At 42.1% G+C, this 143,273-nt stretch overlaps 7 protein-coding genes across 13 annotated transcripts; 4 read left to right on the plus strand and 3 right to left on the minus strand.

Annotated features, from left to right (window-relative positions):
• Window positions 1–18,514: 18,514 nt before the first annotated feature.
• On the plus strand, window positions 18,515–46,417 carry notch3 (notch receptor 3). The gene is made up of 32 exons (XM_034088520.2): window positions 18,515–18,763; window positions 19,803–19,875; window positions 30,357–30,499; window positions 30,600–30,935; window positions 31,589–31,711; window positions 31,809–32,042; window positions 32,137–32,292; window positions 32,406–32,591; window positions 33,597–33,710; window positions 34,906–35,019; window positions 35,887–36,120; window positions 36,387–36,497; window positions 36,604–36,796; window positions 36,907–37,052; window positions 37,277–37,510; window positions 37,635–37,787; window positions 37,899–38,127; window positions 38,214–38,415; window positions 38,527–38,683; window positions 38,761–38,945; window positions 39,057–39,189; window positions 39,300–39,670; window positions 39,789–40,315; window positions 40,402–40,725; window positions 40,817–40,968; window positions 41,056–41,284; window positions 41,430–41,520; window positions 41,671–41,839; window positions 41,923–42,227; window positions 42,341–42,488; window positions 42,595–42,692; window positions 42,804–46,417. Exons 1-32 carry the CDS (start codon window positions 18,703–18,705, stop codon window positions 44,283–44,285), a joined length of 7,413 nt encoding a protein of 2,470 aa, XP_033944411.1. The 5' UTR covers window positions 18,515–18,702; the 3' UTR covers window positions 44,286–46,417.
• Window positions 46,418–47,225: 808 nt separating this feature from the next.
• LOC117450689 (retinol dehydrogenase 8) lies at window positions 47,226–48,699 on the minus strand. The gene is made up of 6 exons (XM_034088598.1): window positions 48,603–48,699; window positions 48,343–48,504; window positions 48,081–48,260; window positions 47,897–47,990; window positions 47,578–47,758; window positions 47,226–47,454 (listed from the first exon to the last, which is right to left on the minus strand). The coding sequence occupies exons 1-6, from the start codon at window positions 48,697–48,699 to the stop codon at window positions 47,245–47,247; spliced, it is 924 nt and encodes a 307-aa protein (XP_033944489.1). The 3' UTR covers window positions 47,226–47,244.
• Window positions 48,700–61,774: 13,075 nt separating this feature from the next.
• soul5 (heme-binding protein soul5) lies at window positions 61,775–66,230 on the plus strand. The gene is made up of 8 exons (XM_034088603.1): window positions 61,775–61,861; window positions 64,133–64,248; window positions 64,400–64,459; window positions 64,693–64,774; window positions 64,861–64,966; window positions 65,385–65,539; window positions 65,658–65,821; window positions 65,946–66,230. The coding sequence occupies exons 2-8, from the start codon at window positions 64,244–64,246 to the stop codon at window positions 66,031–66,033; spliced, it is 660 nt and encodes a 219-aa protein (XP_033944494.1). The 5' UTR covers window positions 61,775–61,861; window positions 64,133–64,243; the 3' UTR covers window positions 66,034–66,230.
• Window positions 66,231–72,019: 5,789 nt separating this feature from the next.
• nr5a5 (nuclear receptor subfamily 5, group A, member 5) lies at window positions 72,020–75,757 on the plus strand. The gene is made up of 7 exons (XM_034088564.2): window positions 72,020–72,119; window positions 72,922–73,019; window positions 73,116–73,257; window positions 73,566–74,290; window positions 74,459–74,578; window positions 74,665–74,812; window positions 75,510–75,757. Exons 1-7 carry the CDS (start codon window positions 72,020–72,022, stop codon window positions 75,755–75,757), a joined length of 1,581 nt encoding a protein of 526 aa, XP_033944455.1.
• A 575-nt stretch (window positions 75,758–76,332) lies between these two features.
• Window positions 76,333–99,598, minus strand: camsap3 (calmodulin regulated spectrin-associated protein family, member 3). Of its 7 annotated transcripts, none has more exons than XM_034088534.2 (18): window positions 99,058–99,598; window positions 92,306–92,565; window positions 85,332–85,472; window positions 85,055–85,141; window positions 84,840–84,872; window positions 83,863–84,001; window positions 83,636–83,775; window positions 83,455–83,539; window positions 83,307–83,349; window positions 83,162–83,217; window positions 82,875–82,908; window positions 80,703–82,791; window positions 80,491–80,615; window positions 79,981–80,270; window positions 79,808–79,892; window positions 78,960–79,078; window positions 78,742–78,860; window positions 76,333–78,654 (listed from the first exon to the last, which is right to left on the minus strand). In XM_034088534.2, exons 1-18 carry the CDS (start codon window positions 99,188–99,190, stop codon window positions 78,355–78,357), a joined length of 4,278 nt encoding a protein of 1,425 aa, XP_033944425.1. In that variant the 5' UTR covers window positions 99,191–99,598; the 3' UTR covers window positions 76,333–78,354. The 7 variants fall into 7 exon arrangements, with proteins under 7 accessions (XP_033944425.1, XP_033944422.1, XP_033944418.1 ...); XM_034088531.2 differs by having other exon boundaries at window positions 82,875–82,911; window positions 83,162–83,238; XM_034088527.2 differs by having other exon boundaries at window positions 82,875–82,947; window positions 83,162–83,238.
• Window positions 99,599–101,282: 1,684 nt separating this feature from the next.
• xab2 (XPA binding protein 2) lies at window positions 101,283–109,528 on the minus strand. The gene is made up of 19 exons (XM_034088550.2): window positions 109,229–109,528; window positions 108,709–108,857; window positions 108,304–108,427; window positions 107,999–108,196; window positions 107,534–107,668; window positions 107,273–107,437; window positions 106,067–106,211; window positions 105,826–105,977; window positions 105,571–105,690; window positions 105,348–105,479; window positions 104,630–104,761; window positions 104,309–104,422; window positions 104,042–104,204; window positions 103,729–103,919; window positions 103,470–103,592; window positions 103,201–103,366; window positions 102,885–103,011; window positions 102,611–102,717; window positions 101,283–102,483 (listed from the first exon to the last, which is right to left on the minus strand). Exons 1-19 carry the CDS (start codon window positions 109,262–109,264, stop codon window positions 102,422–102,424), a joined length of 2,541 nt encoding a protein of 846 aa, XP_033944441.1. The 5' UTR covers window positions 109,265–109,528; the 3' UTR covers window positions 101,283–102,421.
• Window positions 109,529–125,256: 15,728 nt separating this feature from the next.
• LOC117450649 (myosin heavy chain, fast skeletal muscle-like) lies at window positions 125,257–138,572 on the plus strand. Its single transcript, XM_034088521.1, has 42 exons — window positions 125,257–125,426; window positions 127,437–127,599; window positions 128,055–128,087; window positions 128,189–128,411; window positions 128,550–128,693; window positions 128,791–128,947; window positions 129,080–129,107; window positions 129,195–129,309; window positions 129,397–129,489; window positions 129,569–129,632; window positions 129,750–129,848; window positions 129,927–130,030; window positions 130,113–130,251; window positions 130,339–130,457; window positions 130,568–130,717; window positions 130,795–130,965; window positions 131,057–131,360; window positions 131,463–131,533; window positions 131,627–131,714; window positions 131,893–132,010; window positions 132,120–132,243; window positions 132,337–132,473; window positions 132,608–132,863; window positions 133,151–133,393; window positions 133,500–133,676; window positions 133,782–133,927; window positions 134,034–134,124; window positions 134,213–134,593; window positions 134,674–134,800; window positions 134,882–135,000; window positions 135,134–135,330; window positions 135,434–135,617; window positions 135,714–135,879; window positions 135,984–136,108; window positions 136,200–136,508; window positions 136,587–136,790; window positions 136,884–137,009; window positions 137,121–137,291; window positions 137,421–137,525; window positions 137,619–137,714; window positions 137,830–137,961; window positions 138,475–138,572. The coding sequence occupies exons 4-42, from the start codon at window positions 128,208–128,210 to the stop codon at window positions 138,490–138,492; spliced, it is 5,802 nt and encodes a 1,933-aa protein (XP_033944412.1). The 5' UTR covers window positions 125,257–125,426; window positions 127,437–127,599; window positions 128,055–128,087; window positions 128,189–128,207; the 3' UTR covers window positions 138,493–138,572.
• Window positions 138,573–143,273: the final 4,701 nt, after the last annotated feature.

Raw genomic sequence — 143,273 nt, forward strand, 5'->3', positions numbered from 1 at the left:
TTGTAAACAGAGGGGATTAGTGTGAACAATTATGCAGAGGGATCAAGTGTTTGAACATATTCTTAAAAAATCTACTTCAAAAGAAAACAGCTGACAGATGTGACAGTTGACCAATGACATTGTCGAGATATATCCGTTGTGCGTATGGCTTTTAAAAGAGTGGCTGAAATGCAATCTACCCATCTGTACAGGGGCCAGAGCAGTCTGCTGTCGCTGGAACACAGCATGGTGAAAAAGAGCATCAAATTGGGCGTGCTAATTCCCGGTAAATCCTCTTAAAAGACTCTGTTCCTCCCTGTCACTCACACACATACAGAGGTCACAACCTCCAGAGCGCATGGCTACAGAAGTTTTAAAAACCAGAACAAAATTGTCACAGTCCAGCCACAGGCTCCGAGCTGCAGTATAAGAAATAAGACACCCACAAAACGGACCTGCTGCTTGAAAAAAAGCACAAAGGGGGTATCAATGCCATGCAGATGAGGAGTCTGATCGAAGTCATGCTGAGTAGGAAACGTGACTTTGGCTGATGTGGAGGTCACACAGGCGTGAACAACTGGGTGGTAGCAGGTGCCAAGCAGATTTGATTACCTGGAGTAAGTAAGTTAAATTAGAATATGTGTAAACCTAGAACCTTGGACAGAACATACATAACATTCATCTGTTTTGCAACTCTTATATATCATATATATCAATATTCAAATGACTGTATATAGACTATTCTGCACAGTTTCTATTATATTCTGTTTCCTTTTCCTTTTCCTTATACATGTGATGTTTTGGTGTTGATGTTTTGGTGTTGTTGTTTTTTTGTTTTTTGTTGTTGTTTTGTTTCTTTCCGTCAGGTGGGAAATAAGTATTGTTTGTGTTTTTCTTAGTATACTAAGACACTGTTATGTTTGGCTGTGAAAAAAAAGAAAATGCATTATGAAGGGCAGACCATCTATTTTTATTTATTTTGTTTATTTAGAAAGGGGCAGGTCATATAAGATTTGTTTCTTCTTCCTGCTCCTTTCCGCTCAATGATGTGTTAATAGAGACAAGTTGTGTTGGCAATTATTGTACAGTGAGTTTTGCGTACCATGAGCAGGACAAATAAAAATGAAATGAAATGAAATGATACTATATTTTATTTTATGTACTTGTACTATTTTATCTGTTTTATTGTGTTGCACTGTTGGAGGAGCCTGTGACCTAAGATTTTCATTGCCATAACTACACTGTAGCTGTAGACAATAAAAGCCTTGAAACTTGAGTATGTAGACTTTGACAAATGTTTAACATTTTGCAAGTCACATGCGTAAACCTGTAGACTTTGACATTTTCTAAGTCACATGCACTCATCATGCCCTCATTAGAGACAACTGAGGATAAATACTTAATATCCGAAAATCAAATAGGGGAACTATGCCTCTTTGAACCTTTAGTAAGTGGTCACAGTGTAATGATGCATTTATCACTTGTGTGGTGGGAATCTGATTTTCAGGCTGAGTCTTTCCATGACTCTGCCGAGCGCTGCCACTATCAGCGTGCATGGTTGGTTTCAAGTTGGCTAATCAGATTCAGAGTTGGTCAAGTTGTGTTATCTGGGCTGCCACGGTCCACCAGTCCGCCCATTCTGTGAGCTCTTGGTGGGAGTGCAGTTTCCATGCAGTCATGAACTATAAAGGGGAAGTCATGTTGGCCTCCTGCAGTACTGTGGGAAAGTGAGGCTCTTGCTTCCTTTGCTTATTTGGACCAATCTGGTTATAAATGGACATTCACAAGCAGGCAGCTCTGCAAGGACAGCCCAGAGCCCTCTAGTCACATTAACCTCTTTAATATTCCCATCTCAACAGACCAGAATTCCGAGAGAGAGGTGCTGGGGTCATGCATTTTTCCATTCAAGAGAGTACACAAAATCTACTGGTATGTTTTGAGTGGATTTTTAACCCAACATGTTTACGATAGTAATTTAGACTGATTGTCTGAAACATTTAGTCCCAAGAGACCTTGTCGGATTTCTGATTTACTGGGATTTGTTTGTCTCTTTTTACTCTCCCCTTTATAAGATAAAAGGAACGAGGCTCTGCTAGAAAAATTACAAAAAGGATTCAGATATAGTTTACAATGTGTAAATGTTTTGACACATGTTCTGCATATTGCACACTTGCACAGCCTCAAACAGACTGTTTAAAGACTGTTTAAAAACCATGCTTGTGCAAGTTGCATTCCTGGACCCACTAGATCACCACAGACATATTCCATATCATTATATTACAGGCCTGCTGAGTTCTGAGCACCCACAGAGGAGTTTCATTGTCAAGAGTGTTGTCAGATCAGAAGCCATTGGGAGGGGATAGAGGGAGTCCTGGCCTGTGTGCTGGCCGAGGTTTGGATTGGACCCACAGCTGCACGAGCAGTGTCCTGCAGAATCCTGTTTCTGAGCTGAGCCCTGACAGGTGCTGCATTAAAACTGCCCCGAAACCGCTTTATTTGGCTTAACGTTGATCCCCTCTTGCAGACGCTCATCGAATGGCACTTTGGTTGTCATGCTGTTAAACCAAATGCCGATCTGTGACCAAAGCACAGGACAGCATAACATCAGGCATCCACCAGGCCACCAAAGAAAAGAGACTCTGCTGGGGGACAGAAGTGATAGAAAACTACGCTGGTGTGAAGACACACTAATAAGCTTTTACCTCAAGGTTATGCTTACTCCCTTTTCATGTATCATTGTTTGGATGAATGGCAGTGCACTCTTTCGTTATCTGTGTAAGATGTAGCTTTCTATTATGTCATGCATGGGTATCGCTTTACTTCAACGTGTTCACATTTTCATTTACGCTAACAGACAGCACTGCAGCTTCTAAATGGTAAAAATATAAAATCTCTCAGCCTTCCAGAAAGGTTTTGTCTGTGTTGCTAGAGTCCCTCAGTTGGACGTAGTAGCAGCAGCTGTCACTGTCGCTCTCCCTCTAGCCTGGCGCAAAACAGCCTTATGCTTTTAATGGGTGATTAGTGTCAGATATCTGGGCTTCAACTGTGGGAAACATCGTGCTGGTTGCATCTGATCCAGGGCTCAGTTTAGAGTTCCCGTCCATCCAAAGATGAACACAGGGATCTAGCACAAACAAAGCAAGACTTAGAAGATTGACTCTACAAAATGGTATTTCATTAAGAAAGAAGCACAGCTCTTTCCACTCAGGAGCTTCTCCGTCCTGGCATAGAGATCAAGTTCAGTGACAGTTTTTCTGCCCAAAATCCCCATTTCCATTGTAGAATATGAACGCTTGGCTCGACTTCTCTGTGAAACTGATTAGGCATGCTGACAGTTATTGTGTGCATCCATACGGGTTGAGTAAGGTGAAGTCTTTGGCCTTGTTATATCCCTAAATAAATCAACATTCTTTTTAAATCGAATGGAAAATGTTGCACAACTCCATTTTGTTGCAGTTACTATTGTGTGTTATTGGCAAAAATGAACATCAGGGAAAGTATCTTTATATTAACCAGCATTGATAAAAATATGTTTCCTTTTAAGTTTACATCCTATTGCAGATAAAACAATGGGACCCTATTGTGTTTTGTTTTTTAGATTTTTACTAGAGGGGGTCACTGCCTAAAAGAACAATGGCACAATATTCTGGTTTCACTTATGTGCAATATCAAATTTACTGGCTTTGGCTTTCTCCTTTTGCATGTTTCGCAAGGATTTGCAAACTCCGTCCTCAAGTGTCTCCCCCGCAGCAGTGGGCTGACTCAATCACAGGATGATCAGGAACATGTGGACCCGCTCTTGAAAAGCATCGCCACCTAATCACCTGCATGTTGCACCAAAGCGTTTTCAGCGTCACTGTTTAGAGAACAGTGGGTGATGGAAACAAACAGAAAGCAAGACATCAACAGTTGGTTGTACAGTGAACTTGCACACACAGATTGTTTTATGGGTGTCTTTTTTCTCATTTCTCTCCAAGCAACATCTTTCTCTCTTTTCCCTTTCTTCTTCTTCCTTTCTCTCTTTTTTTGTCTCTTTTTCCCGCTCTCCTGGCACAGCAGCATGTGAATGATGCCCCTCGCCGCAGCTAAGAGCAGTGGGTAGACGGCTGTCTGTGTGACGGCTGTGGTGTCCTCTCTAAGACAAAGGGAACTTGGCAGGAGGCTGGGCTGCGGCTGGATCAAACAGGCCCTGTTTATTGGACCTCTCCCTCTTTGCTCTGCGCTCATCATGGGCTGTTTGTGAGTCTGCAGTCTGAAGTGTCTGAGAGATCTGCTCACCCCTCCAAGACGGGAACCACTCAGACCACACACAGGGCCGCTTTACCCGCCACAAAGAAGGGCCAGAACAGACGCTGACACACTCACTCTGCACATGCACACATCTCAAGTCACTCAGTTTATATCTGTATTGATTTAAATTCTAAGAGAGCATTTCGTTCTTTTACTCTTGACCTTTTCTTCAGATTTAGCCCATGGTGTCTTATGGTCTCATTTTCCCCTCTCTCTCCTTCTCAGCTCCCCCGAACAAGCCCCTGCCTTTCTTTCTTTCTGTCCCTAATACTCTCTCTGAGAACAATGTTCTACTCCTGCTCTGTGTTTTCCCATGGTGCTAGCACAGGAATTTGTGCCTGTTCAAGTTAATATATTTGCTATCAGACAGGGAGAGAAGGCCTTCATTACTGCATGATAAAGTCGAGGTTAAACAACACTTCTCAGAGGCATTTTTCATCAGCCTTCACTCTTGGTGCAGGGTATCTGAGATCGTACAGTTAAGACTCCCAGTGGTAAATCTTCTAATAGCTGAGGGCAGAAAGTGTGTTTGATAGAGTGAGAGTGATTTGTGAGATAGTGATCAGTTTGATGAGTTTTAGTGGAGGATGGGAAGGACGATCAGGTAAGGACAGGTTGCTCTCTTATCCTTACATCTACCGTTGGGTTCCCAGAGATTTATTGGCGCTCCAGGCTGACACACGTACACTACGGAAGATTTGTGATTAACGTTGTGACTTTAGGGTAGAAGAGAACTGGGGGTCAGGATTCCCGCCCTATCTGAGCCCCTTTCCTCTAAATGTTATGTGTATGCCTGACGGATCGTTCTTATTCTCCCACATCCTCCTATCGCTGCCCTTGCTTCCCACGCTAAACCCCCGCTCTGATGGGAAAGATTCAAAAACACAGGGACACTTTAAAATTCCAGGGATTCTTGTGGTGTGTACACATGTCACACCGTTTTTTTTTTTTTTAAATGAACGAAAGACGGCCTAAATGGGAACACTACAACAAATGCAAATGTTCTGTATCATCATTTAATTCTAATATACTCGCAGTCTGTGTTGATGAAATTGTAAATCAGCAAATGTTTTAGGAACTACTTCTTTAGAATTCTAAAGTGGGGAAAACATTTGTAAATAATTGCAAGATACTTGCATTTTGCAAATGCCAAATAGTATATAATAATTATATCACTTTATCCAAAAATCTTCATTTTTTTCATAATTGTTATCATTTTCTGTAAAGAGTTAGTTGAAAATGGCTTTCTTTCTTGGATGAAAGTATTTACAAGAACTTGCATGCTCCTCCACCAGAATGCTGTAACACAACTATAACGTTTAAGAGTAGGAATATCCAAATAATGGATATTGTAATTGAATTTCACTTTTGGAACTTTTGGTGCAATAGTTTCGTTTCTGAACAATTATACTGCATTACTGCTGTAGTAGTAGTAGTAGTAGTAGTAGTAGTAGTAGTAGTAGTAGTAGTAGTAGTAGTAGTAGTAGTAGTAGTAATTGTATTGCATTCTTGGATCTCTGATAACCACATTTGTTGTTTTGGTGAAGGTTGGAATATAGCAGCAGCTAAATCACTATATACGGAGGCGTGTGGCGCAGTGCATAGAGCCTTGGTGGTGGGATTAGGGGGTCACAGGTTCAAACCCCACTGCAGTCAGCATGTCGTTGGGTCCCTGGGCAAGACACCTCATCCCAAATGGCTCCTGTGGGGATTGCCCACAGTATTGAGTATGTAAGTCGCTTTGGATGAAAAGCGTCTAACAAGTAACATGTAATGTAATATACTGACACACAACTTCACCAGTGCCTTTATAATTCAAAATGACCATTTCTACCTTATCAGCTCCTTATATTCCGTATATTGAGCAATTCTCAGTGTGACCTTAGTGCTGCTCACATTATGGAGACATTACAAAAATGAGAAGGACATTTTCACACAAGAAAATGATTTTCATGCATGCTCAGCCAAGGCCACTGATCACTCTTATCTCTCCCTCATTGATCGCAACAGTGGAGAGAAGCTTTTCCCACAGTGCCGTCGTCACCCAGCAGCATAAACAAACACACACCATGTGCATGTGGAGCTGCAGAGCTTAGATGGGACACACTGAGAGCTCATTCACTGAAACATCAGAGCTACTGAAACCTTCACACAGTGGACTTTTGGTACTATGTCTTTAAAAAAAAGTTAAAGAAAATTAAAAAGCCTCAGCAGCGTATGAGAGGATTAGTCCATGCAGGATGTAGAAAGTTATACGTGACCGAATGATGAACACATTTGAATGTGCTGTGTGCCAGGTAGAGTCATTTGGTTCATTGGCCCATACAGCGCACATGTTTCTGTCGTCATGAGGATTGTATGCCCTGAGTGCCTGTTACTTTTGGAGTTTTTGATGCTTTGAACATGCCAACGTCCAGGCTACAACTTCCATCAAGACGGACAGATGAAAGAGGTTTCAGCCCTGTTAAAGTGGCGGTATTTATGTTTTGTGTCCCACACATGTGTGCAGAGAAGACCAAACATCCAAATCCATAGTATGTACTAATGAAGCCTCACCTGTTCGAAGTTTCACTCAAGTGAATCAAGGTAAAACCCTTTCTGAATATCACTTACATTTCAATGAAAATCTGAGCGGCTACAGAAGTTTAAATTCAACGTATTCATTTCAGAACCATTTACAAAATGGGAAACATTATTTGTAATAAGCTATGTTTGTAGAAGTGTAAACACCAGGCCTGATATGTTTCATTCCCTATCATTCACTCAATTCAACTTCCCACTCAATTCTCCTTTGTCTAAGACATGACACGATGGAAAATGAATTTTGTTAGGGTTGCTTGGAAAAGGAAATCCAGGCATTAGACACTCGGGCCCCTTCATTTCTGTCATGGGAGGGGCTTTCTCACTTCAAGTAAACAAAAGATTCCTCAGGACTTGCCGTACTGAGACTTTCTTTGAAGTCTCCTTTAGTGTCACATCTGATTGCTATTCAAACAGTGCCCTGCATTCATTCATTTGCCTTGATTTCAGCAACCCTGTGCTGGAGCCTAATTGTGGTTATGTAAGGGAACAGAGTTAGAAATTCAGCACAGTATTTTATCTTCTTTATTGTCTGCTGTGTTTAAAAATCACAGCTTATTCCAGATGACTCCAACACAATGTCACTGGAATTAAAACTACGCATAGAAACATTAAAGTTAAGGGTAAGACTGAGGACTCGGGTTTCAGAAGAACTTCAAACAGTCTGGGACTGGAGGCCAGTTTGCGTAAAACCACTAAATGAGCTGACCCCATGTGAAGTAGAAAAATTCCCTAGTATATGAGGGCGTGGACAAGCCACTTCCCTTATTTGCGACCCCCTCACTCCTGTGCCCCACTGTGATTGCATTGACCCTCTTCCTCCATGTGCCCCTAAGGCGGCTCTTATTGTAGCAATGTGGGACTTCAGTGCACTTCCTCCTCTCTGTTTGTCCTACAGGAGCTTGGAGAGACAAGGGAATTAGAACAAGCTGTCGAAACAGCATTTCCATGGGAGCGCAGGTCAAGGAGACCCCCAAGATGGCCTTTCTCATATGTGGGAAATCCACCTCCAAAGCCCAACACTAAACATGAACAATGATTTTACAAAGAGAGAAAAATAATGCAATATTACAAGTCACGTCTGAGTGAATGACAGACTCTGTTTTGTTTCTACAGTTTACTCATCATGGTATTGTAGTCACATGTCTGAGGGCATGCATGTGCATTGGAGACAGGAGAAGGAAGAAAAATAATTGGCATCCACTAGTATCAATCACATAACCTTTCTCAGTAATTATGTCCCATAAGGGAGCCAATAGAGTAATTAGAGGTTACTACAGAGCAGAGTGTGGACCACATCTATGATCCCCCGGGGACTTCGTGTCTCAACATGGTTGCCAGAGTGTGAGAACCTCAACCCATAAGAGCACCTAAACACATAGAGCTGCTACATACACAGCACCACAGCATGATCTTACATGACAAGTTGTGTCTCAAATGATATAAAGTTACAAATGTATATAAAGACACATTTAAATATATGAAAAATGCTTAAATCCTGAATGCAAATGTCTCACATGGTTGTAACATTTCTTACACTCCGTAAAACCTTTTTTTTTCAAATCAGTGGCTACATCGGGAAGAGGCCATGGCAGTGTGAGAAACCTCTGAGACATGGGATCTCAGGACAAACAGTGTGATCATCACTCTTTCCTTTGACTAAGTATGAATGAATCAAGCAACAGGTGATTTCAAGGCTGTTTTTCTCCTCAAAGCAGCAGGTGCCTGCCTCAGTCCAAACAACACAGCAGGAGCCTTTACGTTCCAGTGTGAGAACCACAAAGAAGGTCCAAGTATACATGAAAACTGCACCACCCTCTGACATTTCCAACACTCTGAGCCTATTCGGATACAGTTTGGCAATGCCCACAGTAACAATGTAGATTTCACTGTTGACAATCAAACTTTCCACAAACAAATTCCAAAATAAGCAAAAACAGTTTTTGTCGTTATATTCTGATCACCTTAATAATTATCTTACAATCATTTCCATAGCAAACTGTTATTGACAGCCCCAACAATATTTGTTTTGGTTTCGTCGGTTTCGTCGGTAAATCGTTGGATGGCAAAATGCTCTCCTGGAGACACCTACTGAGTACTGTGACAAGCGCGTTGTCTGTGGACAGATTTTTAAAAAGGAAACATTAAATGTGTTCTTTTTCAAATACTTTGAATATACATCAAATGTTGATGTATAGATGTATATTCAAAGTATTTGTTAGTGTGGACTAGTAATTGGTAGTTGATGGTGCCCAATGGGCTTAAGAGCATTTCTCTTCAACGGACCATCACTTAACTGACTTCTGTTTTAACTGTTAGGTCCTGCAATGACTATCCCCTATCCTATAATCTAGCCTTCATCTATCCTACCTGTCACAGGTGTTCTGTTGAGAGTCAGTGTCACAACCTTGGAAAGTGTGATAGGGGGCATCAGTGCTCCTCAAATGCCCTGCCCCCACCTCCTTAACCAGCTTTGATGGTTGAGGGCTTGCAGAGCCTGACAGCTGCTCTTAAATTAGAGAGTCGGAGAGAACACAGGACCCAGGAATGTTTGGATTGTCTGGATTGCCTTTCTCTTCCGTAGAGTCCTGGGAAGTTGGCCACAATTTATTCCAAATTGTGTCAGGATGCTGGATAATCCTATGCACCATATTTATGTATAACGCATTCCTTACCTTATATTTTAAAAATTCCTTTAGTTGTGACTTAAAGGAGGGATATTGCAGGTAGAGGTTATTGAAAAATAATATAACTGAGTAGCAGAGGTATAGGATGTCAGTTATTTCTGACAGGTTGATGATGTCTGCTCTAGCCCCAGTGGTCAGGCCATCCTGAGGTGAAGCCTTCTCTCTCGTGCATTATCACACCTCCTTCATTAGTTGCTGTGGAGACAGTGACTAGGTAATTGAGGTCAGTGTGGCCAGAGGCATGGCTTTAAAATTACCCGGAGGATAAAGTGAGCCCCAATAATGGTGTAGTGGCCATTCAAGAGAGATTAGCACTACACAGCCTGGGATACACCCAGGAACACAAGCTTTACCTAAAGCTGCAGGAAACCAGGCAAAACAAAGGAAAGACAGGCAGTGAGGAGGAGCACCGCAAAGTTCCGAAACAACAGAAATCTAGGGTTGTGAGGGGCTGACATGAGGTGGATGGACATACATAGTAAGACCATGAGAGGGCAAATGGAAGCACGAGAGATTGATAGAGTGGGGGTGAGAGGATGGGCAGGATAGAAGAGTGGAAGAAAGAGAGATTAAAGGAGGGCTGAGTCATGATGAAGTAAAGCTTAGAAGCACAAGCTTCCAGATAGTAAAAGGAGGTTGGATCCAGCCGTCATGCTGATTTTCTCCTCCTGCCATAGACCAGCATGTTGTTTTTATTCAATGTCTTTTAATAAAAGTGGAATTACTGCAAGCCCTCCTCTCTTCTCTGACCCTGGGTGGTGTGATGTGGAATGTCTGCTGCTGTCAGCCACCCCTTCACCCACTCTGCAACTCAACCAAGCCTTTCTGAAAAGGGCTACTGCTTGCTTCAAACAAACAGTGCACCCATGTGACATATATCTAAAGATCTAATAATATCAGTAAGAAGGACTTCATGTTCAATGGCCCATGTTATCTTAGTACATGAGAATAAAACAATAAAACAAGAACATTCTGAATATAAACATTCATTCAGTGGTCTTTCGCAAAGGGAGAGGCTTAGAAGGCCCTTTCACAAGCAATCGGGGTAGTTTCTGCATTAGTGTACACACATTATAAGTTTTGAATAAACTACTATCAGAATGGTCAACAGTCCTTTAAGAGTTTCCTTTTTAAAGCTTGGTAGTCAGCCCTGGAGCATAGAGCACTTAGGCCACACCAACCTCGAACACTTCACCATGGTCCCACCCTGTCTTATTCCATTACTGCCTTCCTTATCACTCAAGTGGACCTTCAGGCTAGCCATAGCATGCAGAAGGAATGTGGGACGTGTCTAGTAAACCCACCATTTCCCAAATTCACCCCTTTCTCTTAACTTCATCCTAAACTGACCACTGAGCATCATGAGCATCATGTTTTAATGAAACGCAACAGCTGCTGTGGCGTGTCTGTGTATGATAACAGCTTTAACTGGATCTAGCTCTGCTGCTGCCTTCCAAAGCCCATCCAGTGTGATGAAGAGGAGGATGGTGGGGGAAATAACCACACATGTAATCTCCCACCGCTTCAGTGGGCTGGGACAAAAGGGCTGGGGCTTCCATGACGGATTTTGCGATCAGAGACTATTTGGCCGACAAAGCAAGCAGGCCTCTTGATTTTGGCATGGGTTAGTCTCACATTAGTGTTAGCAAGTTTCATGCCAGAAATGTGCCTATATCCACTCTCTATCTTTAATGGCATAACTTCATAGACGTGTACATCAATCTGGCACAATCACTCCACTAATAAATATATCCATTGATTAGTATCTCACAATAAGACTTTGGAAGAATTAAACTGCTGCCTATGATATCTCTATAATATATTGAGATGTATGTGATTGTGGTAAAATGTGTATGTATGGAGGGAGCCGGGGCTCAGTTTCGGGGGTAGGCAGGTACAGGCTTATCATCCCATTATTGATTTCTTCAGCAGTAATTATACCTTAGTGCACTATCGCTATACGCTGGCTGTTGTTTTGATTGCGCACCAGTCAGGTTTAGTGTTTTCTCCCCGTTCTTTTCTTAAGGAAGATCCTGGCTCATTAGGGCTCTGCTGGGACAAGTAGAGGCACAGGTGAGGCTGTGGGTGCAGCCTCTCTCACCTCAGTGTGTAAGTGTGGGAACCACTCAGCCGCCAGTAGTGCATGAGTAACAAGGACCCTGAGGGAGTGTGGCGTAATCTCCTCCTAATGCTCTAGTCTCTTCTCTTTCTCTCGCTCAGCGGAACACACACATTCAGTCAGAAGACTGAGTATACTCATTCATTTATCTCAATCAGCATGCGTGTGTAAACAGCAATCTTCAAATGAAAGCTCATTCTAAGGTGCATAGACGAAGACATATTTGTATTGTAAATACAGCTACAGCCAGGTAAATAATACCTTTCATTGTTGCATTGTTGGAACAAAGCTACTGAACCTTTCTGAAAAAGCCTGTATGACAAATCACCTCATAAAAACGTACCATTTAGACAAGTATGTTACACAGATTTGGAGCTTGGTGAGGTTTGAGTGCAGACGTCATAAACGTCTTTAGAGATAAATGGAATTGAGAGTCAACCTGTTAATACCATGCAGAGTTCAAATCCATATTTACCAAGTTTAACTTTTTTTAAAAAGCAGTTCACATTTTGAACACCAAAGGTTTCAGTAACATCATCTCCTCTCAACCAACATCAGGATAGGATCAAGCCTAACAAAATCCTACAAAGGATCAACTGTATAAAGTTATAGGTAAATACAAACAAGTAGTCAATTACATAAAAAGTGTAATAGTTATCCATGTCATAATTCCTTTAATCTGCCCTTTTAGATATAGCAATTATTTTTATATTTCCAGATACGAGAAAGTGTGCTATTAAAGAATATTGTGATTTAGATAAATCAGCACTTCATTCCTTGTTCTCAATCAGATTTCACTATCATCTTTAAAACCGAGTGAAATAGTGGCATCAGATCAACTAAAACTCAGTCACCAATTGAGAGCAAAATTGCATAATTGCTAGAGAAGTGCCCAGGAGAAAATGGATGATGTTTCCCATAATGAATACAATTGGCAAAACCATGTGCGGCAAAAAGATATTCACAAACATTTTAACACACAATCGCCACAGTATACTTTGCTCAAGGGGAAATAATTGATTATGATGTGTAATGTGGCTATCTCTGTGAAGGAATGTAAAGGAATGTGAAGGAATGACAATAAATTGCTCTTCTAATACAGATTTTATCGAGCTGTGCTGGCGGGCGGTTGGGGCAGTGGGCTGGCAGCTGTTGCTGGTGTGCGGGGGCCCTCAGGTCTCGGCCTACCCCTAATGGCCGGACCAGCTGTCGGAGTTCTGTCTGTAGGGGCGCGGGGCTTCAGGAGGCGGGGAGGGCATGAGAACTTCCACCCCCCTGTCCTGGGGGGCGGGTCCCCGCCTTGTCTGCCCTCCTCTGAAAGGGGTTGATTGATGGCGCAGGGTTGACACCATGCTTCCCCAACAATTGACTCAGGAGGGACAGAGGATGAACAGAGAGCTCGGGACCCCTCCAAGTATTTCTCCTCTGGTTTCCAGAGGCAAATGTGGGATCAGTCGCAGTTGTAATTCAGTCATTTTTCTCAATATGTCTTTTATTTGACATTTTTTGTGAAGCAAATGCCACTCGAAACAATTTCAAGGCTGTCATTGCAATAATTTTGCACACAAACTCAAGTTATTTGATTTGTATTTGTCAGACTACATGTGCTTTAACACGGTTTTGTCGAATCGCTTAAATGACCCTCTGCCTTACGTTAAGATAAGCCCCCCTGTAGCATGAGGCCCTCTGTGCCCTCTTTCGAACACTGGTTCAATTAACAACAGTGTGAAGATCCACGGTGCTTCCAGGGTGGACGGCACCTTGGCCTCAAGCGTGTGTGTCAGGTCAACATTGGGTATCAGCCCAAAGTCTCAGGACTGGGGCCTGCTAGCATAGACCTGACCTTTCGCACTAAACCCCAGGATCCTCTCTGGCTCCCTTTCAGCAAGTTGCCAGCACCTCCGTTCTCCTTCGAGATTTACAGCCCTGCAGAGGGAGAGAGGAGGTGGAAGAGGGGGGGGGGGTCACTGTCCGGCAGCTGTTCACAGCGGTCTTAAGTAGCTATTTCACACGGAAACAGAGTCATAGCTTTCTGAATTCCTCCATCAGTCTCCAGCTTAATCTAAAATACATTCCCGAACGGAGATGTATTTTGCACTTTTTGCTTCCAGTCTTACTGCTTTGTGGATGTATGCCTCGAAACCTTCCACTGAGTCTATGTCCACTGTTAACTTCTGTCTGAAATGGAAGAGTCAAGTGTTCTCCATTTGGTTGGTAACAGAGGATCCTGATTCTGGAGGAAAGTATATTCAATTCCATAATTTCTCTGTGTTTTGTCCCACTATCTTCCGGGACAAAACGTTTGAAAAAACATGATGAAGTGAGAAGAAGTTCAGATAACAAAAGATTCCCATAGGTAAAAATTCGATTTATATCCGTCTCCCTGTCCCTTTCCCTGCAGAGACAAGTCATGTGTACACATTCAGGATTTAATGGCCGTTTAGAGAACTTGTGTGCAAGTCAAACACTTTTTCCCACAACCCAAAGCAAGATCCATCATTCACATGTGTTTACTTTAGACAAAAAGCCCCAGTCTCGAAGTCACCGTGTGTGTGTGTGTGTGTGTGTGTGTGTGTGTGTGTGTGTGTGTGTGTGTGTGTGTGTGTGTGTGTGTGTGTGTGTGTGTGTGTGTGTGTGTGTGTGTGTGTGTGTGTGTCACAGAGTGGTTGTAAATGGAAAAGAAGGAAGGGATCACGGAAAGCGAATACAGAAAGACAAACTCTAGAACTAGACAAAGACAGTAGACAATGTTTTTCTTTGCATCATGATAAATTAGTTAATGAAGGGCTAGGAAAGCTTCATGTCTTTAAATGCACAATTTAAAAAAGCTTGACGTCACAATGACTGAATGTTATGAATGTAAGCCATAAATACACAATTCTACAATAACAGAAAAAACATACACTTAAATACATCCTTCCTATATTCAACTACTACAGAAATGTCTTTGCTGTTTCTTTTGTGTATTTTCTTGAAACATTGGTAAAGGGGACTGGACAACCGAAAGTGTAAGATCATGGGAAAAGCAGAGGTGTTCCTTTCCTAATTTAATGCCAGAGCAGAAACAAAGAGTGGCTATCTTATCACTGTGGGATACAGAGTGAGTGTGTGTGTGTGTGTGTGTGTGTGTGTGTGTGTGTGTGTGTGTGTGTGTGTGTGTGTGTGTGTGTGTGTGTGTGTGTGCGTGCGTGCGTGTGTGTGTGTGTGCACGCGTGTGTGTGTGTGTGTGTGTGTGTGCACGCGCGTGTGTGTGTGTGTGTGCGCGCGTGCGTGCGCGTGCGTGCACGTGCGTGTGTGCGTGTGTGTGCATTTGTTGACGGGGGCTGCTTGTGCCTTTGTCACAAAAAGAGACAACATTGGAAATGTCTACATCTATTAAAACCTCGGAAGCCCACTTCAGTTGAAGCTAAATCACTAACCCAGAAACCATGAATGATAAAGAGATCATACAATTATGAAAAAGCAATAAAGGAGACAATCCAGATCATCAACGTAAACGCTGTGCTGCAATTGGCTCCGATGTCTGTCTGTAGGGGGTCTCAGCTGCTGATTGGCCATGACCGGTCTTGTAGAGGGTCTTCTAATCCTCTCGACACTCTCTGTGGGTGCTCTTAGCGCTTTTCCCACATAAATCAGTCTGGCCTGGGTGGTAAAGTCATCACGTCTACTGTGTCCACAAACACTGCCTGTTAGCACCCCATCACATGGAGCGTGCTAGCCCTGAAAAGCCACTGAGGATAAAAAAAGAGGGTGCTGGCTGACTACACTATACATTTAGGCTCTTACAAACTGTACTGTTGTAATGTTAGAGATATTTATATAAAAAATGTGCCAAGAAATTAAACAAAATGTCCACCTCCACAGCTACCATGAGCTTTATCTTTCTTGATTAGGCAAACTCAAATCCTTTTAAGAAAAATATGACATTGTGTTTGTCTCACTTACCCCTGTTATACCGCACTTCACTGCTAGGGGAGTGCAAGGAAATGTTGGGTTAAAAAGCAAATTGTTATCACAATTTGTCCTCTTACCAATGTTTGGTCTTCACTTAACAGGCGTTGGTCAGCTTTCACTCACACTCACAGTATCACTCACATGCAGTTCTGTATAAAAGCCTTTCTGTTACCAAAGTGCGTCACAATAGTGCTTGTTATCCCAAGGTGTCGAATGCTCAAAGGGAAGAATTACAGAGTGCTTTGTACAGCTGGGTTTACAAAAGGACAGGTTCTACATTAAATGTGTAAACTAAGATGTCCTGATTAAAAGTAGTCTATATGCTATTTCTTCAGATGTACCTCTACTAACAACGAGCAATGCCAACAACTGTTCAAAGAGGAGTGTTGCTCTCTCTCCAACAGAGAACAGAGTTATAAATCCTGACCTGTCTCCTCCATGTTTGTGTGATTAGAGAATCCCCCTGAGCCCAGCGCGAGAACTTTGTCGCCAGGGCTTCCACTCTCACACTCTCTCTCTAAAACAAACAAACCACTGACTTATTTCCTCTGTGTGTGTGTGTGTGTGTGTGTGTGTGTGTGTGTGTGTGTGTGTGTGTGTGTGTGTGTGTGTGTGTGTGTGTGTGTGTGTGTGTGTGTGTGTGTGTGTGTGTGTGTGTGTGTGTGTGTGTGTGTGTGTGTGTGTGTGTGTGTGTGTGTGTGAGAGAGAGAGAGAGGGAGTAGGTGTGTGTGTGAGAGAGTGTGTGAGAGAGAGATGTCGAGGGATAGAAGAGGTATAAGGAAAGAAAGATTTCACATGATTATATTTACAGACTATAGTATGGAAAGTATCCCACAAAGAAACCAGAGCCTGTCCTACTGCTGTTTTTCACACAAGACTTACTTAACTGTTCTCTTTCTTTTCCGAAACAATCAAGTAAAGGTCATATTTCCACCGGGAAAGGCTGGAGCAGCCACTTAAACTAACGAGAACAGATTGTAATCCTTTAAAATAAAGCATTTTAGCTTTTGAGTGAAGAGTATTGGAAGTCCTGATTCAAGTCATTTGTTTGTATTCTTTTATTTAATTGGATGCCCGATGCTTTGTATTCTAATTGCTTTTAGTTGTTACTATTGTTTTATTATTTGTATACACATATAACTACAATCAGATATTCAATAAATTATTCTCTGATCAGTTTTGTTGTGGTATTTGTTGACAGATAACTGCCTCCACTTGTGACATTGTTGTGGAGAAAACATTGCTAGGAATGAAGAAGACCGTTTTTCATGAAGTTATCAAGGCCGTCAGTTTTTCAGACAAACACTGCACATGAAAAACTTCCCTAAATAGCAACATACTGTAAAACAACTGTCTGACCCTGAGCACACTGAGAAATCTCTCCTTGGGACCATCTCCAACTGGAAGCAAATAAAACAACTCTCAACACCTGCCAACGTGAGCTGCGAGTGCATCTACCACATCCCCAGAGGGCGAAAGAGAAGTTTCACAACCACATAAAAACTGAAGTGAACCTCTAATTATCCTTGTAAGATACATAAACACTATTACAGCCTTCGCCTTGTTTAGTGTTGTTTTCACTGGCTGCTGGTGACAGTCAGTCAGAATCTCGTGCCCACATATCAGGTTAGATACAAGCCTGTGTGGAGATGGCATGATTGGGGCAGATTTGAAAGAGAATTTGCACTAGTATCCAAGTGCTAATGAAGAATACAAAATTAAGTAATCATGTCATTGTGCACAAAAAGCTGAATCCAGCTATTGAAAACTGTGCACTCAAACCTTCATCACATGGTGGGTGCCAAATGAAGCAGGTGTCTGCGAGGCCTAACAAGCTCTTTTCAATGACGTCACATGCACTAACGAACTTCACTCCAAACCAGCCAGCTACATTCATGGCCCTACCCATGCCTGTAATTTATTCAAGGCAAGGACCAAAGACAGTGTGATGGAAAGGGGGAGACGGTGGTGTTTGGGCAGTGTTCTTGAATATTAGTGTGCTGCCCTCCCCTGCAGAGAGAAACTGTGTCATAATGCCGGACTCCTTTTATGATTCAAATCAAGGCTATTGTCTCTGTAAGCGACCGGCTCCGCTCTGTGCTGCAGAACAACCAAGGCACTATACGCCGGCTGCAGAAAATGAGTCCATTGCCATGGGCTGAGGAGGTGCAGGCTGAGACAGCAGGGCTGAAATGCAGTCCATGGGCCGTGGGGATAACAGGAATGTCTGCACTCTCTACAATCATATCAACACAATTCACTCTCCTATCTGTAATTCACCAACTGTAAACAAAAAAGAAAGCCTGCACAAGATTGTTGCAAATGCTAATTGACTGCAATACAGAAGCTATAACCTAGGAGTCCTGTTTTTGTTTTTTTACTGCATCAGGATATTTAAATAATAATAGTAGTAATAATAATAGATAAATTGCCAGCGTACAAAACAACCACCATGTTTAACATCAAAAAGTGAGTCATCCATCAAAGAAAAGGGTTAATTTAGGAAAGGGTTAATATCAAAATAGTTTTCTGTGGTTCAATTCTTGAAAAAAAATTCTCTACAGTTTAAAAAATATTCTTTAAGTTCACACGTGTGTAACTTGTAGCTCCATGGCTCCACAAAACCCCACATGTATTTAGTGCGTGTTGTGGAAAAAGAAACATGGCCTATGCTTTTACTTTAAAATCGTTAAAGTCCCTGAAGGGCCCACTGTTGGGAAGCAGGAGGAGCAGCGGTCGAGAGAGAGAGAGAGAGAGAGAGAGAGAGAGAGAGAGAGAGAGAGAGAGAGAGAGAGAGAGAGAGAGAGAGAGAGAGAGAGAGAGAGAGAGAGAGAGAGGGCGGAGTAATACCAGACGCTGGGACCGATCCTGAAGCAAAAGTTTTTCAAAAGTTTTAGGAGGTTAACCGAGAATCACAGCAGCCTTGGCCGAGCTGCGCGGATAATACGAGATTGGGAACTAACGCTACGCATTCCGGCTGACTTTATGAAAAAGCCCCCCTCGTTTTTGGAGCCTTTATTTTGATGTGAACTATAAAAAGGATGTATTTTTACTAAAAGCCCAACTTGAAACGCTGGAAACTTTTCCACCGAAATGGAAGGGAATATTCCATGGATTATTTTGTCATTTTTATTGTTTATGCAAATTTGCTACGGTAAGTCCAAATCATTTAATAATATGTGAAGCTCTACATCAGCGGTAGACTGGACATTTCCGGACATCCCATAAATTGTACTGTTCCAAATATGATTGGGGCTATTGCCCACTGACATGTTTATGAAATATAGATTTTCAACTTTTTATTTGTGTTTTATTTGGTGGTTTATTATTAGTTTGAGTAACAAATAGTTTGCAAAGTTGTCCCAAAGCTATTTGCAGTAGCCTTATTGAACTGCAGAAGATAACGTTAGGCTACCGAAGAAACTAATCATTATAAACACAAACTTAGTCACGTAAATGCAATGTCTGTGGGGGAGAAATTGATATTTAAACAAAAATAAATCTGATCTTCTTGCAATTATGCTTTTTCGTCTGTGTTGTAGAAGTCTGTGCACTATATCACATCTGCAGCTCCACCGAGTTAACAAAACCCAAAGTGTGGAAGTGCTCCTGTAACATCAATACAAGTTTGCCTGAGGATCGTAGTATTGTGCAATGAGGCTTGACATAAGACGTTTAAAAAATATAATGATTGTATGTTAGAACATCATTTGTTAAAGCTAAATCAGGGGATGATGAGCGAAAGCTACCCCCTCCCTTTTTGAACAAAGACCTTTTAAACAACTGAATGTGTTTTCCCTCGTAGCTGTTGAGCATTGACTGTCAGATATTAATGTAATTCTCTCTAAACAGAAACCATCTCATATGTCAGCATGTATCTCTTTCAAGGAAACCAAAACGTTATCTGATTTGGATAAATAAGTACAACAAACATGCTGGTGTGTCTGCAAGATGCCACAAGTGGCAAAGTCTGCCAAGCAAGACATGCTTGAAATCCAGGAGTTTAAAGAGTTTACATTACTTTGGGTAATTCAAAAATACTTTACAAAGAGTTTATTAATATATTATGTATACTCTTTTTTTTAACATTATTTAAAAGATACTTAAAAAGTAGGATGAATTACAGGTTCCCCTAATGTTGAAGTCTTTTGTCAGTTGTGTGGTTGTCTAACACATTTCTCCAATTTCAACAGGGTTCCGATGCCTGGATAAAATCAGACCTTGTGATAATGGAGGGACATGCTTAGATTCACCCTCTCGATGCATGTAAGTGGAAATGATGTAAAGATCTGTGATTTATCCTACCTTAATACTTCTTTAAATCAATGTTTGAAAGGTTTTCAAGTGTAGGCCTTGTGTTTAAATTGACAGGCTGTTATTTGTGAGTTGGTTCTTCAAAGGGAAAGATTTATTTTCAGTGTGATACTTAAACATGAAGTGAATATGCTTTCCAAATGTTCTGTTGGCTCTGGTGAAAGATATAACAGATTGATTCAAGCACCATCACGCATCAACATGTTGACTTTGCACCTGTTGTTCAAGAGGTTCGTCAGATTTACTCACAGCTTTTCCTCAAAAGCAAGTTTTCCTGGTGTGTGTCTTACTGTTTTTGCAATACTTTTAGACCTTTTTTTGGTGATTTTTCTTTGTTTCCTGGCTGCTTTGGGCAGTTTTGAGCTCTCACATCTTTTAACAGTGATGAAGCTTTTGTTTTCCAAATTGGTGAGGGGGGTTGTGTGGGAACCTCTTACAATGGTCGAGTTAAATAGCCTACAGTGTCTTGCCCGGGGGTCATTTGTTATTTTTTAAGAACAGTTTAGGAAACATGCCTGAGCGTTTCAGATGATAGATATATAGTGATTGATAGAACAAAAACTCCTTGGTTGCCAGCTGTTTCCCTCCAAGACATTACATTTATTATTTTATTGGAGTGGACTAGCAGTTTACAATTGCCAGGTCAAAGTTGAGCCAACAAGGAATGTGCTTTTCACAAGAAAAGACCATGGCACATTGTTTTCAATTATATATATATATATATATATATATATATATATATATATATATATGTATTTCTTTTTTTAAACATGTTCATAGTTCTTTAAAATGATTGATCAGAAGTTGCCATTACACACTTGCCAATGTGTAACTCTACTGCATGTGCAACAAGTAACTACCTCCCAGATTTCTTTAATCATTAGCTGGAGCCAAGATGGGTGAGTGTCATTAAGTAACTCAATGTCTAATTGTATGCAGCCAGGTTTTTTTCCCAAGCATATCCAAGATCATTTTCTGGGGTAATCATTTATTTCCAGCACCACACAGAAAGAAAAAAGAAACGAATGAAAGTGATCACAACCTACATTTTTGAGAAGTGTATACATTAATCTCCAGATTTAATGAGTTTCTTTTAAAGAACATCATTCATTTTTTCTCTGTGCTGCTTTATTTTTTCACGCTCTGCATAGGTGTGTATATATGTTAGGAGTGTAGGAATAGGGCATAAACCTGACTGGTTAATTGGCAAGAAAATGAAGCACTTCAAGGGTAAAGGGAGGGGATTTCTAATAGAAGGGGACATCAAATGTCCTACCACACAGTGTAGAAAGAGTCCCATAGCAGGGCAGAGCAACGGAGCGTGAACACATGAGAGTGGTCAGACCAGTCTCTAGACAGAGGTTAGTGGTGGAGCCACTGCACCCCTTCCCCTGGGAGCCTACAGAAACAGGAGCTCCAAAACAGCAGAAAAGATCCTTTATTCTACCAGATACCTGCCTGTAACCTGGCACCATCAGAGCAGGGTGCAGAGAGGTAGAAAAGAAAGGCCACAGCAAAGCAAGCCAATACAGAGTAGAGAGATAGAAATGCAGATACAGATACATGTTTTGGTCTGAATGGTTCTGAGAACCAGTAGAGAAATAACCTTACTTGATATCATCACTTTCATTTCGGAGAACCACTCACATTGTTTCACTCAGAGAATATTCATGTTTTTTCATTTTTCTTATGGCTTGTAGTTGTAGCTGCTCAAGTGACATTACTACCAAGCTTGTGGCAGCTCCCATTGTTACTGTCCTAGATACCTATGTATCCTCTGTCTGGTTGGAAAACAACAATGATACCACACAATAGCTTCAACATTTAAGAATATTTCTTTATCTTGTTAGTTTCTTTATGTGTCTGTCTTCCTCCTCGGGTGTCTTGTAAAGATTGCAGGCCAGAGCTGCTGATAGTGACTCAAGTTGTAAACTGTTCAAGTGAACACTCTGATACCCATTTCAACTCTCCCAGTTACACAGTAAAACCCAGCTAATGCTGTTAGACTAAATGAGCATTCCAAGCTGGCTCCATGACCCAGCTCCAGACATAGGTTTCACTTCCATTGCCGGCAGGTTGGCTTCAACTGAATTGTGATTGCAATGATGGTTGGCAATGACGGAACAATTGTGGTTGGATCTACTTTTCCTAAAGTAATACATGTTTTAAGGTACAGGAAATCAATTGCACCTAAATTAGCCATTTGAAACACTGCAGAGAGTTGGAACAACTATGGTTGTAACCCCAGGTCAACTGAGGATATGTGCATCCAATAATAACTTATGGCCAGCAGTGTGAAATAAGTCAACTCATGTTGAGCTCAGAATAAATGTCATAGATGAGTTTGTATAAGAAACTGTATAATTAATGTGGGTAGAATGAGTTCGCTTTCCATTGAGAAGGAAGCACTTTTTTTCGATAGGTGAAAGTTCCAAGAGACAGCAACTCTGCAATCCAGATTTACACCGTTTTAAATTGTAATAAACATGGCTTAGATTCAAAAGTACGTTCCTTTCTGGTACTGTGAGGTTTTATATTTCTGACACACTGTTCTCCTTGATACACAATGAACATGTTTGAAGTATTCTTTCTATGATGCTAGTGTGGCCTGGAGTTTTGAACTTGACAGTGAAGGGTTGATCGTGTCACATAGAGTGCGGCCTTCTAGGTGAGCAATCAGGAAGTCCAGTTAAAGACCCTTTGGCCCCTTAGCTCCACCCTGTGAACAGAATGTGCTGCATGGCTTTGAGAGGGCCAGCGGCGTGGCCGGAGGAGAGATAATTAGGCAGATTGAGTGGGTGTCATTCAGAGAGGATCCAGCTGGAGGGATCGGACTGGGGGTGGGGAACGGGTAGTAGAAGGCAGGGTAAGGGGGAGGGAGTGTGTGTGTGTGGGGGGGGGGGTACGCCTAGAGGACAGCTGGTGGATGTTGTGATGGTAATCCAGTGAAGTCAGATCTTGACAAAGGGGAAGCATAGGGCCAGGTGCTGCCATTGAGCAGTCAGCCGCCCCCATACTGTGAGAGACAAGCTCGTGGAGGAATGAAGCCGGTAGCACACAGTCCCCCCAGCACATGTTGCGTCTCTCACAGAGCAGTGGCAACAAGGACCCCTTTTTTTTTCTCTGCGTGGCGTCCCAGCTCTGGCGGCTCATCCTCCGCCTCCGTCTCTCAACACAGTGGCAGATCGCAGATTACGACCGATATCTTCCTGTCAGACTCCCCAAGCTGAGAATAAATACATGTGAGGCTTCTCCGCTGCGTGTGGCCCATGGATGGACCTCTTTATTTTTTAAATAGTTTGCCCTTGGCCTCAGCAGCAGAATTAACTTATAAATTGTGAGTGTTTTGTTATGACCTTGCAACTCCCAGCCTCTAGAACATGATGAGAGAGGACTTATTTTGACTTTGACAGCGAGCAGACTGTCCAGTGTGTGTGGAGTGCAAGAACTGTGTGTGTGTTTAGAAAGTACAGGCACATATCCTTATTCTTTTTTTCATAAGCATAAAACACATTTTCTCACGGGAGGGTACAACTTTTCCAAATGTAGATGTGCCACCTTTAGGTTAATTCTCTCAAAACAGAATTCCCCAAGACGTGGAAGTATACACAGATACCAAGGCACATATTTACTGACAGACCATAGCAAAGGGACCGATGATATTGTTAGCTTAGTTTGGAGCACCTCAGGGTTAGTGTTTTCTTTGGCATCTTTATGGTGGATTAGACAGGAATGCTTACTAAGATTCCTCCTGTCCCTCTGGTGCTTTCAGGTTATTGTCCATACCTCCCATCCATTCCCCCTGGTAACCCCTTCAGGAATGCCGACTGAACAATACTGTCAGCCTAGTCGCATTGAAAGTGGGATGTTTAGAATGACTTGTTTGATTTGCAATTACTTACTTTGCAATTTTGTGAGGCAACATATAGCCCATATCACTCATGGTGTCCTGGCAGGCAGATGGAGCCATTGTCATTATCCGGGAAAACTATTGCATTACAGACAGGCCCAGTTTTCAATTACTGAGTAAGAAAGTTGTCATATCTATGAGAATGTGAGTACTCTCTGACCAAGAGGTTACACCATCATAGGGAGGAGGATTTGGGTTTGTTGTCCCGTTTTCTGTCTGGGTCATATAACTGGAGACTGGGAGTTGTGGTTCCCAGGCCCCGTCACAGGAAGTGGTGCCTTTTGACCTCTCAACCACGCACATCCTGTCTTATCAGAAAGCTTAAGCAGCTTACTCAGTGCACCCAGGTCTCCTTGAACCTCAACTTTCTCACTCTTCAACATATTTAATTTCATCATTCCCGAATAGCTACGTTGTGGTTTATTCCTTGGAACTTGTATACAAGCATGTGGAAATGAAAAATTGTTTGCTGACTAGCATGTCACACATTTCCAGAAAAACTAGCCCTGTGTGCAGATTAATGTACGTTTTGCCATTATTGTGAGTTGGCACAAGAACATCCAGTTGGTATTTGTTTTATTATTATAGTTTTTAGACTCAATGTATGTCTGGACAACATGCTTATGTAGGAATAAGCCTGCCTCTGAAGTTTCAGCCCCTGGTTGTTTGTTCTTACCCGGTAGAAGATGACTTCTGAAGAAACATTCAGGCAATCCTGATTGAAATAACTGAGGTCTGCCAGCAACATTTCCATAGTCTCTCCCTTCCTTTAAGGAGAGGAAGGGATGGGTCCATCATTAAATGATTCAGGAAAAAGGCATTCACCTTTCCGCAAAGCACTTTTTCCACCGACATTTTGATGTCAATGTTTACCTTCTCATAATGTAAGAATCATTAAATATAGTTCCACATGGGATAGGAATTGCTACACTACTATCATAGTTTTCTTAAATATGCCATTAGATATGACTGGCCCACTGATCTCTAGTACTTCTACTGGGGACAGTAGTTGAGATAATGGTCATTATCTGGTTGTTCTTTGTGTTCATGGTACATCATCATTAGTAAACACATCTCATTCTCTCAGGACAATAAACATATGAGAGTCTTTGTTCAACAGTTTCAGTCTACATTATTTACCAGGTTGTATTGATTCCACTTGTGAAATGTTTGCTGTGAAATGATGAACAATACCGGCCATTAGAAGGTCTAAGAAATGTTTTCCAAATTATGTTTTATTGTTAAGGCTAATGTGAGACACTGGACAAGGCAATGAAGTGGATCTTTCATGATAGCATGAGGATGAGGTCTTTTGAATGTCAGTTTCAAAGTTAAAGTGGATCTGGTTCAGTTTAGGTGGTTGGGTGGGGTTTTTGTGGTTGAGTTAATTGGAGAATGCTTTGAAAGACCTCGACCCAGGGATTTATGCAATGTGGTTATGGGCAAAGTCGTTGCTATTTGAAAAATGTCAGGGAGTATTCTTCCATAAAAAGTGTTAAAACTATGGCTCTTGTCTGGCCCTTTTCAAATCCACATTATAGGACACTTATCAACAACATAACAATTTCATTCTCTTGCAGGCAATCTGTTCAGTCCCCCTCTGCCAAGGAAATGCAGGACATTTCTTTGGCATTCTATATAGAAAGTTTTATACATGTAAATGTGAGTGCTGAAGGACAAATGGAGAAACACACTGAAATGCGAACTTTTCAGTCACATTCCTCACTGCTCTTACTTGAGAGAAAATAAAATGTCCTTACATTCACATGTTTAATATTCATGCTCTGGGGGTGCTATGAAAACCTCCTTCTGGAGATTTCAATACCTTCATTGTATGCCTTAAGCACAATTGTTGGAACAAACGTTGCACTTTAAACTGTGAAACATGCATCCTTTTAGACATGATCATACTTAATTACCACACTGAATTGGTCCCGCACGCCACTCACTGCTACCTTCATATGAAGGGGATCAGTCCTCTGAAGTGCTGCAACTGTCCTTATGAAACCCTGTCTCCCAACACCCCCTTTTTCTCAGTGCAGCTCTCTCTCACCATGGGTTACTGTTGCCAGGCTACAGCCCAGGCCTGTTGGTCCGTGTAAGCCCAGGCCTGAAAGACTAGCTGTTTGGGTCACTGCTCCCCCCCCAACTCTTTTATACAAAGGAGTTCTGACTACTTTCGCTCTTTTATTTGGGCCACAAAACACTCCCCAACCCCCAATCTGGCTCTTTGCTGAGAAAGGAAGAGCCAAGCTGGGGAGAGCAATGCAGAAGAGGCTGCTGGAAGGAGGGGGGATGTGGATGGGCTCCTGTTGGCAGTGTGGTGTCATTATGGACTTGCATAAAGAAGTAGAGCTAGCTCCTGCTTGCTTGTAGAAAAAGGGGAACATGTTTTGGGAGAAAGAGACACTGTTCGAAGCGTTCCAAAAAATCCAAATGTGTCTTTTTTGCTAAATAATTGCTTTAACTTTGATCAGCTCATCTCATAAAATGTAGGAGTTGAAATCTTGCACCAAGTCAAAGGATGGTAGTTCCGTTGTAGTAGCTCTTCCTCTCAGTTAGCTTTAGGAAATGCCCTCTGAGATAGGAAGAGTCCTTATACTTGTTGCTTTGTGGAGCATGACAGTGTGTAAGAACCGTGTCAGAGATTACAGCCTCTTTGTTCACAGGTGAGCCACCCTCTGACCTCTGGCAGAGTAGCTGCTATTGTATAGGAGAGGATGAGCTCAGGTTACCCTGCTTCAGTGACCCAGAAAGCAGGAAAACTGGCATTGTGTTACACAAGTTTAGGTGATGGAATCTACTAGCATAAATCAAACAGTTTTAGACAGACGATCCTCACACTCGATACAGAACACTTGAGAAATCACAGTGCTGGAATGTCATATGTCAATTTCAAAATGTTTTGTAAGGTTATTTGCACATTAAACTCTGCTTTAAACTGTTTCCCTTAAATGTTTAACAAATGCAATCTCTTTCTTTCTTCTTTTATTACTTTTGTCTTTGGATCTTCTCTTGTATGGGTTCACAAGAGGCTGAGGCTGGGTGTAAGTTTCCTCTCCCTGTGTTTGGGCGTGTATTGATTGTTGCATGTGTTTGCTTTGTTGCAGTGTGCTTTCCTGTTACAATCCTTAAGTCTGTTAAAAGGTCTGTTAATGCATGTGTTTGTGAATGATGATCACATCTCTTGAGTGTTGTGAAATGGCCAATGTGTGTGTGTGTGTGTGTGTGTGTGTGTGTGTGTGTGTGTGTGTGTGTGTGTGTGTGTGTGTGTGTGTGTGTGTGTGTGTGTGTGTGTGTGTGTGTGTGTGTGTGTGTGTGTGTGTGTGTGTGTGTGTGTGTGTGTGTGTGTGTGTGTTTGTGGGTGTGTGTATGTGTGTGTGTGTGTGTGTGTGTGTGTGTGTGTGTGTGTGTGTGTGTGTGTGTGTGTGTGTGTGTGTGTGTGTGTGTGTGTGTTGGTTACTGGGCTTTTCCCATGAGCAAAACAGAAAAAATGTTTGGGCTTAAAGTCTGGCAGGGGAGTTAGATGCCAGACACACAGAAGTTCATTGACAGATGCGGACAGATGCTTGGTGCCGGTGCTGCAGCTGGCAAAAGTCCTCAAAAGTTAAACTCAGAGATTACCCATTCTGGCCGCCCCTCCGCTGCACTTAAAGACCACCTCTTCGTCAGCTGCACTGTCTTCCTCAAAGGTCAGAAGTCGACACTCACTATATATGACTCAGGGGCCCATTGCACAACAGCAGCCTGCACCTGCCTCCTACATCCGCCACAAATAAGGCCAGGCCTAGGCACGGTTCCTGCCTCTCTGTTCCCAGAAAAGCGGTGGAATCCACAAAGTTGTAAAGAGTCTGATAAGTAGACTCTCAGGTGCACCAGGGCAAAGTTCCATGTCTCTCACAGTCAGAATGCACTGATAGCATTCTGATTTGTTTGTTATGGGAGTAGCGTGTTGGCAATGAGTCAGGTCCAGACAAAAGAATGAGTGTTTTGGCTGCTCGGTTGGGTTTGCATTTGCAAGGGAGGACAAATTATTTATCAGGCTACTACCAACATTCTTACACAACCACCCACACCGACTAAGACACACCAATGCGCTGAACACACTTTCCAAACATGCACTTGGACCGCCAATATTTCTTGGAATTAGTTGTACGTTATTTTCTGTCCACAAAGCCAATTGGTTTAGTGAGAAGAAATGTCCACAGTGCAACAAAGTGGCTGACTGTTACCCTAGCATTTTTCACCTCTATAAGCAACTTTCTTTCTCAGCCTTTTCAAATCCCTTTTTGTGCTTTTTGTTTGCGTTTCATTTTTAGTGACACCCTAGATTCCAGACATAGTTAATTTGCCTCTAAATAAACCCAGCCAAGCCATGACAAATAGCCATGGGGACCAATGGTGGGGGGTGAGGAGGGATGTTTGGTTGGGTGTCAGGCTTGCTTGTTCGTCTGTGAGGTTGCTAAGGCAACATGGATCGTGCATTCAGAGTGAGTGCAGTGTTTTCATTGCAAGGGACAAGGGATTACAGGAAATATGACATGACATTCTTGCTAAAACTGACCACTCTTTCCTTCTTTTATTCTGACTTTATGCCAATTCCAACTTCTAAGACATTCTCTCCTGGTGAGCGGCCCCACCCCACTCCCTGCAGCCTGAGTGACATTATCATCACAATCAGACGGGGGACCTCTGACATTTGACCTCTCAGCACGTGAGAGGAGGGGGCTGTTGGGCAGGGGGGGGGGGCAAGCTGGCGTTCAGGGGGGCTTTAGGAGATGGTAGCATAGTTGTTATAACTGTCTGAATAACTCTTTCAACATTGGTGCGCCAGAGCTGCTTTACTTAACTTCCACACCAGAATGCAGTCTCTCAGTGCTGACCATAGGACAAAGCTACACTCCCTACAGTATTTTCTGTTGTTTTGATACTTAAATACTATTTATACATCACCAAACTAGTACTTTGGAGACATACTACTTTTTCTGCACTGTTTTGGTGTACATGCACATTGTGTCTATATACATACTTTATTCATGTTTAGCCCTGTGGCTCCTACAATTTGCTATTGCCTTTTTAAAGCTAGAAAAACGCTAAGTTATTCAAAGGCTCTAGTTTTACTGAGCAGTCAGAAATAAAGCAGGCCATTTCAGTGGACATCTTTGTAGCTTCTAGCCAGGGGAAAGGGTCTCAAAATTGTTTTAGTCTTTGTTATAGTTTATTAGTGGGGCAGGGCACATCAACAAAGTAAAGAATGAACAAATACCAGTTTAGTGGTGATGCTCCTGCAAAAAAAGAGAATAGATGAAAACCATTGTTTATCCTGCCCAGGGGTTCCGCTCAAATGAAAGAAAAGACAGAGCCCAAGGGCGGGCGAAAACCCAGCCGTCACTGCCTTGTCATCAGCATCAAACAGTCTGTTTGAAGAGGGGGCTTGTTCCCAGCCAGGGGCTCTACTGTGGATATAAAGTTACAAGCTCATACTGGACTCTTAGTTAGTCCAAACCATCTCTCCCTTAGGACCTCTGCAGAGAGCTATAGGACGCTCTGTTTGTGTTTTTATCTCAACTTCTTGGTGGAGCAGGTTTAGGTCAGGCTTATACCATGTCTACGTAGCCCCTGTATCACAAGCAGCTTGTTTGCCAAGCAGCAGGAACAGCTCAGCCCCCCAAATGTTTCTACATAGGATACATTTAGGCCCAGCATTGAGTGTGGGTTACCTGTGTTTTGGCAGCGCTGAGAGGCCCATACAAAATCATTGTAGCTACGGACAAAGAAAAATAGACTTGAAGCAGAACAAATCTCCAAAATAGCCTATCTGTTCCGTCAGAGATATGTGAGACAGATGCACAAAATGTGTCTGAAATGCTTTACAGTATGTGTGGACAAGGCGTTAATGTCCCATGCAGAATGCTCCGTTGTATCAGAATGTAGTCACGAGAAGGAGGATATGTTGTTTCAATCAAATACCACAGCTGCTGCTTGAATTCGTCTCATGTGTTCCGCGTGTAATCCTTGTTTTTCTCATGTCAGTATTTGTTGGCAAATGTTAAGTTTCCAGAATGCTGTTTCTGGGTGTGTTCCTCTTATATATGAGAACAGAAACAAGAGCTGAGCTTGGGAAAAAAACGTTAACTGTGGAACAATGTTAGCTGACATTGAGAAACTGAGGCTTTTTGGCTGGAAATAACAATAGAATATTCCTTTTGAAGCCTATAAGACACCTACGGGTTGCCTGCCTCTATCCATAAACAATACATTGCATGATAAGTACTTATGGGGCAAGCTTTGTTATGACAAATTAATTCCAGGTCACAGAAGCATTTTTTAAGCCAATGTATGAGTCAGGCAGTGGGCCTTGCCAAGGCCTCTTTGGGGCCCAGATTGCCAAACCAAGAACATGAGGGACTTAGGGTATGCTGGAGTTTGAGTCACAGCTCTGTCTTAAATACCTTGTGACCTGTTTTGACCTACAGGCCAAAGATATCCTAATGTGTTGTGTGTGTTTGAATCTGTTGTCTAGATGTCGTCCAGGATTCATTGGTCCTCTGTGTCAGCAACTGGATCCCTGTCATCAATCGCCATGTCTGAACGGAGCAGCTTGCAAGAGCCAGGTGGTCAATGGTATCCCACAATTCACCTGTGTGTGCCAAAGAGGGTTCAGAGGTACATCTATCAGAGTTTGTCTTCATTAGAAAATTCAGATTTCAGAAGGGTGATTAAAAGTTTCTATTTTTACTAATAACATTCATTTTCCAATCTCCAGGCAAAGACTGCTCCCTCATTGACGCATGTGCCACAAGTCCCTGTGCCAATGGAGCCCGTTGTGCCCATTGGAATAACCACTACAACTGTTCCTGCCCACCTGGCTTCCAGGGAAAGAACTGCCGCAGTGACATTGACGAGTGCCGCAAGCCTGGCATGTGCCTCAATGGTGGCCTCTGCATGAACGCCCATGGGTCCTTCCGCTGCCAGTGCCAACCTGGATACAGTGGGCGCACATGTGAGGTGTCCGTCCTTCCCTGTGCCCCATCTCAGTGCATGAACGGGGGCACCTGTCGACAGACCAGCGACCATTCCTACGAGTGTGCTTGCCTACCAGGTACCAGCAGTATAGAACACACACACACATACACACACAAAATCATCAACTGTTTTCCCAGGCCCTCTGCACAGTGCTACAGGCATACATATATTCCCAGGCTGATGACGTAGCTTTTAGTGTTATTGCTGGGAGTTACTCCTCTCTCCCAGGTCAGCTTTCTTTCTGCTATTAATAGCTACAGATGTGAGATGGGATGGTGGGAGAGTTGAAGAGGCAGCCCGCTGTCACTCTACTCCACTCTGCTCTTTTAACAACAGAAGGAATTTACTTTATGGGCCTTCTGGTTTCCCACTGGGGAGCTGACAGGAAATGTCTCTTGCCAGAGAGGAAGTCATTGAAACTGTGAGAGATTATAAAATAAGCAAACACTGCAGGGAGTGCAGACCCCTGAAGCAGGCAGGAGTCATGGCTGATGCTGGCATCGTGTGGGAACCATCATGAGAACATGTAAACAATCAGACACCCTCTGAACCTTTTTATTGCCCACATTGCCCTACGCCTCCTCTAGTGTGGGAAATATAACTCAAGGTCATGAGTAGGGATGTTTCGTGTTTGGAACAGGAACCACTGAATGTTTAATAAACTGTCCGCTAGTGTGTGTTACTGTGTCTTTGTATAATAACTCTTTTTTGTCTCTCCATCTGGCTCAGGGTTCGAGGGACACAACTGTGAGAATAATGTGGATGACTGTCCAGGACACAAGTGTATGAATGGAGGAATATGTGTAGATGGAGTCAACACGTACAATTGTCAGTGCGCACCAGAATGGACAGGTACAGCTCAATTTACATCCGATTTGAAATCAACTTGAAATATGTACATTTATATATAAACAGATATGTGATACAAAATCTCATCTAATCACAATAGGGCAATACTGTGCTGAGGATGTCAACGAGTGTCTCATGCAACCAAACGCCTGCCATAATGGGGGTACTTGCTTCAACACCATTGGTAGTCATACATGTGTCTGCGTGAATGGTTGGACTGGAGATGACTGCAGTGAGAACATTGATGACTGCGCCATAGCTGTTTGTTTCTTTGGGGCCACCTGCCATGACCGTGTGGCATCCTTCTTCTGCGAGTGTCCAGTTGGAAAGACAGGTTAGTGGTTTTATCTGTTGGTCTCTGTGCCATTATTGTTCCTGGCTGCTAAATTGTTGATTTCATGCGTTTTCTTTTTTTTATTTCTCCACAGGTTTGCTGTGCCACCTTGACGATGCATGTGTGAGTAACCCCTGCAACGAGGGGGCAGTGTGCGACACCAACCCCCTCAACGGCCGAGCCATTTGTACCTGTCCCGCCGGCTTTGTAGGAGGTGCATGCAACCAGGACATGGATGAGTGTTCGATTGGTAATTTAGATTTTTTTTTTCTTACAATTGTCAGTACTGTGGTTATATTCTCATCGCTTTCTTTTCCCCTCTGGCTGTGTATGGTATACTGATATTAATACTTTTCCCTGCAGGTGCCAACCCATGTGAGCATTTTGGAAAATGTGTAAACACAGAGGGCTCCTTCCAGTGTCAGTGCGGCCGAGGATATGCCGGTCCACGGTGTGAGATTGACATCAATGAATGCCTCTCCATGCCCTGCCAGAATGATGCCACTTGCCTGGACCGCATTGGAGAGTTCACCTGCATCTGCATGCCAGGTATTAAGGCTTGATTGGTTGTAAATTACTACTGTACAATAAAACAATACAGAACATCAATTCAGCATGTTGTCTTCCAGCCTAAACCAATAGCAGAGGAGAACAACTTCCTGAAGCATCATGCAGTTCTTCCATACAGACTGCCAGTGTAGACTGTTATGTAATGAATTCCCATTGACACTGGGGGTATGGAGGCACTGCTGCACTCTCTGTGCAGTGTACAGCCAGACAGGGTATTAGTTTGGACTAAGTGATGGTTTGGACCCTCAGTGACAAAAACACAGTGAAACTCTCACGCACAGACCTACATGCATCCTGGGGTTTTGGGAACTATACAAATTAGAGCTGGGAGTCGGGTCTATAGGACTGTATGTGAGAGAGGGCGAGCAGTTAGGGGGAGGAGTGTGCTGTGAATACTAATGAGTGGTAGAGTGGTGGGAATAGAGAGGAACAATAGGGCCCCTCTGTGCTCCACTTTGCACCCCTCATACACAGAGAGGGAAAGAGGCCTTTTCCCAGAGCCTATCCCCCTCCCCCTTCATTTCCAGAGACATACCCTTCCTCTTCACCCTCCTCATCATCAGCCAGCCTGGCAAAGCTCATGTGGAGTTGCTGATTATTTCTGATTCCACGCTAGCCTCTCCCACCACTCGGTTCCACACTCTGTTTCACCTCAATGAAGGAACCCTCCACAGTTTGCTAATACAGAATGTATAACATGCATCTTGTGAATGGGACATTGACCCAGGGAGGGGTAATGCTCCATGGACAGTAGGTTGTGGTGATTCTAAGTCAGTAGAGTGGGAACACTGGGGATGCTCCAAGAGTCTTTTATTTCATCCTGTGGTTCAGCAGAGACCAATGTCAAACATAGAAATGATTCCCACAGATCCTTTATCAGCTGCACACAAGAACGCTGGCTTGAAGTGACATAACATTACATAAAGATTTAATCATAGTACATCTGCTTCCACTTGTCAACAAATTGTGATCTTCTTTTCTCAGGTTACATGGGAACGTACTGTGAGGTTGACGTAGATGACTGTGAGAGCAACCCATGTGTGAATGATGGTATCTGTCGGGACATGGTCAATGGCTTCACATGCACCTGCCAGCCAGGTAAGACTTATCCACCAAATCGTTTTTCCCATTTACCTTTGTTTATTTCTAGCCCTGTTCACAACTCTAACTCAGTGACAGCAGCAGTCAGAACAGAGAGCTAAAGTTGAAATGTCCCAGAACCAGAGAAGGGAGGGTCAGCCTGGCTTCTTTTGCCTGCTGGTGTTTAGAAGCACCACTCGTATGAAAAGGCAGACCCACAAGGCTCCCTATCCTCTCCTCTTGCCTGAACAAAGACACTATTGTGACCCACGCTCCCCTCCTCTGTGGAATGTGGAAGGGACAGCAGTCTCCCTCGTCTTGCCCTGGCGGTGGTGGGGAACAGCAGTCCTGCTAATGAGATTCTTTTCCAGGTCCTCAATTTACATCTGGGACAGACGTCCCCTCTCCACCCCCCCATCTAGCTATTGAGCCAGTGGAGCTGATGCAGGAAGGGGAGCAGGGGGAGTGGGGGTCCCTAAAAGAGAAAACAATCCCACTGTCTCCTCTGAACCCCCCCTTTTGCAGTCCAAGCATCAACACACAGACCATCCTGACACTGTTAATCAACTGAGCAGTGTGCTACCAATGCACCAATTCACCCCTGTCTGGGCACTGTGCCCACCGATTTCAAGCCTGCTAAGTTTCTCAAGCTTTTCAAGCCTGTAGAATTAACATATCCTTGCTCTTGTTTTTATTATTATTATTATTATTATTATTATTATTATTATTATTATTATTATTATTATTATTATTGTTAAAGTTACATTTATCTGTTTAAAAAAAATGTACCTTCACCAGAGTCCAGACATTCCTGTGCAGGCAGAAATGTACAACAACCTTAAGTGAGCTTAGACTGCATATGTGGCATTTTGCTGCTCAGATATTTTAATACCACCAGATAGCAATATACATTTATTTTAATATTCATTTGTAGGCATTACATTTGTTAGTCCTCCCTCACAAACATTATCAAGGTCAACTGTTTCCCAATGCATTTGCATGTAGTGGTCATATTAGCATTGGTCCAAGTGCACAAATGACATGTCCTTTAACCAGTCGCGATGCTCTCAAACCCAACCTAAGCCAGACGTCACTAACCTAGCAAAAGACCTCTGGCCTTCTAAGAAGGGACAGAACTGCCCTCTGACCTGAGCGTGGACCATTCCACTGGACCCTCTTTCTGACCTTTCACCTCTGTGTTTGCATGTCCCAGGGTTTACTGGCACCATGTGTCAGATCGATATCGATGAGTGCGCCAGCACGCCATGCCAGAATGGGGCAAAATGCTACGACAGACCAAATGGGTTCGAGTGCCGCTGTGCTGAAGGTAAGGGCTTCTGTACCTAATATGAGTTGATGGTTGTTAGACAATATCCAATATGTCTTCCCAGGCAGAAGAGCAGATGATCCTTAAACACTTGTTGGGCTGTTTGGTCTTTGTTAAATGTTCAGTGTTTTGAGGGGGTCAGCTTTTTCGATGGTTGTCTGCTGGCCAAGCAGACTGACTTGAGGCCCCTAATCCCCCTCTTTCCCTCGTCGGTCTCAGGATCATGGGGTCACTGAGGACCAGCAGCCTTGGTCATCACCCCAACATCTGTTCATCTGTTAAACCCCTACAAACCACCTTCTGCCACATCTTAACTTTCATTCCTTCACATTCAGTCATATTCATAGATAAAGAGATGCAGTGAAAAAGTTTATCTACACAAAGGCTGTATGTATGAACTAACTTGGAGTACACACTGATATTTAACATGTTCTTTTGGACCCAAGCCTACAGAGGAGCCTGTTTCATTGTTTCAGTGGCCAGCTGCTTGGTATTCCCTGTGTTTGTGGGCCCCTTCTGTTGAGTGAAGTGGCTCTGTTTGACGTGGGGCAGTCTATTGTTCCCTCCGCCACTGAGAACAAAAGCAGGCCTGGGAGGCCTGTGTAGGGCCCTTCTTTACTGCTTTACCCAACTCAGCACTGCACTACACACACACCACACAAACCAACCCTTGCTTTCCCAACACACAGACACTGTCGACATGGAAACCACAGTAATTAGAACCCCAAACTGTAGACTCTTTTATAAAGAAAAACTGGGAAACAGACCGCAGAAGTTCAATTAAATAACTAATGAATTCAAATAAAAGGCTTTTCTCCGTCAAATGACATAAATGCCTTAACATCAATCTCCATTTGGGCTTTTCAGGTTATGAGGGGACACTCTGTGACAGTAACATCAACAACTGTCAGCCCGACCCATGCCACCATGGTACTTGCATTGATGGTATTGCCAGCTACAGCTGTAACTGTGATGCTGGCTACACCGGCTATCGCTGTGAGAACCAGCTCAATGAGTGCCACAGCAACCCTTGTCAGAATGGGGGCAAGTGTGTGGATCTAGTCAACAAGTACATCTGTCAGTGTCAACATGGGACATCAGGTAAGAGGACATCACAATAGTCTGACATTGTTAATGCAAACCTTTCAATTATTAATGTAAAAGAAATAAAAGCTAGCCAACATTTAGAGAAAATGCAGTGCAACTGTAGGTGTACAGTATGCTCAAACATCTGCAAACAATAAGGCTGTTGAGGCTGATCAATTATATAGAATAGACGTTTCATAATGTCTTATCATTTTGATTGACCTTTTCTGTACTGAAGTGTATTCCTTTCTTAATGGAACTCTAACTTTTTTTCAAAACAGGCACAAACTGTGAAATAAACTTTGATGATTGCTCCAGTAACCCATGTGACTATGGTATTTGCAAAGATGGCATCAACCGATATGACTGTGTTTGCAAACCTGGCTTCACTGGTAAGGCCCAATCAAAATAAAATACAAATTTGAAATGTGAAAACAATCCTCAGTGGAAATGTTAACAAACACACGTCTGATTGATTTCTAACATCTCTCTTGCCAGGTTCCAAGTGTAATATGGAGATAGATGAGTGCTCATCCAGCCCCTGTAGAAATGGGGGGACATGTGTGGATGAAGAGAATGGATTTCACTGCCAGTGTCCAGAGGGCTTTAAGCCTCCATACTGTTACTCCCAGGTGGACGAGTGTGGCAGCAGCCCATGTGTCCATGGCTCATGCAGGGATGACATTAATGGGTATGAACTGTTCTCTAGCTTGTTGCTAATTCTACAAGTTTCAACTCAGTTCATTGTATCATGAACTTGGACATTTTTGGGATTATTAACTGTAACCCTATATTTTCTAGGTACCGCTGTGACTGTGAGCCTGGATGGGTCGGGAAGAACTGTGATCTAGACAGGAACGACTGTTTGCCGAGTCCCTGCCAGAATGCTGGCACATGCATCGACCAGCTCAATGGCTTCACCTGCAAGTGTCGCCAAGGCTTCAGAGGTAATACATAAGAAGCAAACTGCCACATATGCATTAATTTAAGAATTTACTAAGTATCTAATATACTTTATCTACATCTTGTAGTTAAAAAGATTTCTCCAATGTTTTCCAGTTTTCCTCCTCTTGAATGACAATTGTATACCTCCCCCTAGTGGTGTTAAAATAATTGTTAGGCAACATTTTAGGCTGATTCTAATTTATGTAATGTCTTCTCTGCCCGTCAGGTAACCTATGCCAGATGAACATCAACGAATGTGCTTCCAGTCCCTGTCTGAACAAGGGCACTTGTGTGGACGGTGTAGCAAGCTTCACCTGTCTGTGTGAGCTTCCTTACAATGGACCCACTTGTGCTGAGGTCCTCACCCCTTGCTCCCCTAACCCCTGTGCCAATCATGCCCTCTGCACACACACACCAGATTACTTGGGCTATCAATGCAACTGTCAGACAGGTTGGCAAGGTAAGATAACTACGTACTTGTTTATTTTAAAATAATCTTTCCTGAATCTTACAGAAAGTCTTAATAAATAAACTCCCATTATCTGGAATTAAACCTTATTGTACCCTTTTTTTTCATTCTTCAGGTCAATTGTGTAATGTGGATGTAAATGAATGCATCTCCAACCCCTGCAAGAATCGTGGGACCTGCACTAACACACTTGGAGGCTTTGTGTGCTCCTGCAGAGCTGGATTTACTGGGCTGACTTGTGAAACAGACGTCAACGACTGTACTCCTAGTAAGTGGCCACATAAACAAAGCGTGCTGAATTGCCTGTTGCTTTAAAAAACTAATACCAAGACTATGAATACTGTTCTTGACCAAAGTCTTCCTCTCTTTATTGCATCAGATCCATGCCTAAGTGGAGGTTCCTGCACAGACGCTGTGAACTCCTTCCACTGTAGCTGCTTGGCAGGCTTCACTGGGCCCCGCTGTGCTTTAGAGATCAATGAATGCCAGAGTTCGCCATGCAAAAATGGAGGCACATGCACAGACTATGTTAACTCCTACACCTGCACTTGCAGGCCGGGCTTTACTGGCAACCACTGCGAAACCAACATCCCTGATTGCACCGAAAGGTGAGTGTATACTTTACATTGCTTTTAACCCTGTTCACATGTGTATAATTACTGAATATGACAATAAAATGTGTTCATTTCCACAGCTCTTGTTTCAATGGAGGTTCCTGCACAGATAAGATCAACGGCTATTCCTGTAACTGCCGCTCAGGCTTCACTGGCTCCCACTGCCAATACGAGGTCAACGAGTGTGACTCCCAGCCCTGCCTCAATGCAGGCATCTGTCAAGATGCCCTAGAGTCCTTCCGCTGCTCCTGCCCCAAGGGCTACACTGGCTCCCGCTGCCAGGTAAACACTCATTGGTTCTTCTTAAAAATATCTTGTTATGTTCCTTGAGTCTTCATCGCTTCATGTTTTAAGTAAAATACATCCTGACAATTTTGTCTTCTGGCTATCCAGACACCTGTCGATTGGTGCAGACGCTCATCTACCTGCCAAAATGGAGGACGCTGTCGCCAAAAGGATGCTTCCTTCACCTGCGAATGTACTAACGGCTGGTCTGGACGTTACTGTGACATCTCCAGGGTCTCTTGTGAGACAGCCGCACGCCAAAGAGGTATGTGGAAAACGAATTACATTTAACGTTTGTGTTGTGTTGCAACAGTGTTTAAAGTCAACATTTCTTCCAATCAGGGCTCCAGACAGATGAGCTGTGCCACCATGGTGGTCACTGTGTCAACACTGGGAATTCCCACTATTGTAAATGCCCCACTGACTACACAGGAAGCTATTGTGAAAGCCAGGTAGACCACTGTGAAGACAAACCCTGCCGCAATGGCGCCACCTGCAGGGGATATGTGGGAGGGTACCAGTGTGATGTAAGTAAAAAGAAAATCTATATTATGTGCGTCTTTGTCAGATTAAGTATTCACACAGTGCTTCATCACAATTGCTGAAGTAATGTTATTGTCTTCTGTATGCCTTTACAGTGTATGCCAGGATTTACTGGACAGAACTGCGAGATAGAGATCAATGAGTGCCAATCTCATCCTTGCCAGAATGGAGGCACTTGCATTGATCTGGTGGGACATTATATCTGCTCCTGTCCGCCTGGCACACTTGGTATGTTAGCACATATTTAACAGAAACAATATTTCGAGCGGCGCTTTTAAGATATTTTACAACAAATTACTGGAAAATATAATAATATTTAACAATCCTCTTTTTTTAAGGTGTTCTCTGTGAGATAAATGAAGATGACTGTGCTCTACCTCTGAGGCTGCACAGTGCTCCTCCTAAGTGCCTTAACAATGGCACCTGTGTGGACAGAGTGGGTGGATACCGCTGCAACTGTCCCCCTGGATTTAAAGGAGAAAGATGTGAGGGAGACATAAACGAGTGTCTCTCCAACCCCTGCAGTCCCCCCAACAGTCTTGACTGCATACAGTTGCCAAATGACTACCAATGTGTCTGCAAACCTGGCTTCACTGGCCGAAAGTGTCAGAACAGTTTCAGTGTGTGTGAGTCTCAACCTTGTCAGAGTGGAGGAGTGTGTTCTGTATCCAGCAGCTCTGCAATGGGATACACCTGCACATGTCAGCTTGTAAGTGTACATTCACATTAAGTATTCAAAAAACGATTTGGAGTTTATACATCACAGCTTTCATTATTTGTGTATTGAAAGCTTACAAACTAATTGCTTACATTTTGGCTATTTTTAGGGTTATGCTGGGCTTAATTGTGAAAGAATCATGTCCTGTCGGGAGCTGCCCTGCTACCATGGTGGTAGCTGTGCACTCACCCAAAGGGGGGTGCGTTGCACCTGCCATCCAGGTTATGGTGGACCCCAGTGCCAGCATCGCAGCAATGAAGGCTGCTCCTCCAAGCCCTGCCAGAATGGAGGGTTGTGCACTGAAGAAACAAGCTTCCCATACTTTCACTGCCAGTGTCCCAGTGGCTGGACAGGAAAACGGTGTGAGCAGGACATCATGCCCAACAAGCCTCAAGTACCCATATGCCCTCTAGCAGACTGTCGTAGCAAAGCCAAAGATGATGTTTGCGACAAGGAATGTAACACTTTCTTTTGTGACTGGGACGGCGGGGACTGTTCTCTTACATCAAAAAACCCCTGGGCTCAATGTTCACAATGTTGGAGTGTCTTTAACAACAGCCAGTGTGATGAGTCCTGCAACAACGCTGATTGTCTGTATGACAACTTTGACTGCATGAACAAGGAGAAAGTTTGCAAGTAAGTTTACTTAATTTCATTCCCTCGTTTTTTCTGTACTTATCCGAGAAATCCCAAGCTGATTCTTTTCTTTGTGTCGTCTCCAGTCCAGTGTATGAAGCCTACTGTATAGACCACTACGCTAATGGGGAGTGTGACCCCGGCTGTAACTCAGTGGAGTGTGGCTGGGATGGTTTGGACTGTGCAAAGAAGGTTCCAGAAGTCCTTGCTGATGGTGTCTTGATTTTGGTAGTCCTACTTCCCCCCGAGGAGCTTCAACGCACCAGCACAGCTTTTCTGCAGAAATTAAGTGCTATCCTACACACCTCACTGCGCTTCCAGCTGGACGGGAATGGAGATGCCAAGATCCACCCATACACTCGCGGGGCACGCCTCAAGCGGGAGCTGCAGCCTAAACAGGAGGTCATCGGGTCAGTCAGACATACAGTAAACATAAAATATTATGTTTTTCTTATACATTGAACATTACACTAAATACCTGCCTGTCTGCTATTTTTGTAGATCCATAGTGTACTTGGAAATAGACAACCGTCTGTGCGCCGCTCAGAGCTCTGAGGGCTGTTTCCCGTCAGCTGAAAGAGCTGCAGACTACCTGGGAGCTCTGTCAGCTGTAGAAATGCTTCGCTTCCCATACCCAATCAAAGAAGCCGTTGGTGAGTAGGGATACTTAAAGGCCACAATTTAAACTTGTAAGACAAAGAAAGTGCAGGCGTGCTAACTAGTTTCTCTTGTCATGACAGGTGTTGAAAGGGATCCCCCTCCTGACCCAATACCTCAATGGGCCAAGCTGATGCTGGTCGGGTTAGCTTCCCTTTTCCTTATGGTCATCCTGGTGCTAGGAATGTTGATTGCTCGTAGAAAGAGAGAACACAGTACCCTTTGGTTCCCTGAGGGCTTCTTCTTAAAGAAGGAACCCAGCAGCAACAAAAACCGCAGGGAACCTGTGGGTCAGGATGCTCTTGGAATGAAGTAAGTTATTTGTTTGCAATTATGGGGTATTATATGGTCTGAATTTCATAAGCAATTTAAGTGGGAATTCTGTAAGGGGTTTATTTTGAAATTGTATTGGTTTTCTTTGTGTCTTACTTTGTTTACCATATTTGTCCTTTAACAGACACATGGCAAAAACCGCGGAAGAATCTCTCCTTGGTGATCACAGTGACCAGTGGATGGACACAGACTGTCCAGAGGCAAAAAGGCTTAAGGTCAGTTACACATTGTCTTAACATTTAAAAATGGAAATGTACTTAGACGCAAGCACACACATGTGTACATACAATTTATCACAGGATGTCAGCTTGTGTTGAAGCTTGCATTAAATATTGAAATTAAATTCTCTCCTTCTGTGAGTTCAGGTTGAGGAGCCAAGTATGCTCTCAGACAGTGAAGATGCAGTGGACTGCAGGCAGTGGACACAGCATCACCTCGCAGCTGCAGATATTCGTGTGCCTCCCACTATGGCCCTCACCCCACCCCAAGGAGAATTTGAAAGTGACTGCATGGATGTTAATGTCCGAGGCCCAGGTTGGTAACTTTAAGATGAATGATCTGTTATTTTGAACTCTTGAACAGACACAATCTAACCCACTGTTTTCATCTCATACCAGATGGTTTTACACCTCTGATGCTGGCATCATTCTGTGGAGGCGGCTTAGAGCCTGAGGTGACAGAGGAGGAGGAGAGTGAGGAGTGTTCTGCCAACATCATCTCTGACCTAATCTACCAGGGAGCTTCCCTAGCTGCCCAAACAGACCGAACTGGGGAGACAGCGCTCCACCTGGCTGCTCGCTACGCCCGTGCTGATGCTGCTAAGAGGCTGCTGGATGCTGGTGCAGATGCTAATGCTCAGGATAACACCGGTCGCTCACCTCTACATGCTGCAGTGGCCGCAGATGCACAGGGGGTCTTCCAGGTAAACAACATGTACTTTTTATTGGCGGTGTTAGAAATGCCTATAACAAATGTAAGCACATGTATTGCTTAAATCATAATATTTAACCCCCCAAAAAAATGTCATCCTCCTAGATTCTGATCCGAAATCGGGCTACAGATCTTGACTCCCGTATGTACGATGGCTCCACTGCGCTGATCCTGGCAGCACGACTGGCAGTAGAGGGCATGGTAGAAGAACTCATCACTTGTCATGCTGATGTCAATGCAGTAGATGAATTGGGTAAGTTTGTAACTCTTCTGGGTGTCCTGATGCTGTTGTTTCTGTTTTGTAATAATATTCACTGAAAGCATGGATGTGTAATCTCAATGTTTGTTTTGTGTTTTAGGTAAATCCGCCTTGCACTGGGCTGCAGCCGTTAACAATGTGGAGGCGACTGTTGCCCTGCTGAAGAACAGTGCAAACAAGGACATGCAGGATCTCAAGGTATGACATCCATGTTTAATGTTAACCACACTTTTGGATCAGCGAGGCTTCAACTAAAATCTGTTTGTATCTAACAACCTCTTTGTTTTGTTGCCTTGTTTTTCTTTGTAGGAGGAGACCCCACTGTTCCTTGCAGCTCGTGAGGGCAGCTGTGAGGCTGTGAAGGTGCTGCTGGCTCACTTTGCAAACAGAGAGATCACAGACCATATGGACAGGTTGCCACGGGACATTGCTCAGGAGCGTATGCACCACGATATTGTGCAGCTTCTTGATGAGTACAACACAGTAAGAAGCCCCCAGGGCCATGGAGGGATTGGACACCACCTCTCTGGGGTACACTCTCTGTCTCCTCTCATGTGCCCTCCGGGCGCCTACATGCCTAGTCTGAAGAACACCCCACAAGGCAAGAAGAACCGCAGGCCTTGTGCTAAGGGTTCTAGCCTGGGAGGCCAACATGCTGCCAGCCTGAAGGAGTCAGTCAAGGCCCGTAATAAGAAGCTGACCTTGGACATGCAGAGTGCCTTACTGGAGAGCTCTGTTACCCTTTCCCCGGTCGATTCACTGGACTCACCCCACGGGGGGGCTAGCAATGCTGGCTACATGACCAACCCCACTTCCCCTGTGGCCATGCAGTCACCAGGGCTCTACCACACATCTATGTCTGTCCCAAACACCCCCATGATACATAGTAGCATGTTGGATGGTAGTGGCCCCTTTGCAGTGTCTCTAGCCCAACTCAATGACCTAGGATCTGGAGGAATGTCCTTGCAGGGACGTGTCTCCATGGCTTCAGATGTCAACCATGGCTATGTGATGAGTTCAGGCCAGATGGGGCTCAACATGGGCTTGGTCAGTCCTGTGAGTGTGCCCTTTGACTGGCACAGCCGGATGTCTTCCTCTCAGTGTGGTCAGCAGGTTTTGAATCTTGTGCAGAGTGGCCAGGCAGGCATGCACCCCCAGAGCCCGGCCATGCAGCAGCAGACCATGCTGATGCACCAGCAGCTCTACCGTAACGCCATGCTGCAGCCCACACCTGTTACTTCAACACCCACCATCAGCCCAATCAAGCTGCCCTCCATTGCTGAGCAGCAGCAGCAGCAGCAACAGCAGCTTCTCAACCACACCATCGCCAACCAGCAGAACATGGCCCGCATTGGCACCTCTTCCCCACCGACTCCTCAGACCTCCCAGCCGCCACCATCCTTCTTCCAGCAGCAGCAGATGCCCCAGCAACCCTCTCAGCCCCAGCTTCCAGCTCAACCCCAGGCAGCCCCCCCAGCAGCCCAGACCTCTCAGGCTCTGCCCTCCCAGCATAGTGCCAGCACTGCAGGAACGGAGGATTACCCTACACCTCCCTCTCAGCACAGCTACTCATCTGCACTAGATGCCACGCCCAAGCATTACCTCCATTTGCCCAGTGAGCACCCCTACCTGACCCCCTCCCCAGAGTCTCCAGAGCCCTGGTCCAGCCCCTCTCCTCACTGCGTCTCTGATTGGTCAGATTCTACACCAAGCCCAGCAGTAGCTGGCCCTGCCCAGACCCAAATTTCTCAAATCCCAGAGGCAAATGGCAAGATGCAGGTGTTTGCGTAAAGATCTCATGGCCCCTGCTTGAAAAGGGACCTGAGGTAAAATAATGTGTGGACTGGCTCTCGGGCCTGTCTGTTTATATGTGTCAGCCTGTTTCCAAGATTTTCATTGGATTTGGATTGACTATGCTTATCACAAGGAGCGTCTGCTAGTGATTTTTGCAGAGAAAAAAGTAAAGGGAAATGTGTGTTGTCTGAACAAACAGCAGACAATTTAATGAAGTAATTCTGTCACAGATGGACTTGTTTTTTATTATAAAAAAGTATATGAAGAAAACCAAGTCTTTCATTTCAAAGGCTTAGGTGTGCTCTCCTGGAAACTAACAAACGTTTAAAAAGTAGATATGAGAAAAAAGTAAAATGTTGAAGGGAATTCATTTATTTTTATTTATTGTTTTTATCTCTGAATTACTTTTTTTTTAAAGTGTATTTCTGTTCTAGCTTCTCAAATAATGTACCCCCCCCCCTATTTTATACTGAATGCCTACATTTCTATTTAGCCAACGTGGCAAGTGATGGTAAAGGAATATAATTCATGTTTCAGACAAGTTAACAGACAGAAAGAGGAACTTTCACCTCTAGTGACTGATATTTATTTAGGCCAACGACACCTGGTAAAGATGAGAAACTGGTTCTTGCAGATATATATTAAAAGTTTCTCAGCAGTAGTGATATATTCTGATTTGATTGAATTGTGGATATTGATTTCTTTCCATAAGAGTATTATGAATAAGAATGTAGATGAGTGTCTTTGAAGCACTTCAAGTGACCAGCCTCAAAGGGCGAGTGTGAGTCAAATACAACATATAACTGCAATGGATATTTATAATATATGGGTGGCATTTAATACATGGTAATTGTTGCTATGAACTTTCAAAAGTAATCGTAAGAGTACAGGTTTAGTTGTAATCTGTTGTTTCCCACTGCTTCCACTCTTACCTCCAATGTTACTGTCACCTGTATTGCTTTGCCTTTAAAATCAGCCTCTCACTGCCCTTTAGTTTGTGTTCTTTTTTTTGTTGTTACGGTCGATTTATACTCTGTTTGTTTGTGAAAACCATGGATACCTTTTCTCAATATCACTTCGGATGTACTAAGCTATGCTTATCAGCTGCTATTTTATATCACTCTTCCCTGCAAGCATTCCTCCATTCTGCCTGTCTTGTTAAGTGTGTACGATGTGCCTTTCAGCAGCATCATCCAACACAGTAGAAACAGACGACTGACAGGCAGAAGTCCACATAGTGTCCTTTACTGGACTAAATGGAAACATTCCTGGATTATCTGCAGCAGTGTAGGTCTTGTTGAAACTCTTGCCTGGTCTCTGGTAGTGTCCGTGGTGGAGTAGTGGTCAGTGTGAGGGTGTAACTGCTGGGCTGCGACTGCTGACGCCCTGTCACTCCTCAGGGAGGTGTTTTATGGCATGCAATGGAACGGTTCCCTTGCATCTACAGTAGCTCCCAGTCCAGGGGCAGTGGAGATGCATCTTAAGATGATTGTTAGAAGAGACTGAAGGAAAGAACACTACTATGTAGTGCTGCCCCCTTAAACCTTTTACACAAATCTGAGATGACACTCCCAGTCATCCAGCTGACACCTTGTATTATGTCTGACCGACGCTTTACCCCCACATGACCTGAGATTTATGGATAGAGGTAATCCTCTCCCTAACGTAGTATGGACATTTCAACAAGTCAATTGATAATTGTAGCATTTTGAAGAGTAACCATTGCATTTTCATCTTATGTCATAAACAGAAATTAGCAGGCCATCATTCCTAGCTACTACCGTTGTGGTGGCCTAACACTGCCCCTAGTTGTGTCATAGAGTTTATCTTTCATTCATTGTTTTATCCTGTTCACCATAGCCTCAGTTACTGTTTTGTCAGACCTGGGAAACATGTTGTTGTCCCTATGAACAGTTCACATTTTACTAACAAGAAACTGTTTTTTATTTTTATATATAACTGGTCTTTCAATTTCTCTACCAGGTCGCACTAAGTGTTTTGTACATTTCAACCTCCCAACTTCTGTTTGTAAATATGTTTTTTTCTGGGTAGTTCTTATGTTTCTGAAAGGATTGTTATGTACTAAAAAGGACAAAAATAAAATGTACTTCATTTAGCATTATTTGAAACTGAGGCTGTGACTGATATTTTATTGTCTTGTGTTATTAGTCATAGATATTTTATTATCATTATTAATTTCTATACTTGTTTAAAAAGGTAGTTTGAAATACTAAAAGCTAAAAGCTTTCCACGGTGTTCTTTCTACAGTCAAAAGTTGTAAAGTTACTGACAATAAAACTATAGGGAACTACATTTTTTGTGTTCTGGTTTTCAGTGATCAGTTGATCATTAATTCAGGTCATCATTATAATAGTTATGTAAATACAACTCAAAATGCAGTTAGATGATTAATTATTTCATATTTTTATAGTCTGAAATGTAACATTCTCTGTCCAACACAAAAGCCGCACAATAAATGCTGTATTTGGGACTGATGTTAATACACAATGTTTGAAATCCAATTTAAGCCATTTGAGTGCATTATATTGACAAAAAATGTTAGAATTAATATTTCCGTGATTTTAAACTCTATCGCAAGCTACTGTCTAATATATTGCCACAAAGATGAATGTACACCTATCTGATCTCCAGACAATCGATTACGCCAAATCGTATTTTGTCAAATAATTTGTACACCAAAATTTGTATTCATTTTTTCATAACGATATGATTTTCTCAAGTTTACCTGTAAAAACCAATAGAAACATTTAAAACAAAACAAATTACATAAAAACAATAAAGGAGGTAAATTAGTTATTGTACATATTTATCATATAAACTTCTTGTTAATACATATCATTATCCTACAGTTAAAAGTTATATTTAAAAATCTGTGACAAGTTGTATTACTATAACTGTCTCCTTGTATAGTCTATACAACCTGGCCATAAAATCTTTATTTCTTCCCTCCTATTCTCTTCAGTAAGTGCAGCATCGCTAGAGTAGCATTGAACACTTTGTCATGTTTAAAGGTCATCTTATAGAAGGAATCCAGAGGCAGACGTCCTGTGGGATCAGCGTGCTTCAGTGCAGTCATGGGCATGTACAGGCGGTTTGTCTGGTGGCGCAGAGGGGGTTCCTTGTCTGTGATCACTTTAACGGTTTGCTAGAGAAAAGAGACACATATTTTAACACTGGAGGGTTAGGGTTATTATGCATTTGGACTTGCAAAACCACTCATTCTTAATGACTTCTAATCTGAAATAGAAAAATAAATGTCATCACTTGCCTCAGCTACTTCCTCTGGTGTCTGGCCTAATGAGGCAAAAATCTTTTTAGAGTATGGCAGGTAAATTTCACGAAAGATTTTGGCGGTCTCCTTATCCGTCCCTGAAAGATCCATACTCTCAGCGTCTTCATACACCCTTTCAAACTCTGTCACAACAGGGCCAGGTTCCACTAGAGTCGTCCTTGTGACAGAGATGTAAATAAAAGAGTTACATTACAGTCAATGAGTCATATTGTGATGTTACTTAAGTTTTAGTTGTGGGGTGACTGCATTATGTTGTTAAAGCTGATACAGTTTTCAAGACTTGTAATGCAATCACTTGATGTTAAACTTCAACGCTTGCACTGCCAGACTTTCGCAAAATCCTTCCACAGCAAATTTGGAGGCTGAATAAACGTCATTGAAAAGAAGTCCTGTGTAGAAACATAAGGGCACAAGTTAACAAGCTCCTAATTCTTTTTTAATAAGCTTCTGTGCAATTTCAGGGACACAAACAAACGCACCCTGTGTTCCCATGACGCTGCTCATCACGACAATATGGCCGCTCTGCCTCCGCTTCATGTCAGGTAAGACCTCTTTCACCAGACGTGCCAGGCCAAAGAAATTTGTGTCAAAGAGCTCCTTCATGGCATCAATGCTTTGGCACTCCAGAGGTCCAATCATACCAAGACCAGCATTGTTCACTATAACAGCAGAGTATTTAACGTCATACTTTGGAGAGATTAAAAAACGTGTCTATGAGAATGTGAATTAAATGAGACAGACCAAGAACATCCACCCGTCTGTCCGGCAGGCTGTTGACACACTCTCTGATGGAGGATTCAGAACAGGCATCTAACTGTTTGATTTCCAAGGTTTCGTTTAAGGAGTCACCTGCCGCTTTCTCCAAGGGCCCTCGTTTCCCAAGATCCCTCATTGTGGCAACCACTGCCTCAGATAACAAATGAAAACACTTGCTGTAAGTAGCTTTAATAGTTCATTCTATCGTCTACTTTTTTTCTTGTTAATGAGAGTGAAAGGCTGACCTTTAAACCATCTGAGCTCATCTTTGGCCAGCCGTGCAGCCACAGCCAAGCCAATGCCTGAGGAGCAGCCAGTCACCAGCACCCTCCTGGTTCCCATGGCTCGATGATCACTGAAAGAGAATCCCATCATCATCATCATCATCATCATCATCATCATCATCATCATCATCATCATCATCATCATGTACAATCTGGACAATAACATTTTATTTTGTAATAACAATTCAAACATGCTAAGTCAAGTCATGTACTTAATTATTATCATTTTTTTTTATCTGATAAAAATTCACACAGCATTGTAGGCTCAAATTGCACTAAATGCAGCAGCTTTATTTGACTATGATATAATGACAATAATGTACGTGGAACAATTAGTGTCTCTCGTTTTTTTGTTTATCGTCGTTATTTTCCTGTATGATCAGTGAAAACTGGTCCCAAAATAGGTGGTCTTTTTCCTCTGTGATGTGTTATCAAATCTATATGTTTTAAATTGATGTTTTTGATTTGGCTATTTACCTCACATAAAAAGGAAAACTGAACCATCACAAAGTGCAGTTTTCTAGTACATCTTCTAAAATATAGGTAGCTATTTCGGCCCTGAGAGGGAATCACTTGATGTGAAATGCTAACCTTCCAATGTATGGTACCACTATAGGGCTACTTTGGTATGTGTTCAGCGATTAAATTAACTCTAATCTGATTTACGCATACTGGAATTTGTAGCTGCTACAACAGCAAGTTTAGTAATTCTTCCACTGTGGCCTTTCATTCACGCTTGAACCCGTTAACAGGAAAAATCACTGAGTGTGAAGAGTCATGAGATTCACAACACGATAACTAAATATAAACCCTAATAAGTGATGAATGTAATGAATGTTGGAATTTCTCATGTTTAGGTTGTATAAATGTTAACGTTTATGGGTAGGAAGTTCCAGGTCTATAGGCATTCACGCTGAAGTTGTTAGATTAAGTCTAATAAAATACATTCTAGCTAAGCAAACCTTTGCATAGCTAATGTGAAAAAATATGTAGTGCTATGTCTTTGTATGTGTTCAGTAATGCCAATTGTATAGTAATTCATTAAAAAGTAATTGAAAAATGTTCTATTATAGTATAGGCGTATGCCATTAGAATTTCATAGTAAGTGGGTCAAAATAGTATAACATGTTATTTCTAAAAGGCGTAATAGTCTTAAGCATGTCATAAAATCTAATTAAAAATTCATTATGGGTTTTATTTATTTTTTAAAGTCGTAAGAATGCCAAGAGAAGAATTACATATATTTCATTTAAATTTCATATAATAATTATATTTAAAAAATCATAGTATAGTAAGTCATAAAAGGTAAAATAGCATCTCTTTAAAAAAATTCAGATTATAGTATGTCATAAAGAGAAGTTGTGATGTAAAATGGCATAAAAAAAGCAAAAAAAGCCATGATAGTAAATTATCACCAACAGTAGATTTAAAGTAACAACACAGATTATACAATATACAATAAGGTTGTGATGGGAATAGTTCAGAGGCCTGTGGTTCTGCTTTGGTGTTGAAGTCTACCAACCTGTAGAGCGTGCAGCGTCCTCCACAGCAGCAGAAATGGGAAATAAAGACTGTAGGCTACAAAACTAGCTGGTCGATAAATAATGTTGATGCAGAATTAAGGGAGGAGGAACCCAAGCAAATCACAGCGGGACAGGAGGCTACATAAACCCAGCGATTAGGCTACTGAAATTGGTCACTCGGCTCAGTATGTGGGAGTTGTAGTTCTTTGAAATTGGTTCTTTAACCGTTGTAGTTCTCAAAATAGCTAATAACAGAAAGTATTGTTATTATTTATTTATTTTAATATAAGAAAGAGTAAGTTCACAAATGACTTAATCAAAAAATGTCTATCTTAATTTAATTCATCCATTTGTTACATGATGTGTCATTTCGGTTTACTGCGGTTTGATGACAAAGTGTATTAGTAATACAGTACCGTTAGCATTGGTAACATTAATAATCTGTGTCTGTAGGACTACATTACAGTTTTGAATTGCGTTTCAAATTTGACATTTTCTTTTTGAAAGTATTTGCCGGAAGTCTTTTCTGTAGTATCCTAACAAACTTTATTTGCCGTTCTCCATTGTGTCCCCAGGGAAGCAGTAAGCCACGAATAAATAGTACACTTTCAAAAGTCAAGCAGACGCCAACATTTACAATAACATTTCTGTTTCTAATAATCAGTCTGCCTCAAAACAAATGATCCATTCACAAATGCGTTATGTAAGGGAATCGGATAATGTGTGCAGTGCATTATGCATAACTGGGGTTACCTACTGTAACCCAGCTTCTATGAGTAATGGCGCAGCCCTCTAAGGCTATCGCTATTGGGTTATCCCTCTGCGCCCCCGCGCAGCACTGAAACACTTGTAGTCCACGCCCACCCGCTAGGTGGGCCCCACCCTCGGGCCTCCTTCCGGTATAAATAGGAAGGTGGCCCGGCAATCTGCTGCCATACAATATAACTTTTCTTCAGCTATTCGTGGAGCCAGTGGGGCCCAGCGCTTAGAGGGCTGCGCCATTACTCATAGAAGCTGGGTTACAGTAGGTAACCCCAGTTCTATTTCGTATATGGCTTCGCCCTCTAAGGCTATCGCTATTGGGTTAAGGGCGAAGCATGATGTAGTCTGCGCCCGACTGGGTCCGTCCAGCACTAGAAGCACAGACACACCTGCTCAATAACACATCCCTGCCTGTTGTGCCATGCGTAATGGCACCTCCCCGTCCCTGGAACATAGCAAACATACCTGTTTTCCTGACGGGGTGAAGGCTGGGACAATACATACCGACCGCTGTGAGAAGTAGAGACGAAGGTCCCACCTTATCATAGAGGGGGAACAGCCGCTCTCTCCGTGCCAGCCAGGTAGGAGAGCGCTCAGCTGGATCCCTGACTTACTCACTCTGACCAGACACTTCGTATGAAGTGTATTAGAGGAACATCCCTCTCCTACGAGGGGAAAAGGCCGCTCTCTGTGTGCCGAGAGGCAGGAGAGAGGCGCTCAGCTGGCTCCCTGACGTTACTCACTCTAATCAGACACTTCGTACGAAGTGTATTAGAGGAAGGGGAACATCCCTCTGCTACGAGGGGAAAAGGCCGTTCTCTGTGTGCCGAGAGGCAGGAGAGAGGCGCTCAGTTGGCTCCCTGATGTTACTCACTCTAATCAGACACTTCGTACGAAGTGTATTAGAGGAAGGGGAACATCCCTCTCCTACGAGGGGAAAAGGCCGCTCTCTGTGTGCCGAGAGGCAGGAGAGAGGCGCTCAGTTGGCTCCCTGACGTCACTCACTCTGACAGGACACCCAATACGGGGTGCGTCATAGAGGAAAGGGAAACATCCCTCAAATACAATTGAATAAATGAACAGGGGGAAGACCAAGATGCAGCCGTGCAAATATCTTCCACTGACATTCCTCCGTGCAAAGCCGTGGAGGAGGAATTCCTCTGGTGGAGTGCGCATGTTCTCCGGGGCTCTACCGAGACATACGCCTGCGACACCGCCTCACACTTTTACGCAAAGGGCTGCGAGGGAGTTTCCACACGCTGCATTTCACTCTGTCTCTCATCATGCGGCGCGTACACGCCCAGAGGATGAGAGGTATGTGTATGCTGTCCACACGAGGCGTTATAACGGTGCTCGTGGATTTATTGTGACCGTGTGTAGGAGGCATATCTGGGACAGAGGAATGCCGCGAGCTCTGCAGTTTATAAACCAATAGGTTTAAAACAGCAGGCTTCTGCAGCGAATGAACCACCTCTGGAGTGTCCCCCTGTTGGAAGAGACCCCGGGGGATCATCAGTGACCAGCTGACGCCAACGCCGAGCAGCTGCGTCACGGAGAGGGCTGTGTGGGTTGTGACGTGCTTGAGGAGAGCTGTCAGTTCCTCCACTCGCTGCCGCGAGAGCCGCGCTCTGCTGGCTGAGTTTATCTTCTTCCAATTTCTTATGAAACCCAGGCTTGACAGATGCGATACGAGATGTACCGTCTGGAAAGCCACTTCCTCCCTGGAGCGAGCCAGCAAATAGCAGGTCGTCCAGAGGAAACCACACTCTCATCCCTCCTCTGTGTAGTGGCTCCAGCCTTCTCTACAGACGATTGTCTGGTCTGATATTCCCTGAAATGAGAAACGCAGGAATTTCCTGTGTTTCGGGATGAGGGGTACGTGGAAGTATGCATCCTTCAGGTGGAAGTATGCATCCTTCAGGTGGAAGTGTGCATCCTTCAGGTGGAAGTATGCATCCTTCAGGTGGAAGTGAACCAGTCGTCCTGGTGAACACATTCCAGCACCTGTTTGATCGTCAGCATGTGGAATACTGACAGATCGAGGATGTCTCATTGCCCCAGTCTTTTTCGGGATTAGAAAAATAACGGGAGTGAAAACCCCTGATTTTCCTCCCTTTGAGGAACCCTGGAGATATCCTGTTCCAACAGGAGTTCCAACAGGAGTCCCAGCGGCTCGGATTGGAGCGCAAGACATAGCTTCTGGGAGGACAGGAGTGTTTCCTGTATCCCATTGAACTGTGGGGGGGAGAGGCGAACTGCAGGACGTCTCCTCTGCTGATCAGCCTGCTCATCCATCTGTCCATCAGACCCGCGCGCTGCCACTCTGAGAGCGGGCGCACGTGCTCGAGATGTGTTTTTGGTCGTCATGGTGACGAGCCACGCCAGAGCCCTTTCCGCTGCTGCCCGTGAGGCAACCCAAGGCGGGGGCCTCCACACGGTGCGTCTCACTCCGACTCTCATCATGAGGCGCGTACACGCTCAGGGGATGGATGGAGGTGTGTGCAGTGCTGCCCACATGAAGCGTTATAAGTAACGGCGTTCATGTGTTTATTAAGGCCGTGTTTATTAAGGCCGTGTTTATTAAGGCCGTGTGTACGAGGCGTATCTCGGACAGAGGAATACTGCGAGCTCTGTAGGTTATTAACAGGGGTTACAACCGGCAGGCGTCTGCAGCGAGCCCTGCTGTCTACTTAAAGGGGAAAGGAAACACCAATTACAGTTATAATATTCCGGTAGTTTATTCATTTTACAATGGATATTGATCGTAATATTTATTGTATATGATATTACTCGCCAAAAGAAAATTAATTATCCGCCGGCCGGGTGGGGAATTCCGGGACCAGGCCGCCGCCATTAGGGGAGTCCCAAATGGTGACGTCACTGGCTGTGTTTTCGCTCCACCGGAAGTCAACACAACGTAGCAGATATGGCAGCATGGAGGAATTTTGCAATGAGATCGACGTTTTGAACGATGAATTTGACTATTCGTCGGGAGATGACATTGATGTGGAAGCATCTACAGTTACCAGGCATCCCATGGCCTATGCTTATGAACCTATTCGGTCGAATAGAGTGGCATACGATCCGGAATAAAAAAATTAAAAAAACACAATGCTAACAGTGAGCCTCTGAATTAGCCCCGAGCGAAAATGCTAACCTATTACTGCACCGATAGCTCCCTTATTACTTATCCTAGCCGCACATCCAACACATCGTTTATGATCGCAAGGAGACACAGAATCTAACGGTGCCCACCTCAACACTGGAAGATACAAACTCGCGAGGTTATCCACAAAAACGTACATCAAAACAAGTGGCGCTAGGTACTAACATACGCCAGGCTAACGGTTTACCTTCCTCATTGTCTGGTCTAAACTGGTCTTCAATGGCATTACAACGATAAAAACGATGATGTAGTTAATCCATAGGTTAATATCCAATGGGGCTGTGTCCCCTTTGAAATGTTCTGATAATCTATAAGCAATACAACTGCAATTCCGTTATCTGCTGTCCGCTCTGTGCTCCGTGCGCTCTGGGTCCTGCAATACCATCCATCAATAGCAATACTAGCCCTTTTAGGGCTGTTTTCGACAGATGAGCGTGTGTATGCCAGTTTAATTAGTTGAGCTATAGAACACCCCCAATTCTCTATTGTGCGTCATAATAATAGCTACCATTTAGTTTGGACGCGATTGCGTTAATTAATAAGGTCACACTGTGTCAGTAAATACATGTGTGAGCTAGTAATCTGGTAGTGCTGCAATATTTACCTCTCTCTCGGCAGCTGAAGCAACTCGTTTGGTGGCTCGAACTTCACGTTTGTTGACACTGTCATTGTCTTGCGCGGCCGACGTGCTGGGACGGTCGGTGTTCCCGACTGCATACGTTGAGAAATCGAATATTGTGGGAACAGATCCTGGCTTCAAATCCAATGTTTTGTATTGAACCAGGCATCCAGACTGGACTTTGAGCAGCTTCTCATCCTTTAGTGGCAGCCTATGGAAATGTACTTCTTCCTTCTTTGTATAAAATCCATTTGTGCAGCCTGGGGCAATACAATAAACTCCTGACGACGACCGTTTTCTTGTAATGTAAACTACTGGTGCATTGCACGCCATGTTGTTTGTTATTGAGCTTTGGCCCAGGAAGCCGTACACAGTCAGTGACGTCACTGGGAAAGTCCCGGAGCAATGGAAGCGCCCATGGTCATTAGGCACGTATTTCAAAAAGTAAATTCGCGTATCTCGATCGTTTACATTGGAAATAGACTAGATAAATACATTTCCTAATGGTAATATTGTCGCATGGAAAGCAGTTTGAAAAGTGTTTCCATTTCCCTTTAATCAACAGATTAGTGGCAGCCGGCTTAATTAGCGATCTCTGCAGTTTCTTCTTCTTTAGTATAACGTTATATGTCCAACTCTGTGTCGTGTAGCCATGCCCGCATCTCTGGTCCTAGGTCGAAGAGGCTGGCTTCCGAGGGTGGTCTATATAAGGGGCAGATGGTGATTATATGGACAGCGGTCTGCTCAGGGTCACCGCACTCGCATGCCGCACTGTCCGCCAAGCCCCACGTCTTCATCGTGGTTTTAAAGCGACCGACCCCAGTTCGTAGACGGTTTAGAGTGGTCCACTGCCGGCGCGGTAGGTCGTCTCCTCCAATGGTGCCATCTCCTGGGTCCCAGATGTAACGGTGGATTCGGGAGGGCCCGGCTGACACCCACTCCTGCTTCCAAGCTGCTGCCAACCATGCATCTCTGGAGATGTCCTCAGAGGTGGAGTTGAGCATCTCTTGAGCTGCTATGTTGTAGGGGTGGCGGGACTTGAGTCTGTTTGGAGGTGCTGGAGTTATTGTGGTGTGGTGCAGGATGTGCCAGTCATACTTTTGTGCCTTCCTGGCCAGGGCGAGGGTGGCAGCCTCCCGTCGGAGGCCGGCCGGTGCTATTCCCGCAAGGACTGGCAAGAGGGACACAGGGGTAGGCTTTAAGCATCCAGTTATTATTCGAAGGGAGGTATTGATAGCCACGTCGACCTTTTTCGCATGAGGGCTTCTGCTCCAGACTGGGGCGCAGTATTCGGCTGCAGAGAAGACCAGGGCTTGAGTGGATATTCGCAGCGTCTTAGCGGAGGCTCCCCAGGTTGTTCCAGCGAGGCGGCGGATCAGCGCGACCCTGGATGTCACCTTGGCCTTGACTTCTTCCAGGTGTTTATTAAAGGACAATGTCCGATCCAGACGCACTCCAAGATACTTCGGGGCTTGCTGGACCTCCAGACATTTGTTGTCAACGCGCACCTCAAGTTCCCTCTTGGCTTCTCTGGTGCTAAGGTGGTATGCCGCTGCGACTGTTTTCCCGATGCTGAGCTGTAGGCGCCACCTTCGGAGGTATGCTACTAGTGTGCCCATGTCTTCGTTAAGACCCTCTTCCATCGCCTTCCACGTTGGTCGGCTCAGCATGATGGCAAGATCGTCTGCGTAGCCATACTTTCTGGATGTTGTATCAGGTAGGTCGTGGATGTAAATATTGAACAGCATCGGCGAGAGAACAGACCCCTGCGGTACCCCGTTCTTCAGTCTTCTGAGCCTACTGCACTGGCCATTGCTGGTCTGGAGGATAAAGCTACGGTTGGAAAGAGTCTCCATGATGAACTTCACCATGTGGCGGTCCGGTATTGTCCTCAGCAGCTTCAGGTGGAGTCCCCGGAGCCACACAGTGTCATATGCAGCAGTCAGATCCAAATACACTACCCCAGCTTTCTCATTGGCCTGGAAGCTGTCCTCGATGTCCTGGCAGAGTAGTGTTACCTGGTCTGCTGTTGATCTTCCACGACGGAAACCAGCTTGTTCCCGTGGGAGCTGGGAGTCCACCACTGGCTCGATGCGGCTATGGATCATCCTCTCCAAGATCTTAAATGGGACACAGAGCAATGAGATTGGTCTGTATGACTTGGGGTCTTCTGCAGATTTATTTGGCTTTGGCAGAGCTATGACAGAGGCACGGCGCCAAGTCTTTGGGAGCTTTAATCTCTGGTAGCATGATGTGTAGAAAGCACAGAGCCAGCCAGATGTTGTTGAGCTCTGGTGGATGACGAACTCCGGGTGGATGTTGTCACGGCCAGGGGATTTGCCTGGCTTGAGCTTGCTCATGGCCTCACTGAGTTCCTCTGCTGTGAATTCTCCCGAGAGGTTGGAATCGACACTGGCCGCTCCCGAGATGCAAGACACCTCACGCGATGTCAGTCGGGCAAAGGCTTTGTCAGCATCCGGGAAGCGGCCGTTCTTCATGAGCTGGGATGCGATGGCGTTTGCTGTGACTGGGCAGCTGTGGGGTGTTGTATTTCTGCCTGTGAGCTGGTTGATGGTCTGCCACGCCTTGCGACTAGAATGGGTGAAGTCGATTGATTCAACGACCTCTGTCCATCTGGCCCTGCGGGTGATATCTAGCTTCTTGAGCAGTGCTGCTGCAGTCACATCCACCTCTTCTCTGGAGCTAGCCCTCTGGTGGTCACACAGAAGGTGGCTGCATTCCTCGTCCCAACCCGGGATGTAATTCCTGTTATAGCCACGTGGGATGGACTTCTTTGCCGCACCCAGGAGGACCTGGCAATAGGCTGCATAGGCCGTATCCAGGTCGGCTGTGCCTGGGTCTGGCAGGCCAGCTGACATTCTTTCAGTCTCCTCAGCATACGACTCCCAGTTGGCCTTTCGGAAGTTCCATCGCTTGACGGGTTTCCCTGGTACCGGTTCCACCAGTGATGGGACTTTAATGATGGATGGTCGGTGATGTGAGCGGGGAAACCTGTCCAGGACGCGTCTCACCGGTATCGGGTCGTTACTGTGGCATGTGGCGAAGGCCAGGTCCGGGTTGGTGGAGGTGTTCCAGCGTGCAGAGAAGAAGGTTGGAGGCTCCTTGGGGTCATACAGCAGCAGTGCATCAGTGTTGGAGGCCCATTCACTCAGCGCCACTCCATTAGGTGTTGTGTAGTTGTAACCCCAGTCTGTGTGCTGACAGTTGAAGTTTATTAACCGATAGGTTAAAACTAGCAGAATTCTGCAGCGAGCCCTGACGCCGTGGCGCTGCGGGCGCTGCCGCTGGGGCACGCAGCCTCCCGTGAGGCGAAAGGGCTGTGACGAAGCCTCCACACGCTGCGTTTCACTCCGGCTGTCATCATGAGGCGTGTACACGCTCAGGGGATGAGTGGCGGTGTGTGTCCTGCCCTGTAGGCCGCCGCGGCTTTGTTGTCTGTGCGAATCAACCCATGCTGATTCCGCAGCAACGGGGCAAAGTGCTGAATTATTCTCCGTAAGGAGATCAATTCCAGCACACTTATGTGGAAAAACATGTGACATGCACGTTCCTCCCCACCCTGAGAGAGATGCGTCTGTGAACACCGAGATGTGTGACGTAACTCTGCCCAGGGGAACCCCCTCTGACAGGACGTTGGGACTTTTCCCGCGTCACCACGCTGCGTGGTATGACACGTTGAAGGAGAGCTGTCAGCGTTTCCACTCTCTGCCGTGAGAGTCGTGCTCTCATGCGGCTGAGTTCAATTCCACCCCCAGGTAAACAATACTCTGGGCTGGAACAGGACAGCTCTTTTCCCAGTTGATCATGAAAACCCAGCTTTGACAGATGCGATATGAGTATACCGTCTGTAAAGCCGCTTCCTCCCTGGAGCGAGCCAGCAGCAGCAGGTCGTCCAGGTAAAAAGTACTCTCATTCCTCCTCTGTGTAGCGGCTGCAGCGCCGTCTCTACACACTTTGAAAAAGTACGAGGAGCCAGGGAATAGCCGAACGTCAGACGGCCTATTCCCTGGAATGAAAACCTCAGGAATTTCCTGTGTTTTGGAATGATGGCACATGGAAGTAAGTGGGTCTCATTCCCCCTGTTTTTTTCGGGATAAGAAAATAGCGGGAGTAATACCCCTGATTCTCTTCCTCCTGGGGAACCCTGGAAATAGTCTCTTTCAACAGGAGTTCCCGTAGCTCTGCTTGGAGCGCAAGACACTGTTCTCGGGATGTTAGGCATGTCACCTGTATCCCTTTGAACTGTGGGGGGGTGGAGGCGAACTGCAGGGTGTACCCTCTGCTGATCAGCCTGTGCATCCATCCGTCCATCAAACACAGGCGCTGCCACGCCGAGAAACACTCTGACAGCGGGCGCGCCTGTTCGAGATGTGTTGTGGTTGTCATGACGACGAGCCACTCCAAAGCCCTCGAGACAACCCAAGGGCTGTGCGGAGGCCTCCACACGCTGCGTATCACTCCGCCTCGCATCATGAGACGTGTACACGCTCAGAGGATGGATGGAGGTGTGTGCAGTAATATCCACATGAGGCGTTACCACTGCTCTCATGGGCTTATTATGACCGTGTATAGGTGGCGTATCTCGGACAGAAGAATGCCGCGACTGTCTGTGGTTTAATAACCGAAGAGTCATAACCATCAGAAATCTGTCGCGAACCATGCCGCCTACTAATCATCAGATTGGAGGCAGTTGGTGTAATTATTGTGCTCCGCAGCTTATTAATCGATAGATTAAATAGCGCAGGCTTTTGTACCGAACCCGGCTGGCTATTAACCGACAGGTCATAGGCAGCCTTCGTCGGTGCGGGACGGTGCCCTGGAGGTGCGGGTCGGTGCCCCAGCCGCCGCTGACGGACGATTCTGACGCCTCGGCTGCTGTTGCTGCTGGTGTCTGTCCGTCTGCCGCCGGGTTGGCTGCTGCTGCTGCCGCTGGTGTCGCTGCTGCTTCACCGCTGGCTGGAGCCAACCGACGTGCTGGCGGATGTCCTCCGCCTGCTCCGAAGCCGCCTTCATGGAATCAACCATGGTCAGGAACTGGGGCCCGAACAGCCCTTCCCAGCTGATCGGAGCGTCCAGTAAGACCTTCCTGACTGGCTCTGTGACCGCTGCCTGCTGTAACCAGAGGTGACGCTGGATCTGTGTCATCCATGCCGTAATCCTCGCCTGGGACACCGCCACGGCTGCGCACAGCGTGAGCGCCGTGCTGGCCCCTTAGCGATCTCCTCCGACTCCTCTGGAACCACGGTGGTGGATCGCTCGACCAACGTCACCAACGTCACCACCGATTTGGTCAAAGCGATGTTGTTTGCCGCTGCTGACGCCTGGAACGCACACTGGTGCGCCCGGTCAGCCTGGCGGGCGACATACTGGTCCTTGGGGTCGGCCAACATAGGGCGCCGTCCGGCGACCAAGTTGGCCTGTCTTACCCCGAACAATGCCGTTAAGCTCGGTTCCAGAGCGGGGGTGGTTGGGAAAACCTCCCGTACTCGTGGAACGGGGAGACCTCTACATGCTGCTGCCTTGCCGATTATTTCCGGCAGCTCCAGCATGATGCCTCCCAATGCCGGTAGCGCCGTGGCCACGGAGAAGGGGACCACGTGCTCGACCGCCACCTCTGACTCTCGCTCCGACCCCGTCTCCCCCGTCCGGGGAAGAGGGGGAAGGGGAGAGCCGCATGGCGAGCCCTGGATGGAGGCGGGGAAGGAGTCGTCCGACTCCTGCCCCCCACTCGCCTCCATAAACAGGCTGTCCTGGATGGGCACCTGCCCACCCCAGACGTCTTGAGGACATGCGACCTGCTGGCTGAGAGCCGCGTCCGCGTGCTCTGGCCCCAGACAGGCTGCGCATATCGGATGCAAAACATAGCTCATAATGTAGCCTGTATTGCACGAAGGGCACATACGGACACACTCTGGCCCAATCCCAAACCACTCCCTCGACCCTACCCCTCCGTGACGGGAGTGAACTCCGTCTGGAGCCACACTCGCAGCTCAACGAGGCTCCCTCCTGTCAGATTGAGGGAGTAAACACAGCAGCAAGCTTTGGGACGGCCTCCCCTCTCTCCGGCACAAACAGGAAAAGCCGTAACTGTAACAACGGTTTCAAATCAGCATAGACAAAAAGTTTAAATGAATAACTCAAATAAAACTCCAAACATCTTTCATTGTGTTTCAAAGCTCTTTTAGTTTTAAACCTGATGTTTATAAGCTTCTTAGTTTTTGCAACGGTCTGTAAATATACACAACTTTATAATAAAATGCACACATGTACCTTTTTCTAGACTAAACACAGGTTTGATCCTCAGTTAAAAACATATTAGGTTATCATGAGGTTGTTAACATCGCAGTTTATCAGCGGATGTTTGCTGGAACTACTTGTAAACAGCTTGTTTCCTGACGGACACACACACACACACACACACACACACACACACACACACACACACACACACACACACACACACACACACACACACACACACACACACACACACACACACACACACACAGCGTGACTCCGGTCAGGTAGAGACCGGTCTCAAGTCAGCACCACTGCAGACTCGCTGTTTGAGGGCTTGATAGCCCACTCCCCCTCCACACCGCTCCACACTCGTTGCTTTGGAACAGCCCTCAATGTGGCGGACCCTCCGCGCGAACGCGCAAACGTAGGGGTAGGGTGTAGGGCGTGGTTTGGGATTGGGCCTCTTTATTGCTCATGCTGTTGCTTTCTCGTGCTTCAGTAAACTGCTGGTTGCTGAAGAAAAGAGGGAGCAGATTGCCGGGCCACCTTCCTATTTATACCGGAAGGAGGCCCGAGGGTGGGGCCCACCTAGCGGGTGGGCGTGGACTACAAGTGTTTCAGTGCTGCGCGGGGGCGCAGAGGGATAGCCTTAGAGGGCGAAGCCATATACGAAATAGAACATGGTGAAGGGATTGTTTGTTTTAGTGTTGCAGTTCTTCAATGTGACCACTTGAGGGCACTAAACACACAGGTTACCCGTTATTTCCACAACACCAGATGGATATTTCCGGTAACAACTATCAAAATAAAACAATCAAAAACTGTCGTCGCGGTGAAACAATCACATTAAATTTGATTTGTGTTCTCTAGCTAGCTGTTCAAGAACCAGGTGAGGTTTGTTATAGTAACTGTAATAACTAACAGTCTACTGTAAGTTCATTTGGCAGGCTACCGTTCACACAGGTTTGCTTTACATCTAGCGTGTGTTAAACTGAGAATGCGTGAGAGCTGGCCTAAGGGCGGGCTTACCATGTCCTCCTATATGCTTTCTCATGAGAGGAAATCCTTTCATTCGGTTCTACTCAGGTTACCCCATTTAGTGTTTATGTAGAAGGTTATAATTTTCTCCCTTAAGGAGCTTTACAATTATGATGCAGCCTGTGGAGAGGGAAACGTACAGAAAGTGCAACGTTGAAAAGACATAGGCCTACAAACGTATTCAATAACTTCCCTGTCATAAAGTAAGGTTCTACAAGAAACACATCAAAGGTCTCCTAATGTTAATGCTTCTACATTTATGTTGATGGAAAAAATATTTAAAGGAAATAACATCCAATAATATAAATGTCCTGACTTCCAGTGTAGTAGAACAATGCTGTATTCATTAGGAGTCTCTTGGTCACATGACCTGAAAGCTATTGACAAAAAAACCAAGACTTTTTATTTAGAAAAATGCTGAATTTTCAATAAAATGTTGCAAAATCACTCAAATCCAATTAAAATAGTTGTGGCCTAATCGTCCAGCGTCGTACCTGCAAAGGCTGACAAAACACTAAAATACAATTCGTCCAGTGATGTTTCACTTTGTAACATGAAATGGAAACTATTGAAAATTATACTTTTCAATGAAAGAAGTTATGATAAAAAAATCTGATCAAATAAAAAAACATTAAAAATCCAATTCAAAGAAGTTTGTTTTATGGATTTTAGTATTTCCATAACATATTTGATGAAAAATCTACTGTTTTCTTAAAATTCTTAATTATGTTGTTATGTCCTTCAGACCTAGTGACAGCAAACTATTGCAGCATTTAGTTACTGCCCTGTAAAAGTTCCATACCAGCAGTTTTTAGATTCACTTAATAACACATTATTTATTTGTACCGATTTCTTTATTTTTCTTTATTTCAAAAACCAAAGGTCAAATATGAGACCTTAAGGTATTCAGGTGAATATGATAATTTCAATAATTCTATTAAACAAGAACGTCTTCTTCTTTGCCAATTTACCAGTTGGTTTTGCTTTAGTATTTCTTTCTTTTAAACATCTTCTTTTTAGTTTTGAAATAAAGATGTATCAACAGCACACAGTTTTCTTCTATGTCGTGCACCAAAACTCTCTTATCTTTTAAACGTATGAGCGAGATTCAACCTTTTGTCTTGTGGTAGAATGCATTTGTTTGAAATGGGGAGAAACTCCAGGGTACAGAAATCTATCACAAAAGATGCAATGTTCAGACTTCTTATGTTACATGAATCTTACATAGTTTCTGTCCAACCCAGTTATTTGTTTCTGTTGTTGTGTGTCCAGGGTTGTTTAAGACATTTTGTACAATATGGTGGTAAATAATACGGCATGGGAACAAGGCATTTCCCTCATTTCATTCATTGAGAGATGAAACTTGAACCACCAACTAGTAAAAAGACAGTGATTGAAAAACAGGTTTGCATTGGACCAAAAGTGTACTTAGTAAGTGACCACTGAGTGTATGTGCTAGTGTATTGTGATGACCAGTGGGGACATGGGACCACACTTCAACAACGACCAACAAATTACATCTAAAAAACGGTCAATAAATAGTTCAGAATGTTTATTTTTGCATTTTACCTTCGATATTCTGTTTGAAGTTTACTGTTGAGGTTTGCACAAAGACAGCAAATGACTTTAAGCATACAATTGTCTATTATATACTTTCCAGAGTAAGAGATCAAATTGAAGTCAAAGGTGTAGAACCTATATGAAGCCAGCCAGACTAAGATAACCTGTCTCACCTACGCTCCTACAGTCATGTTGCACACATTGACCCACATGCACACAAATATCACCCAACGATACATTGGCGCTTTTAGCTGATATTATTATTGTTTTAAGACAGTAATATCTTCACCTGTCACTGGCTGTCGGAACAAACTAATCTTTCAAAGTCATGTATTTGTTGCAGTGCTGTTGTGTTGGGTAGTGTTAAACATTGGAAATGTGTTCACCCCCTGTCACAGAGGAGTCTAAACTAAATCTCCCTTAAGATAATCTAAATTGTTAGTAAAAAATGTGTGATATAAATGACACGTGCAGCCTAGTGTGTCTCTGTTTCATAATTATTCCCAGTTTTCTGCTTTGCGTTTCCATTGGTTGTGAACATCTGTCGTCTGGTTTGCGTTAGGGGTTCAGGGAGTGGCCAGTTCTCCTTTCATAACCAGGGTTGGAATAAAAGGATGCTTTGGACCAGACTCTCAGTATCCAACTTCAGGAGCACAGCACCCAACACTCTGCTATGATGTAAGTATACTTTTATTGTTCAGATGTCTTACATGAAAATCAATGCATAGTATTTCCAAGTGTATGAACTCATTTGAAATGCTATGAAAACTTTCAAATGCACAACAATTGCTTGTTCACTATTTTGGAAAATATTGTTTGTGTGTTCTAGGATTTACATTTCAGGACTTGTTGGCTTCCTGTTGGTGCTAACGGCTGAGGCCAGGATTGGGTAAGAAACCTGAATTGAATCCTCATGTTTGTAGATTCTTGCCTGCATTTCACTTCAGTTACAGATTAAAAAAAGACTTTACTCAGATCCCGACAAAGTTTATTACTGCTATATTTTATACATTAAATAAAACTGTCCTAAATCTAGTTGACAAGAACACTTCATACTGTTTATTGTACAGTATATTCCCTGATGTCTGCATTTTTTTTTTAAATGTCTTTGTCAATACACAGGAGCTCCTCTGAACTTGACTTCTGCTCTGAGACCGAACAGTGTCTGCTGTTTGATTCCATTTGTAAGACTGATGAATATGAGGCAAGTGTGCAAAGACAAACCAGTTCATATTTGAGGTGCAAATTGTTTTCAAAGCCCACTCCCTTTTCTTTGTGTTTGCCTCTCAGGTCCGTGACTATGGCAATGTGACATGGGTTTGGACTGAAGAGAAAAGCTATTTCATGGACTTTGCAATCTTCCCATTATTCCGCAGACTGTTTAACTACATCAGTGGTGGTTATTTATCTTTTTTATTTAATGTTTTATTGAAAGAGAAGACTCAAAACAGAAAATCAAAACAGCACAACATTTGAATACAATACAGATGTTAAGCATTACAGAGAACATTCATTAGCATTTAAATAGATGGATGAGAGTGTAATGTAAAGAGTAAAATGTTTTCATAAGTTTTAATCATTATGTTTGCCAGGAAGATAGTATAAAAGATAGTACTACTGTGTTTCAATATGTGGTGCAGCTACAATTGAAATGTTTTTTTTCCTGACATTATAATTACAATATTGAGTTGTTCTAGAGAGCAGAAATAGTTTATCTGATGTATAAGCCCTAATATTTAGGGTTTTTTTATGCATTTACTTTGTGACATTTCTTTAAAAAATAACACTTGTATTTTTATGGTGCTTACCTTCAGACTTCGGCATTGAAATGACAGCTCCTGTTATCATAAACATCGCTGAGGACAAGTCATCTTTTTCTATATTCGGTATGAAAAAGTATATATACACAATGAGTTTCTTGATGCCCGCTGAACATCAGGCCAATCCCCCCAGACCTAATGATAGGAAGGTAAGCCTTTATGTCAAAAAACATTGGAGAAAAATAAAAATCATATTTTCTTGAGAACTAATTATGTGAGTTATCTGTCAGCTTCAGCAGATAATAAAACATTGTTGCTTTCTTGCAGGTGAAGATCGGTCACATGGACGCAATGAAGGTGTATGTACGGAGCTATAAAGGATTGATGTCGAGCTTCCTCTACAAAAGCGAAGCGTATGCTCTGTCCTCTGACCTAGACTCGGCGGGTGCAAACTATGAAAAAGACCACAACTATGCTGTTGGATATAACAGGTAAAGAAATCTCCCTCATTTTCTTAGTGATAACCAAAAAGAAAATTGTTGATGAGAGAAAAACTTGTGTTAATGTTTTTATATTTTGCCATAAATGTATTGTGTGTGCATTTGTTTCTTGCAGTCCAAAGAAGATGTTTAACAGCTACAATGAGGTGTGGTATGTTGTGAACGGTGAACCGGTGTGTTCCAGCAGTGAGGAGATGGGTTGAGCCCATAGGTTGAGCCCTGTGCAATGACAGCCTTTATGAAAAGATGTTGTAGCTGCTTCAGGTTATAATGTGTCATACAAACAACCTGCAAGTGAGACCACTGATCTTTAAAAGGATGATGAATTTCAATTAGTTGAATATACAATGTAGACTTTTTTAAACCAGCTTGTTTGCTGGCTTTCTGTTTTCTTCAATAAAGTTACCCTTTTGCAGTGATTTATTGTTGTTTGTGATTTATGTTGTTCTTACCCAAAAAAAAGGCCTCCTCAAATGTGTCATAAGCAACTGGTTTAATGAAGAAGCCTGCCAAAATAAATCACTTCAGTTCCATTCTACAATACCACCAGATGGCACTAAATAAAAAAATACTATGACTTGGAGCAGTGGTTCTCAAATGGGGGTACGTGGACCCCTAGGGGTACGTTGGAGTACTGCAGGGGGTACGTGAGATTTATTTTATGTTAATGAAAAAAACAACATAAATAATGCATTTAAACAAACTACTAATAGTAGATTAACTACTTTATCCAAAGTTTTACAGTAATTCTGGATAATAAAATGGGAACAATAAACGGGGTGCTCTCTTTTCCTCTCCCTCTCCTGACAGCCCGTCAGGCTCGTGCAGCTCCCTGAACCTGTAATAAGTGACCCGACCAGTGGCGGCTGGTGGAAAATATTATTGGTGGGGCTATGGAAATGGTGACAAAACCATACTAGGTCGGTCCTAATTTTTTGAGAAATTACCCCTTAAATTATGACTTCTGGTGATGTTAGAGGGGAGGGCGGGGGGGACAAATTGAGGTTTAAAAATATGAGATAATCCATAATCTTCAGTGTGGTTAGCTATGAATCTTCCTGTGCAACAGTACAGTAGGCCCACACAAACTGCAGAACACTGGTGCTTTGGGAAGACTCAAATCATTGAATTCCCATTTAAAATCAGGAGACTAAATACGAACATTGTGTATGTGTGTCATACTTGCCAACCCTCTCGATTTTCGTGGGAAACTCCCGCATTTCTCCCGATTTCTGACAAAATCAGATTTGCTCACGACTGTTTCCACTCGGACTTTAATACAGCTACACCATTGTTTGGTTTCCATGGTAGCGCGTCTCTTTAGTAGCGCACACAACTCAAAGTGAGGGTGAGGAAGATGAAAACTGAACAAGAATCGACAACTCCACCCTCTGCTCACTCCTTTCCTGTAAAATACAGGTCCAGCCCACACATATGCTCCATGGTGCTACAGGCATTGCCCTTACAACTACAATAAGCATGTACATGTTAATCTACAGCTCCGGCGATCCACTAGCACCGGAGTCTCCACCTGCAGACAACTACTGTAGCGTCACCTTGGATACGAGTCCAAACAACTCACAGACACACAGGCCAGGACGCTGACAGGGCGCCCTTTTGCATCAGATCTGACGACGCTGATTGGCTGAAATTATGTTTCGGCGGCATAGTTTACAGATAGCAACAGTCAGCTTGTTGGCTGCTGCTGCTCTGGCTGAGGGCTCCTTTCTACCGCCCGGACGAGAGAGGGTAATGATACACGCTGCGGCCAGCCAGGAAACATGTGACTTATCAGTAACTTTAGACATCGTAAAACAATTTTAAACGAGATTTTATTGTAGATTATACATTTTACTGATACCAACTATATAATATTTACCTTGTTCTTTAAAAATAAAAATAAAAATATTTTTTGGAAATATAATTTTTATTTTAATGACAATCAAACATGTGGGAAGAGGGGGGGCGCCCCTATGGGCCGGCCGCCACTAGACCCGACAGTAAAGAATACACATATGTATAACTAGTTCCAGAGTAGATAAACTAGCTAAGTGTATTAGGTCTAACTCTTATGGCGCGTTTCCACTGCAGCGGGTAGCTCGCTTGAAGCATGCCGAGCCATGCGGGGCCCGTTTTTGGTTGCGTTTCCACTTGGACTAGTTTTGGCCCGGGGCTACTTTATCACCTTTTTTCTGGCCCGACTAAATCGTGGTTCTAGGGCCAGGAACAACCAGGCTGAGTCGGGCGGAGTATGCTAAACTAGAGAGAGAATCGCTGGCAAGGGGGCTACAACTACAACAAAATGAACATATTTGACCGTGATTTAATTGTAATACACGTTTTAAAATGATGCCGAACTAACAACATACTGATACCGGTTAGTAAAAACCATGAATTAATGCTTTGACAAGTCTGCAGACAGACGGCAGGCGAAAAACCCTTTTAAAATGCTTGTTTTCTAAATGGAGCTTGGCTAAGCTAACGTTATATATGCTCCGACCGTCCACACTCACAACAACGGCCTATACAGACATAAATAAACCAGCGACTGTATTCACCATGACACAGGCAGTCTGTGGTTTGTACTTGTTTAACTTTTGTCTAGTTTCTGAACAGATATGAAGAGCTGTGAGCCCTGAGTGCTAAGAGCTAACGGCTGTGTTGTTTTTCTGGGGCTCTCATTGAAGATGACGTCACGGCTCCGCCTACACTGCGTATAGTAACTGCCCCAGTTCCTAAACTGTAACGGCCCGTACACACTACAGGCGTCAAAAAAGCTTGAAGCTGGGCGTGTCGGAGCGTCAAAAAAAGCTTGGAGCTTGGGGATTTTATTCAAGCAACACGACCAACAACCAATCACATGAATCTCCCGCCCCCGACATACAAAGCAAAAAACCCCGGGGATTTTATGGGAGCAATATATATATAAACTCCCCAAACAGGCGAAAACCTACCAGTTTCACCCACTGTCTCTGCCACCTCCCTCCATGCAGGCCCGGTTCTACGGGGGTGCATAAGGGTGCATTGCACCCTCAGTTGAGTTGTTATGCACCCTCATTTGAAAAATTAAAAGTGAAAAAAAAAAAAGTAAAAAAAAATTGTTTTAATTAAAAGTGAAAAATATTACATATATAATAACAATAATAATAATAATAATAATAATAATAGTAGTAGTAATAATAATAAGAAGAAGAATATAGTTGAAATAAAATAAATTGTAATTGTGGTTAAATAACATTGTCTGCTGCATTTATTTGGTCAATTTAAACGGTAAGTAACGTTATTATATCAGGTGCGCGTGACCTGTGCCGCTGCGCAGTCAATGATGGACATCAGAAAATGGTTAAAACAACCAGCCCTTATCGCCAGCAGTAACACTGCATCTACTGCAGGTAATAACAGTTCAGATCATGGGGATATTACGTTACCCGCGGTAGCTCTCTTCGTTGCCCCAAAACACCGCCACCCCTCGGCGGCCCACAAGTGCCAGAGGACCTCGGGAAAACAGAGCCTGTACAGTGGGGTAAGGCGCTCATTTTGCAGCTAATGGTTCCACAACAGAGATTGGCTGGAATATTCCTCTAAAAAATATGCCATCTGTGCATCGTAATGCCTGTAGACATTTCGGTCTTGAAAGGGGAGTGATTTGTAAAATATCCATAAAGAAATAGTAAACCTGCTTACAGTTCTGTTTCATATGGGTGTTGTGATGTATCCATAGATCTCTTCATGTTGCTCTCAAAGTGCACCAGATTGATGCTTTTCACTTCAATATTTAAAAAAAAAAAAATCTTCCCCGGGGAGCATGCCCCCGGACCCCCCTAGAAGAGGTGAGGACCCCCCTAGAGGGTGTTATGTCCACTCCCATTTATAAAAATAGCACTTTACCACTGCACCCTCTCTAATCTCAGATGCACCCTTAGTAATTTTGTTCTGGAACCGGGCCTGCCTCCATGCCTGGTTCCTCCGGTTTGTATCCCGGTAGGTGAAGAGGGTCTGGTCATACAAAACCGGGTGATTTGCTACAGCGATAATTAGTTTCTCCTCCATATTTTTTTGAAATATAGAAATGAACGGCGGGATATCTCTCCCAGCTTAGACGCGGTTTGATTGGCTACGGCTTGAGCTGTCAGATTTTCCGAAACGGGATTTGATTGGCTGGCGCTGGCTACTCCGGCGTCTCCGGTGGAGACGGACCGCTATGCTACCCACAATTCAGTTCGGCGAAAAAGCGAGGCAACGTGACGTCACCCCATTCAAAGTGAATGGGCAGATTGAAGCTGTCGACGCTGTAGTGTGGACGGGCCGTTAGCGTTGCTTGGCAACGGCGTGTGGCCTTATGCATAATATGTATGATGGGTCAAAATCCCATGCTCATAAAATGCTCATATATTTGATTCTCTTCATTCCCCACGCCCCAAAATAAATACATAAATAAATAAATATACCAATTTTAGGAAAAGTAACGAAGTTTGAGCAGTGTGGGTTTTATATTAACAGTTACACATATTTCAAAACGCGAAGTGTAATAACTGCAGTGGCCTTCCTGTCACTGAGAATAACAAAAGTTCCTCAGTGAAGCACAAGCCCATGTTTCTCACTAAATTGTACAACTTATTAAAAATATCAGTTCAATGCAACTAATGTCGTCTTAGTGTTATTGCATGATGTTAAAATTGGTTTGCCATGAATTTAGTGATGGATTGTAAACATTTTAAATGTAGCATTTAAGTGTTTCTCAGTTACAAGGTTGTTGTTTTAATAAATGATGGTGCAGCACTGTAGGCCTATGTACCTCTTTATATAGACATGTTTTCCTTAACAAATTGTTTTTGCGCTGATCAGGGGGTACTTGGCTGAGTCTTTTTTTCAAAGGGGGTACATTATTGAAAAAAGTTTGAGAACCACTGACTTGGAGGATGACACAAACTACCTGACAGCTTTTTGGTGACCGTGATAAGGATTGTTGAATATTTTGAAAATGTACCCTCTGAGAGAAGTGTAGAGGTGTTGGAAGCAAGACTTGATAATATAGCGGGGCAACTTTTCTACTGATAAATGTCATAATCCATTTACAAGCTAAATGTGCAGGAGCCATAAACCCTCCACCCTTGAACTGTTCTATTGCTTTGACGTCACTGTGAGCTTCATCAAAGCGGCCGGTTCCATTTTGGCAGCTATATTGATCACCTGAGGCGCTGGCTTGGGATGCAGAACAATGTAATGGCTGGTTAATACTGTGTTTTAATGAGCAAAGCAAAGTTTCCTGATTCTACTGCACTTTCCTTGAATGAAGAACTGATGTAAACAAATAATGGTATACTCAGGAATAAACAGTTTATGTTGAACTTAAATTCAGTGCTGGAAGGTCACTACAATACCCAAGTACTGTAACTGAAAAAAGTAAAGAACAACTTTGTAGCTTAACCATATATTATCTTACTTACCACATTAAGCATCTCACAATGCCTCAGATCTGTCTCTCCTTATCTAACCCTTGTGCTGAGAACCATCGGGCTGTATATACCTTTGTGTGTCTGTATATAAAAAAAAATTCAAAGTAGCTCTACCTCAACTTGCTCAAACAGTAAGAAGTTTCTTCACATTGATGCCACTTTATAAACAATCTTATAGTGTCGTATATAATATTCCCAAAGGGTCCAGTTTTTTCAGAACAATAACTTGTACTTTTGGAACTTAAAAAACATGTTTCTGATTAAACCTGTGCTTTTACTTAAGCTTTAGAAAGAAATGCTTTTTCTCATAATGTAGAATATTTTAACTATGTTTAACTATTAAAAAGACCCATATTCTTCCCACACCACTGCCTACATTTCAATTGCAATACACAATGATAATGTATGAATGTGATTAACTGCCTCTTCAGTAGACCCTTATCTTATCGCAGAGCTCCAGGATGGCTCAACGGTACTGGAGTGATTTCACTATAGTTACATTTCAGCAGGTGGAAATCGGATTGTCCCCAATCCGATGGTTGGCTGAGTGACTGAGTGACTGGGTAGGAGTGCCAGTCAGGGGAGGTTTTATGGCAGACTACTGATCGAAGTCTGCTTGTGGGCCATCAGTCCACCGGGGCAGTTGGGCCTGCCAGCCGGTCTTCTCTGGCTCTCCTGGTCTCTGCAACAATGAAGATCAGACTGGACTGACTCTCATGCTCCCTCAGCCAGAATGGACCTACCTGATTATCACCAACTACAACCACAGCCCCTCTTCCATCACCCTGGCAACTACCCAGAGGATCCGTTATTATTGGAAGAATCTTCAAAATGTGAGTATAATATAGGAAGACTTTGTTGAGAGGTTTCAGTAAAACTTCTGAATTTGTACAGCGTAATAAAGGTATGAATATTTGAGTATAACAATATTTATTATGAATTGAAGTATTCAAATTAGTTCTCAGGTTTTTTACGGATTTTCATTTGGGAGACTGGAAATTATGTAAGGGTCATATCGGTAATCAAGCAAATCAAGATGAGTGATAAGACACTGTCTGTAACAGAGGGATCGCCCTTTACTGCTCACTATTTTCTCAACAGCTGAGCAATTGACCCCATTACTGTAGATGACACACTTATGTCAGCAGCAAAGCACTGAACCTCTGAATGAACTTGCCGGAGTAGAAAGGCGTTGAATGTGTTTCTCAAAGATGATCAAATAAAATATCCTCAATGTGTTTGAGTCTGTTGGCCTTATAACAAACTCTTCTTTATGCATTTTGTGTAGATGGAAATTATGATAAAAATACATATTTTAATATTGACATTGAGATCTTTTTTTTAATTAGATATTATCTACACTTGAAAACTGTAATATAGTGTTGTATTTGTATTAGTGCCAAATACACTAATCATTCCCAATAAAATAAAAGCAACTAAATGGGATGTCCCAGGGATGTTCTCTGTATACAAAAAATAAAAATAAAATGAGTAGCTTGACATCACCATCACCCGTACGTTTAATAACCAGCACCTGTAAATTACCTTTTGGCCTTCAGTATGAAACGTTTGTATCATACTGTACATCTACCATTCATTTGTACATTGTACATTTAATTGTGGGTCATTCTCCAGGTCAGGAATTAAAGGCAGAGCCTGAGGAGAGTTGTCCCATCTGTGGAGACAAAGTGTCGGGATACCACTATGGACTGCTCACTTGTGAGAGCTGCAAGGTAAGTGATGGGAAAACATTATTATATCACTCAGGATTGACCTATGTGCAGAGAATCTCTATAACTCTCTCTCTCTCTCTCTCTCTCTCTCTGCAGGGCTTCTTTAAGCGCTCAGTGCAGAATAACAAGCGCTACACCTGTGCAGGACAACAGAGCTGCCCTATGGACCTTTCACAGAGGAAACATTGTCCTTCATGTCGCTTCCAAAAGTGTTTGGCAGTGGGCATGAAGAGAGAGGGTAGAGTACACAGCCCCAACGCAAAAGACAGAAACACACACGTTTGTTCAGGCCTTTTAAAAAAAAACTTGTATTCTGCTCCATTGTGACAGGCCTTGTTTTCCATTGACATGCATGTTCCTTCTCCCATATTACTTATCTAAACCGTAAATTAGTGCTGTAATGACTCAGATAACAGATGACAACTTTGTATCTGAGCCTTCAAAATATGTAGTTTATATTAGTGAGTGTTTAAAATGAATTATCTCTGTGAATGTCTAAGGTCTTGTTGTAACACCTTGATCATTTGTTTCACGTTCTGTTAACAGCGATAAGAGCAGATCGTATGAGAGGTGGCAGGAATAAATTTGGCCCACTGTACCGGCGGGACAGGCAGATGAAACAGCGAAAGGTTTGTCACCAGACAAACACTGCTCCCTACAGGATTCAAATGGAAACTACTCAAAAACAACACCGACCTTCAGCTCCAAATGACCCTCACCTGAGCCATCACACAAGTGCTTCATTGTCTTCTGATACTTTCCATCAGTCCCACATGTATCCCTCTGGCATGGGGCAGTCGAGTGCACCCATGCCTATAGACTGCGAAATGAACGCAGACAGGGAGCTCACCCCTCTTTCGCTGCCCTACCCTGGACTATACCACCGCATCTACCCTGGATACCTGCAGGAGAAAGGAGAAATGACTTTTAGCTACAGTCCGGCTCCAGCAAACTATGTGCATCCAACTCTGAATGATTCATTTACACCAATAAGCACACCAACACAATCCCCGTGCCCAACGCCAAACTCCACCCAAACCCACTACACATCAGGCACTCTTACACCCAACTTCCTGAGTCAACTCCTGGAAGGGGAGCCCGATGAGAGCCAGCTGTGTTCCAAGGTGCTCGCCAGTCTGCAGAGAGAACAAGCCAACAGAGGCAAACACGACTGTCTAAATACATTCAGCATCATGTGCAAAATGGCTGACCAGACCCTGTTTGGGCTTGTGGAGTGGGCCAGGAACAGCACACTCTTTAAAGAGCTCAAGGTGATACATCACGAGATTATAAAGTTGCATTTTGGACTGGTAGCAATTAGCTGTATGTACTATGTAGAGGCCTTCTCTTTTTGCAATTTGTTGGGTGCTTACAGGAGGTCAAAGGTCGTATTATTTTATTTGTAACTACATCAGATACATTATTTGTGTTTTCCACAGGTGGATGACCAGATGGTGCTGCTGCAGAGCTGCTGGAGTGAGCTGCTGGTCCTGGATCACCTCTGTAGACAGGTGACCTTCAGCAAAGAGGGCTGCATATATCTGGTCACAGGACAGCAGGTAAAGACTAAACTCAACATGGCAAAATAAATAATTTGTGTTGTTATGGGCTGCACATAAACAACCTTTCTCTTATTCTTATGCAGATTGATGTTTCAACCATCATCTCTCAGGCAGGACCGACACTAAGCAGCCTGGTATCGAGGACTCAGGATTTAGTGTACAAACTGAAGTCATTAAAGCTGGACAGACAAGAATTTGTGTGTCTCAAACACTTGGTGCTATTCAACCCTGGTGAGCTTCTTCTTTTTTTTTAATTAGGCGCTTTATAGAAAATACAAATCTGGTGTAGCTTTTTGAACAACTGAGTCACCTTTAAGTTGTAAATCTTTCTTTTAAAGGTCCCCTATTATACTGTTTTTCATCAATATATTATAGGTCTCATACAAAACATGTCTCTGATGTGTTTGGCTCGAAATACCAAACAGATCACCCATTGTAGCATCCCATCAACCCCTCTGTTTCAGGCCTTTTTCAAAAGTGCTGATTCTCTGTCTTTTACTTTAGATGAAAATAAGGTGCCACTCCCAATGCCTCGAGATATTTGGTTAAAAAAATACAATGTTGCTCTAGGAGGAGATTCAGGTGATAAGGTGTTACCTTGGTTGGTTATTGGCTAATGGTTACACAAACCAAAAAATCGTTATGACATCTTAAAGTGGCCAAAATCTGATCGGCTCATTTTCAGACAGGTTTTTATATAAATGGATCAGGACAAAAAGTGAGAGAATCTTTTTTTCTGAAGCTTTCAGAATCTCTTTACACCGAGGGGACACATGTTGATGTATAAAAGAAAGGAAAAAGTGTATTTTGCATAATAGGTGACCTTTAATATATCACAATATCTCTCAAGCACCTGCGTTTAGGGTGTATGCATGAATGTATTTTGTGTTGATGAGAAAAGTGGCATTGATGTTTTTTTATTGTCTAGATGTGAAGTCAGTCCAGAGTCGCAGGCAGGTGGAGCAGACACAGGAGAGGGTAAACAGAGCCCTCATGGAGCACACCCAGCAGAGTCATCCAAGACACTCAGACAAGTTTGGCCAGCTGCTGCTACGGCTTCCTGAAGTACGCAGCATTAGTCTCCAGGTTGAGGAGTATTTGTACCAGCGCCACCTTCTGGGAGATTTGCCCTGCAACACTCTACTCACTGAGATGCTGCACACCAAGCATAACTGAGAAAATGCTCTATTTTTAAAGACACAAGATAGAACAGCCACAGTTTACTGCTGTGAGTTTTTATGTCCCTTTTTGGCCTTTCAGACACAACAGCAGTTTTTACCTTTTTTTGACCCATTGTTGGAAATCTCTTTAACAGCACATCTCAGTTCAATTACAGAATTGACGGTAACATTTGTGGTCCAGGATCAACATTCAACCTTAACCTGTCTCCTAATTCTCCTCGGATGCCCATCATTAACAGTATTATCACAGCTAAATATTTGTTTGCCGTCAGTATTGTTAGACCGAGAACTAAGCACTACCCTGATGTTTGTAATGCGTGTGAAAACAAAATAAAAAATGCTTAATTGAATAAAGACAAGTGAGATCTTGATACTCCGGTGTGTACTTCAAACCCATAACTTTAATAAATCAAGCGTTTACAGGTCAGTGTTGTTTTTTCTGGATCAGCCAGGAAAGCTATTGTTCTTCTCATTCATAGGTTAGTGGCACACACTGATAACAAATACTCCTATTCAAAATTCTAATAAACAATGCGAATGGGAAAATAAACATGAGAATGACAAAACATAGATGATGATTTAAAAGGGTTTTTATTGGTCTGGTCCAGTTGACAAGGATAGTCAATTTATGAAATGATCATACATAATGTGCTGGCACAGATTTTGGAAACAGAAGAGAAAGAAAACATAAATGTTATGACAACTTATATTAAATGAATGAGAGACTTACCACCTTAACCAAAAAAGACACAAGTGGAACCTGAAACTAAATATCTAATGCAAACCAAATAAATACATCTCTGGGGGACGTGGGGATTTCTTAAGGGATAATTGCACAGAATCAAATTATAGTGTTTACCTACCACATACTACTCTTTACAAACTTATAAATACAAACATCCACTAAGTCCATGTGCACGCCTCCACACTCAATCATCTTTTTTTCCCTATAGGTGTGGCTCTCAATTTTTTCCCCCCACATCTGTACTGGAATCTCATTCAAACAATAACATTTGGTGGAGGCAGTCAGTGAAGAAGCCAGCTGCACCACGGCAGCTGCTGTAGTGCTAAAGACTGCATATTAAGGGAACAAGACCAAATGACCACAGGTTATGTAGCAATATTGACCTGATTACAAACAAGTGCAGGGTCAAGTGTTTTTCCAAACAGCTTGGACTCACTGGCAAAAAAAGTGTTTTACATTGGCGCCTTACATTCCCCCCGTTATACATAAAGGAGTCTGTGTTGAGAAGGTGAGGGCTGTGACAGTCTGGAATGATCCTTCATCAAGAAAACCACAAACAGGGAATCATTTAATAGGAAACAGACTCCTAGTGACCTAAAGGATTTATTAATCCCAAGACAAAAGGTTTCAATTTTCAGTTGTTTGACAATTCTCATACACTCATTCACATCTCAAACATACTTCTCACTAATGCTTAAGCAGCAGGCTAGCTTATTGGTAGCTTACAAAGGTCAACTAACTTTTTACAAATCATTGTCCAAAAAGAAATCAGAGTAATCAGCATATATTAAATCAGCATTGATTATCATTTTCACACAGAGCTGTATCCATGTAATTATAAACATGGTAAAGCACTCCTTCATGTTTCCAGTTTAGTTGTTCAAGATCAGCTCAGATACCATTTCAATTCATCACATGTTGAAAATTAGAAAGCATGATAAGAGGAAAAAAAGTCTCAATGTCATTCTTCCTTCAGCTCCCAAAGGCTGAAGCGATTTGTCCAGCAAAAACATGTCAAAATAGTATAAAAAAAACATCCAGATGTCTACAGCTGAGGAGTTGGAATGGAGTGGGATGTGTGGACTATGGGACCACAGGCAGTCTCTCGGTGTGCAAAGCCATTGACAACAACAGTATCCACCACCAGTGCAGCCCAAAGAGGAACCACCCACAACCTAATTTTTTAGTCCAACCAGTGAGAACACCCTTGAATGGAGTGAGTGGTAAGTGTTTGCCCTACATTCATATGAGAGCTGCATTACCCCTTATTCATTTTCATCTTAGATCTCCAGTCTGAACAGTGAGCTGCTCCACTTGTCTGTGTAGACTGGAGAGAGGGTGAGCACTGGAAAATTAACAAAAGGCAGCAAAAGGAAAAAGCGAGCAGAATTAAAAAGGGGCGGGGACTACTCTGGCCCAAAACACTGTTGCACACATCAGTGTTTCGGTGCAAAGGCAGTGAGGTCGACCTCTCTATTTCTTACTTCTTACAAAGAGTTGCAAAAAACGACCAGGGTAAGGCAAGGCATGAGGTGGGAGACAGGATGCAAAGGGAAGAGGATTTGTTGTCCCAACAGGATTATTCGCATTACATTTTACAATCTTAGTAGATGAGGCAGAGCCAATCAGAAGCCCTCAAGAGAAAACTATTGTAAATACATTGGCTGAATGGGTGAGTAACTGGCCCTTTCTCTTGGCGTGTAGAGTTGACTGGATTATACTCAGCGTCCATGTTGACCAGTCATTCTGTCATTGTTTAACTGCACAATCACAACTGCCTTGCTGGCCAAATCAAGTTGGTTCCCTGAATAGTAACACCTCTGCACACCTTTACTCATCTACCGACATTATTTTGGGGTTCCAAGCTTCTTGGGTGTTCCAGGGCGCTTTTGCCAAAAGTGACCAGGGATGGTGAAGGCGTCAACACTCATGGACATAGTTTTGGACGGGATGGCAGTGAACTGTTTGCGATCAGAGCTGTACTTGTAGATGGACTCAACCATCTCAGGTGCAATACACCGGGGTCCGATGCCAGTGAGCCGCACCATCTCCTCAGTTTCAGGGTTCATGGTGTAAACTGCCCGGAACTGGCAGCTGGCATCTCTGAAGAGGATGAGGAAGTGGTTGGCCGTGCTCGTCTCCATTTCCTGAAAATCAAAACAAAAACTCAAGGTGAGTTTAGCCGACAAAGATCACAGTCAATTATAGCCTAGTTACAGGGGACTTCTGCTTACCTCTACAATCTTATTTTTCTGAGACTCATTGACCTTGCCGGCCATGCAGCAGCGGGTGATAGCGTTATGGATGATGAACTTATTGGACTTAAAGCTAGGCTCCTTGTAAAGCTTTGGTCCTGCAAAACACAGCATTTCCACATTCCATAAATACATCAAAACAATTATTACATTATTAATTTCAACATAATTAAGTTTAAGTTTGAATAATTACTGACCTGTGTATTCTGGGATCGAAGCAGCTGATGAAATAGTGGAGCCATTCTCCCAGTCCTTCTCTCCGTTGTGAGCACTTGTTCGTCTTGGTGACATTAGCCGAGAAGGAGAATAAGAATGGCTAGGAGTAAAGGAGTAAAATGGAGGTAAGTCAGATCGGAGGCTGTATGTACATACAGTAGACAAACAGTATTGCATGTACCTTTGCCCCTGATAACACTGATTACAGCTACCAGAAAACATGTAGTAGGTATGCAATTACATATCATATTTTATGGCTGGCATTTGGTGCTGGCAAACATTTTTTTTACAGACACATTTTAAAAAGTGAGCAATAATCAATCAATGTTTATTTATATAGCCCAATATCACAAATGTTACATTTGTCTCAGTGGTCTTCACAGTGTGTACAGAATATCAGTATGACAATACGACACCCTCTGTCCTTAGACCCTCACATCGTACAAGGAAAAACTTCCGGAGAAAACCCACAGTTTAAAGGGAAAAATGGGAGAAACCTCAGGGAGAGCAACAGAGGAGGGATCCCTCTCCCAGGACGGACAGACGAGCAATAGATGCAGTGTGTAAATTGAAAAGATAATACGTGTGTACTTCATCCCCAGGATGTACTTCTTCAGTTCATTTTACTCCACTGAATCATAGTTAATCTTATATTATAATGACATATTGCCCAGCTCTATTGTATCGAAGAAAATGTACCAACATGATATTTAAGACCCTCTTTTTCCTTTTTGGAATTAAAATGATTATTCTGTTCAACAATCAGAACACAGGATATGTGCATCCCATTTTCCAATAAAAGAGAAGCCATCAGCAGTGTGCAGGTTACCTGGGAGACTTCCTGACACTCAAGTCGTTAGCCATGGAGGACAGGTTCATGGTGGAGTGAGAGTACACCTTATTCAGCCTGGTGCCTAGAAGGAGGCAAATTTCAAATATGAGAAACAAAAATGTGTGTAGGACAAGGGCATACAAAGACCTAGGTGATTCAAAGATATGTACCCATTAAACCTTTGGCAGGGCTATGAGAGAGGACCGAGTCATCTCTGAACATAGTCTTGGGCCTCTGCTTCTTGACCCCGCGAACCGTGGTGGGTTTCTGCCTCAGCACCTTGTCCAAGTCTTCCATGATCTTCAGCTGATGTCTCCTCTCATACTCCTGCCGTGTGAAGTCCCCTCTGCGGTGGGGCGTCCCATCACCAGGTGGGGTGCCTGATGCTGGGGGGGTGCCTGGAGTCTGGGGCCGGTCCTCCTTATTCCCCCAGCCCTCAATAGTCATCCACTGAGGTTTGCTAAAATCATAGAAAGTTTATGTGTAAAACTTTCAATTTGATTTATCAGGCAGGTAATGATAAAAATGTGTTTAATTCACAAGGACAATGAAGCAGAACATCGAAAATCATCGTCAGTTCTATGCTGCAAAAACTTGAAACTCCAGTAATGTCGAAACTTGACCAAACCTAATGTAAGATACTGCTACAGCCTATATTTGGGTGCATACACAGGTCTCACTTTAATTCTTTTTCTTTTTCCTGTTCAAGTTTGCGTCTTTTCATCTCTTCTGCTCTCTTCTGCTGTTTCTCCAGCAGAGCTGCTCGTCTCTGGGCCATCTCATCATCCGTTCGCTCTTTGTCATCCTAACAATAAATAAATAACATTTAAAAAAGGCATGAATGAACTGACCTTAAAAAACAGCATTTTTGTAATAACAATCGGTGACCTACCTTGAAAAAGAAACCAAGCCCTCCTTTTGCCTCCATCTCAGTCCGCTCACTTATGGAGTCAGAGAGAGCATCCTCCTCCTCCCCATCTCCTCGCAGGGCAGACAGCGAGATCTCGATCAGGCTCCCGCGTTTGCCATTCGACAGCCCTGCAGGGACATCACTCTCGAAGGAGCACTCTGATGGTGCACCAGAGCTGTATCCTCCATGTGCAAACCCCTCCTTCCTACCATGCGAGGTCCCGGCCTCCAGGTCCATGCTAAATATACTATGATCGTCATTGAAGCCCACCTCTGACAGTGTGTCATCTGTGGCTGGACGGGGAGTCGGGGTAGGAGGTGGTATTGGGGTCAGTGTCGGCGTGACGACAGGAGTTGGTCCAGATGACCGCAGCTCGTCTTGGCCGTCAGAATCACCAATGGAGAATGAGGACAAAGTCTGGTCGTGGGATTGCCAGGGATTTACACGACGAAGGTGGGGGATTCGGTCCACGTTTTGTGGTGCGGTGATCGTCCTTGAGATGGTTGGGACCTTAACCTCGGAGGGACGACTTTGTTGGTTGTGTTTCGGGCTTTTAGGGGGAACAGATTGGGCCCTACGTTGGACTCTCGGGGACTTAGGAGGAGTGGTGTAGTGCGTAATTTTGCGGGATGGAGAGGGAGAAGAGGAGGCTGAATTTAAATCTCGGGTTGATTCCCGCGACAGACGAGTAGGGGCTGGAGTTGAAGTTTTAGGGCTTGGTGGAATAACCCAGGATTTGTTGCTGGAAGTTAGAGTTTTCTTATTGACTAGGTGGTTCTGCTGATCGGTCAGCCGCTGCATGTCACTCTGCAGAGAGTTAAGAGCTGCAGTCAGCTTTGAAACAGCATTGTTATAGTCCCCTAGTGGAGCTACCGTTTTCTCACCAGGAGTCCCAGGGCCCTTCTCTCCTGGTGGACATGCCTTTTCTTTGGAGTGACTGATCTGTTTATTTGCCTGAAGTCCTCCTTTGACATTTCCGTCATCTTCCACTGAGAGGCGCTGTTCATCTTGTTCTTCCTCTTCCAGTTGAGTTAACTTTTCGTCCAGTCTCAAGCGAGAGAGCTCTTCTTCTGTGGAAGAGGTACTGATATGTCCATTCCCTCCCTCACCTTCGTCCTCACACTGCTCCTTTTTTAACTGCAGAAAGGCACTTTTCCCTAGTCTTTGACGGTGCTTTGCAAAAATAGCCTCAATGCGTTTCTTCTGGGCTTCGATAGCCTTTCGCTTTTCCTTAAGCCGAGTTTCCAGCTCAGACATTTCATTATTCAGTTGTGGGCTCTTGCTGGGGCTTTCATCAGACTTTTGTGCCAAAGTGGTCATCTGCTGAGAAGAAGGAGAGGAGTCACTGGCTTTTGGAGAATCCATAACATGCTTCTTTTTCCGTTCTGCAAAGCTGGTCATCATCACACCGCTATCAGACCCCTCTTTGCCATGGCCTCCGGCAGAGTGTGCGCTAACAGCTGGTGTGGATGGAGTGGACTGGGCCTTTGGAAAGTCTTCTGATGCGTCCGAGTCCACACTGCCGTCTCTCAAGACAGAGTCATCATCTCTTGAGCATTCAGAGGTATTTCTGGTGCGATTGGACTCCCGGGACTCTCCAGTGGGCCGGTACATAATTCCTGAGCGTGTAGGGGCAGAGCAGCTGATGGGTGCTAATTTGATGTTATGTCTAGAACTTGCAGGGTCATCAGGCGAGTGGAGATAAAAGCCATCAGGAGCACCATCAGGGTGTAAACGGGGCTCCATCTTGCTGTCGTTGTGGATAATTTGGAGAGCCTCTTCAATTGTTGGCAGCTCTCCCGTTTCACTCTCTGGAATGCCGTTCTCCTCTGCCACCCTTGGGATAGTGGGAGACTGGGTGGACCATGACGCTCTCTGTGGACCAGGAGGTTTGCTCACCAAATGGCTGAGGTCTTCAGGAGGAGTGAAGGGCACCCGCGTCATGTGTTGGCCTGCTGGGTTGAGTTGGTCTGAGCTCATAGAGCGGGTTATCACAGGGTTGCCCATCACAACGTCCACATCACTGTCCAGGCCAAAGGGGATGCTGAAGGACACTGCTGACAGAGGGCGTCTAAGAAGAAAAAAGGCGAGTGTAAATAAGCAAAATTAAGTAAAAAAATTAAACAAATAGAGTTCTGAATCAAGGAGTCATACCTGAGAGGTTTCTTACTCCATGTCTTTCCAACTCCTTCTATATGAGACATTGAGGTAGACTGAGTCAAAGATCCTGAGTACAACGGGACACACACAGACACGTAAAGGCATGCACACCACACAGGGATTCACAAATGAAGCAATACACAAATAATAGTCAAATAAATATATACACAAACTACCATAAAAAACAAGGATTGATGTTAAAAGGTGAACAAGATTGTAAAATTATAAACGTGTACAAAACACTGGTTTGATGCAATGATATAGGGACACTGTAAATGTACCTGATGCAGGAGAAGAGATGGGAAGGAAAGGCTTCTTGAAGATGGAAGGGGAGGAGCTGTAAGGCAGAGAAACAATACTTCATTTTAAATTAAGAATATGCCAGACTTCTACAAAAGCAAAAACATATTTCGAAAGATTCTGTACCTGTTGCCACTCGAACGATTTGGTGTTACAGGTGTGGATCCATCTAACAAAAAAAAAGTTATTAGACTTTGTGACAGATAATCAATGCATTACCTTATTGGTAGGATTATACAGTATTACAAAAGGCCACAAAGCTGGCAACACTTACCCAATGGGTCTATTGGCTGAACAAATTCTGGCCTTTGTACTTCAAACCAGCTAAGCAGTTCTGCTAGGAAGCTCAGCCAGTTGAGCTAAATAAGTCGGACAGAATAAATCGGGCATTAAGAAGACAAAACAGCAATCAATATTTGTGTCAGGGTATCAATCAGGAGTGTTGATGTATGTACCCTAAGCTCTTGTGGGGTGTACAGCATGTCCTCCAATGTTAAGTTACAGCAGCTCTTCAGGCAGCTTTCACAGAATTCATGGATGACCTGCAGGTTGTACAGGCTCTCTGCTGATGGCATGGACTCCTTCATACAAACATCTTCAATAGAGAGGGAAAAAGTGTTATAGTAACATACACACAGTAGGTACTAAAGAAATGTTTGTGGTTATACATTTATGTAAGTACCTTCAAGTCTTAGCAGGCCAGGGCAGTAGTAATGTATGACTGCAGCAACAGCACAACCACTGGACAGATCTTTGACTTCATTCACCACCGGGAAGAGTGGCTTTTGTTTGGACTGTATTTTATCCTTCCTGTAGCGGAGCTAAAAAAACACAACAACAAACAAAGAATACAATGAAATACTGCACTGTGTTCCTAAATGAATATTTTGTTGAAATAACTACCATTTGATTATCACTAACAGGATAACTAATTCATAGATACATAATCTATTTGTATGAAAATTATTATTTGTCTTTAAAATTTGACTTATTAGGTGATGTTACAACCAACACCAAACTCGGGTTTTTCCAAACTAGAGTTAATAGTCATAGAAAGTGTCATAACATATATTTGCATTGTGAATGAAAGAAAATAGAACACATAAAGGTCATGCTTATGTATAGAAAATAACGTGGGTTAAAAAAAAACACGGCAGATGCAAAGTGAGTGACTTAATCAGAGCGTAAAGAAAGAAGGATTTCTTTGGAAGAAAGTGGGACAAGTGAGAGTATCAGGATGCAGGGGAAGGAGACAAAAAGGTTTCAGGTACAACCACAGCACATATACAAACAGACCACTGTCTGCCGAGACCAGCTGACTAGAAGCTTGTCTCTGTTAATGCCCATAGCCATTCACACACAAACACACACCTCTGTTGCACATGGACCAGAGGAACCGGTTGGGCAAGGCAGTTTCAAGAAAGCTAGAGTACCACTTGTGATTCATGCACCACTCGTGTGTCAAATAACAAAGCCCCGCCCTGCGCTGTTACGTGCACTTCAATGCAGATTAGGATGTGATGCAAATTAGCATTCTCACACCAGCACATGGAGAAAGAAAACAAACCTGAGCCTCAGATATTTGCTGATACATTTAATGGAGACACTGGAGGGATGGAGGGACAGGGGACAAGGGCTAGAGGAAAGGAAGGAACTTACAGGAACAAGTTTCCAGTACCAGCGAGTAGGACACTGTCAGAAAGGAGGAGGGACAGGAAATAGAGAAAGACAAGGAAATGGAGAATAGGAGCAGAGGGAGAGGTATTAAGCCTACAGTGGAAGAACTAGACTAGTGAGAAAGAGTAGTGAAGACGCCACTTACTTAAAGGACAAGACAAAGCAATGACGCTAACCATTTGTAATGCAATACTTACAGAGGGCTGAACAGGTTGGGGCTCCATAACGGCCTGAGATGTGTCACTCTGGGTGTCCTCAGTTTGTTCTATTAATTTCTGATTTATCTGAGAGCATGCCAAGAAGACAATATAGTTAGCACAAACATACATACATCACAGTGTGTAAATAAGTGACAGCATCCTTAATTGTTTAGCTAATTAGACATTGTATAATCTTAGAAAACAACAAATAATTTCTGACAGGAAACAATGAACATTCATAACAATCATTGTGTCTGCTGGGTGTACTCCTTACCCCATTAACCCAATGCAGCAGAGCCTCTTCCCAGCTGGAGGCTCCACCCAGGAGATCGGCAGAACCACATGTCTTCACCGCAGTCACCGTCTCCATGGCTCCCACGGCCATCAGGGCATCAATCATTGCCAGATGAGCACTCTGCACCAATCACATGGGAGAAGGAAGATGAACTGTCAGAGGAGGGGCCACTTACATCGAGGGACAGCGAGCCTAGACAGCTTTAATGAATTACAGCTAACACAATAATGCTGGAAACAGACATTTTCACTGCTCTAGCATGGCACTGCAGAACAGAGGGGGACTCTGAACACTGCAGCACAACCATTATTTACCTGCAGCAACCCCTAGAGGTCACCAGAAGGCAGCTGAGTCAGCAGAAACACAGAGTGTTCCAGCAAGCATTCAAAGTACATGTGGGTGAACTTTGGACCTGTGTTTGTACAATCATTAAGTCGTCAAATAAGCAATGATCCTGTAATATGATAACATGTGTACAAGGACTTTCATTCCTCAGCTGCTTTACCTTTATTTGCTCTGCTTGCCTTCCCTTTTGTGCAGGGAAATATGTCCGTATGACTCATGTTTAACAGACTACGGGATAAAATGAGGCATTGCAACTGGATCACCAGGAAGCATAACAATGAACAGCATTCTCTTTAAGAAACAGGTGTTTCATGTACTTTCTGCAGTTTAGGTGTATATATGGACTGTTGTCATAGAACATTATCATTATAACATCTAATCAAGATATTGTTTTGTCTATACATTTACAAGAATCAAACAAAAACTCCACATACATGACATTACCATGCATTTGAATACAACAGATATAATTGTATTTCCTTATACTTGAGAGACTATTACTGAGCCATGTCTAATGGCTAGAGCACATTAAAATGCACCACCAAATCCATCAGCTCAGTTAGCGAGAGCACCTTAACTCTATAAACCTGTTAGCTTATTAAGCTATGCTCGGTTTGAGCCACAGGGCAAGAATCAACTGTACTTTAGACGTCTGTCTGACTCCGACCTGAACATGTATGTACATTATTCAGATCTTTGAACAATGTATCGTGCTTACGATGAAGATCGTTGAACCATTTAGTGTGCATATGATGAATGAATATAATAATATTTAGGTTTAATCATGATCAACCCCTTGTGCTATTTGTCGATCTTTTAATCCAGTGTTTGAATCACTGTAGCTGGGGAAAACGTTGTCATTTTAGAAAGCCTCAACAATACCATAACTCATTAACAAAGTCTGCAGGGTTAGAAATACTTGTGGGGAAAATGATTAGCCCGTGACGTGATTTCATAACCAACTCTTACTCCGTATATTATCCACGCATACTAAATTAATTGTATTCTTCTACTGTTGTGTCCTTCATCTGGATCGTATACATTTGCCTTCTGAAGAGTATGGGCGCCCTTCTCTTCTAACTATTGCCCAATGAGTTGACAACAAGCTCCTTGCCTTAATCAATTCAGAGAGGACAGGCAACACATTCCTGGCATGGGGCCACCAATCTCCAACCCTCATTTTTTAGCCTAATCTGTGCAAATCAGTGCCTGTTCCCTTTTACGACTTACAAATCCCACTTTAGAGGCTAGACATTCTTCATCTAACCTCTTATGTTGCTCCAGATGGGGGCTGGTGCGGTCCAGCTGCGTGCATGTGCCCTGTCTGCATGTCTGCCTACTCAACCCTGATGTAAAGTGCTGACCTGGGCAGCCCTGGAGCTGGGGCAGGCAGAGCGGGCGATGCCAGCAAAGGCTTGTCAGATAGTATTGGTCAGAGCTCTCTGTTAGTCACTGGGAGCTGAGTGGCCCTGGCTGGCCTGCCCTCCAAACACTGCTGCCAAGACTAGGACTAGTGGTTGTGTGCCTGTGACATGATGTGTCTGTTCAGTGGGAATATCTGCAGCATTGAAAAGTGGCCTGCTATAGGAACTAGGGCTCCTCAAAGCAAGCCACATCTTTGTTTTAGTGACCATTTTACAATGGTTTTCTGAAAGATGTTGCTCTTTTCTTTTTCTAGATGAAATATTTGAAATACAGTACTTCTGTACTAATTTAAATTAGATTTCATAATATGATTCCATGAAATGTATTCTATTATTATTTTACAAAATAACAATCCTGCCTGGGCAAATTCAAGTTATTGTTTTGTAAGTAATTGTATTAAAACATTTGATCATTTTTATAGATGATTTTGTATGGATTCCCTACATTAGGATATACAATTCCTGTCCATTTTCTTAAGTACACAACTACACTTGCAACAGCCCTGCAGAAGATTTTAAGGGACCGTAAGCAGTTTTATAAAAGAGGTGTTAATTAGGCCTGCCAGATTTGGAGACATATACATTAACAATGCAGAATATTAACAATAGGTCTTGCTAAAAGAACGATACATTTAAAAGTGCAGATGCTACTGATACTCTTTTCCCTGTAACTAATGACCTTTCTTTATATTGAAAGGTCTTTTTAATAGAGTTATGTAGGACAAAAGGGTGGGCAATTTATTAGATACACTCCTACGATAACGCAGTCAAGCTCACGAAAAATTAAACCTAAACCTATAGAACTTGTTATACCTATGTGATAGTGTGAATCAAAACAAAAACATATTATCTGTGTAAACATTCAATGTATGGCTGAGCTGTTAGGTGCTGGATAGCTTTTTTATGAATTATGAAACATCTCGATTCAACCATTTCTGTTCGCAGGTCCTAAAAGAAACAGACTACTGCCTAATGTTGCGAGTGGCTATATTTTAAACACTCAAAGGGACTTAAGGGAGTCATTTTCAAGGGACATTTTTTGGATTTAGCCATAAAGTGTAATCGTAGGTTGGAGCTATTGTCACAGGAGACAGGGTGACGGAGGGAGACAAAAACTAAAACAACAAAAAAAAAGCGATAGACCTTAGTGAAAGCTCTCAACCCTGTCATGCTGTAGAGCATTTATTCAGAAGAGAGAGAGTAGACTTTGATTCATGACAAAAAAAATCAGAATGAGAGGGGAAGCAGGGGGGGTTGCTAGTGGATTTGCCAGTGCAGACCCAGGAGAGCCTGCTAAGCTTAATCACAAGTCTTCTTAATGAGAGGGGAGAGAGTAGCAACTCATAAACACCCTGCACAGAGCCTGCCAGATCACCATAACAACCAACCAGCTGACCCACAATGCATCTGAGCACAAGCCTGACCGCAGCCATGCACCGTGTCCCTGGTTTAGCACCGGCTCTTTACTAGGAAACCTCTATCCCGCAAATAGTTGGAGCCCTCAAACTGATACAGTCGAGAGAGGACAAAACACTGCCAACACACAATAAATCTCAATGGCTCTATTTGGTAAATCTGCTTACATAACTGTGTCAACAACCTAGTCAAGCACAGAAGGCAAAGGCATCTTGCGGATCATTAAGTGAGATTATGATGAGGGCAAATCTGATTATGTCTGAAATATGACTTAACCCCATCCCCCTTCTCTGACCCAATCCCCCTGCCTACTGAGGGGGAGACAAACAGGGGGATCAGGCAGGTCTGGGGCCCAGCAGGGGGTTTTTACACTCGAGGTTCTCACAAACCAGTTATATGCACACAAATATGTATAGGAACTGTATGCTTAAGCAAGGAGACCCAGTCTTGAAAATCTCCACATTAAACTCTGGGGAACTTGTTTATTATACGGTAGATGAGTTTAAGTAATAATGCACATTAGCTTTACATTGTCAAAGGCCAAAAGCTGAAAAAATTGTTTACAATGATGGTTAGCATTTCTGATAGTCTGTCACTTCCACTTTAAACTAAGCTCCTGACTGATGCTCACTTGACCAGAAGCCTGCCAACACAGCAGTATGATTTAAGACAAAGTGTCAGTGTCCGTTCAAAACCAACAGGGGACCGGGAAGAGGGTTAGCTGCATTATGGCTACATGACTTACTTTGTCACTGTGGGAACGAACGCAATCTCTGTGTATTTAAAACAGCTGATATTCTACTATCTCAACTAACAAAAAATCGAACATATTAGTTTTAAATTGCGAGCCATATAAGGTGCGGGGTGAGTAAATAGTCATCTCTGGCATGTCATCCAATCGTGGATGATGACGTTTAGTCTGCATGACAGATTATCTCTAATCTGGGCCGGGCCACCACCAGAAGGACAGTTACCAGTAGGACACGCACACAACCACATATATACAGCAAGTACTATGGGATGGAGGCAGCCGCAGGCTCCAGTGTTAGCTCCAAGGATGTGCAGTGGACAAAGCTTTGCTCTCATGATATCTCTGTATTGTAAAGACACTGGCACTAGATTGGGCTGCCACTGACTCACTGTTACAAGTAAGTATAAAGTTATGGCCCAGCATGCATGGGATTACAATACACAAAAATGCAAATTATACCACCACATTTTACATATAAACAAATAATAATAGAAGTCAAATATGTGACAAAGTTAGGCTTTCAGATCTTCATGTTTACATCCGAATTAAAAATATTATGGATATATTATAACAGCACACAAAAACAAAGAGTACAATTCTGAAATGATGATGTCAAAATACACCCTTCTAAACCTGACCTTCTCATATAACCTACAATTCAGAGGAAATGGGACTCACTTTCCTTTGTCCCAGATCACACACAGCTCCAACCATTTTCCTCCAGGATATTTGAAGCCAAATACTAACCATGGAATTTCAAGGTCTAGCAGCAAGACAAATCAACAATGTGTCTTCATCCTGTAGCAGAAGCTTACAGTTTGATGAAGATAATAATTACTACTGTACTAGGTTAGCTTGCTATGATGAATGTGTTTTTGCCCTACTTTGATCATAGCCAAATGCGTTTTAGCTGTATAGAGTGGGTCATTGGCACTCTCTGCACTGATGCTAGAGCAGCACACTGAGCCAGTACTGACATGTTTATGGGTAAGAGTAAACTTATATCCCTGGATTCATACATCTGCCAAATTTGATAATTATATCAGCAATGAACCACAAAGATATCATGTGAGTGAGGTTTCAATAACAAAGTGAAACATTCTCAATAGTGTCTAGCTTAGCTGATAAATCAGCAGTTGTGTTAAATCGTCAGCGACGAGCATGACTCAACATACTTTTATATACATGCACTTTGTTATCCTCTTGTTCCACATGGATGTGTAAAGCCTACACCGCAGTGCTGCAGCAGATTGCCGCTGCTCCAAAGCCGTTCACTGGCCAAGACCCACATCGATGCTCCATCCTTCTAATGCAGCTGCAGCATGACCCACTTTCTCTGCTTGCTACAATGTAGCTACAGTGCTAGTCCAGACAAGACTGGAAGGCTCAAAAATGCAAACAGAAACCAGCATTAACTGTAACGGCCAAAATAGGAGTTTGATGGTTAGGATTTACAACTGAGTTGGTGTGGCAAAGAAGAATCACTTAACACGTATTAGGTTGTAGAGAAAATTACAGAAACCTTGTGTTTATTTATATTGTTTGCCATTGAGTGCAGTTGCCGGTGCAAAACGGCACTTGTCAGTGCAGATGGTATTGTCAGAACTCTTTTGTAAAGCACAAGAAGTGTACAGCGCTGCACAGACCTCTAGCAGGAGGATTTGTAGAGGTCTGAATTAATTGATTCAAAGGGAGGGTGGTTGAATGACTGAAATGGATAGCAAAGGATTGAAATAGATACTTATACTTGTTGTTTGTGGAAATAGAGGTACAAGATAAAGGGTAACACTATGTAATAATTAACAGAAAGGAAATCCCCTGTCAAGGTTTACTTCTGTGTTGTGACTATCAAAACCTCTCTGGTTTCAAATAACAAATAAAAGTGCAAGCCAGTCATAATAGATATCGCTATATCATAATATTACTTAAACTAACATTCAAATGGTCACATCATCAGGTTAAACTGATAATTGTCCCACAGTTTCTATGCCATCTAGTTAAGACGCAGGTGCAGGCATACATTTTCCAGCAAACAATTAAGCCACCTGCTGCAGTGGCCGGAACACAGCAGTGATACAACCATCAACACTATTCACATAGATCCCTAGCGGCTCCCTACTGCCTAGCTTTCAGTTTGTATGTGCAAGAAACATGATGGGTGCTGGGGAAAAGACATTGAATTACATATGTTGAGGAAGCATGGGAGAGGTTCTTGTAGGATTTAATCAAAATTGAGTTTTAGTGAGTCAGCTGAAGCAGAAAAGCAGTAAATGTTCCATCAAACCTAAGAGTCCTTCTTTTGGACTTTTATGATTCCTAATTTGAAAATAAAAGTATTTGTATGTTCACTTTCAGGACTGAAGAAGAGAGAGAGAGCGAGAGAGCGAGAGAGAGAGAGAGAGAGAGAGAGCGAGAGAGAGAGCGAGAGAGAGAGAGCGAGAGCGAGATACATTGTCAATAGCTAAGAGGACAAACCAGTTTCTCTTGATTTCACGGGGCCAGCCCAGAGAATCCTCGCAACACAGAATCTCAAGTTACACCAGAACTGTTTAGCCATTGTTGAGATCTGGACCAGCTATAGAATCTAGACTCTACCTGCTTCTCACACCATGACATTTAAGTAGTCATCCCTTGTTTCACTATGACTGCTCTTGTCCTGGCAGCTGGATCCACTCATCCCCTGGGATCAGCTAGGAGCCGCAAAGAGGGGGATGGGGCAGGACTAAATGAGTTGGGGTCTTTTTGATGTCCTTTAATCCCTCGAATCAAAGCATAAACAAGCCCCTATATCAACGGCTGAGCCCACTCCACCCCTTTTGCTGGATAGCAGAGCATCTGGTTCCACGGGAGGAGACATTCACTCCTTAGGGTTATAAACAAACAAACATAAACAGTTTCTATCAAAATAACAGTTCTGACATTTCCTTGACACGATCCATTCAGGCCACTACCAGCAACATTGCATATCAGACTGGTGGCCGTCATCACCTATGTGTTTACTGTTCCCATAACTTTACCATTTTGATGGGTTTGTGTCGGAGGTCTGCTTCAGTCACTGGTGTGTCCTGGTCTTTGGAGACTAGGCCTCTCTGAGTGAGGAGCTGCAGCAGGGCGGCGTTGTCTTTGGGCTTTGCCTCGGCTCCAGCCCCCAGTAGTAGACTGTAGGTCCGGCAGTAAAGCTCCGAGGACTGCAGGAGGCGCGTGACTGGGGGTTTAAGGTGCTCCTGCTCATACTGGTCACAGTAGAAGGGGTCACGCAGCTCAACGGCGACATTCTCTACCAAGGGAAAGAACAAACAGACACAGTTAGATACGTTTATTGAGCAGTGGCGCAACCAAGAAATGGTGGCAATAATAAACACAAACAACGTGTTGGTTAAGTTTTAAATGTTCTAAAATTGGGAGGAATTTATTTCATTAGCAGTCCCTCTATTTATTCAGTCAGAAGTTAATCTTGAGCATTTTCTTATCTTTGTGGAAACCGTCTTTCTGCCAGGTTTGGCAGATTAAGAAAACTGGTGAATACAGCCCAGAGCTATAATCATATGATTGAGTAGAGCAGAGCAAGCATCAGGGTCAGTGGGGCATGATGAGCTCAGAGATTCGAATCTACAGATTACAAGATGCTCTGCCACCCGTTCCTGCCCTCTTTTTAAACCCCTGGCTTAATTTTTTTAGAAATTTTCAGTGAATATTGCCCTTTCAGATCTCCTCAGTGAGATCAGTAAGAAAAACCACAACCTGATCGAAACCTCAAAATGAACAAAAGCCAAGGATACATCTCTAATTCTGTCTGAGTTTAGAGTGTGCTATATATTGCCTTACTACACTCCATTGGTGACGAGATGAAGATTATTAAAGAATCTGTTCAAACTGGTTTTTCTATACCATCACAGCAAACAATATCCTAAAAACAATATCCTAAACACATACGCTAGACACACCTTCTGTGAAACTGGTTTCTCTGCATCAAGACCAATGCAGAGAAGAAACTCAAAAGCTTGTTTGTCGGTGCAAACATATTGGATAAGTGCTAAAGGGCCTTTGGACAAAAAGTTCACAGGCTGACATACCAGCAGTCTGCCTGAAAAGAGAAAGGACAAACCTAGGAGTCCTGGGATTGTGCTTTACAAAGAAACAAAGCGGTCATTACAAGGGAGGTGTTACTATGTTGCTGTATCATTATAGAGTCATGTAATGGATCCACTTACATCAGACAACAAAACAAGCTTCATAGGTGCAGGACAATGCCCTGCTTTCCGTCTCTCACTCTCACTCTATGACGACTATATTGTCAGTCACGACACATGCTCCATTTTATTATATGCTCCCGTGTGCTATAACGACAATTTCTCACTGCTCAAAACATTAAGACATGTCCCTAAAACTGTACACCTCCACGTATTTACCCAATACATGTAAAACAAGAACAAAAAAAAAGACTTCCCGATGACGTGTAAAAAAGGAAAAAGAAAACTTCCCCTGAAGGCAAAGCAGGATGCAAATGCAACAAACTCAGTGAGATGAGAGAGATCGATATGAGCATGATTTCCCTATGAGACAGTCGGGCCATCAATGAGAACTTTGTGTCACATATGCCACAGAAACAAATGGAATATAAATGTAAGGTTGTGTATCCCCACATACAATTTACCAAAGCTAGAAACTTGCACATCTAAAAATAGAAACGATCATAAAACGGAGCATTCACACCTAATCATAAAGAACGAAAAGGATTAGGAGGAATTAAAAAAACAAGTTTGTAGACTTAAGAGAAAAGAAGCCTTAAGCTAAAAGGAATGTGATGCCTCCATAGTGTTGACATCAATAGACCTCCAGGGGAATATTGTGATTACAAACACAAGTGTGTGTGTGTTAACATTCACTGGAGTGATTCCCTCCCCTGTCACTTTCATGGTTATGGGTCGGTTCGTATCTACTAGGGATGCCAGCGATTATTCGATTATTCGAATATTCGCTACAGTCTCCATAATCGAATATTATTTTTAAAAATCGATTTTTTTTTTTTTTTATTATTTATGTTATGTTATGTTAATCGATTATTATTCGCCAGGGCTGCCGAATAATCGATTTTGATCATGGTCAGTTTCTGGCAACCCTAGTATCTACTATCCTGAGTAAGAAGACCAAAGTCAAAATGTGCACAGAGTTTATTAACAAGTTCCAGGAGAGGGAGAATTAAGATCCCTTATGAAGTAGTGAGGTTAAAGCAAGTACACCGAGTACATTTTAACCAAAATACGTAATCCCTAACACATGCAGGTGTTCTCTGCAGTAGCTGAGCTGTGTCTCTTACTTTCCTGAGCAGGAAGAAAACCATATTATAATTTAAAAATACAGCTATTCAACATTTCTGTCATCAAAAAGCAAACTGGGAATGACCATAGCACCCTTTCACTTTTGCATGACACACAATATTGAGTCACTTACAACTAAAGCTAATCAAGTGTACTGGAAATAATGCAACTTGCCATCATGGCTGTAGTCAGTGCAGCTATGTTGGCTTCTATGTGTGCTGACCTGCATTGCTTGATCGCTTGCTGAAAACAGGAGCCATGTGTCCTTCTACTTCATTGACTGATTGAGCCTGCATGCTGGTCATGTCACAGACATTACCACACGTGTCTGACACTAATCAACAGACACAGGGCAACAGAAACACATCCAACTAAAGGTTGGTTGAAATCAGTCAGAGTATAAACCAAGCTGGCTCCTCTGGGAAAACAAGGTTTCACAAGACCCTCTACGCAGCCCTTCTCATATTACATTTAAGTGGAACAATCAGCATTCGGTTTCAAAAAGGTTGTCAAAGTAACAGCTTCCTTTATAAAATGGCACAGCAATGGCAGCCAATTCAAACCCCACATCATGTTAGGCATAAGTGTTAACATCCATAATCACAGCTGGTGATTATTTGTTATTTCTTACCAATTCTGGAATAGAAATAAGTGTGTTGATAAGAGTGTGACTTCTAAATCCTTCTTGAAAAACTGAGCTATTAACAACCCTTATCATGTGGTGAAAAAGATCAAACACAGAAGATTAAACACTACTGTAAAACAAAGCAGGAAGTGTTTTGTTTGCCAAAATCTTGAACTGGTGAGGAGAGCTATGTTAAAACCTTACCCACATGTGACCATTAGTTCTTAGGGAAATGGTAATACCAACATAAACCCTTCAGCTTAGACATCACTGGCAAGACGGGAAGAGATTGTTGACTCTACTAGCAAGACAGTTTTGTTTGATTTATAATAATACTGTTGCTTAGTTTTAACATGTTTCAATAGCCAGCTGTAAAACATATAAGGATGCATTTATCGTGCATAACACTGACTTGAAGACATTTTCTTAATTATCAATGCACTTTGAATGTATTGCAACCTCAACTAATGTGAACAATTGGCCGATATGTTTCCTTGATCAAATAGCTGAAACTTGGAAATATACATGCAAGCACACAGACAATGCTAATAAATAACTCAACTAAAAACACAACAAAACAAACGTTAAGCACTACACAAGGCACTTCCCATCTCCCTACATTCACTGGTCTCCTTACCAGGAATATGACATCCCTAACAGACTGCATCCTGTAACACATCCTCACAGGCTGTGCTCCACTGTGACATTAGTAACAGCAGTTTAAATTGCATTAGAGGGCCAGTGTACACAGAAGCACATCCTATAGGCAGAGAGTGTGATTGCATTATGGGTGCTTGAGAGACAACATTGGATGACAGAGTGACAAAGTACAGAATGTCTTCATGTTAGCAATTACCTGCCTCAAAAAAATGTCGTCAAGTTAGACACTAACTACCAACCAGACCTTTGTAAACTGTTCTGCTACGTTGTCCCTGTATTCAGTGTCAAATGACTCTCACAATAAAGTACCACTTTACTACGAAAACACACACTGTAACTCCGAAACTGTATCAAGAGGTTTGCCCGTGTCTGGAAGAGTATCATAGAAAACCAATAGGATTTCCAACATCCTGAGTAAACATTAATAGCAAAGCAACATCCTCGTCAGGTCCTTGTCCTTTGTTGACTCACCATAGTTACAAAGACTGGGCGAGGATAAGTAATCATTCCGACAGGATTTCAGAGAGATCCAAGCAGCTTTGAAGCTAGGTGGATCATGGTAAAGAAATAGTTATTTTGCAACATGGAGTTACAAGGTGGTTTGTTTTTTTGCTGCTAGTAAAAAAAACAACAGGAAAGGAGGGCCACGAGAGACTGATGGACAACAAAGTGAATGTTTAAGATGGGCAATATGCTATGTAAAGTGTGTTTTACATTTTTAACAGATTTATTACAAAAAAGCAGAACTCGCATATATCATCCCAATGACAAGGTCAGTTTATATGAGCATGTTTTTCTCAAGCAATCAAACTAGTGAATCAAGAGTTTCTGGTCTCATTCCAGTGTAAACGGTTCCATTTACTTTGATTAAATTATCTGTCAAGTCATCTGTCACAATTAAAATTTAAAGGGCAGTCTCGTCACCCTTGCCGAACCACTTTCCTCCAGTGATGGAAAACATTATACATAAAGTATACGTCATCGCTTGACAAAATATCACGAGACACTATCTCTTATTTGAGCAGCCAAATATCTTGCATGCAAGTTTTAAAATACATAGAACAATAAGTACATGTGGACATTGTGACACATGAAACAGCACTTACTAATTACAATATATTAGAGCATGTAATTAGATTTCATGCTAGTTGGTTCTTAACAATGTTATGATATTATGAAATTCCAAACATAATGTAGCTAGGTGGATCCAAAAGGAACTCCCACACTGTGTGCTTCTATTGCTCCAACAAGGAAGTGTGGGGATGGCATTATCTGGTGGTTCTGTGTTTACTTGGCTAAAGGACACTACAAAATAATTGCAGCAGCTCTTCCGTTTAGCATTTCACAAACTGTTAAGCTTAGGCATGGTTGTTTTTAAATATGTTTTGGAGATAGTTAGCTTTATACTATATAAGGGTTTTATTGTGCCAAAGAGGCTAGACACATAGGGACTTTGTATTCTGTACCCTTTTCCTTGCTTCTAGCCTTGAAATGTTTTCTTCATCATGACAGGCATTTTAGTCCAAGCCTATAAAGCAGCTTTCAGATTATAATGTTTGCACATGGATTCATTTTAGGGTAAACTACTTCAGATTAAAGATCGTTGTCATTAGGCCATGATAAACTCCCATGTAAAGATACCGTCTAGCATTTCTCAATCTAAATAAAGACAAGAGATGTGTACATGTGTGTGGTCCATAAAGTACACAAAGACTCACAGATTAAAAATGTTGCCTATTGTTAACATTAGATTAATTGACCTGGATGAGCAGAGTCCGGCTCCCGGGTCCTTTGGGAGGGACTAGATGAGGTCATCTTGACTTTGCAGGAAAACTATGAGTAAGGCAATTATGTTAATAAAGATAAAACTACACATATATGATATACACAGCATGGTCTCGGTCCTCATACTCCTGTATATTAGCATGGAGAGTGACTTTGACCAGAGGGCGTGGTTGAGGTTTTAAACAGAGCACATAGAGACTGCAGCAGTTTACAGTCCTGGACCAAAGGCCTGACTGGGATTGTGTAACACACAACTCGTGTTAAGAGTAAATAAAGTTCACCTCCTTGTAGCCAAAACATATTCTCTGACTAAAACCTTAACCAGTAACCTACAACTGATATGCGTTTGTTCATGTCAGGAATGATAGTGTTTTTCCATATTGTCTTTTGTTGACAGGATAACTACTATACAAACAGTCCAAGACAATCATTAGAGCACTGTGTGTGCTCTTCAGGTAAAACAAAGTTAAAAGGAATCTAGGGATAAATGTCATCATGTCTTTCTCAAACAGACTATTTTGGTGTCTTCCTTGTGAGATATAATCTTTAACAGATAGGGTCCTAGAACAAGGAGACATGTTATCAACACAGGGTCATAAACTGACGCTGTTCCTAGCCTTGTCTCGGGAAACCTAAAATAAATATCCTACAATGATAGATAGCTACAAAATTATATTCTGGGGGGGTATGTTTTCCGTCATAATGGTCGGATGGTTTCAGAAACGCCTCTTGAGCTTTGTTGATTTAGGATTTTGTGGGACAAAATTACACATTTCCATGGTATGTCAGTATTATCACTCAGTGAACAATGAGCTATTGCATGCAGGTATTTGATCCTGGTTATGAATTGCAGTAGTTCACACAGGATACTAGGGGCTGTCTCGCCGAGGCGCATGAATGGTATTTAATGCATCTACGCCCCATGTGCTACGTCTGTGTAACCGGATTAAAAACATACATAGCCTGCGATTTGTGACAGAAGCCTGGCGGCTAGAAATACGACAAAATGGGTTAGCGTGATAAGGGCCCAGGGAGAAGGCCTGTTTATCTGACACACACACACACACACACACACACACACACACACACACACACACACACTATACACACACCTTAAAAAGTGACCACACTGAGTGAGAACAAATGACATGTGTCAGAGTCACAAAAATGCGTACCATGCATGCTCCCCCTTTCATATGCTGCTCTTTGTGCTGAAAAACGCTGAGCTATACACACACTGTGTAGTCGCCCTAGGTGCATGTGCTCTTCGACACACTGCTGAACAAAATATAATCATTGTTAGTCAACACAAGGATGGTGGTCTTCATGCGACCGATACATATCATAAATCACCGGGCCCGCATCCTAAACTGAAACCTACCTGCACTGCCGTAGGACTTTGCCAGTAGCCATCCGACACTTGCGCATATTTTTGCTTTAGTACAGTCATACAAATCCAAGGGCTTTATGTCTGGAACCACAAAAGTCTTCCTCATGGTAGGGCAGTCCACCATAGCGAGTTTGTAAAAGAAAATGGGAAGCGATGCTGGCAAAAAACACTACAAGACAGTATAAAAATATATTCAGGCAATCATTATTTTTCGCTGACTATTCCAAACAACCGGGGCTGGGAATAAGAATTTGGGTAAGGTTTCTGTCGGGAAAATATCCGCCCCGGAGCTGCTTCCAAGCCAATAAATGTCCTTTTCTTTGCGGTTTTAGAGGCGTAATCACTGTTAAATCATGCTTTAAGACGAAGCAAAGCCCCGATCCGCCGGGTCGTTGCAAAAAAACGGACTATTCCCCTCGTTTTCCCCTTCTTCGTCCGCATTGCTGTAGTCGTTTCCCTGTACGCAGCTCCACTGAAAGCACCGCCGATGACTGACTCCCAGGTGCTCCACACTGGCATCAGTCACTCATCCCGCCGTCCAATAGAAAATGATCTGGGAAAGAGGGCGGGATCTCCCCGTGTGAACACAGACAGCAGGTGGAGGTGTGGTGTGACTTCTGCTACAGGTCCATTCGCTGGCAAACACACAGGTGAACGCCTGAAGGGGCACTTTTTGACTGGTCACGTCAAACTGCTGAATCTGTTCTTATAATAACATTATTATCGTGACAGCATTTAATGATTTACTCCTTTATTTGAAAACATATCTGAGTTATTGTCTTATTGTATATTATATTATTGTGTGTCATATCAAAGTACCAACTTTAAAATTGAATGTATACAGCACTAGAATAGATGTACGCTGCACCTCTGAGTCTGCCTTTAGCTATAGTTCATTTAACGTCTTCCTTTACATATAAAAAACACAATCTGTCATTTAAGGTTCTTATTTTCCGGGTTTATAAACATTTGTAATCAGCCCTGCTGCCTGACCTGGGCAAACTCCATCGGCCTCAGGGGTGCTGCTGTAAATGACCCTGACTACTGACCTCTTAAATGGAAAACAAAGAGAAGTTCAGACCCAAAATTATTGAACCACCACATTGTCTGGTTTGCTTAGGTAGGCCTACAGTATATATTCTAAAGAAATAGGGCAATAATTACAATATGTTTGACAAACCTGTTCATGCAAGTTATTGTAAATATTACATTTCATTTTGCTGACGCTTTTATCAAAGTTACTTAGAATAAGTGCAAAAACCATAAAGATTCAAACTACGAACTAGTGCAGATATATTTACTTCAAGGAAGTCATTCCATTGTAAGTGCTGGTGAATTTGTGACAAGGCCTTAGCCAACTCTTTAAAGTGCTTCTTTTTTTCTTTTTGCTGCAGATGCAGACATTTAGACACCACAATAACCATTGAACACAGAGGCAGCTTGTCTGAATAATTACTAGGCCAGTCCTGAATACATTACAGGAGTCATATATCAACATTCAATGTAAATTATGCATGTATTATTTCCTCTTTCTGGAGCCAAACATGTAAAAACAAGGCATATGATGGTCACATTATTAAATCTAGGATAAATATCAAACAATTGTCATCAGCCTCTGATTAAATCATTTAGTTAATGTCACTTATAGATTACTCTCAATTAAAAAATAAAGTTAAGTTGCTTATAGACCTTAAAAGCAGCATGCAGAATCCATAAATACATATGTACACACACCGAGATAAAAAGAACAGAGTAAACATATACTAGTACTCTAAATAAACATATGTAGGATGGAAAGGGAACATTTAATTTGGAAAACATACGATACATTTGCCCAATTAAGCTGATTTGAGATGTCTTTACCAATTGTTTTTGAAGGGTTGTTTCCAGTGGCATCATTCACACTGGAAAACAGAAATCCCAAGAGTGCCTTATCACATGATATTGCTCAAGGTTCCAAGATCACGCTAACAAGTGCCCCGCTGCAGTACATTCTTAAAAGGATTACCTCTCAGCTATTTTAATCTAATTATGAAAGAAACAAGTTCTCCCTTATTTTGTTTAGCACTTATGAGATGACATTACAAACATGACCCATTTTCTATTAAATAATGAAGTTGATCTATATCAAATTAATATGAATGTATTTCCCTAGGAAGCATATGTTGCACAGCTAACTAAGGAGCTTTCAAGACATCAACTAAGAACGAATGAAATGAAATCTCTGCCAAGTAAAGGTTTATTCCAAAAGAAATCGAACTGCCCACTATTTTGTAGGGCCGAGGTTCCTCTGTCATAAAAAGGTTACTTCCATTTAACAGGTATAAATCGTTTTGTTTTTTTATTACAATAGGATTCAAGACAATGAGAAAATAAGTTTTAGACATTTGCAGAGACCAGCCTGTCAATTAAGAACTGGTGTTCCATAATTGAAAAACATTATGCTGTGGTGAAAGGAGAACTTTTTAAAAATGTTGTTAACCCAAAATGTCTGACTGCATCAGGTCACGAGTAGACACTCAACACCATATGAAATACATTATACAGCAGCAAACATTATCTGCTAGTAAAGTTTACCAGCTGCACCTATTACAAAAATTGGTTAGGAACTGAAAGCAAGGCAATTCAATTGTAACAATTCAAGTAGTTTCAAAAATATTTTACAGCCTTTCTAAATGTTCAACTTTCATGCAAGCTCTGGTTTTATGTAAGTGTACTTGGACATAACACTGCAGCCAGAGTATGATTTTGAAATTCGTGATATATGTATACAATTTAAGCCATCTTTTCAGGATCACCGAGTCCCCTACTAGTGATCCTCAAACCAACAATGTGAGGCTTGAATGCTCAGCTCCACTTTCAAATGAATGCCGAATGTTGAGAGAAACTAGGCTCCTCCCCCTTGTGTTTTCCAGGGCAGATCTCTCCATCAGAGAAGATTTCTCTGCATGTACAAACGTTTTTTTTCTCAACTATTTTTTTCAAAATGTTGCCTGGAAGTAAAGTCAAACTCAAAAAGACTTTAGTTACAGTTATCCTGTAACCGCATAAAGGTTTTTCATCATAGAAAATGGCTCAATATAGGATTTGAGCAAAAATACCCTGAGCTTCAAACTTGAGAAAGACTGACACCATATGGCCAATAGTAATACAGGTTCATATCTCTTTACTGTACTACACAATTTCACAGAAGGCAAAAATGAAGCCATTCTGTTTCTGACTCATGTCAAATTATTTTTTAAATAAAGTGGATACAACTAAGCAAATACACACATTCAAATATGGAGCATATTTAATGTATCAAGATAAAATAGAAGATTGCATCTTTGAAAAAATTGAGTGAGGAAGATATCTTTCAGTCCTCTTTAAGCCCTCCAAAGACAGCTGTAGGGACACTCTTCTGTTCAAGCTGCACCTCTGTGAAAAGACCAGAGGATCAAACAATTATGAAATGCATGTTTACAAATAAGACCTGTCTGCATGTATGTTTAAAAGAAGACAGAATATCACTGCTGAGGCTGGGCCTATTGTGACAGTAGCTCACCTTCTGGTCCCTGGTTATTATCATCTTCATCATCATCACCGATGTCAATCTCATCAGGATTAGCTTGTTTGGCAAGTTCAGCCAACTCAGTGCGAGAGGTGTCACTCCTGCATTGGTAGATACAAAGAGTGAGATTAATGTGTGACCAGTTAGATTCTAACATGCATCAACGTCAAGCAATTCCTCTCACGGGAACTGCACAGGTTTTATATATAGCTTTTCAGTAAGAAAAAAAAGACAAGCGATGGAGTGAAAAGAAAGGCTATGGACAAACCTGACAAAGAGAATTTTCTCTTTGGGCTTGGGTTTGTCCTGCTCGGCCTCTGCAGCGAGCTGCTGTGCTTTCTGTTCCAGCATTTTCATGTCATCAATTCCCATTTGGCCTGGAGCAAGATCGGACACTGGGTACCACAAACACGGAAACATGAACATATATTATGACATTCATTATTGGGCAGTTCAGGGATCTAGCCTGAGGATTTGGGACCAATAGCATGTGTGGATACACCAATAATATGATTTAACATCCACACAATGTTTGGTACTGCTCAGACAGGTAACAGCTAAAGAGTTATAACAACCCCTCTCACCTGTGGAGCTTGTCGTGGCCTTCATCATCTGAGAAGTCATAAAGTTGACCTGGGTGTTGTAGGTGGCTTGGACACTGCGTTTGATCCTTAGCATTTCTCTAATAGTGTCTTCATTTCCATGGCGGATCTCAAATTCTTTCCATGTTTGCCAGAAAGTTGCGGTCACCTAAAGTTCAGACATTTTTAGAAAAGTGCCAAGATTTTCACACCACTGTTTAGGATACAGTTTATTCAGAAACGATAAATGCCAGGGAGGTAGGTTATCTCACCCGTGGGTCACAAATCTGGGAGCAGTAGGAGTAGATTGCTCGGGCCCGATCAATTTCCCCGAGTTTACTCTCCATGTCGGCAAAGCGCAGACACATGTCCCTGGCATGCATATCAGGAAGGACCTGGATAAATAAACACAAATTATTTCAATATCAATAAAACAGTTAACCGATTATTTTAAGAGCAAATCTTTTTGACTAAATAGGGGGAAAAAGCTTGAATACAACATGTCAATTTCATAAATGCTATCCCATGTACCTCAATAGATTTCTGGTAGATGGCTCTTGTGTACGTGACTCCATAAATCTCAGCTGCTCTTTTGATGTATATATTGAACATGGTATGTCGTTCCCCATCATCTACTGCCTGCGTTGCTCTTTCGTAGACGGCCATGGCATGTCGTGCCAATCCATATCCCTCCTCCAGTTTGGCATACAGCAGGTAAATGGCTGGAAACCAAGGCGAAGTGGGACATTCAACATCAGTACACTTTATGCAGAAAAAATAGGAGAAACAGTGTGCCAATAATCTGCACACAAATGGTCAATGTTAGTATAACAAAGCCACTTACTCTTGGCAAACTTGGCCGGGCAGCCGTCGAGGGCTTGCTCAAATAAATCCCTAGCTCTTTCCAGCTTCTTGCCCGCATAACGATCGATGAACTTGGTGAGGTAAGTGTTCCAGATGTCATAAACATTCGGCCACCTAAAGAGAGCAATACCTCGCTCGTATGCCTAAAAAAAATATTGACAAAGACATTGAAGAATTGTTACGTTGACAAAAGCAAGAACACACTGGTTTTAAATGTTGGTTGAGTTCATTAGTAGCATGTTCTTACTTTAAAGCTTTCCTCATAGTAGTTGTGCTCTTCGAGGAACATGGCGTAATTGATGATGATCTGTGGTGTGGCGATGCGGAGGTCAATGATCCGGTCATACACTGCTTTTGTGGACTGTGGAGAGAGAACATTTAATACAAATGTAATTCAAAATGTGCAACTCAGAGATGAATGACAAATCTGATTTAAAAGCAAACAGTGGATAAGACTTCTAACACAATCAATAAATATCTCAGACATCTCCTGACATATATACACCTTCATATATTTGGCTCATTGTAGTAACATTCAGCTGTTGACACACAGACATTGTGGACATACCTGGAAAGTGCCGAGACTCTCCTCCAAGTCCGCCAGCATGGACCAGACCTTCAAGGACTTGTAAACTCTGTTCTGGACCGGCTCAGATACATCAAAGTACTCAGCCTTCTTGGATGGGATGGCTGTAGCTTTCTATATTAAAATGAAAAAACAAGTTGTCAATTATTTAAAATGGTGCAATCAGTAAAACACTTGGTCAGAATTCATGAGCAGAGCCTTAGGAGTATTTTAAATCAATTCCAGTTAACATATCTGTTGCACAGATGTCATACTCTACACAGGCAGAGCTTCCCCAAATGTATTTTGTGGTCAATACTCTAATCTCCTAGGGCCCTAAACTTTCAACTATGCACTGTTCACATGGTTTTGTTTCCACCAAACAAGTGAATTGTTTGAAAGAAGGAGAGCTTCAAAAAGGCAACAAACAGAATGTAGTATTTTTTAGTCAATAGTCAAGCTAGTGTTTTATAGTTTAATGTCAAACTTCTACGCTTTACACAGACATGATTTGCGGCCTCAGGTTTCATCTATGGACCACTGTATCCCACACCTTGTTTGGAATCTTGATGTAGAATATGCTTTCAAAAACATTTGGAGGAAGACAATGTTATTGTAGTTTCTCAGTCCTTCCACTAGATGTTACTAAACATCTAGTGAAAATAGTGCTGCTATTTTACTGTTATATCAATGACTGCAGATGTGAATTAAAGTGTCTTACCCTCAGTATACGCAGCGCCTGTTCATAGTTCTCATGGCGAAGCTCCATCTCTCCATATTCACACCACACCGCAGCGAGGTCATCAACCTGCTTGTAGTTCACCTTCGTAGCCTTCTCAAAAATGGTCCGGGCCTGTGTGACAGTCATTACATTTGAGACATACCATAATTAGAACAAGTTTCTCATATCATTTACAGAGAGTTTAAAAACCTCAGTGACTTACATCATCAAGCTGCTCATTTTCCTCATAGAATTTAGCGAAGGAAACCCAGAGAGAGTGAGGCTTCCCGGTGGCCTTCATTGGATCCACCGTCTGCACTGCCTCTGTGTACGTGTTGATGATCTGCCAAAGATATGGTGAGCATAGATCTATTAGTAAGGTAGACCATACATTTGAGTTAACTGTGTACATTGAATGTTTTACCACAATAAAATGTGGCAAAACTAAATTTGAATACAATTTTCCAAAAGGCCTCACCTGCCGTGCATTGCCGTCATACAGTTTAACCCGCTTGTGCCACTCATGTACATTATGAGGGTTCTGTCGCAGTAGAACACTGTTCAACAGGAGCGGCCGCCGGGCTATCAGCTGCTCAAAGCGGGCCAGTCTAAGCTCCATGTCTACATCCTCTGGGAAAAGAGGGACAGAGAGTAAAGCATGCATGGTGGAGTGCAGTGAAAGTGAAGTATGTTGCAGATATAAATGAATCAGCACTCACCCTCTTCATCTTTTCCCATCTCAGCAGTGGTCTCCATCTTAGCTGCGATCATGCTCTCTTCAAACTGGGCATAACTATCAAACACTTGTGTGAAATCCCTTACAGTTACCACCGTGAGGATGGCTTCCTCATAAACATCACGAGCCTGAGAAAGAAAAATGTATAGGTTTAGTAAATCACATTAATGTTAATTAAATTGAGGCAAACTAACTAGATATTTATAAGTGTTGGGAAAATACTGAATGTACTCTTCCAATATCAGAGTAGCACATGACAACAAAGGCCCTACGTAGCTGTGTACGTAACCGGATGTATGATTGCCTAGAAGAGCGTCAGGACTGTTTTAGGAATATGATAGCTATGTGATTAACATGATGATTCAGCCTCTATGGAGATAGACATATGACAAGCATGATCATTTCTGACGTGGGTCTTAGCTAATCTAAACTAAACTTTGTATACGGCTTTGAACCGGTATTCCTCCATCTTGTGACGGTGTAACTCCCTCTCTTGTATATCAGCATGTGAAGGACACTGTTCAGGAACTAGTTGTACCATATGCTCTGTATGTGATGACTACTTCCATTCTTGCAAGGATAATAATTACATGTATCCTGATCAGAGGTCGCTTTAACCGAATATTTTCCATCTATGACGGATTTTTTTTTTTAACAATGACGGACAAATCTGAAAGCAGTCTGTCATTTTGACAGATTAGAACAAACTCGGAACAGCACCAAAGTTTCCCCGCAGCGAGGCTCCGGTGTTATGCATGCCCTCCAAAAAGGAAATCATACCGTTTCCAAACCTAACTGTGCCGCACAAATCATTGAAATGTCTGTGAGTTTTGGCTTTACGCTGTGCACGTTCCCGCGAGGTGCAGCAGCCATGTATAACACGGCGCATGTGAACTGTCCCCCCCCCTGTTGACAGTTCACGAGCATGCTTTCCCCCCCCCCCCTCTTCAGAGTTGTGTAAAGGCTGACGGGTAATTCTGGATTTTAACGGAAGTTTTACGATCTTGTCCGGCAAAATGACGGGCAGCGAAAAAGTCTAGCGCAACCTCTGATCCTGATATTGAAGCTCAAGCCGGTGACGAGAGATATTTTCCTAACAATAAGGAAGAGTAGTATTTGGGATAAATAACATGATATCAATGTGTTGCATGAAATGTATACAAATTGAATCTATTCAAAAGAAACACACCTTCTCAAAGTGACCACTCCTGATGTAATAGTCAGCTAATGAACACCAGAGTTTTCCAAGTTGGTCTGTGAAGCGAGTGAGGCCTCCTCTGATGATGGCTCCGACATTCAGAGATGTCACTTTGTCAGGGTTCTGGGAGATCAGGTCGCAGAGCTCATGCCACAGCTGTCCAAAAGAATACATGTTGAAACAAGAGTTTTTATTTTGCAGTTCATGCTTACAAAAATAGGCACCCAAAGTGCTAGGGTAATATTATCTTACCTGATAGTTAGACTTGCCCTCTTTGGACACAAAGCTCTCGTCATTGACAACAGCTGCTAGACGCAAAGCTGCTTCATCCAAGCGGCCAACAGAACGTAAGTAGTCTATGTATTCCTCTGTATTCTCCGGGGAAAGCTACATAGTACAAAGAGCAGACAGCACACATTGAGGACATTTCCAAGTACAGCAAAAAAAAGTTCAATTCAATGTCAACATTATCATTCCCTTTCAATGGTAATATGTGAAATAAATTGTCCTATTAGATGAGAAAACATTTAGACTTTTAAAAAGAAATGTTTGTATTCATATCTATCATACCACATTCTGACATCATACCACATCACATACATTCTTTATAAATTGCCACTGAAAGTGCACAAACACAACTTTCATAGTCATCAGAAACTGTGAAAGAAACAAATGACAGTTGGGTGTATAAAACTAGTTTGTGACCGACGCTCTCACCTTAAGGTACCTGCGATACACCCGAATGGCTGTCTCAGGCAGGGGCAGGTTACGGGCAAAGCGGAGATACAGAGGCCAGATACGTGGATGCTGTGTAACAGGAAGAGCTCTGAGGGCACGGTCAAATGTTTGCCGACTTCTTGTGATCTTGCATTGAGAAACAAGAAACTGGCAATAATCAAGCCATATTCTCGGCATCTGGTTTAAGGAAAGACAAGGTGGTTTAGTTCAAGCACACAGACCACAAAGTAATATTATTGTGTGCTGTCCAGTGGATTTGTATGGAGTTCTTGAAGTTGTATTACCTTGTGCATGAACACTAATGCCCTTTCATGGCAATTATTGACCTCTTCATATCCTGGTTCAGTGACACATTTCCCTTTGATTTGTTTCCGTCTCTCTCTCAGATAATTGTACCACAGCTTATAGCTGTAAAAAATAAATAAAAAGTATTACACCATAAGCAAATAGCAATTGGAAAAATCTTAAAACGAATATGACTCTCTTTAGAATCACAGCCTAAATAAAAGTTAAGGTATTTAAAGATAATTAACAACGCACAACAGTGATGTAAAGAAACATGTCCTATCTTAATGTCCTATACAAGTTGTAGGATTGAAATGTTGATTTGCAGGTATCCCTAGCCAACTGTTTCTCTTTACATGTTAATGCTTTCACTAAAAGGTCCCCTGTACCGTTAGATAACTTACCTGCCAGGCAGCTCCTTCAGAGCCCTCTCATAGATCATGTTCAGGGTGGATCTTCCTGCATTCTGCTTGAATTCGATGTAACGCATCCAGCACTTGACCGAGTACGGGTTCCTGATGATCTCTTCTTCATAAGGGAGATCATCGTCCTCCTAAACAGAGGCAGAAATCACATAACATTTTAAGTACAACTGTAATAACTTTTTGAAAGAGTTGCGTCTGCTAATGGCTAACATTAGCGCCACAACGTAACGTGAACGTCACAATAACAATTCAGTCGTAAACTGCAAACGCAATTAATTAACAAAAGCTATTGTAAGTTCAGAATTAAAATATTTTAAACCAAGTAAGGAGCCAATATTGTGTGACAACAAATATGTGATTCCAGGCAAACGAGCCATAACAAGCTAACTTCAATACACACGGCCAAGCTAACGTTAGCGCGCCAGTAAAAGTTAGCTAGCTAACAAACACTCATAAACGCTAGCAGATAACACACAAAATAATAAATGGTGTAGCTTACAAACATAACATCGGGTTTTCCGTTTAGCGAAGGCATTTTTTTTCCTTGAAAGATATGGCCGTTTGAGATTTAAAAAATGAATGCTAGTGTAGCTAACGGCAGACTACTAAAAGCGTGTAGTCCTCAGTGAGACTTCCGGCTTCGTCACTACACGTCACAATCTTGGCAAATGTCGGTGGTTACCGGTATGACATCTGCTACTTTTTTTTAGCCACTACAATTCTAGACCTTATTATTATTTATTCTATTTATTTATTACTTATATTATACATCCATGTTCTAGACTGGAGTGACAGAGGCATACACGTTCTTCTTCTCTCGGTTTTTGGCGGATTGCAAACCACTTTAAAGGTGCATACCGCCACCTACTGTGCAGTGTGAATCATCATATCATTCCATCTCTTAACTCATGGACGCAAAAAATAAATAAATTAATCAATAAATAAATAAATAAATCAACAAAAAACATAAAACAAAATAAAAATCTATGATCTTTCCTGACCTAATGTTAAATAATTTTTCCTACCCCAGTTTGACTCAGAAAGGTAAACAGTGCCTTTCTGGTAGCTCTTACTTCACTCTCCTTTTGTTCCCAAAACACCAACCACACTCCATTCCCTCTCTGCCTCTAAAACTTTAGCCTTTAGTTTTTCTCTTTCAACTTTATAGATGTCACAATGTAACAAGATATGTTCTACATCTTCTTTTACTCCACAGCCCACACTTGTCACTGTCACTTTTCCCCATGATATACGGCGTACCATTCAAAGCTGTGTGATTTATTCTGAGTCTAGCTATCATGATTTCCTCCCTTCTGTTTCTTTCTTTATAAATATTAATTGTAATTGTCTTTTGAACTTTATGATACTCTTTGCCTTTCTGGTCTTTCTCCCACCTTTTCTGCAAGATCTCCATCCCTTTTTTTCTTAATTACTGCTTTTCCTTCTCCTTTTCCAAGTTGAACTGGTAATGTTATTTCCTTTTGTAGTGCACTTTTTGCTAATTTATCAGCACACTAGTTCCCTTTCCCCCCCTCATGTGCAGGCACCCAGCAGAACTGCAGATCTATACCACCTCTGTGAAGTCTTGACAGGCTATGATTAAGTTCTATGAGAATGTCTTCTCTGACAGTTGTTGTTGACTGTATGCTTTTTAATATGGACAATGAATCTGTGCATATCACCACCCTATCTGGTCTGACCTCTTCCACCCACTCTAATCCTATTATTACAGCCAGCATGTCTGCTGTACACACTGATAATTGATCAGTCGCTCTTTTTGAGATTGATATTTTAAAGTCTGGGATGTATACCAACTCCAACACACTCTTCCTTGTTCTTAGAACCATCTGTGTACATTTTTAGGTAATTGTAGTTTCGTTCAGATACATACTTGTTTAATTCCCACTTCATTTATTTGCCACTCTTTTTTCCTTTCTACGATACTCATATCTATGTTAGCTTCTGGGAAAAGCGATGCGGGAACACTACTAAATGGGGTTGCTTTGTATCAGAGGTGGGAGAAGTACTCAGATCTTGTACTTTAGTAAAAGTAGAAATGTGAAGAAATACTCTAATCCTGTAACATGTTACTCAAATAAAAGTACTCATTATGCAGATTTGCCCATTTCACAATCATATGCATTATAGGTTTTAGTATATAGTTATTGATGCATTAATGTGAGGCGTGTGGTGCAGTGGGTTGAGCCTTGGTGTTCGGATCAGGGGGTCACAGGTTCAAACCCCACTGCAGTCAGCATGCCGTTGTGTCCCTGGGCAAGATACTTCACCCCGAATCGCTCCTGTGGGGATTGCCCACAGTATTGAGTATGTAAGTCGCTTTGGATAAAAGCGTCTAACAAGTGACATGTAATTTAATGTGTTTATCAAGCTGTTAAAGGTGGGACTAATTGTATTTACTTAATGTACTGCTTCTTAACATGTCAACTTGACCCAGGTGTAACTAAAGTCTTATTTAAGGGTTGATGTTGTTTATCATTAACCTATATCTGTAAAGTAACTTTAAGTGCTGCATACATGTAGTGGAGTAAAATTACAATATTTACCTCTGACTTGTAGTGGAGCAGAATTGCAAAGCAACATCAAATGTAAATACTCAAGTAAAGTAAAAGTACCTCAAAATTGTGTTAATGTACTTAGTTACTTAAATACACTGCTGTATAAATAAATGGTTGATGTGATAACCTTGAGCTTGAGCCGTATTTCTGATGGAGACATAAGTCACATGCAAGTACAGCCGAAATGTGAAAATGAGCACCAAGTATTGAGGGACAAATGACCACACAATCCCATGCAATCATCACTTGCAAAAAATCATTTAAAAAATGCCTTTATTGAAATCCCTTGTAATTACACACACAGTGCAAAAGGAATTTATGACTTGAGGCTAGTGCTGCGTACCGGTACGCCGAACCGGTACTGGACTTGTACAAAGTTTCGGTTCAAGTCCGGTTCAAACCGGAACGTCAGGAACCGGTACTTGGACTCGCAAAAAAACTAGCACTTACATATATTCTGGTGTCTGTGGTTATTTAAACATTCCCTGATACACGTTATTCAGCGTCAATAAATGATTGCTAATCCCAGTGTGCTCAGTGTACAACATCACATGTCATTTCACCTTCGACTCACGGTTTGAAAACGTAGCATGTGGCGAAATGCTAACCGGAAGTGAATAATTTTCAGAATAAAAGTATTAAGTTAATAGTGTGAACTTCCGGTTTTTTCAGAATAAAATTGATTTAAATTAGTGTATTTAATTCAAAAATGACGCCATATCAACATTGATTTTAATTTCTAACAGTATGTACTGTATAATGTACACATGTAGAGTTGTAGAAAATACATGGTGTACAGACAGTACAGTACACTCTGACTGTACAGTCACTACAGTGTAGCCTATACTGTATAGTCGGTGTGTAATGCGTATAGTCTACTCTACACTCTACCTTTCAGCACCGTTTTAGGGATTTAGGCTCAGTCAGCTCAGGGACTGTTTGGTTACTTTAGTTTGGTAAATGAAATAAATGTTTGAACTTTGTAGTAGTTCACTGTAGTTGCTGTCATAAGTCATTTGTAGACTTAAGTGGCAAAAAGTGTTTTTTTACATTTGTACTTTTTAGAGAAATGTAGACACAAGTTGGAAGGGAGCACAATAAACCTGACGAGTTTGAATTTGAGTTGATTATGAGTTAATTTTCAATTGATAATTAGCTCACAATAAGTTCACTTTAGTTACTCACACAACTTGACACAAGCCATGGGTTCAGGTCCGGACTTATAAATCCCGACCTGAACCTGAACTTCTGGACTTGAGTCCGGACCTGAACCTGAATGTGAGTCCAGGTACGCAGCACTACTTGAGGCCAGTTTTTTTTCCGACTAATTGATGGATTTCAATATTCTGTACTAAAGCCACCTTTAAACCGACACAGTGCCCCACTCCCACATGTTTCAACTGCAAGAATAAACTACATAATTAGCAAATAGGAGTTATAATTCAAGGAAATCTTAATAAAACTGAATACAAAAGTGTGGCCAGTTAGAGTATACTGCAGAAAATCAATCTTTGTTACCTGTGTGAGTAAATGGGATGCACAAATATATTTGTATATATTGCAGAGTAGATTTTAACTTACAACGAATGTGCTTTGGAGTGATGTAAGAAATGAACAAACATAAAACCATTATATTATACATAAAAAATAAAGAAAAGAAAACAAAATGTTTTAAAGACACATAAATATACCAGAAATACACACAAAAAGCTAAGTAAAGGAAAATATGACAAATCATTCTGATAAATAAAATGTGTGCAGTACAATTTTAAATTATAAAAGCTGTGTACTTGCTGTGTAATGTGCAAAATAAAGAAATGTGCAAGTTTCAATTTATTTTGAAAGTGGAAAGGCTAACATGATGGGGTGGGTCAATCTAACCCATAATATCTATGGGAGAGGATAAGAATCTGTGTCAGTGAGGGTCATTGAAAATGACGGGTGCAGCTATTATAAATGCAAGTGTAATACTTCTGAAAGGTATTTGGATACGTGACAATGACTTTAGGTCATTATGTTTTGGAGGCCATGCTTTGGATATCTGAATGCCATAGTTGTATATTGTTTCAAAGACACTGAACTCCCAAAACAGCAACAACATCTTCTTCAAATGAATCACAAGGATAAAGATCTTTAAATTCTGAGTAGTCCTTTTTATAGGTCTTCTCTAAGCCTGGTTGGCAAATGTTCTTGTTGTGCTTTTAAGGCAGGATGTAATGATACAATACTGCTTTATTTATATAGCACTTTAAACCTCCAGACCAAAGTGCTGTACAGGTAAATAAACAAAACAAAACATACAAAAAGTAACACAGCTCAGCTCACACACCATAAAACAAATAGCCTACAAGTAAAAACAAAAGACAATTTAAAAGCAATAAAAGCAACTCTCTAAAAGACGTTACTACGCTAAGGAGAAGAGGTGGGTTTTAAGCGAAGCGATTTAAAGCAGGCAGTGTGGCGGCCTGTCTGGTGTGCAGGGGCAGATCGTTCCACAGCAACACACTCTCACTCCCTAAGCGTCCAATAACGACGTTTGGTCAGTGTCCGTGGCGTCCAATTGTGACGCTCCTAGGCTCCTTCAGCGTCATAAAGGGACGCAAATAGCTTTCAACTGATTGTAATGATTTGACGCTCATGGAAGCACGGCATTCGTTTATGTCGGCTGCCCTTAAAGGTAATGTGAGCGTCCATTCCCAGGAGTAAAGGATGGCAGACGACACTACACTACCCAGAATCCCCAGCTATCGTTTGGACTACACCATGTGCTCTGTTTGACAAACCCCGTGATAGTCCTCAAGCTCTGTGATTGGAGAGTGTGCTCCGAGGGTTAAGCCAGCCTCGAACAGCACTTGAAATGGGATGGAACCACGGCAGACTGTCCAAAACTGGATTTGAACGGGTCCCCACCGCGTCCCCCCCCCCCCACCTCGTCCCCAGAACTACACATGCTGGCTATTCTGTTTCACAACATGTTCTCTATGGCACGTCTCTACTGGGATTTGTAGTTTTAAAAGACGTTTTCGTATTTCCCATAATAAGAAGTTGCCAGTATTAAACTGTGTACATCCCTGGAGGTTTAGGGGACAGGAAACACTCACATTTAAAACATATAATTAATAAATGGGTGAAAATTGCTTGTGCCCATAATGGGCAGTATTAATATATATACCCACATGCCAGCTAAGGTCAGAAGAGCTTTATTTAACAGCTGGTCTTATGTGTGTGACCCCTGTGATAACATTACATTACATTAATTGATAAGCCTGAAACATGCACTTGTCAAGGTTCAGAGGCACATTTTGCAAATATGGCAGTAGCCATCGATCAGCTTAAGATAAGATATACTTTATTGATCCCAAGTTGGAACATTTGCGTTACATCAGCATGTGTAACAGTTAAATATGCAGTTGTGTTTATTTGAAAATCATTTAGTATAATCACACAAATTCTGTGTTTTATATTCAACAATTCTGTGTTCTTTATTTATTGATTGTTCAATACCTGACAAGGCCGGAGATGAAATATCTACATACATCTTATAAGAGTCTAATACATTATGTATAATATCAGTTAAAATAAGTGCTTCAACATAGTTAACATTGCTGGAGGTATGCACACATATTGATAGATGTCTCGTAATGCACTGTTGAGGAACCTGCGACCCAAGTTTTTCATTCAGTGCAGAACTACACCACAGTTGTGTAGGCCTATATGATATGTCAATCAACCTTAGAAAATCATGAAATCTTGAAAGGGATGTGCAAAATAGTCATTATATACAGTCTTTAATTAACTATTAGTAGAGAATAACGAGTAATGAATATACTTTATAGGGATCGTATTAATATCTAATAATACAAATAATTAAATTCAATAACATGCTTTAACCACCAGGTGTCCCTTTATATCAGCTGTGCACCTTTATGGTGTAAATACAGCCTATCTACCAATTGGATCAAATATAAAAGTGAGCCGAATTAGTGTTGATACTGCAAGGAGACGTATTGTGTGAAAATAAATGTAAGATGTTGTTTAATGGCTGATATATTTATGATCCACGTCACGTTTCCAGTTCCTCATGTTTGTCTTCTCATCAGGGCTCTATAAATACAGAACTACGGCAGATATGTAATATGTAATGCAGCCGAACCGTGTATTACAATGCTGTTATGTGATGACTTTCAAAGAGAAAAGCAAGCACACCCGGAATAAAGTGTTATTATTTTTTTTTTTTAAATGTTTTCGGTCTGTTAATGACGATGTGCTGTGAGATGTGAGACTGGAATTGCACAGGGGGGAAATAACGTAGGCTATCTTTAGATGCGGATTTTGTTAAACTAATATGTTTAGGCTGTGGACCAACACTATACATTGACGGGAAAGGGGGTAGCAATAAAGATAACACCATTAAACAGTTACACAACATAACAGGAATAATATCGATAGCAGCGTCCCTAGCAACCACCTTGGTAACAATGAAAATGTCGCGATTTCCTGAAGTAATCTTCGTAATAACTAGCAAACTAAAGATCATGTACATCCACTGCACACATAATCTGAAATAACAACTCATATTTCTCGCATAAAATGACATCAACACGCATTTTAATGGCCAAACTAACTTTAAAATAGGCATTTTCTACCAAGAATAAAACGAATTTCGGCCATGTTTTCTTTTTCTGCAGGGAGAAATTTGAAGATCATGTGACATAGACGCTGGGGATTCTGGGTAGTGTAGTGTCTTCTGCCATCCTTTACTCAGAAAAAATATTTGTTTCTCCGAATCGAAGGGGAAAAATACAAAAGCATTGCACACAATTTAAACCAATCAATGTTGTGTAATTAACAAGGATAATCTGGTGTTTTTTAGTCGATGAGTAGTGCAGATATCACTGTAAAATCAATCGACAGTAAGAGGAATACTTACTTCCGGGTGTACAATTCGCCATTATCCAATGGGAATGGACGCTCACATTGCCTTTAAGGGCAGCCGGCATAAACGAATGCCGTGCTTCCATGAGCGTCAAATCCCGACGGAGATGGGAATACATTGCAATCAGTTGAAAGCTATTTGCGTCCCTTTATGACACTGAAGGAGCCTATGAGCGTCACAATTGGACGCCACGGACACTGACCAAACGTCGCTATTGGACGCTTAGGGAGTGAGAGTGTGTTGGATAATGAAGCGCGAGCTGTGTGCTCGCAATAGAGTCTGTCTGCAGACCGCAGCAAGGAGGCGTTTCCTATAGGGGCGTTTCCTATAGGGGCGTTTCCCATAGGGCGTTTCCTATAGGGGTGTTTCCTATAGTGAACGACGGGAGCCGGCTCTCGCCCGCGAACGAGACGTTTTTTGTTTTGTTTTTGCGGAGGGATCTAGATCGGCATGAAGGCACATTATGCAATGTGCAATGTGGACATTATCCCGCTTATTACACACGGCCACATTCTCAACAAAGTAACGACATGACTCCCAATAATAATTGAAATGCTTTTATGGATTTAGAAAAAGATTTTATTGATTTAAAAAATAGTTTTTTGTATTGATTTAAATTGACATGCATCCGCTAAGAAAAGTAGTCCGTTGTTACTGTTTGAACTAACGTAACAACGGCAGGAACTGCTTCTATAGTGTTTTTGAGGAGCTTTTTGATTACAGATTTGAAAACATCGTTGCTTGCTTTAAAAGTAGCACAATTCATTATGTCAAACCTTGAAAGATATCCCTGCCCTAATGCCAAAAGTAACTGTCAACTATGTCGCCGTAGCTATGATGTCTATGTCTGGACCGCTGCGTAAAAAGGAGGGTTTCTGACCCATTACTTCTCTTCCTACTTTTTGTCCCCCTCTTCTCCCCGCTGCAGCCTAGCAGTTGATCTCAAAGCATGCTCCCCTCTCCTGCAGGGAGAAAAACTATATGTATATACTTTATATAGGTTGATACAGTAGCCCCTTTTTTTAAATAGTTTTTATAGGTGTTGCCATCTGTTTTGTGTAGCGTGGTTCTACAAGCAAGTCAATGCATGAATTGGGTGGTATCAGAGAGTTACACGGGTCTGTAAATGCAATGAAAACAATTGGCCACAGCAAATAATTTATATTAAACATGTAATTTTTACTTTTGAATACTTTAGTACAAAGGATGTCTTGAATAATTTAAGTGATATATGTGTACACATATAAATAATTAGTCAAAACAGCGCTACATTTGATTTAATTAAAAGGTATAATATGTGGTAAACTGAAGAGCCCTTTGGGAGCCGAAAGAGCCGGCTCTTCTTGGTGAGCCAAATGATCCGGCTCAGCAAGAAGAGCCGGAATTCCCATCACTAGAACAATGACTTCTTCTGCGAGGATTTATAAAAGCAGCTGGATAAAAAAAGTTAGGAAACGCCCCTATAGGAAACGCCCCTATAGGAAACGCCTCCTTGCTGCGGTCTGCAGACAGACCCATCTCTGTGCTCGAGTCTTCCTGCCTGTCGGCTCTGCTCATGGATGTATAATAAGGCTCTGCTGCTCCGAGAAGATGGTCTAGCTTCAGCAGCTACGGGTACCTTCGTTAATATTAACTGTGTGGTCCAGAGTCACTGTGGCACAGACTGGACCGCTGGTGAACAGCTGTTAGAACGGGGCGTTCAGGTGTTCAGAGCAGAGCTCCCTGTCGGAGCGGCAGAGCGTGATGTGCACTGAAAGTTTTTCCGTCGCAATATTATTTAAGGAATCGTTGAGCTAGCTAACCAGCACACATTGTTACTATCTGCTAACGTTAGCTTTAGTACTCAGATGTTGTACTTGAGTAAAAGTAGAAGTACCAGAGTGTAGGAATACTATGTTACAGTAAAAGTACTGCATTCAAAATGTTACTCAGGTAAAAGTATAAAAGTATTCTCATCAAAATATAGTGGAAATAGCGACAGTAAAAGTAGTCGTTGTGCCGATTGGTTTATTTCAGAATAATATATATGATATGTTTTATAATGATGCTGGTAAAGGTGCAGCTAGTTTGAATGACTTTGTATACTGCAGGGTAGCTTGTGGATTTACTCCAGGTGGAACTAAAGTCTGATTTAACACTTGATTATATTTCACATCATTCATCCAGATCTGTAAAGTAACTAAAGGTATTAAATACATGTAGTGGAGTAGAAGTACACCATGTACCTCTGAACTGTAGTGGAGTAAATTGTACTATTATTATTATTGTACTTAAATAAAGTACAAGTATCTCAAAATTGTACCCAAGTATATTGAGTTTATGAACTTAATTACTTAACACCAGTGGCTATACAGATAGAAAGACTAAGCCTTGCACAGAGGCATGAAAATACATTTTCAAAATGCTCAACAGTGCTGCCAAAATTATAAACTGACTGCTACACAATTAAAATAAATGCTTCTATATATTTCTATTAGATGTGACTCTTTAGCGTTTCTGTTATTATTACCTGCTGCTTTAGTTGTTCTGACTGCTAAAATCATCTGTTATTCCTCATTTTAAAACCGATATTCCGTGGGGTCGGGGGGGCTCGGATCCTTGTCACCTTTTTCATACCTGATGAGTTTGCATCCCTGACAAGACTAGGTACATTACAGGAGTGTTAAAACACCCAAACATGCACACGTATCTTATTTTAGTAGAGATGAGAGGACAAGGTCTAATGTTGTGAATGAAATGATCAAGTCAAAGCTTCAGTATTTTATCTTATGTAGCACATTTAATTCAATAATTAATCTTGAATTACTAAAAACTCTAAAGAAGGCAAAAAGTGGATAAGGCAAATACTCATCCAAAGTGTGTGTGTGTGTGTGTGTGTGTGTGTGTGTGTGTGTGTGTGTGTGTGTGTGTGTGTGTGTGTGTGTGTGTGTGTGTGTGTGTGTGTGTGTGTGGGTGTTAGTTTTATTTCCTTCTCTCGATGTCAGCCATTGTCAGCCAAGCTCTTGTGTTAGTACACATGCTTTCTGATATATCAAGATACTATCATCCACAGTCAGTGGGTGGCACAATCACATTTCACTTGAGGTGCTTTCATAGATCAGGGGTTTTACCAGACTCTGACAGATTCAGTGTGTGTGTGTGTGTGTGTGTGTGTGTGTGTGTGTGTGTGTGTGTGTGTGTGTGTGTGTGTGTGTGTGTGTGTGTGTGTGTGTGTGTGTGTGTGTGTGTGTGTGTGTGTGTGTGTGTGTGTGTGTGTGTGTGTGTGAGCAGCTTGTCTGGTGTGTGGGGGGGGGGTGTGTGTGTGTGTGTGGGTGGGGGTGTGTGCATGTGTGTGTGCGTGTGTGTGTGTGTGAGCAGCTTGTCTGCTCAAGGTTTAAAACCAGCAGTGCGAATGTTTATGAGAAACAATTCGTAGCTTAGACTGAACTCGAAGGAAACTGGGTGAATACTCTCTTTATGGTATTTAAATTGGGCCAAGTAGAACCCCTTCATGGATTTGTGATACTGATCTCTGTCTGTTCGGATTTGGAAGTCTCATGATTTATTGTGTGGGCCTGTGAAGGAGAGTCCCAGGGAAAATAACATTTATCTTGGAACTGCAATTACTTATCTTAAAGAGATTGCAACATTATACTCCTTTAAAAATTGCTCAATTCATTTAAACACATTTATTATGCACACAATAAAAACCTCAACAAATATATTGATCCTGGCTTAACCAGCGACCTTTACTCTATTGTTCATAAGCTCAGTAGTTTAACAACTATTAGAATTGTAGTAATGTCTGTAGACCAATTGTACTAGAAATAATTTGAAACAGTTTAATAAAGAATGTTAAACTATATTTAAAACTGTAATTGAACTTCAACTTATATCAATTATCTGATTCCAGTGGCCAGTTGGAATAGACAATCAACAAAGTTTTCATTTTGCAGCAACAGCGCAAAAGGTTTCAACCACAATTAGTATTATGTCTGAGTCTAGTTCTGTCTTATCTGCTTTGTTTCGGAATGTGTTCAATACATTACGTTTTTTTTATTCATTATTACCATACAATACATAGATTAAGAATAAATGAAACAAATAATACAACATTGACCTATTTGAGCAGACAGATTTTTTGCAACCCTGATTTCCTCAGGCCGGTATTTATGCAGCAGTGATGCCTCTGAGGGTCTCAGGGTGTAAGACAGATGCAGGACATAAAAACACTCTTTTGCTATTTATTTTCCTTTTGCAGCACATTTACACTACAATGTATAATTTTGCTTTACATCTTTACATTATTTATTTTTCTCAAGTCATTTACTTTTGGTGAGATAACTAAAGTTTAGTTCATTTTACCCTGGCTATGGACTGATTCATTATTAGTTGTTACAAAGCATACACAAGACGGCGGGTAGGCAAACCAATATAGAAACAATTAGACAAACAAACATGAACTCGCAATAAACACCAGCGCGACAGCAAAATTCATTCATCTCAATTTAGTCCGAATTAGGAGGTTTCAGAGGGGGTAGGGAATTATAGAAATGGAGCACCTTGACTCGCGCATCCACCCTTGTACAAGTGCTAAGATCGTGCTTGAAGACCGTCCAAAAGCGATAACTAGCTTATCCTCTTGCGACAACCACTACTCTATTCTAGTGGCGCTATGATCCCCCGACCAGGAGAAAAAATACTTTTTTCCGCTACCCTTTCTCTCCAAAACAGCACAGTTAATTGTAGTCCTACACGACCAGCCTATACACCCGCCATAGAGTTCATCCCAACGATGAAACACAGTTTTGTTTCTACGCTTGCTTGCCACTGCCCACCCGTAATCAATTAGCCTATAATGTTATGTATGCACCCCGGACCGCCACCAGCTGAATCCAGTAAAGTAGGGAACGCTTCCAAGCAACGTATGAAATGTTCCTCCAGCAGAGTAGAGAGCTGTGGCGCATCAGGTGATGCACGCACCTCGCGCTACCCCAGCCTTACCAGCAATGCAGAAGATGGTCACAGACAACGAGTGCTTTTAGACCATCTCGTTTTTAATAGAGATGGCGGTGGTGTGAGTTAAAGCTTATAGACAAAAAGGCTGTGACTTTCTTCCTCTCAGCTGGCCCCCCCTAGAACCACCCCTGGTCCCTACTCAAGTCGTTGGAGGTCCAGCCGACACCTGTTTTGTCGGGGGTCCTGCCAACTCCATGTCCTGTTTCGTTGGGGTCCCGCCGACTACTGTTCTGCCGGGGGTCCTGCCAACCCTATGTCCTGTGCCGTTGGAGGTCCAGCCAACACCTGTTTCGTCGGGGGTCCTGCCAACTCCATGTCCTGTGTCATTGGGGGTTCCGCTGAGGGTCCTGCCAACTCCATGTCCTGTTTCGTTGGGGGTTCCACCGGATTTCCTGCCAACACCAGATCCTGTCCTGTTGGGGGTCTCGCCGACACCTGCTCCGCCGGATTTCCTGCCAACACCATATCCTGTCCTGTTGGGGGTCCCGCCGACACGTGCTATGCAGAGGGTCCCGTCGACACCAGCCCTTGCTCCGTCGGGGGTTCCACTGACACCAGCCCATGTTCCGTCCAGGGTCCCGTCTACGCCTGTTCCGCCAGGGGTCCCACCAGCTCCTGCTCTCGATCCCAGTGCTCCGGCGATCCAGCTGACACTGGAGGGGTCCCATTGCAGCGAACGTCGTCCTCCGGAGCTATCCCGTCACCGCCTTCCTGTTCGCCCTCCGGGGCTGTCCTGTCGCCGCCTTCTTGCTCGACCTTGTGCCCGGCCTCCTGAGTTCCCCAGCGGCCTTCGCCCCCGAGAACCCCACCATGAACTCTGCCTTGCCCCCGGGTCGTCCGCCCGAGACCCCCTCCTCGAACTCTGCCTTGCCCCCGGGTCGTCCGCCCGAGACCCCCTCCATGAACTTTGCCTTGCCCCCAGGTCATCCGCCCGAGACCACCTCCTGTTCCTCTGCCTTGCCTCTGGGCTGTCGACCCAGACCCGTCCTCCGGACCCCCTCCACCCACCCTTTTCGAGGTGTTGGACTTTGTTTGTGTTTTTTGGATGTCTGGGATCCGTCCCTTGACGGGGGGGGGTTCTGTCACAATCCTAATGTTATGTCACGTTTTTTAGTGTTGTCTGTCTTGTTATGGGTGTTGTTTTGTAATTATGTTCTCCCTGGCCCTTTCTCATTTCATCAAATCCCCCTCCTCGACGCCTCGGTCCTCCGGTAGTGACCCGGAAATGAATTTTAGCGCGCCATGTTGAAGGACATCTAATTTCTCTAAAATGCACTTCGAGGACCGAGGAACGAGCGTCGAGGAGGCTCTCTGGAGGAGCTATAACCGAGGATACACTGATGGGTCCTCCACGGCTCCTTCGTGGATGCATTTCCGGGAACAGAGATGTTTCAAAGCGCCGTGACCGTCGTGACCGTCGTTACCGTCGTGACGCACGGCCGGACTTATCTCAGCCAATGACAGCTCTGCATGCATCCCCTGGATATTATTTTATTAACTGCTCTCATCGCAACGTGATGTTTACAGTACAGCTGTGAGGTCCGTGCAGAAAGCAGAGCAGTGTGTAAAATATATATCACTCAGTATAACAGGCCTACATTACTCTCTTTATTTTCTTTAGTTTAGTAGATAACTACAAACAAAGAGTCGATATTTTTCTAAAACCATTTAGTGCTTCACATAATAAAATACACAATGGCTGTAGCCTGATTATGCTTTAGGAGCTGTACAGGTGCGTGTGGTACAGTGTGTAGGTGTGTGTGTGTGTGTGTGTGTGTGTGTGTGTGTGTGTGTGTGTGTGTGTGTGTGTGTGTGTGTGTGTGTGTGTGTGTGTGTGTGTACAGTGTGTAGGTGTGTGTGTGTGTACAGTGTGTAGGTGTGTGTGGTGTACAGTGTGTGTGTGTGTGTGTGTGTGTGTGTGTGTGTGTGTGTGTGTGTGTGTGTGTGTGTGTACAGTGTGTAGGTGTGTGTGTTGTACAGTGTGTAGTTGTGTGTGTACAGTGTGTAGGTGTGCAGTGTGTAGGTGTGTGTGTTGTACAGTGCGTAGATGCGGCGGACAGACAGGTCTCAGTTGGTTTGGTGTCCTCTGCTTACTTTTAATACTTGTAAATAAAACTTTTGGCCCGTAATTTATTTCCCTCATTGTAGCGACCAGAGAGGGGGGGGGGGATATATATCCAGTCTCTGATAGTGTTACGTTATTATGAGAGTGCTCTGTTTGATTCTGAAATTGTATATATTTATATACATATATACGTGTGTGTGTGTGTGTGTGTGTTGTACAGTGTGTAGGTGTGTGTGTGTGTGTTGTACAGTGTGTAGGTGTGTGTGTGTTGTACAGTGTGTAGGTGTGTGGTGTACAGTGTGTGTGTGTGTGTGTGTGTGTGTGTGTGTGTGTGTGTGTGTGTGTGTGTGTGTGTGTGTGTGTGTGTGTGTGTGTGTGTGTGTGTGTGTGTGTGTGTGTGTCCGCTTCTGTAGCCTGTTATTGTCTCATTATACCGCACTGTGAATTAATTAAAAGTAAATATATAAGTCGTCATGAACACATCTGTCCATCAGACAGAGGGCAGCTGCCTCCTGTCATCATGAATGGACGTCTCTTTAAAATGACCGCTCAGAGGAGAGGAGTTCTCATTTCTCTAACCGCCTGCTGCTTCCCCTCCTCTCTCCTCGGTTCCCCTCCTCGGCTCCTCCGCTCGCATCTCCTGTGGGCGGGACTAAGTCTCGAGGATAGGAGTCGAGGAGGGGAGTCGAGGAGGGGAGTTAGAGAAATGAGAAAGGGCCTAGGGCTGCAGTCGGATAGTTTAAAAATCAGCTCCTAAGTTCTAACCCTATCGTCTATTCCTTGACCTCTGAGTGAAACGTCACGGGGTTAAGGGATAGTGGATAGGAGAATTCAAAAGGACTTAGGAGAAGAGACTGCGGTACTTTAGAGAATCCGAATGCACTTTCACTATCCGAGGTGTTTATGATGCGCCAGCGGACGTCATTGTGTGCGTCTGCTGCTGTGGGGAAACTATGGAAACCACAGTTTTCTATACAGCGGACGACAACATGGATGTTCAATAAGAACGAGGGACTACTGTGAACTCATCTAGAGACTATGCACCGTGCTCTGAAGCTGTTGCTTTGCTTTATGAACGTGGACAACAGAGAAACATATTCTTCATGACCAAAGTTGGAATTGAAATAAAAAAGGAAAGTGAAACTTATGCTCATCACCCTCTCCCTCCAGTCCACATTAATACAAATGATCCCAATACGTATGATTGTATGAACTAAAGATCTTAAAATCAATACAGATGTATTTATTATAAACGTTAGTCCTTAACATCTATCACTGTGTATATCACCATTCAAACATCTTTTAAAAGTTGAACAAACCCCACACAGCTCAGTAAAGACAGTGAAATGTTGACTTTATTTGATAACTTCAGTGAAAACTAACGTTCATATTTCTCTTTTTGATTATAATACTGATGAACGTTCAAAACAAAGCACTTTGGCAACTTACCACCTATGTTTTAAAATGCTTAATAAGCACCGTAACTTTCATGATATCATTTCTCGGTCATAATCGGTTGTTTCCGTGAACGGCCGACTGTTGAGTGACGGCAAATGCTGCGGCTGCAAGGCATTGTGGGGCAGCATTTTCGCTTCTCCTGTCGGTTAGGGAGGTCCAGTGGTTCCTAAGCTAAAGGAGGTTATAAAGGAAGTTTGAAACCTCCTTTCCTATCATTCTCATCATTCTAGAGAATTCGAACGGCACTTATCATGGCTGCCACTGAGGGACTTCCGGGTCATTTCACTCCTTTAGGAAGGTTCCTAAGCTAAATGGACTATTCGACTTCAGCCCAAGTCTCTTGTCTTCCTTCCTGTGTTTTTCCTCCTGTGTCTGATTGTCTAATTGTGTTCACCTGTCTACCTCCCCTGTTCAGCTGTTTCTTGTCCCGTGATTACCCCTCTCTGTATGTAGTCTTTTCTTTTCCTGTGTTCCCCTGTTGGTTCATTGTTTGTCTTTCCCTTCACGTCACGCTCCATGTTTGTCCTTGAAGTTTTGATCCTGGATTCTTTACTCGTGCTCCCCTGTTTTGGTAATGTTAAGTTTGTCTCTTGTCATCGTGACAGATACCATGAAGGAGATGGGAGATGACAAACTGGCTGTGCTGCTGATCATGACTTAGAGGGTATGTTAAGATGATGGAAAGAAGGTACAGTGATGGGCCTCTGTCCATTATGATATTGAGATGATATTCTAATAATAGCTTCATGATCCTCAAAAACTACATAAACTAAAACCAAGGACACAAATCTGACAATGAATACAGAGGAAACGTGGCCATATGTATGGGGTACTAACGGAACTAAACGGGAAAAGTACTCCGGTGTGAACGCGCCTATTAAGAAAATACAATTCTGTTTAGGGCTTAAGAATGGCTACTGTTAAGCCTCTCCTACATATTGTACACGCGGTTCTTTATTTGGGATGTCACAGGCGACAAATAGGTCAAGGTTGCCAAGTATGGCAAGTCTGTGTACTCTGTCTCAAGGAGAACATTTAACAATGACCTGGAATCTTGGAGCAGAATGAGGATTCCATTCATTCTTTTGATGCCTCTTCATCTGTTAGCCCTTTGAGTTTTCCACTGAAGGGTACTTGGGTTTCAAACCTATTCTATATCTTCCTTAAGGGGATATATGTTTCAAGGTAAATATGTTCATGTCGCTATTGCAACATAAGAAATAAACACTGTGGATTTTGTTCCACGGCAGAATCCAAACAATTAAAATGTCAAAGGAACGACATATCTCATGGGTCCAAGTTAGAATAACCTTTTACAATGATAAAAAGTAGGTGGGATGAGCATCCCAGTTTGGCTGTGATATAGTCATATTACAAACATAACAAACTCCTTGGAGGAACTCGTAAAACAATTATTTACAGCTGGTAGCATGTGGTCATAACTTAATGAGAGACAAAAGATGGGAAGTTTCCCTGGTAAAGGTTTAATCCACTCTTCAAAATCTGACATGTGACAGGGTCTTTCAGGGTCATTTAATACAATGCAGTTTAATTCAATAAACTCATTTTAAATTATACCAATCAATTGGCTTTATTGGCATAAAAGTATCAAGTTAAAGTGTTGCTAAAATAAATGGTAAGATACCAATTATAACGTAAAGAAGCTAACAATTGATGGATAACACACGTGTTGGTTACTGGGATACTTTAAATCATGACAATTGCCATGGAAACAAGTTTTTCAAGAAACTGTGGTCATCTCCTAAGTATCAAATGTCACAACACGGATGAAAATCATTTTGCTTTGTGTGCAACTTATTTTAAGCTTGATCTCAAATGTTTTGCCAACGGTTTTCATTTCCATTTAGGGAATTATATAACAGCCGATTTTAATTTATATGGATGGTACCTCATCTTTAATTGTATTACAGCAGATGTGCCAGTGTCTCGTAAATGTAGACAACAGACATTTGGGGGCATTTCCAAAAACTACCATCTCACATGGCACAGACACATTAATAAGATGTATGTAAACTCTATAAATAAAGCATTTTTTAAATTATTTATAAGATCACATCGTGCACTATTCATCACCACCTATTCTTTAAGTATTATTGACACATATTTTCTTCATACATTGCTTTAAGCATAATGAAATATACAATTGTCATCATCAAACATTATTTAGCATTATAAATGCTTTCCCACCCAGATTTACAAACTTTGACAAAGGTGTACATCTACATTAAAGATGATCGATGAGGATTTTGGAAGACTTTCAAAAACAAAAGCCCCATTGCTGGCCATGAAGATAATAAAAGACTGTTAATGTCCATTAGATGTTTCAACTTCAATGTCCTGTAAATTAAATAACTAGAATGGTTGGAATTCTACACAAACCCTATTCTGCAATATTCAATTAACGATACAATTTGTTCCAAGTTTGCAAATATTGGTCGAGGCAGTAGTAGTAGTGACCAATATCTAAAGCAGCAAGCTTGTGACTCACAAAGATAATGTAGTGGCAAAATGCATCTCCTTGCTTTTCTCTAAATATGTTGACATCCATGCTCCCCTAAGCAGACCCCTAATCTAGATATTGTTTACTGAAAGTTTTTTAGGTTGGAATATAGCAACTTTGTGTGTAATATATCTTGTATTTTTTTAATTATAGTTAAATAGAATCATGCCTGCCATCTCCTGAAACATCACTGCCACAAAATAAGCAACAGGATGGAAAAAGGTCATGACCAAATAGAGTGAGACAACTGCTGACCAGCCACTCCCCTTCTCTATAAAAGAGGTGGACTCGCAAGAACTGAAAGACACCAACACAGGTGAGTGTACTCAGAAGGACCTCCAATTGTATGCTCTTTTTGATTAGTCTCTCATGTTAATGTGTTGTTAACCACTTAACAACAACAACAACAACAACAACAACAACTGCTGTTTATAATAACCACTTATTCTGTCCGGCAGAGTTATCTTTTAGTAGTTTTGACTGGTAAGCATTATTCCAAAACAGCTAAAGAAATAATTAATTCCAAAACATTCCACACTTAATCAGCTTATTTTACAACACATGCTTTCACATACATACTGAATGATGATTAAGAGTAATACTAATCTCTGATTGTGAAGGGATTTGAGGTGATTTAATGAACATACATTATTTAAGTCAGAAGAAATTCTAACACCTTTACCAACACCTGTTCTTAAATTGAACCTGAAGGTCTGCAGTTCAAATTTGAAGAACTAAACATTGTGCTCATGTTTACTGATCTTTTCATAGATCTGAGACTCGTCTTTTTTGGAACAAGCTAAGGTAAAAGATCTCACCAAAAGCATGTTATCTCCACTATCACCATGATACCAAACCATATATTTTGTCATGTTAACACTATTGTGGACTCCTCATCTGTTCAGCCTCCTCCAAAGTGCCATCATGAGCACAGATGCGGAGATGGCCTCCTATGGCCCGGCAGCCATTTACCTCCGAAAAACAGAGAGGGAGAGGATTGAGGCTCAGGCTGCCCCTTTTGATGCCAAAACATCCTACTTTGTGGCTGATGTGACGGATATGTACCTCAAGGGTAAACTTGTAAAGAAAGAGGGTGGCAAAGCCACAGTTGATACAGATTCTGGAAAGGTGATTCATTGTTTCACTTTTTGTAAAGAACGATGTCTTGACATTTACTGGAGTATTTGTAAAAAATGTACTGACACTAGAGAATTACAGAATTAAAAAGAAATTAAGAATGTTATTATTTTATGAATTTCCTTTCAGACTCTCACTGTAAAAGAGGAGGACATCCATCTCAGGAACCCTCCAAAGTATGACAAAATGGAGGACATGGCCATGATGACCCATCTCAATGAGCCTGCTGTGCTGTATAACCTCAAAGAGCGTTATTCATCATGGATGATCTATGTGAGTTTCCACTCTGCCATACAGTTTATACAATGTTTCAATGTGAATGTAAATATGTATATATGTGTATCTATGTTTATGCTATCTGCTTTTACAGACCTACTCTGGCCTGTTCTGTGTCGTCGTGAACCCCTACAAGTGGCTTCCTGTGTACGACACTCAGGTTGTGGATGCATACAAAGGCAAAAAGAGGATTGAGGCACCACCCCATATCTTTTCCATCTCTGACAATGCCTATCAGTTCATGCACACTGGTAAGATTAATGTTACAAGTGTTAAGGATGATAAATACACAGAAGTGAAATGTACCTTAAACAAAAACTTTTGGAATGAACATTCAAAATGGAAATCATGTGAACTATGTGTACTGTATGTTTGTATTTAAGATCGCGAGAACCAGTCTGTCCTGATTACGTGAGTATAAAACAAGCTGCCTATTAAATATGTATAAGCTTCATGATAATGAAGCAGAATTTTGACAATGTGCCTCCTGTAACACAGCGGAGAATCCGGTGCAGGAAAGACAGTGAACACCAAGCGTGTCATCCAGTACTTTGCAACAATTGCAGCTATTGGATCTTCTAAGAAGGCTGAGTCATCGTCTGGCAAAATTAAGGTAAACTAGAAGCTTAACAAAAAACAATTTCACAGAAAAGTTCATGTCAATGCGTATTTTTCATGTACATCAAATATTTTCTTGCAGGGCTCCCTTGAAGACCAGATCATTGCAGCCAACCCTCTGCTGGAGGCCTATGGTAATGCCAAGACTGTGAGGAATGACAACTCCTCTCGTTTTGTGAGTAATAAAGGAAATATATTTTTACATTTTTGTTGCTGGATTAGAAAAACTGATTATTAATGACCTGGCCATCTAGGGTAAATTCATCAGAATCCACTTTGGCCCTACTGGAAAGCTGGCTTCAGCTGATATTGAAACATGTAAGTTTTAACCATGGTGTGAGTCAAGAGTTATTTGTCCTAAAATCTGGTCTCTGTTGAAATGATACATTGAAATGTAAAGTAATTCCAGTTTGAACTTATATTTGTAATTCACAGATCTGCTGGAAAAGTCCCGTGTCACCTTCCAGTTGTCTGCTGAGAGAAGCTACCATATATTCTATCAGTTGATGACTGGCCACAGGCCTGAGGTCCTGGGTATGTTATACCAAAAGATTAAAACATTTTCCAGAAAAAAAACAAGTTTGTTTATGTATTTATATATTTTTCCTCTAGAGACTCTTCTTATCACCACCAACCCCTATGACTACCATATGATCAGTCAGGGTGAAATCACTGTCAAAAGCATAGATGATGTGGAGGAGTTTGATGCAACAGATGTAAGACAACAATTTAATGAAAAAATATATTACACAGAGGAAAATGTTTCCCATACCAATAACTGCTTTATTTACATTGCAGGCGGCAATTGACATATTGGGCTTCACTAATGAGGAGAAAATGGGCATTTACAAGCTGACTGGGGCTGTGATGCATCATGGAAACATGAAATTCAAGCAAAAGCAGCGTGAGGAGCAGGCTGAACCTGATGGCAATGAGGGTAAATAAGAAATTCTCAACATTTTAAGATTTGTGTAATAATTTATAGTTATGTGTGTTTGATAATTACTTTGATTCTTTCATTCAGAGGCTGATAAAATCGCCTACCTCCTCGGCCTGAACTCAGCCGAAATGCTGAAATGTTTGTGCTACCCAAGAGTCAAGGTTGGAAATGAGATGGTGACCAAAGGTCAAACTGTGTCACAGGTAACAAAAAGTACATTAAATATTTGCCAAAATGTTAGCAAGGTTGACTTTGTGATATGAAAATGTTTACTACACTAAAATGTTTACTACACTAAAATCCTTATTTCTAGGTCAAAAATTCTGTCAGTGCTCTGTGCAAGTCCATCTATGAGAAAATGTTCTTGTGGATGGTCATCCGCATCAATGAGATGTTGGCCACAAAGCTGGCCAGACAGTACTACATTGGAGTGTTGGATATCGCTGGATTTGAGATCTTTGATGTAAGTTGAAAAATATCTGAGCAGTTTTGAATTTCAACATTATTTTACAATGAAATGAAATGTTTCAATAACTACAGTACAACAGCTTGGAGCAACTCTGCATCAACTTCACCAATGAGAAACTGCAACAGTTTTTCAACCACCACATGTTTGTCTTGGAGCAAGAGGAGTACAAGAAAGAAGGCATTGAATGGGAGTTCATTGACTTTGGTATGGACTTGGCTGCCTGCATTGAGCTTATCGAGAAGGTATGTATTGACATTAGAAGAACATCTTGATTCATGTGCAAATGTTTGCTTCCTCAGTTGAATTTTAACAGAAAATGTAAACTCCTTCAAGCCAATGGGCATCTTCTCCATCCTTGAAGAGGAGTGCATGTTCCCCAAGGCCTCTGACACAACTTTCAAGAACAAGCTGCATGATCAGCATCTTGGCAAGACCAAGGCCTTTGAGAAGCCAAAGCCTGGAAAGGGCAAGGCTGAAGCTCACTTCTCCCTGGTTCACTATGCCGGTATAGTGGACTACAATATCACTGGCTGGCTGGACAAGAACAAGGACCCCCTGAATGACTCAGTTGTTCTGCTCTACCAGAAAGCTTCAAACAAACTGCTGGCATTGCTGTATCTAACTCATGGTGGTGAAGGTAATAACTATCGTATAATATTTTTGTGTGAAAAATCTAATCCAGAGAAAAAAACGTTGGTTTTATTTATTCAGTCACATACATATATTTGTTTTAAAACAGAGGCTGGTGCCAGTAAGAAGGCTGGAAAAAAGAAGGGTGGTTCCTTCCAAACTGTGTCTGCTCTTTTCAGAGTATGTATTGTTTCAAATTACAATATGATAAACAGTTGCTTAACACATCTTGAAATTCAGCTGACCTAATATCTTGTGTTTTCCAATGCACAGGAGAACTTGGGAAAGCTGATGTTCAACTTGAGGAGCACTCACCCTCATTTTGTCCGTTGCCTGATTCCAAATGAATCGAAGACCCCAGGTAAGAAGGGCATAAAGTTGAATTGACTTTATACAACATGGTTGTGTAAAGCAATGTTTCAATACAATGTATTGCAATACACAGAATGAATTTATTGGTCTTTGTTTTTTATATGTGTTGTAAAAACAATCACAAGCCATAATGCTTGTTAAGCTGAATTATTTGGTACAATTTACAGGTCTTATGCAGAACCACTTGGTCATCCACCAGCTGAGGTGTAACGGTGTGCTGGAAGGCATCAGAATCTGCAGAAAGGGCTTCCCAAGCAGAGTCCTGTACGCTGACTTTAAGCAGAGGTAACTGCAGTTTTAATTATTAGCAAGTCAAGTTAATTTCAGTACAACAAAAAAACACCAATAAAAGATGAGAGGTAAATATAAGTAACAACATTGTTTTCTCTTGCAGATACAAAGTATTGAATGCCAGTATCATCCCTGAGGGACAGTTTATTGACAACAAGAAAGCTTCAGAGAAGCTGCTTGGCTCCATTGATGTAGACCACACTCAGTACAAGTTTGGGCACACTAAGGTACATTTCTATGGACAATATCAATAGCTCTGAAGTGCATATGTCCAGTATCCATTTATACAAATGATTGAATTATTTCACTTGATAACCTAGGTGTTCTTCAAAGCCGGTCTGCTGGGTACCCTTGAAGAGTTGAGAGATGATAAACTGGCTAAGCTGGTGACCATGACTCAGGCTCGCATGAGAGGTTTCCTCTCAAGGAGAGAGTTTGTTAAGATGATGGAGAGGAGGTAGAATTATCATACAGTACACATAACTTTAGTGTACATTTTTAAATGTATCGTACATGTATTTTTGGTTGAATTCTAAGCAGTTTTACAGATTTCATTTCAGTAATAATACCTTTTGTATTATCTCTTTTTAGAGAAGCTATTTTTGCTGTCCAGTACAATATCCGTTCTTTCATGAATGTGAAAAATTGGCCATGGCTTAAATTGTACTTCAAGATCAAGCCTCTTCTTCAGAGTGCTGAGACGGAGAAAGAGCTGTTACAGATGAAGGAGAACTATGATAAGATGAAATCAGACTTGGCTACTGCCCTGGCCAAGAAGAAGGAACTGGAGGAGAAAATGGTCTCCCTGTTGCAGGAAAAGAATGACCTGCAACTCCAAGTGGCTTCGGTAAGTAGTAAACAAAAGCAAGTCTTATTGTATCACAAGTAATCCTAAATCATTCAAAACTGTTGCTCACATTTTCAGATTCCGGGTGAGCTCAGTAGAGGCCATATAATTTATTTGCCTTCTTACTATTGCAAAAGTAGATCAACTAAATGAATAATAAACAAAAATCAATGAATATTAAAATCTCTAAAAAGAAGATAACAAACAATGAGTCTGTTTGTTATCTTCTTTTTAGAGATTTTAATATTCATTGATTTTTGTTTATGCATGTCCAAACTACAATATAGGAAGGAGACAATCTCTCTGATGCTGAGGAAAGATGTGAAGGGCTCATTAAGAGCAAGATCCAGCTTGAGGCCAAACTCAAAGAGACAACCGAGAAACTGGAAGATGAAGAGGAAATGAATGGTGAGTTGACCGCTAAGAAGAGGAAGCTGGAGGATGAATGCTCAGAGCTGAAGAAAGATATTGATGACTTGGAGCTCACCTTGGCTAAAGTGGAGAAGGAGAAACATGCCACAGAAAATAAGGTTTCTATCACTTTAAATATACACTGATACAAAATGATAAAAAACCTTTGCACAGAATAACATGTATAGAATGCTAAGTTACTTTAAAAGTGTACCCTTCTTTTAGGTGAAAAACCTGACAGAGGAGATGGCATCTCAAGATGAATCCATTGCCAAGTTAACCAAGGAGAAGAAAGCCCTCCAAGAGGCGCACCAGCAAACACTTGATGATCTCCAGTCAGAGGAAGACAAAGTCAACACTCTGACCAAAGCCAAGACAAAGCTGGAACAGCAAGTGGACGATGTAAGAAAACAATTGTTATGACTTTGTGTTTTTTGTTCTTATATTGACTTCTTGGTGTTGATGATTGGTCTGTTAAATGCCTTATCAATACCTATCTTCTGATAGCTTGAGGGATCATTGGAGCAAGAGAAAAAGCTCCGCATGGACCTTGAGAGAGCCAAGAGGAAGCTTGAGGGGGATCTGAAACTGACCCAGGAATCCGTAATGGATCTGGAGAATGGCAAGCAGCAATCTGATGAGAGAATCAAGAAGTATTTGTTTGTTACTTTTAAACCTCATATCTTTCTATTGCCACAATGCAACCTTTTTTTTCTTTCAACAAAAAGTATAGCAAATATTTGCATTCCCACTCTTCAGGAAGGACTTTGAGAATAGCCAGCTCCTCAGCAAGATTGAAGATGAACAGACACTTGGTGCTCAGCTTCAGAAGAAGGTCAAGGAACTCCAGGTAATGTATTTCACAAGAATATTTAATAAGTGATTTGGAAACAACAAAGGTTAACAAACCTTCTGGTCATTACCATTATTAAATCTAGGCTCGTATTGAGGAGGAGATTGAGGCTGAGAGGGCTGCTCGGGCTAAGGTGGAGAAGCAAAGGGCGGACCTCTCCAGGGAGCTTGAGGAGATCAGTGAGAGGCTGGAGGAAGCTGGTGGAGCAACATCCGCTCAGATTGAGATGAACAAGAAGCGCGAAGCTGAGCTTCAGAAGCTGCGTCGGGATCTTGACGAGTCAACCCTGCAGCATGATTCTACCGCAGCAGCTCTCCGCAAGAAACAAGCTGACAGTGTTGCAGAACTGGGAGAGCAGATCGACAATCTCCAGCGCGTCAAGCAGAAGCTGGAGAAGGAGAAGAGCGAGTTCAAGATGGAGATTGATGATATCTCCAGCAACATGGAGTCTGTTGCCAAAGCAAAGGTGAGTGGTTTGTTTTTGCAAGGGGTGTGCTTTTTCTTATGGTTTTAAAGAAATATTCAACATACTTTTTCTGTTTGTAGGGCAATTTGGAAAAAATGTGCAGAACTCTTGAAGATCAGTTGAGTGAGCTCAAAACCAAAAATGATGAGAATGGTCGCAAACTGAATGACATCAGTGGACAGAAGGCCAGACTGCAGACAGAGAATGGTAAGGCACATGAGAGAAAAACTAAATGGAAACCAGTAGTAATTACTTTGATAAATGACAAGTTTACATGTTGTCCATCAGGTGAATATTCCCGCAAGCTTGAGGAGAAGGAAGCTCTTGTTTCCCAGCTCACCAGAGGCAAACAGGCCTTCACTCAGCAGATCGAGGAGTTTAAGAGGCACATTGAGGAAGAAGTGAAGGTATGATAAGTTTATCTTGAATCAAGTCTTCCTTTTTGAATAGTAGTCATTAAAAATAATAATGAATGCTTAATATGTATGTATATCTTTGCCTGCTTCATAGGTAAGTAACACATGTTTTATTGTTCATCAGGCCCAGAACGCCCTGGCCCATGCTGTTCAGGCAGCCCGTCATGACTGTGATCTGCTCAGAGAGCAGTTTGAGGAGGAGCAGGAGGCCAAGGCTGAGCTGCAGAGAGGGATGTCCAAGGCCAACAGTGAGGTGGCTCAGTGGAGAGCCAAATATGAGACTGATGCTATCCAGCGCACTGAGGAGCTGGAGGAGGCCAAGTATATAAACCAAGTTATACTGTTCCATTAGTCAACACATCTGAATACCTTGTAGTGTCTGTTTGTATGCAAGACAAAACGAATCCTTCCTTGCTACCTACAGGAAAAAGCTTGCCCAGCGTCTGCAGGAGGCTGAGGAATCAACTGAGGCTGTGAACTCTAAGTGTGCCTCTCTGGAGAAGACCAAGCAAAGGCTGCAGGCCGAAGTGGAAGACCTCATGATTGATGTTGAGAGAGCTAACGGTCTGGCTGCCAACCTTGACAAGAAGCAGAGGAACTTTGATAAGGTAAGTGGTAAAACTGATAATCCAACCCAGTGTCGTCACAAGATACACATACATATATTCAACCAACTGCTTTTTAATTATCCTATACAAATCTAGGTCCTGGCAGAATGGAAGCAGAAGTATGAAGAGGCCCAGGCAGAGCTGGAAGGATCCCAGAAGGAGGCTCGTTCTCTCAGCACTGAACTGTTCAAGATGAAGAACTCTTATGAGGAAACTCTGGATCACTTGGAGACCTTAAAGAGAGAAAACAAGAACCTGCAACGTAAATTAATCTCACTAAATAAAAAGTAACTTGTAACATACAGGTGTATGTTATGAACCTGTGTGGAGTTAAATCCTTATACGTCTACTTTCATTGTTCTATAGAGGAGATCACAGACATGACTGAACAGATTGGTGAGACTGGGAAGTGTATCCATGAGCTGGAGAAATCCAAGACGTCTGTGGAGGTTGAGAAGTCTGAGATTCAGATGGCACTGGAAGAAGCTGAGGTAATATTTGAAAATACAATATCAGACCACTCACATGATAGCATATCTAAGAGCAAATACTACACATCACCATGCATCATTTTACTTAAAGGGTACACTGGAGCATGAAGAGTCCAAGATTATTCGTGTTCAACTTGAGCTCAACCAGGTCAAAGGTGAGGTTGACAGGAAGCTGTCAGAGAAGGATGAGGAGATGGAGCAGATCAAGAGGAACAGCCAGAGGGTGATCGACTCCATGCAGACCAATCTCGATGCTGAGGTCAGAAGTAGGAATGATGCCCTTAGAATTAAGAAGAAGATGGAGGGAGATCTTAATGAGATGGAGGTTCAGCTGAGTCATGCCAACAGGCAGGCTGCTGAGGCCCAGAAACAACTGAGGAATGTCCAGGGACAGCTCAAGGTGAGATCTGTTTGATTGCTAAATGAAAAAAACATGTTTAAAAGTAAAGAAAGTGAGTCTTTATTTGAATGTTTTCAGGATGCCATACTGCACCTTGATGATGCTATCAGAGGACAGGAAGAAATGAAGGAACAGGTTGGCATGGTGGAGCGCAGAAATGGCCTGATGGTGGCTGAGATTGAGGAGCTGAGAGCCGCTCTGGAGCAGACAGAGAGAGCACGCAAAATAGCTGAGCAGGAGTTGGTTGATGCCAGTGAGCGTGTTGGATTGCTTCATTCTCAGGTGCATTTCTTATGTATTAATTCCAAAGAAACTAGTTTTATGAATACATTAATAATATCATATTAAACATGGGTTTCTTTTCTATAAATTCAGAACACCAGTCTTATGAACACCAAGAAGAAGCTGGAGACTGACTATGTCCAGGTCCAGGGTGAAGTTGATGATGCTATCCAGGAAGCAAGAAATGCTGAGGAGAAAGCCAAAAAGGCAATCACTGATGTGTGTCTATGTTATGAATCTTCTTTTTTTATGTATAATGCAACTTTGAAACATTTGACCATTGATGTCAATATGTTTTACATTGTAATTCCAAACTGAAAATCATTTCAGGCGGCCATGATGTGTGAGGAGCTGAAGAAGGAGCAAGATACCAGTGCTCACCTTGAGAGGATGAAGAAGAACCTGGAGGTCACAGTCAAGGACCTGCAGCACCGCCTGGATGAGGCTGAGAACCTCGCCATGAAGGGTGGCAAGAAACAGCTCCAGAAACTGGAGTCCAGGGTACGAACTGTACATAAATGCTCAAAATATAAGAGGTTTAGCCTGTACAATGTACGTTTAGGGCAAAGTAGAAATGTAACCTTTCTCTGTACTAGTATTTTTGATACACTATATATCATCACATGACAGGTGCGTGAGCTTGAAACTGAAGTTGAAGCTGAACAGAGACGTGGTGCTGATGCTGTGAAAGGTGTCCGCAAATATGAGAGGAGAGTGAAGGAGCTTATCTACCAGGTAATTTAATATTCAACAAAAAACTATCATGAGTTCCTTATTGTTTGCATTCAGACACTATACTTCATTAATACCAATTATTTATTTGTGTAGACTGAGGAGGATAAGAAGAATATGTTCAGACTTCAGGATCTGGTGGACAAGCTGCAGCTCAAAGTCAAGGCTTACAAGAGACAGGCTGAGGACGCTGTGAGTCAAATATGTTGTGATCTTACGTAGCACAAATCCATAAGGACACAAACAAGCCAAACTAATATGATGAAGTATTCATAAATGACATACTGTACATTTAAACCCTTCACAGGAGGAGCAGGCCAACACCCACATGACCAGGCACAGGAAGGTGCAGAATGAGATGGAGGAAGCACAGGAGCGTGCTGACATCGCTGAGTCCCAGGTCAACAAGCTCAGAGTCAAGAGCCGTGATGTTGGGAAGGTAACTGTAACAGTCTTTGCTCACGCGCAAGGAGAAGGGAGTTGTGCAAGAACAAAGCAGGTTTCATCTCAAATACAACCATTTAGAACTACACCAGCAAAATGAAGCACATTTAAATACTTCAGCTTCACCAAAAAGTGCCACTCCATGGCCAAGAGACCAGGCTGCCATCAAGATCTTATTGTCTTACTGAAAACCTAATTCTTGTTCAGCTTTCTAATCTCTGGCTGATTCACTGATGTCTTTCCACCAGCAGCAAGCGCCCTAACCTAACCCTACTGCTAGAGTAACCAATAGGATACAACAATTTGTAAAATGAGAGGGCACTTGTGTTTAATAGGGTGGTTTAGGTCAAATGTATATGTATATACTGTATACCATCATTTATTTATTTTCACAAGTGATATAGCGATTGTATATGGTAAATTGTACATTTAAAATAAAACGTAGATAAAAAGATAGCTTACATTTGAAAATGTGTTTAATTATTGTTTTTTCTTTCTTTTTTTCCAGTCTGACACTGCTGAATAGGAAGAAACATCCTTCTGAAGACTTGACATAATTCATAAAATATGATCTAGCTGTTGAATTGTCTTCTTGTTATATCAATAAAATGCATCCTGAATGTATGAGTGAAAGCAACCTTCTTTGCCCCTAGGGGAATTTACTTTGCACAAAGAACATTAAAGAATATCAAAAGAACATCAACAACCGTGAAAAAACATCAGAAACCATCATTAAAAAAACAACTTCTTGTAATGTCAAGAAACATAGAAAGATATATTTTCTTAAAAAGAAGAAACGTTGTAGAACCTTTTCAAACCAAGCATTTCGGTTAGCATTTCATGTCTTTTTGCTATCAATACCCAGCAGGCCATCAATGGGTGTGTTGATTAAAGGGGACAGTAGAGGAAATGTAATAAAATAAATATGAGAAATTAACCAATCATTTCTAAAATTCTATCTCTTTAAACCTACTGTAGGTTGTGGGGTTAATAAGACAACTGTGTCCTAAAAATATATATTATTCTCTTCATGCCAAATATGAATCACTGCTCCCTCCTTAGCTGGATTTATTTTTGACCATGATAAAATCGTGTGATCTGTTGTATATTACGAGTAATAAGTCTGTGCAAAACATGAAAATTAATAATACACCTTGACGGGAAATGTAATTATGTTTCAGTGAGTCAGTTAGTCATTCAGTATAAACTCAAAAACTGCCTTTTTCTTAACTCCTCGCAGACATTTGTTTTGTTTTTGTGTGCGGAAAATATTTCTATTTAAATAACAGTGTTTGCAATCCTTGTTCAGACTATTGCCAGGAGATATATAAGACTTGCATTCATGACAGGGCCTGCATTTTATTTCCGATATCTGAGATTTGCATGTCCTGTAACTATACACCAGTGACATTTCAAGGCTTCTCCAAATTAAAATCCAATCACCGGGTGTGATTTGAAATGAAGACACAGCTGCCAACCTTCAGGTTGGGTAATATTGTATCTGTTGTGTAATGTCTTTATTTAAGCTTTGTAAAACTATAAATGTTAAGAAATTCTGACAAAATCAAATGGTTCACATGAGGATGCAGCTCGTGTATAAAAACAGCAGCTCTGGACAATTGACATTTGATTGACATTTCCTATAGCAATCTTTATTCATTTAAACTGTGTTCAGTTTATGTACTGTCGTTAATAAGCTGCTTCAATGTTTCATTTTTCATTTACATTGCTCAACTTATAAGATTTGTATATAAGGATTTGTATGTTCAATTATTTATTGTAATTAAGTATTTATCGTGCTGAATCTTATAAACCTTGGAATAGCGGGGCAGAATATTTACAATGTGTCGTCAAATCAGCGGTGAAGAATCAGGTTCAGGAGAGATGGTAAACATCAAAAGCGTGATCAAATTAAACAATTGCAAGTTACATTGACTGTTAATTAATCACGAATCTGCCTCGAGGACCTCTGCAGCCAGGTGGAGGCCTGTAGTAATGCCAAGACTGTGAGAAATTACAATTGCACTTGTTTTGTGACTAGTCACAACAAGGAATAATTCTGAGAGTTTTATCATTGTCTAAAATTGCTAAAAAAGGATCTGGCTGTCTAGGCGTACATTTGGCAGGTTCAAGATTTGGCTGCTGATTCAGTTACATTTAAGTGCCAACTATAATGTTTACATGGGGGGGGCTAAAGTACTTTATTTTACAAAAAGTTTAAAGAGGGCCACATAACTTTATTTTCATCAGGAGTATTACGTTCATATTTAGGTTGCTACTGTATATCCTATTTCTCATTAATACAAAGTTCAATTAGGGCATGTTGAACCACTTGTAGGAGCATAATTCTCCAGTAGGACTCAGATGAGGGTGTTGCACTTTTCCTTGTACATGTGATGTTTCGGTGTTGTTGTTTTTTGTTTTGTTTCTTTCCGTTAACTATCGAGTGGGCACTAAGTATTGTTTGTAGTAAGTTTCTGTGTTTCTCTTATTATCCTACGATACTGTTATGTTTGGCTGTGATTGAATAAGAAATATGAAGGACAGACCATCTATTTCTATTTATTTTGTGTTTTTTAGCAAGGGGCAGGTCATATAAGATTATTTTCTTCTCCCTGGTCCTTATCAGTCAATGGTGTTTACAGAGACATGTTTTGTAAACAATTATTATACATTAAATTGTGCATACCATGAACGGAACAAATTAAAATGAAATGAAAATAAAAATGAAAATGAAATGAACTAAATGTGGGACAATACAGTCTGTAAACACCCTTCAATAATTTCATGTTTCTTGTTTTCTTTTCCAGAGTGAGTCTGTTTAATAAGAGACCATATCCGAATGGAACTGTTCGACAGAAAAAAACCAACTGTGGAATAATTCTGATTACACTCACTAATCCTGTTCTCATGAGGCCAGTGTAACCCTAAACAATGTACAGGATGAGCAGGTGGAAGATCATAAGCACATCCCAGGTAAACAAGTCGAGAGACATGATGCTGGAAAGGTCTCTTTTCATTGTGTTGATTGAGAATGTTAACATTACTGTTGTACATGTATTGTTTATAAAGCATTGAATGGTTTTGGCCCAAAATACATTTCTGATCTACTGCTAAATTATGAACCATCCAGAACTCTCAGGTCTTCTGGGACTGGTCTGCTTTCTCTCACCAGAGTCAGAACTAAACATGGAGAAGCAGTGTTCAGTTATTATTCTCCAAATATCTGGAACAAACTCCCAGAAACCTGCAGGTCCGCTGCAACTCTTACTACTTTTAAATCCAGGCTGAAGACTTTTCTTTTTGCCGCTGCTTTTAATTGAAATATTCATATCTTAAACTGCACTGTAACTTTTATTCATGTATCTTTTCTTTTAATGTTTATTTTATTATTTTAGCTTTTTAAAGACTGTTTTTAAATGCTTGACCTACTTTTAAATGCCATTTTCTTAATGTCATTTTTGTAAAGCACTTTGAATTGCCTTGTGTTGAAATGTGCTATATAAATAAACTTGCTTTGCCTTGCATTACATCAATACTTAAGATGAATGATATATTTAGGTGATAGACCAATACTATATTATGACTTAACAGACCTTTTTTTCTCAGGATTCCCAACCTTGGTGATGTATTCAGAGGACACAAAGACATGAGAGAGCAGGTTGCCATGGTGAAGGACAGAAAGGACCTGATGCTGGCTGAGATTGAGGAGCTGAGAGCAGAAAGAGAGAGGAAGCAAAGTTGATGAGCAGGATCTTAGTTGATGCATGTGAGACTGTTTCACTTTCATATGATTCCTCTATCACCCAAATTCAAAATAGAAAAATACTGATATTTAGACTAACAGCTCTCCAGGTAACTTACAAGAGAAGAAACATTCATATGTTCACACATTTAATGAGTATTGTAGTCCACCTACATTTTAACATCAAAATGTTTACCAGTCCAAATTCTCCATTTCAATCTTTCCAAAAAAAAAAGTTTATACGTAAGAATACATCCCAAACACTATGACGGCACTACCTTCCTTTGGAAAAGTAGCTCTCTTGTTAATTGTTCCAGTTTTAATTAATAATTGAGCTATTGATTTGAGTGTTTTACCTGAGAAGATTCAGGTTCTATGTTGAGTTTTAAAAAAAATGTTCAGTTGTTTTTTTTATCTGGAGTGCCCAGTTAACTTTTGGTTTAGTTTATGACTTTATTGACACGTGGGCTATAGTGCATAATTAATACAAGTTCTCAAATAAATACGCATGAGTTAACCAGAGAACATTCATTCATTCCACTTAAAATTAGAAATGAGCAAGTTTTAGCTAACTATCTAACCTAAACTTGAAGGCTAATTAGCTAACGTTAGCAAAAGGCTAACGCTAGGTTAACAGCTATGGTTAACAGCAGATATCTGCAATAATACCTGAATCATGTCATCACAATATAAAAAAAACAAAATAGTTACATTTGATGTGATTTTCCATACCGACTTCCATAACTCCATAAGCCACAAACCATGGCAATTGGCAACAACAAGTCAGCCATGTGCATCACGTTTTTGTGTCCCCTGGAAACAGTGTATTGAACTATGTTTTTTGCTTCTTCATTTATTGTGTCCATTGGATCTTTTTCTTAATTTTGCGACAACCCTGAGGTTGTCCACCAGTTGGTGCTGCTGTAACCTGTGTTTCTTGTAATCGGCAGTGATGGGACCCGGTTGCCAATTTCAAGAAATGGAGAAACGGGACAGATTTTCGGATTTCTGGCGGATTTAGTTACTTTTTTTTGTTACTTTATTTCGGGGTTAGGATTATGTTATTAATTATTTTGGGGGAGCCAGCCCCCTAGGATTCGAGGGGTCAAACCCCCCAAAATGCATAGAAAACTATGCATACCTATAACACAATACAAACACAATGGTCTTACACCTGCATTAGGCTACTACATCACATTGTACATCAGCATGTTCAAATCGGATAGGTGGGCACTATAAGACATCTGGGCACCTCGATGTACAATTGGCTATTTTGTCCAAAATGTTAACAATAAATATTTGAAAAATGGTATTAAGTAATGCAAAGTATACATGATGTGAACATGCACGGTACATCATTATTAGACTTAATGTTATCCTTCAACCAAAAATTTTCCCAGCATTTTCCCATCAATCAGCTGACTGACTCTCACACACACACACACACACACACACACACACGCACGCACGCACGCACACACGCACGCACGCACGCACACACACACACACACACACACACACACACACACACCAACACGTTCTCACTCCCATCCCGTCACATA

The sequence above is a fragment of the Pseudochaenichthys georgianus genome, chromosome 8 (genome assembly GCF_902827115.2).
Source record: "Pseudochaenichthys georgianus chromosome 8, fPseGeo1.2, whole genome shotgun sequence".
In the NCBI taxonomy this organism is placed as follows: Eukaryota; Metazoa; Chordata; class Actinopteri; order Perciformes; family Channichthyidae; genus Pseudochaenichthys; species Pseudochaenichthys georgianus.

Coding starts and splice junctions, on each gene's coding strand:
- notch3 (XM_034088520.2), top strand. CDS start 18,703: ATGGAAGGGAATATTCCATGGATTATTTTGTCATTTTTATTGTTTATG. Junction 32,043..32,136: donor GTGTCCAGTTGGAAAGACAG/GTTAGTGGTTTT, acceptor ATTTCTCCACAG/GTTTGCTGTGCCACCTTGAC. Junction 41,521..41,670: donor CAGAGGCAAAAAGGCTTAAG/GTCAGTTACACA, acceptor CTGTGAGTTCAG/GTTGAGGAGCCAAGTATGCT.
- LOC117450689 (XM_034088598.1), bottom strand. CDS start 48,699: ATGGGAACCAGGAGGGTGCTGGTGACTGGCTGCTCCTCAGGCATTGGC. Junction 47,991..48,080: donor CAGCGTCATGGGAACACAGG/GTGCGTTTGTTT, acceptor GTTTCTACACAG/GACTTCTTTTCAATGACGTT. Junction 47,759..47,896: donor GCGTTGAAGTTTAACATCAA/GTGATTGCATTA, acceptor CTCTGTCACAAG/GACGACTCTAGTGGAACCTG.
- soul5 (XM_034088603.1), top strand. Junction 64,460..64,692: donor ACGGCTGAGGCCAGGATTGG/GTAAGAAACCTG, acceptor GTCAATACACAG/GAGCTCCTCTGAACTTGACT. Junction 65,822..65,945: donor TATGCTGTTGGATATAACAG/GTAAAGAAATCT, acceptor TGTTTCTTGCAG/TCCAAAGAAGATGTTTAACA.
- nr5a5 (XM_034088564.2), top strand. CDS start 72,020: ATGGACCTACCTGATTATCACCAACTACAACCACAGCCCCTCTTCCAT. Junction 72,120..72,921: donor ATTGGAAGAATCTTCAAAAT/GTGAGTATAATA, acceptor GTCATTCTCCAG/GTCAGGAATTAAAGGCAGAG. Junction 73,258..73,565: donor AGTGGGCATGAAGAGAGAGG/GTAGAGTACACA, acceptor TTCTGTTAACAG/CGATAAGAGCAGATCGTATG.
- camsap3 (XM_034088527.2), bottom strand. CDS start 99,190: ATGGTGGACTGCCCTACCATGAGGAAGACTTTTGTGGTTCCAGACATA. Junction 84,873..85,054: donor CCCAACCTGTTCAGCCCTCT/GTAAGTATTGCA, acceptor CCTTTCTGACAG/TGTCCTACTCGCTGGTACTG. Junction 84,002..84,839: donor GGTACTGGAAACTTGTTCCT/GTAAGTTCCTTC, acceptor GTGTTTTTTTAG/CTCCGCTACAGGAAGGATAA.
- xab2 (XM_034088550.2), bottom strand. CDS start 109,264: ATGCCTTCGCTAAACGGAAAACCCGATGTTATGTTT. Junction 108,858..109,228: donor GAAAACCCGATGTTATGTTT/GTAAGCTACACC, acceptor GCCTCTGTTTAG/GAGGACGATGATCTCCCTTA. Junction 104,205..104,308: donor ACTATGAGGAAAGCTTTAAA/GTAAGAACATGC, acceptor TATTTTTTTTAG/GCATACGAGCGAGGTATTGC.
- LOC117450649 (XM_034088521.1), top strand. CDS start 128,208: ATGAGCACAGATGCGGAGATGGCCTCCTATGGCCCGGCAGCCATTTAC. Junction 129,108..129,194: donor AACCAGTCTGTCCTGATTAC/GTGAGTATAAAA, acceptor CCTGTAACACAG/CGGAGAATCCGGTGCAGGAA. Junction 130,458..130,567: donor AAGGTCAAACTGTGTCACAG/GTAACAAAAAGT, acceptor CCTTATTTCTAG/GTCAAAAATTCTGTCAGTGC.